The sequence below is a fragment of the Esox lucius genome, chromosome 3, assembly GCF_011004845.1.
Source record: "Esox lucius isolate fEsoLuc1 chromosome 3, fEsoLuc1.pri, whole genome shotgun sequence".
Classification (NCBI taxonomy): domain Eukaryota; kingdom Metazoa; phylum Chordata; class Actinopteri; order Esociformes; family Esocidae; genus Esox; species Esox lucius.
This window is the reverse complement of record NC_047571.1, coordinates 26,209,999-26,354,177: the sequence shown is the minus strand read 5'-3', so window position 1 is coordinate 26,354,177 and position 144,179 is coordinate 26,209,999. Positions and strand designations below refer to the sequence as shown.

Below are 144,179 nucleotides of genomic sequence, written 5' to 3'. Positions count from 1 at the left end.
CCTGAAAACCTGATGGGGGTCTCCAGGCCCAGGCTTGAACAACACATTATTAACGATAATACACTTCTAAGCATGCATTACAGTTTTCCACAATTGTTGAGTAACTAAAACTTGTTCTATGAACAATTTCCCCAAACTCGTTTTGCAAAATTCCAGAAAGAAGAATATTAACCCATTCCCATAAACCCTATTTGCCTGTTTTCACACAAACCTTTCTCCAAACTACACAAAACCATCTTTCTAAATCACATGTAGAAAACACTGCCATTTTAATAACCAAACTCAAATCGTTACAATACTAACAATCTAACACTCAACAAAAAAACAGATGTCGAGGTAAAAACACAAATGCATAATTAGTCAACAAGCAATCAGGATGTTTGTATGAATGAAAAGGGACACAGGCAAGCACACCTGTGTTTTGAAACAATGGATGACAACATCAGAGAGAGAGGGAGAGGAAGAAAGAAAGAGAGGAGATGGATGAGGGAAAGGAAGAAGAATTTTCTCAAATTTTATTTGTGGCTATGGACTTGTTTTTAAACATGGTATGGCAATGAGGGAAGTTAGCCTTAATGGGAGAGTTTAATTTGTGGTTTTAGTCAATATGGTAAGAGTTTTGAAAATCATCTTTATAGTTTTGGTAAAATGCAATTCACATTCGGGAAATGTGGGTTAGCAACTTGAAAAACCTTGAAGTAGCTTAGAGATGTATGCAAAGCAATTTAAGATGCTATTTGTGAGATCCCTTTTTTATTGGCAGGACAGTTGCATCAGTTTTTTAATAATTCAAACATTAGTATAATATTATCATCACTCAATTCGATTCATAATATTTCATTCAATGTCTCACACAAACTACATTCAGGAAATGTGTTAACAATAGTGAAAGATGAGTAAAAGAGTAAGTTGTAATAAATCAGTCACTGTCAAATGTGACTAATGTGTGTTTGAGAGATGGAGTTGTGTGTGTTTGAGAGAGTTGTGTGTGTATCTGTGTGTTTGGTGTGTATGTGTAAGAGTTAGATATGTGTATGAGAGAGAGAGAGACAGAAAAAGAGAAAGGGAGAGAGCGTTAGCAGAGAGTCAAGTGAATGTGCATTGAGGCAGGTAGTTTAAATGTCTGGAAAATCAAATGGGCCGCCACATTGGCCATTTACAAAAGAATGTTTTGGTCCAGCCCCTTACATTTGGTACAGGGCAAGGGAAGTCCTCTTTGTTACAAAACCCCCTGATCTTGTCATTGGTTTTTCCATGGCCTCACCTCAGCAGAACCTGCAGAGACCCCATAGAAGATTTAATTTTATTTAATCAGTGGATAGAATGTATTTCCATTATTGATGGAAAAGTCCTTTGTACAAACAGGAAAGTTATGTCATTGTTCAGATTGCAGGTTTTCCTACTTACAAAGCATGTAGAGGTCTGTAACTGTGAGAGACGGAATCTAAAACAAAAATCCAGAAAATCACATTGTATGATTTTTAAATAATTAATTTGCATTTTATTGCACGACATAAGTATTTGATCATCTAACAACCAGTAAGAATTCCGGATCTCACAGACCTGTTAGTTTTTCTTTAAGAAGCCCTCCTGTTCTCCACTCATTACCTGTATTAACTGCACCTGTTTGAACTCGTTACCTGTATAAAAGACACCTGTCCACACACTCAATCAAACAGACTCCAACCTCTCCACAATGGCCAAGACCAGAGAGCTGTGTAAGGACATCAGGGATAAAATTGTAGACCTGCACAAGGCTGGGATGGGCTACAGGACAATAGGCAAGCAGCTTGGTGAGAAGGAAACAACTGTTGGTGCAATTATTAGAAAATGGAAGAGGTTCAAGATGACGGTCAATCTCCCTCGGTCTGGGGCTCCATGCAAGATCTCACCTCGTGGGGAATCAATGATAATGAGGAAGGTGAGGGATCAGCCCAGGACTACACGGCAGGACCTGATCAATGACCTGAAGAGAGCTGGGACCACAGTCTCAAAGAAAACCATTAGTAACACACTACACCATCATGGATTAAAATCCTGCAGCACACGCAAGGTCTCCCTGCTCAAGCCAGCGCATGTCCAGACCCGTCTGAAGTTTGCCAATGACCATCTGGATGATCCAGAGGAGGAATAGGACAAGGTCATGTGGTCTGATGAGACAAAAATCAAGCTTTTTGGTCTAAACTCCACTCGCCATGTTTGGAGGAAGAAGAAGGATGAGTACAACCCCAAGAACACCATCCCAACCATGAAGTATGGAGGTGGAAACATAATTCTTTTGGTATACTTTTCTGCAAAGGGGACAGGACAACTGCACCGTATTGAGGGGAGGATGGATGGGGCCATGTATCGCAAGATCTTGGCCAACAACCTCCTTCCATCAGTAAGAGCATTGAAGATGGATTGTGGCTGGGTCTTCCAGCATGACAACGACCCAAAACACACAGCCAGGACAACTAAGGAGTAGCTCTGTAAGAAGCATCTCAAGGTCCGGGAGTGGCCTTCTGGAGAAGTCTGTATGGAGGAGTGGGCCAAAATCCCTGCTGCAGTGTGTGCAAACCTGGTCAAGAACTACAGGAAACGTATTATCTCTGTAATTGCAAACAAAAGTTTCTGTACAAAATATTGAGTTCTGCTTTTCTGATGTATCAAATACTTATGTCATGCAATAAAATGCTAATGAATTACTTAAAAATCATACAATGTAATTTTCTGGATTTTTGTTTCAGATTCTGTCACTCACAATTGAAGAGTACCTATGATAAAAATTACAGACTTCTACATGCTTTGTAAGTGGGAAAACCTGCTAAATCGGCAGTGTATCAAATACATGTTCTCCCCACTGTAGATAAAAGCATCTACTAAATGTCAAATGTAAATGTACACAGTACCTCAAGTGATAATTTTCTTGAAAAGAGGAATGGTAATTTTAATCCTTCTTGGCATTTACAAAAAATAACTTAATTTCAAAAGACCTTTCACACAGTTTGGTTGTTGGCAGGAACCATTCGGGCCATCTTTCCCCCTGCTGCCACAGCGTCGTCCTGTCATGCCTTTCAAGGAGATCCTTTGAAATGTTTGAAAGTAGCAGATAGTGTCCATTTTTTAATAACAGACAGGGTGTGTGGAGGGTGTGGGGGGGGGGGGGGGTGTAGTTATAAGAGGGTTATTGGGTCATGTCCTGCTTTGTATCTGCAGCCAGAAGAATGTATATTTGTATACTCAGCCAACTGCATTTGGTTTTGGCATGGACAATCAGACTGCACAAAGTTCCTACTGTTTCAGGTAATAATAAGAATGTTTATTTTGTTTTCTTAGCTCCCGTGTAGCTCAGCTGGTAAAGAAAGGGGGGCTTGCAACGCTGAGGTTGTGGGCTTCATTCCCATTAGGGGCTGGAAAAAATATGCAAGCCCTCGCTAATGTAGTTTGCTCTGGAAAAGTGCATCTGCTGAACGACGAATGTTCCCAAAACGTTTTTCTCTGACTTTCTAGCAAGTCAGCCTGGCTCACACAGAGCCGACCAAGTAATCCCACTAGTTAGATAAAATAAAATGAAGACTGGTTGAAGATACAGCAAAAAGAATGCCGTCACCATAACAACTAAATTAAAACAATGCACCGTCATATAACATAGACGGCTGAACATCCAATTACAGCCGCTGGATGTAGGGGTTTTGAGGGGGCCGCAGCCTCCATGACAAAGCCTCAGTCTATGTTAAATTCAAGCAAATGTTAGGTTATTAAGATTAATCTTAGGGTTAAGGTTAGGTTATACTCGGAGTAAGTTTGAGGGTTAGGATTAAGGTTTAGAGCAAAGGGAAAATAGTAAATAATTGTACTCATTTAACTCATGGATCTAACTGTTTTGTCTCCATCTTACCATATGCGTTTCTGTTGTTTTGGCACATTGTATCACTGTATCACTGTCCTTCTTGATTACATACATTTATTGTCTACGTCATTCTTAGTTGTAAAAAAACAAACAGATTGTGACCTTGTTGTGACCTTGTTGTGGCCTTGTGTGGCGCAGTAGAGAGCTTTCAGACGACTCAGTTTGGCCACAGAGACCGGGGAGAGTAAAAACCACGTCAACTGAATTATGATTAGGTCATCTGGATAGAAAAGAAAAAGAAAAGGTTTAGCGTGAGTGTTAGGACAATGCTGAGGTAAAAAAAAAGAGGTTTTAATATTGTAATTCTATCATAAATGGAAATTGGATGGCCAAAGGCAGAGACGACAGAACGAAACACTTCTCTAATTCCTTTAGATGACAAGCAATGACTCAAACAAGTGCAGCAGACCTTGTCGCCCACTCTTCCAAGAACACATCTTCAGTTATTTTGCTGTTATTTCACAACACAGACGTGTACCGCCTGGTGCAAATGGATAACACATTGTTGTTGTTGTCGATTGTGATGGAGCTGCTTTGTTACTGTGACACAGCACATTGAGGGAAGCAGATATTCTCTGCAGGAGAGGTCACCATCACACTGAAGGAGTTAGTCAGCGCTGATTACGCCCGTGGATGATTATGGATATCAAATAAACCGTCTTCCCTGGGGATATCACACAAACACAGACACACACAAACACATCCAGACATGCACACCGCGACACACAAACATGTACAGACACGCGTGCAAACACACAAACACATCCAGACGTTCACGCGTACAGCACCCAAACACATGCACGCAAGTACTGTGTCTACAAATGCAACCACATGCACAGAAACACACACACACGCACGCACACACACACTAACACACACACCAAGTAATATCTGTTTATCTCTGCTCACCATGGTGGACTGTAGGAGGCTTCTGAATATCACAGTGTCAGTCCCCTGGCTGAACCTTTTTACAATGTCTCTCCCTCTCTTCCCCCATTTCTTTTTTTCTCAATCTTTCTTCACAATCCTAAAAGAACAACACTGACTAACTGCCATTCAGCTTCACTCTTCGCTTCCAGAACTCCCCCACTCTCTCTCTCTTTCTTTCTTCCCTTCACTGTCTGTGTTTAAACAAATGAACACATCATTTTGAGTGTTGAGCCCTAAACCCTGAACTCTGACCCAGTGCCGCTGACCAGTAGTCCTTCAGTTTGGATAGTTACCTCAGATGTCCCTCACATGCTTGCACACGGTTGACAGCGCTAAGCACAAACACACTCTTCATACAACCTAAACCCCCACGATTCTTAACTTGATGTCTATTGTGAATCAATTGAAATGCAAATCAGTAATCTGTACTTGTGCGCAATACAGTATGTGAATATTGCCAAAGCAGAAGATATTTGATGGATGGAAGGACCCCTCCTTTTTATATAATTATGTTGCAGGTTTTCTTTGTTGCAGTCACACTGCGTAGATTCTCTCACATCTCACAATGCCGACGTACTGGACTATATTTAGTAAGAAATGCACCACTGAACAAATTCTGTTTGGTCTACATGCATTACATTGGATGTCAACATTGCAAGAACAAATGTCTAGACAGACCGCATTGAAATGTTGAGAATGTCATTATCTATCATAGCTCCAGTATCAATCAAAGTTGGAATTCTGAGATTTCTTTGGAAAAATCTGAGAAATTACTTCAGCATTTTACAACCCTGTTTCCAAAAATGTTGTTAAAAACAGAATGCAATGATGTGCAAATCATTTAAACCCTATATTCAATACAAAGTAGTACCAATACAACATACCCAATGTTGAAACTGATAAATGTTTCTTGGAAAATACATGCTCACTTTGAATTTGATCCCAGCGACACGTTCAAAAAGAAAAAGCATTTTTGTTCAGCATTATGTATGTGTAATATGTGTAGGGCAAAAACCAATATTGGATGGCTATGATCTTCGGGGCCTCAGGCGGCATGGCATTAAAAACAGACATGATTCTGTAGCGGACATCACTGCATGGGCTCAGGAACACTACAAAAACCATTGTCTGTGAACACGTTCCTGCATCCACAAATGAATGTTCAAACTCTACCATGTCAAGAAGACGCCATACATAAATAACATACAGAAACACCAGAGCCTTCTCTGGGCCTGAGCTCATTTTAGATGGACTGAGGCAAACTGTAAAACTGTCCTGTGGTCTGACAAATCAAAATGAGAGATTTTTTGGGGGGGAATTCATGGACGCCATGTCCTCCAGACTAAAGAGGAGAGGGACCATCTGGCTTGTTATCAGCACACAATGCAAAAGTCAGCAGAGGGTGAGGGTATGGGAGGTGCATTAGTGCACATGGCGTGGGTGAATTGCACTTCTGTGAAGGCACTGTTAATGCTGAACAATATATACAAGTTTAGGAACAACATATGCTGCCATCCTGACGATGTGTTTTTCAGGGAAGGCCTTGCTAATTTCAGCAGGACAGTACCAAACCACTTCCTGCACGTATCACGTACCTCTACTCTGGACCTAACTATCTCTCTACACTGGACCTAACTATCTCTCTACTCTGGACCTAACTGTCCCTGTACTCTGGACCTAACTATCTCTCTACACTGGACCTAACTGTCCCTGTACTCTGGACCTAACTATCTCTCTACACTGGACCTAACTGTCCCTGTACTCTGGACCTAACTGTCTCTCTACTCTGGACAAAACTTTCTCTCTTTCTACTCTGGATGAATTTCAAACTAAAATGTATCTCAACCACTTCCAGTCAATAGCAGTGAGCCATTGAATGTATTTTACCTACCTTTGGACAACAATGGTTTATTCAGTTTTGGGTGTCAGTTGGCGATTGTGAGTAAATATAGATGGCCTACTTTACAGTACATCGTATAAATACCCTATACAATGAACAAAGTTTTTGTTGCAACCGCCATCATTCTTAGAAATGTCAGCCGTAGTGTATTCAAGACACCGCAGTGAAGACGAGCAAAATAGAGCACAGGAAAGACTGAGGGGTATTTTTAGGTTGTGAAGATACTATTTCTCATAAGATGTAGTTTTTTACTAAAAACTGAAATCTAACACACTTTACCACTCTCATTTCCTCAACCGTTGCTGTGTCAATCATCCTATAGATCTTTCTTTAAATTATATCTGGTATCTCATTCCAAGTCTGGTATGGCAGTTCTCAAAAATAAACACTTGTAGGAAGGAAGCATGTTTGATATGCTTTTTACACTTGTACCACAAACTGCTTTTGAGAAAATAATGAACAATTTGCCATTTTAAAATATTCTAAATGATTACATGTTCTTACATTATTAGACAATGTTCTGAACAAAACATATGTAACAAATTACTTTGTTGTGTTTGTAGAAACCTAAACATGAGAAAAGCATAAAAAAGTCAGCAGACTATATTTTTATATTATATTTTTGTTACAATCAGCATAATGGAGACTGTTCAATGTGGCATAGTAAAATGGCAACAGTCAGAAGTAGTAACAAGGTAACACTCAGGAGTAGTAACAAGGTATCACTCAGGAGTAGTAACAAGGTAACACTCAGGAGTAGTAACAAGGTATCACTCAGGAGTAGTAACAAGGTAACACTCAGGAGTAGTAACAAGGTAACACTCAGGAGTAGTAACATGGCAACAGGAGTAGTGGGGGGTACATTAATATCAGAAGACAACCACACTCTGGCATGGAAAAAAAAAATATTTCAGCTAAATATTGTTATTCACTTATTTCACGCACTCCAGACTGTCTTGCCAGAGAAAAACTAGCTTTGCTGATGCAATCAACGTTCCTCACAGCGAAGAGAGAGATTTGACTTGCTAGTCTGGACAGGGCGTATGTTTCACAGTGGCCCTCTACAGGTGCTAAGGAAGTACAAATTTATCCAAATCTCCCATTGGCGCCCATTCAAATTTGCCACAAAATGAATCTTCTTCATTTAATTAAATCCCATGACTTCTTGTTAGCTGTAAATGATAAGGCCAAAGGCTAAGTGTCTATTGCAACATTTGTTTGAGATATCTTTTACAACGTACTTCATGTTGCTATCGTTACTTCATGATTGGATTTCCAACCAGCTGGGTGGATTGCCTACCTCTTGCCAACAACATCAAAACAAACTTTCCAGACTTTTAAATCAGGAGGACTTTGAGTTGGGTGTCGGCCAGGCGAGGGAAAAAAGCACACCTAAGCGGTTGAAGTCCCTCATATTTTTCTTTCACCACACCAAACTAAATTATTACATCTACAATTGGTACATTTGGTTATTTCATATACAGTAAACAAACTGAAATTAAAGAAAAACATCAAGAAACACATTTTAATGTATTTTTTAGATTCTGTTAATGACCAATGGATCCCTTAAACAAACTAACCAGAGACGGGGTCCATTATAAACAAGGAAAAGAGGAAAAGACTTCATAAGTGCTTGTGTAGCCCAAAAACATGATGTACTTGCAATCATACTGTCATGCATTTTATCTTTTATCAATGAACACAGTGTCATGTTTTTGGGCTACACAAATACTTATGAAGTCTTGTCTAGGTCAAAGTCGAAATGTTTCATGAATGAAATCCCCAGCATTAGAGTATTATTTCTTCACAAATGCCTCACTTTTTACCACATAATTGTGTTCTACCTTGTGGCTGGTTAAATGAAAAGGCTTGTTACTGATACAGGACATGGGAAAACAACCAATTTCGGATGTTCCCTTTCTCCAAGACACAGTATCTCACAAAAGTGACTACACCCCTCACATTTTTGCTAATATTTGATTATAACTTTTCATGTGACAACACTGAAAAAATGACAATTTGCTACAATGGAAAGTAGTGAGTGTACAGCTTGTATAACAATGTAAATCCCCCCAAAAAAACTCAACACATAGCCATTAATGTCTAAACCGCTGGCAACAAAAGTGAGTACACCATGAAGTGAAAATCTCTAAATTGGGCCTAAGTAGCCATTTTACCTGAGTACACCCCTAATTGTCAGTATTTTGTGTGGCCACCATTCTTTTCCAGCACTGCCTTAACCCTCTTGGGCATGGAGTTCACCAGAGCTTCACAGGTTGCCACTGGAGTCCTCTTCCACTCCTCCATGACGACATCACAGAGCTGGTGGATGTTAGAGACCTTGAGCTTCTCCACCTTCCGTTTGAGGATGCCCCACAGATGCTCAATAGGGTTTAGGTCTGGAGACATGCTTGGCCAGTCCATCACCTTTACCCTCAGCTTCTTTAGCAAGGCAGTGGTCGTCTTGGCGGTATGTTTGGGGTTGTTATCATGTTGGAATACTGCCCTGCAGCCCAGTCTCTTAAAGGTGGGGATCACGCTCTGCTTCAGTATGTCACAGTACATGTTGCCATTCATGGTTCCCTCAATGAACTATAGCTCCCCAGTGCTGCCAGCACTCATTCAGCCCCAGACCATGACACTTCCACCACCATGCTTGACTATAGGCAAGACACACTTGTCTTTGTACTCCTCACCTGGTTGCCGCCACACACGCTTGACACCATCTGAACTAAATAAGTTAATCTTGGTCTCATCAGACCACAGGACATGGTTCCAGTAATCCATGTCCTTAGTCTGCTTGTGTTCAGCAAACTGTTTGTGGGCTTTCTTGTTCATCATCTTTAGAAGAGGCTTCCTTCTGGGACGACAGCCATGCAGACCAATTTGATGCAGTGTGCGGCGTATGGTCTGAGCACTGACAGGCTGACCCCCCGCCCTTTCAACCTCTGCAGCAATGCTGGCAGCACTCATACGTCTATTTCCCAAATACAACCTCTGGATATGACGCTGAGCACGTGCACTCAATTTCTTTGGTCGACCATGGCGAGACCTGTTCTGAGTGGAAACCTGTCCTGTTAGACCGCTGTATGTTTTTGGCCATCGTGCAGCAGCTCAATTTCAGGGTCTTGGAAATCTTCTTATAGCCTAGGCCATCTTTATGTAGAGCAACAATTATTTATTTCAGATACTCAGAGAGTTCTTTGCCATGTTGAACTTCCAGTGACCAGTATGAGGGAGTGTGAGAGCGATAACACCAATTTTAACATACCCGCTCCCCATTCACACCTGAGACCTTGTAACACTAATGAGTCACATGACACCGGGGAGGTAAAATGGCTACTTGGGCCCAAATTTGGAGATTTTCGCTTAATGGTGTACTCACTTTTGTTGCCAGCGGTTTAGACATTAATGGCTGTGTTGAGTTATTTTGAGGGGACAGCAAATTTACACTGTTATACAAGCTATACACTCACCACTTTAAATTGTAGCAAAGTGGCATTTCTTCAGTGTTGTCACATGAAAATATGCAATCAAATATTAGCAAAAATGTGAGGGGTGTTCTCACTTTTGTGAGATAGCATATGTACATCTCTTTCTTTAACACACATCTCATCTCTCACTCGTTTTCACTTTTTTAGCCTCTCAATTTCTTGCTCATTTTCTGTTCTGCTTTCAGGTGATATCAACCATACCACAACAGAATACTCCATACATCTTTGGAGGGAACTGAAAGTCTGTATTGCCCAGCGACAGCCCCGAAACCTGAAGGATCTGGAGAAGGACTGTATGGAGGAGTGGGCCAAAATCCCTGCTGCAGTGTGTGCAAACCTGGTCAAGAACTAAAGGAAACGTATGATCTATGTAATTGCAAACAAAGGTATCTGTACCAAATATTAAGTTCTGCTTTTCTGATGTATCAAATACTTATGTCATGCAATAAAATGCAAGTTAATTATTTAAAAATCATACAATGTGATTTTCTGGATTTTTGTTTTAGATTCCGTCTCTCACAGTTGAAGTGTACCTACGATAAAAATGACAGACCTCTACATGCTTTGTAAGTAGGAAAACCTGCAAAATTGGCAGTGTATCAAATACTTGTTCTCCCCACTGTATGTGTATTCCTTTGTAGCTCAGTTGTTACAGCATGCCCCTTTATATCGCTAGATTGCTGAGTTTGATTCTTGGCACCCAAATAGTTTTTCTAATTAACTACATTTTATAGATCAATAGCAAAAAATGCAATTTACTGACTTTGGGACTTACTGAGAGGTCTTTACCAATGTAGCTAATTCCCCACAAATTATGTTTTTTTATAATTTAATTACAGATGGTGACTATATGTATCTATCAGTCAAATTGCTCTCGTAGTTAACATTTTCCAGAACAAATGCTGCTCTGGTTCAGCATCACTGCACAGCATCTCAAACCCTTATTCCCTTTTCCATATGATGTTTGACTGGCTGTCTCAGGTATGTTAGCAAGCTTAGCAGACATAAGATAGCTTCACTGATGCAAATCAAACTTTGGATAAACTTATGGTATATAAAGGTATGGCACATAAGGTTATTTTCTGCCTTTGTAGGCTCGATTATGGATTACATTTCCTGTCACCTATTTTTTTTTAAATAGTGTATTTACTAAATTAAAATGTCACCCCGATAACTATTGTTATTGGTAATAGGTCCTTAATTCCCTTGAGTTTTTGAAGAACTTGAGATTAAGTGCTTATTACATTAATGAATCATTGTTAACAATTTACAAACCATCAGTTGTACGGTAAATCATTAAAATAATATATGCACATGTGTAACTGATTCATCGTATCCACTTTTAAGTCATAAAAAGTGATGTGCTCTCTGTGACACTCTCGGGCATGTTAATCCATGGTGTAGTTTGGGGGGTCAGGGCAGGCGTTGGGGATGGTGGAGTGTATATTTAAGGGTGGGTTGCATAGGGGTGTTAATGTGTCTGTTTCTCATAACACTAGGAGTGTGAAAGAACTTTGAAGTGTATGTTCTGTGGTTGTTCTGCAGAAGTGCAATGACCCCACCCAAGGCCTGCTACAACACCTAACCTTTATGCCTAAACCTAACCTTGATTGAAATCCCAACCATATTAATATATTACTAAACCTAACCAGTAAGGCCTACACCTAAATATATGGCCATATTTTAACAGTGAACTAATTTTTAAGTTGACTCCAAACAAACATTTAAATCAAATATCTAATTGATTTACAAAGTATAAATAACTCACACATTAAAAGAGGCCACACAAAAGGAAGGAAATACCGAATGTTCAACAACATTTTCCTATATTAGAACTTTAAACTTGGCAAGTAATATGTTATTTTGGCAACGCCAACCATTCATGCCAACCACTTCGAATGGTGCCAATCAACCAGAAGCCATCTGAGCTGACCAGAGCCAACAGCAACAGGCCACTGCCAAGCCTCAGACTGGCTGACATGAAACACACAGACCCACGCACACACACACACACACTCATACACCTGCAGTTGTAAAGTGGAGCTATCGGACACAGGTTGATGGGAATGCTTTTGCATGCACCAACACACTAACACTCATGCAGTCACACAACCCAACTGCTTTTGAGTCCTCAAAATAATTTCCCCCTTTGAATTAAGCAAACACAAAATATTGTTTATAAGGGTTATGACATGGATGACTTAGCCATTTTGTTTTTATTTGTATGACTCCATACATGAGTATATTTAATGATTATAGAACGCCTACATCCTCTAGATTTCTGACACATTTTGTCATGTCAAATTTTAATGTAGTAGAGTTCTGATCTTTTCCCACTTATTTACACACCACGCTCCACACTCCACGAAATTATACATGAAAAATATTACATTGCAACTGGCAGATTTGGAAGTGCTGAATTAGTTGTGAAAATAACCGGGAAGTAATAAGTAGGATCTCATTATGCAACTGTGACAGCTTAAGGAGTTTTACAACATTTGGGGGTCGGGCATAAACAAAGGAATTCATAAGATACAGAAGAATGGTACAAATAAAAAACAGGTCCTTAATTCAAAAAGCATGATGGTAACATCGTGTTGCATTCTGTATTCTGAATATTGTTCTATAAATCTGATATTGGCTGTCCCAATGATTTTCAAACGTTTGAGCAATACTCTGATGTCATCTGCCACCCTCTTAGATGGGATTTGGATACCTGTACCAACTACTGAGATGTGCTCTTTAGGTCAGTGGTTCTCAAATCAATCCATTCTTTTCCCACTTTTGCTCGGCTCTAGCTTACCGTATTGTTGAAAAGTAAAATTGGGTGCCTTCAGATATGTTGAACGGCTGGGCTTCCGGGAGGAGAGATTTTAGAACTACTGCTTTAAGTGAAATGACAACCGGGGTACAACGGAAAGCGGTTTTCTGAATCCATTCAACCAACACAGCGATAACAGGAAATAAATATATATAGGGGTTGTTTCAAACAGATACGTGTCAGATCCTGTGTACCAGAGTCTACAGCATGGAAACTATACCAGCTGGGCCACAACATATCGCGGTTTTAGGTAATCCTAGACATATTTCAGGCGTATATGCAGGGCTGGGAATTAAGCTCGCCCGCTCGCGTCAGGCTAGTAGTTTTCATTCGGGCGAGTGTAATTTTAGAAACACTAGTCCGTCTGGTGAGAGAACTTTTGGCAATTTATTTGAGGGAGTTTTAAACGCGGTGACTAAAGATAATGAGTCATCAGCCCTTGTATTATGAGGCTCATAATCAGTCCGCCAGCCTTAGTAGACTGTGGTTTATACATACTGTTCATAATAACTATTAGATACCACCAGTAATATATCAATCAGTCACATTTATTTATAAAGCCCTTTTTACATGAGCAGTTGTCACAAATTGATTTTACAAAACACCTGGCCTTAAACCCCAAGGAGCAAACAACAGTAGTGTTGAAATTCAGTGACTAGAAAAAACTCCCTTAGAAAGCCGATTTAGTAGCTCATTAGCCTGCTGCTGCCGTGTGTAAAGTAAACATTACATTATCCTGAATACGTTTGAGTGAATATGCACTATGTAAATAATATAATTGTTTTTACTAATTACACTTGGTTGGATATTTTTGGGTGACTTGCATTTACAAAACTGTTCTCTCATTCTTAGTGGTTATATAATATTATGCAACACGAATATTAGAAAAATATATAGAAACATCTATTTATAAACTACTAACCCTTTTCATTACTCTGTAAATTGAGTTACAAACAGGGCTAGAAACGTTTTACCTGGAAATTTTGGCCTACTAGCCTTGTTGGCTAATGCCAAAAATTCTTGAGATCCACCAGCGCCTATATGCATGATTGAGCCAGATGGTTATAGTGTAAAATCAGCTATTTTGTGCCACTGAAGATAGGTTTTGAATGCTCATTGAAGCATTCGTACAGTAAATGGTTTGCACATATTTTGAATGGTATTGAATAAAACCTACGGATAATCTGGTTTTCTATTAATAACAAAGCAAACCCCTTGCCTAGCATGAAACTGAAAGGAAGGAAAAAACAAATGAACAAGCCAATAAAATATTGTGTTGTTGATGGTCATCGATGGTATCTCCTCACAAACCTCAGACCATGAGTTCACACAAACTAGTGGTTGACAAATTGCATTACAAGCAAATGTTATTTGATGCTGAGGAATTGTAGTAATACATTTTTTATAAGTATTTATAGATTTGATGTACAGTGGGGCAAAAAAGTATTTAGTCAGCCACCTATTGTGCAAGTTCTCCCACTTAAAAAGATGAGCGAGGCCTGTAATTTTCACCATAGGTACACTTCAACTATGAGAGACAAAATGAGAAACAAAATCCAGAAAATCACATTGTAGGATTTTATAATGAATTTATTGGTAAATTATGGTGGAAAATAAGTATTTGGTCAATAACAAAAGTTAATCTCAATACTTTGTTATATAGCCTTTGTTGGCAATGACAGAGGTCAAACGTTTTCTGTAAGTCTTCACAAGGTTTTCACACACTGTTGCTGGTATTTTGGCCCATTCCTCCATGCAGATCTCCTGCAGAGCAGTGATGTTTTGGGGCTGTCGCTGGGCAACACAGACTTTCAACTCCCTCCAAAGATTTTCTATGGGGTTGAGATCTGGTGACTGGCTAGACCACTCCAGGGCCTTGAAATGCTTCTTACGAAGCCACTCCTTCGTTGCCCGGGCGGTGTGTTTGGGATCATTGTCATGCTGAAAGACCAAGCCACGTTTCATCTTCAATGCCCTTGCTGATGGAAGGAGGTTTTCACTCAAAATCTCACGATACATGGCCCCATTAATTCTTTGCTTTACATGGATCAGTCGTCTTGGTCCCTTTGCAGAAAAACAGCCCCAAAGCATGATGTTTCCACCCCCATGCTTCACAGTAGGTATGGTGTTATTTGGATGCAACTCAACATTCTTTCTCCTCCAAACACGACAAATTGAGTTTTGACCAAAAAGTTCTATTTTGGTTTCATCTGACCATATGACATTCTCCCAATCCTCTTTTGGACCATCCAAATGCTCTCTAGCAAACCTCAGACGGGCCTGGACATGTACTGGCTTAAGCAGGGGGACACGTCTGGCACTGCAGGATTTGAGTCCCTGGCGGCGTAGTGTGTTACTGATGATAGCCTTTGTTACTTTGGTCCCAGCTCTCTGCAGGTCATTCACTAGGTCCCACCATGTGGTTCTGGGATTTTTACTCACCGTTCTTGTGATCATTTTGACCCCACGGGGTGAAATCTTGCGTGGAGCCCCAGATCAAGGGAGATTATCAGTGTCTTCCATTTTCTTATAATTGCTCCCACAGTTGATTTCTTCACACCAAGCTGCTTACCTATTGCAGATTCAGTCTTCACAGCCTGGTGCAGGTCTGCAATTTTGTTTCTGTTGTCCTTTGACAGCTCTTTGGTCTTGTCCATAGTGGAGTTTGGAGTGTGACTGAGATTGTGGACAGATGTCTTTTATAATGATAACACGTTCAAACAGGTGCCATTAATACAGGTAATGAGTGGAGGACAGAGGAGCCTCTTAAAGAAGAAATTACAGGTCTGTGAGAGCCAGAAATCTTGCTTGTTTGTAGGTGACCAAATACTTATTTTACAGAGGAATTTACCAATGAATTCATCAAAAATCCTACAATGTGATTTTCTGGATTTTTTTTCCATATTTTGTCTCTCATAGTTGAAGTGTACATATGATGAATACAGGCCTCTCTCATCTTTTTAAGTGGGAGAACTTGCACAATTGGTGGCTGACTAAATACTTTTTTACCCCACTGTAGTTACTAATGGTAGAACGATCAAATAGCAGTAAATCATATTGTTGCCTGTTCAGTGTACTTTTATTTTGTAGGCCTCCTGATTATAATGCAGGAAGTCAGTCTTTTCGGACAATGGCCACTATGCAGGAACAAGTTACAACATTACTAAATCATAGCAAAAAAGGTATTTTTTTCAGTTGTTGTTGTAATGCTTATCCACATGCACAGAAACACTGGATTGTATCAATGGAAAAATGAGAATAAATAGCATTTTGATAAATCCCAACAATTCGTCGAGCCTGCCAGTTTCACGGGGAGATGTGTGCAGGTTTGAAAGTTGTGGCCTCGGCTGTTTCAAGAGTAGAGGAATATAGCGCTGTATTTTCCATTTCCCTTCAGCTGTAAAAAGTTGCCTTAGGTGTCAGTGTGCGCGTGCACGTGTGCATTTGCGTGCGCCTGTGCGTGGAAGTCAGCCACCCACACAAGCCTTTTCACTGTCTTTCCTACTCTCACCGCCCCCCCCCCCTGCTCCCCCTCTTGTCTCTCACCACAATAAACACAGTTCAAACCCCTGCCTGTCGTCGCTCAGCTTCTTCTACCTTACCTCCGTGAGATTCCACACGTCACGTCCAAGCGATTCGCTCACGGCTGGAGCGCTGTGCTCTAAACGCCAGCGTTTTTAACGGTGTCCCCTCCGAGCGCGTCGCTCCAGTCTGGCTGGCAGGGGATCATAGGAAATTCCACTGTTGATCATTTTCACGGCGCAGCCAAGTCTCTCAGGACCTGTCAGGAACAGAAGAGACAGTGTAGACCGTCCAGGGCCCGGTACACACTAAGGGGACCTCACTGCATGGGCTCAGGAACACTTGTCTGTGAACTGTCTGTGAACACAGTACGTTGCTGCATCCACAAATACAAGTTAAAACTCTGCCGTGCAAAGAAGAAACCATACATGAACAAGGTCCAGAACCGCTGCCGGCTTCACTGGGCCCGAGCTCATTTAAGATGGCCTGAGTCTGACAAATCAAAATGTGAAATAATTTTTGGGAATCATGGACGCTGTGTCCTCCGGACTGAAGAGGAGAGAGACCAAGCAGCTTCTTATCAGCGCACAGTTCAAAAGCATCCATGAGGGTATGGGGGTGGATTAGGGCACATGGCGTGGGTGAATTGCACATCTATGAAGGCACGATTAATGCTGAACAATATATACAGGTTTTGGAGAAACATATGATGCCATCCAGACAACGTCTTTTTCAGGGAAGGCCTTGCTTATTTCAGCAAGACAACGCCAATCCACATTCTGCACGTATTACAACAGCACGGCTCCATAGTTAAAGAGTCTGTTGTGCTGAATTAGACTGCCTGCAGTCCAGACCAGTCCCCCATTGAAAACATTTGATGCATTATGAAATGAAAAATGGGACAAAGGAGACCCCAAACTGTTGAGCAGCGGAAATCATATATCAAGCAAGAATGGGAATACATTTCACTTTCAAAACTATAGCACTGGGTCTCCTCAGTTCCCAAACGCTTACAGAGTATTGTTAAAAGAAGAGGTGATACAACGAAGTGGTAAACATGCCCCTGTACCAACTTTTTTGAAACGTGTTGCTGGCACCAAATTCAAAATTGGCATGCATTTTTCCAAAAACAATAACATTTCTCAAATTTGTCTTGGTACTATTTTCAAATAAATATAGGGATAAATTATTTGCCCATCATTGCATTCTGTACTTATTTGGATTTTATACAATGTCCCAACTTTTTTGGAAATGGGGTTGTACACATGATGATCTGACACCATTCAGTGTGACAAATATAAAACAATAGAGGGAATCAGGAAGGGACAAATACTTTTTCACGACACTGTAAGTGGAGGGAAATGGAAAGACAAAGACACCCATACTCCATTGAGCATCAGTGACCTAAAAAGCATATGGTTAATTATTTAAATTGGTTAATTCTAACAATTGGATAAATCAGGAATTTAATTAAAAAAATATGTTTTCGAGCTCATCACAGTTTCAGATTAACATGAAATCTTCAGCATTTTCCCATGCATTTGCCTCAGTCAAACAGTCAAGTCAGTTAAAAACTAGTTTGCACTCATTCCACAACAAAACAGAAAACGATGCCGTTATTGTGGTGAAGAATAGTGGCTGTCTCATTTGACATCCACTATATGCCTTTGAAACCATATACATAGTACATTATGAGCGGTGCTAGGTTTGCATGTGCTGGATTAATGTGTGGGAAAGTATCATTAGATAGATAAAATCTTATTGGGTAATCTAACGTGTGCTGAGTGTTTTACTGTCAGTTTCACCGTTAGTCATCTCCCAGATATACAGGCTCTTTCTCAACAATGCAGAAAGAAGAGCATAACATTCCGGCTCCTGCGCTTGGCTCCAGCTGGCCGATAGGTCAGTTATATAATGTGGAAGAAACTTTCACCGTGGTGAAGAGAGGGTTAACTAAGTAAGGAACGGATCCCCCAGAAGCCCTCACGGCCACGCCGCTCTTTAGAAATATCTTAGTGTTTATCCCAAATGAAAAAATGTCCCCTATGTACTGAACTATATATAACATGCCATACACACACTGGGTAAATGTTAAAAAGTAGCAAACAACATCTTTTTTTTTTAAGATGCCATTTGAGATATTGAACGCACAGGTGAACAGGTCAGGAAGGGCTTATTTGACCTACAACCTCTTTTTTTGTCCGAGAGGTTGAAATGAGCAAACAGATGAGAAGTCCAAAGGTGGCATCATGAAATGCCAACATACAAACATAGGACAGTTGTGGAAACACTGCAGCAATAGTCTTAATAGTACCACCATTTACATGGGACTATCCAAAGAATGTGAAGCCAAATGACTTAATGATGCCAGATACCATATTTGAGGGTGTTACCATATAATAATGTATAACTGCTTTGTAAAGAGGTGTTTACTTGACCCAGTTGGCATGCTTAAGCCAAATCATTTTCCGTCAGGCTCTTTTGTTCCAAAAACCCACACAGAATGTTTAAAAAAAAGTGTCAAGTGTTAAATGTCAACCATACTGGTGACACAGAAGACAACAAAGGCTTTATGAGGGTCGTTGACTCGTGTATGACTCAGATAAAAAAGCCTCCAGTCTACCATCTGTGCTACAGCCAACGTGATATTGGAGAATGTCACACATACGCACAATTCATTAAAAGGGCAAGAAAATCCTTGCTTCTTAGATTTCTGTAAATCTGGGGGTCTTAAGTTTTATATTTGTGGTGTTGCTGGTCTGGATGAACTTTAGAAATATCATCACACATGTATTTGTATATAGAATAAGTGTACTGGTTGCTTACACAGATTATCAAATGTTATGGCAGGTGTAGTAAAAATGCTATGGTAATCAGCACCAGCAGTACAGTAGAATGTCTATCAGGTTTAAAAGAGTCTTGGGGTACATGTCGAATTTCTTTAGCCGCCTGTGATTGAAGAGGCGCTGTTGCACCTCAAGTCGTCATTGATGTGCACACTGAGGAACACAAAACCTTTCACCTTCTGTAATGTGGCCTTGTCAAAGTGGGACAAGCGCTCTCATCTCACTTCTGCAGTCATATGATCTTATTCAATGGATTGAGTCTGTCATTTATTTCAAATCAAATGTGTTCAAAAGTTTGGGGTCACTCAGAAACGTCTTTGTTGTTATAAGAAAAGCAATTTTTATGTCCATTAAAATAACGTCAAATTGATCAGAAACACAGTGCTGACATTGTTAATGTTGTAAATGACTAATGTAGCTGGAAACGGCAGATTTTTTATGAAATATCTACATAGGTGTCTATGTAAGTCTTGTGTTCCAATGGCACGTTGTGTTTGCTAATCCAAGTTTATCATTTTAAATGGCTAATCGATCATTTAAAAACCCTTTTTCAATTATGTTAGGACAACTGAAAACTGTTTAATATATGGAGCTAGTTAATATATGGAGCTTCAACAGTAGGTTCGATCATGGGCTCAAAATGTCCAGAAACAAAGAACTTTCTTCTGAACCTCATCAGCCTATTCTTGTCCTGAGAAATGAAGGCAATTCCATGCAAGAAATTGCCTTGAAACTGAAGATGTCATACAACAGCGCAAACTGGCACTAAAGAGGGTGTGTAGAGTTTGATTATCCACTGTGCTTGGCCTGTTGTGTCATGTCGTGATCTTTGAAGAAAGTCTTTCTTAGCTTTATGACAGTTGGCCGAGGCGGCGCTGCCATCATTTACCACCTGGAGTCAGGAAGTCTTGGATCAAGTTGCTCAGGGATGACTCCAAATCAAGGGCCCCTAGCTTAGTAACAAGCTTGGATGGCACAATAATGTTGAAAGCTGAGCTGTGGTGTTGATAGCTGAGATGAATACCAAACAATGAAATCTAATCCATTAACAAATTATCATAACAAGCAATGAAATCATAATGGAGCATGATGTGCTTGACTTTCTCATACAGTTACACTTTTCAAACTTTCAATATATTGTACAGCCTTGTGGGCAACCAAACGCACATGGAATTGTGAGTTAGAGATCTGTCTTCATAGAGAAAACACTATGGTTCAATTCCACAAATACTATGTCAATGCTTTCCGTTCCTTAGTGGCTTTTCTCGTTGCATCAGACAGCTGAAAAAATATCTATCTCAGCTGTTTAGATGGTACAGTACAATGATTCTCTACATTATACTATAAACAGCTTTATAAGGTACACTGAAATATGGTAAACAGATGACTCAGCATTTTTGAATCTACACACAATGTCAGCAAATGTTATGACTTAATATGATGTACATTCTCAGATTTGTTGAGATTTCCTTTCAGTCTTAGGGTTCTCAACTACGACTCTACGATGTATTAATTACACATGCCTGGTATCCCTGGTTAACACTATTACCTCATTATTAATTACACATGCTTGGTATCCCTGGTTAACACTATTACCTCATTATTAATTACACATGACTGGTATCCCTGGTTAACACTATTACCTCTTCATTAATTACACATGCCTGGTATCCCTGGTTAACACTATTACCTCATTATTAATAACACATGCTTGGTATCCCTGGTTAACACTATTACCTCTTCATTAATTACACATGTCTGGTATCCCTGGTTAACACTATTACCTCATTATTAATTACACATGACTGGTATCCCTGGTTAACACTATTACCTCATTATTAATTACACATGCCTGGTATCCCTGGTTAACACTATTACCTCATTATTAATTACACATGCCTGGTATCCCTGGTTAACACTATTACCTCATTATTAATTACATATGCCTGGTATCCCGTACCAATTGTTAAGACGTGTCGCATGTTGAAACCTCTCAGACTTTTAAGGCCTTCACACTGGCCCGGCATTGCTTCATACAACCCCATTATTATTCTCCTGGGTCTGGGGGAATATTGTTTGCCTTGTGGCATCTGGCCTTCATGGGAACTGTCAGGTTCCTGGATGGCAGAGCCTCGCGTCATGTACTTCATCAGTTTCTGCTGGAGGGTTTGAGTCATCCAGAGGCCAACTAGTACTGTTACTGTTATTAGTCGGAAAACTTGTTCATCATCCTTGAGCTGCATTGACTTTTCCCATCTGACGTCACCCGCTAAGAGAATTACCTTGACAGAAGGCTGTCCCGTGTTGCTCGGGGGAGCTGATTCTATTATCAAGCATATCTTCCCTTAGTGATGGTAAACATTATCCTTTTATACATATGGTGCTTTGGCCTCTTGTGAGAATTTAACCCACAACCCTGGCGTTGCGCTTTCTCCACCAACTGAGCTACACATGACTCTTCAAACAGTTTGATGTAATGTCCAGTCATGAAGTTACAAGGAAAGCGTCATTTTTACTGTGTGTGTACATGCTGGAGATGTAATTTGATTTGAAAAGGAGGGAAATGCACAACACAGTCACACTTGATGTTGTATGAACTAACACAACGTTAAAATCATCATATCCTTTTAAAGGATCCCCTTACAATCACAAAAGTGCACTCCAGAAATGGCAAAAGACAAAATCAAGTGATCCTGTATGCATTTCTTTTACATGTGGATTCTGACCACGGCCCGACTTCCCCCAGGTCACCCATTGTCTTCACTGACAAATGGACAAGAGGATAGGGAGAATGACTTGTACAGAAAGCAGTCATAAGACTAGATGTGTAATGTGGAGAAAGACAGGAGAGATATGCAGGCACATTCAAGTTCAGTTCAGGCGTGATTGTTTTTACTGTGCATTTTGTTTTCAAAAAATGCTTTTAGATCAATTTTCCTGAAGCTGAGCAGAAGCTGAGCAGAAGCTGAGCAGAAGCTGAGCGGGAGACTAAAGCTCTCCCGAGGGACTCTTGGACAGTTTGATGTGCTCTGCATTGCCACCTCCAACTTGGTGCTGTCGCCTTGAAGACAAAAACTCATTTTTGATCGAAATAATCTTTTATTCATGTTTATTTTATCTTGAATATCATTTTGCAATCCAAGGCTAATCATCTATCCAACATAACAAAGAGAATATACATACCGATTGAGAAGGATAACAGTAAGCAAACCACATACCTAAAAATATCTCGGTTTCGTGGAGCGCTGATTTATTTTATTGTATTATCTTGTATTTTATTTAAATTTATTGTGTTGTATTCTACTCTATATTGTTGCATTTTACACGTGATCTCTGAAAGGTGGCAGATACTCTAAATCCTAATGTACATTTTACGTAATTCATGTGCAGCCTGTGGTTTACTGTCTAGACAAAGAGACAATGAAGAATGCTGGTGAGCATTTGGCATCAGTTGATTTAAAGCATGTAATGATCCATCATACTCGCCAGGGATACGTTTACGTCAGGCATCTCTTTTTTGAGAACGATCAGATAGTTTACTGTCACTCCAAGTTGCTTGATCAAACCAGCCGTCAGAAATGAAAAGGACAGTATGGGATTCGTACAAACATAATTTTGCTCTCATAGATGATCATTGCCTCTAAAGCTCTGTGAATATACAGGACATGTGATACACATACGTACATATACCTACGTAAATACAACAATCCAGTTTACACAGAACAAAGAACGTTTTTTTGAAAATAGTTTATTTTGAAATGTGGTGTGTTTTTTAATGTTTTATTCAAGCCTTAAAACTAGGAGATGCTAGCATTGTCAAAAATACATTGGATGAGAGCATTAGGTAGCACTTTCTCCAGGCACTGAACATACCCAATACTTAAGTGACCGTATACTCTCATCTCCCAGGTTGCCACCTTGGTTGTGGAAACTTCCCCATGCCAACTGTATCTAATGTCTGAGGAGGTCTTATTTAAATGTTTTATCCCAAATGGAATTGCTTCTTGTTTTGCATAGTTGCAGAGATAGCTGGTTAAAGCTAATGTCAGACAGAAAGCAGTTTGAAAGATAACTTATGGCTAACAGCCCTTGTCTAAACTGACCTGAACAGGAGAAAGCCATCCCTTTCCCAATGAATCCACCATACTCCACAGCTATAACGTCAAATTCCACAGCCTTGCTGTTTCATGGCAGAAGACACTCCTTTGAGTCCCAGGCAATTATCGTGTGTTTTCTTTTCAAATGAAAGTTCACAGGTTCACCGATCAGATTCCAACTTTATACTAAACCTACACTCTAAACCTTCCTCCTGCTTTTTGAAGTCTGTTAAGTTGATAAATGATGATTGTGGGAAAGAACCTTGCCCAGACTTTCCCCAACAGCATGCAAATAATATGTAAATCCACATCTGACCACTAGTATGAACTGGATCTGAATTTCTCAACGTTCTCTCACTCTGTCTTTCATTCTCTCTCCATTCACCTCTGCATGTCTTGCGCTCCTTCTTGTTTTTCCCTCCCTCTTTCTTTCCTACTCTGCCCTGCATCACACAAAGGTCAGACACACGCACACACACAAATAACAGCTGCTCTTATAAGTATGAGGCAGATGAAAGTGATCTAGACACTAAGAAAGGCAACAGCAAAAAGGAGAAAGAAAGAGCCATTTACGTGCGTGCTCACCCAAGTCCACTATTTCATTGCTCTCCGTTCAATCCACAAAAGAATGGTGGACATAGAGAAGCATGGGAGAGAGAACAATAAAGACGTGACACGTGCAGGAAGCTTTCTTTATAATTTGGGACTTTTTTCCTTGACACACATTACCGGGGATGATAATTGCGTGAGCCATCTACTACCAGAGGGCTGCAAGGACCAAGGGGCTGCCAAGTGACAACACCCACACCCTAGACGGAAAGGGGGAACAGGTGTCACTCGTCAAGGGACGAGTTCACGAGGAGCAGGATATACAGTGGGGAGAACAAGAATTTGATACACTGCCGATTTTGCAGGATTTCCTACTTACAAAGCATGTAGAGGTCTGTCATTTCTATCATAGATACACTTCAACCTGCACAAGCCAGCGCATGTCTAGGCCCGTCTGAAGTTTGCTAATGACCATCTGGATAATCCAGAGGAGGAATGGGTGAAGGTCATGTGGTCTGATGAGACAAGAATTGAGCTTTTTGGTCGAAACTCCACTCGCCGTGTTTGGAGGAAGAAGAAGGATGAGTACAACCCCAAGAACACCATCCTAACCGTGAAGCATGGAGGTGTAAAAATCATTCTTTGGGGATGCTTTTCTGCAAAGGGGACAGGACGACTGCACCGTATTGAGGGGAGGATGGATGGGGCCATGTATCGCGGGATCTTGGCCAACAACCTCCTTCCCTCAGTAAGAGCATTGAAGATGGGTCGTGGCTGGGTCTTCCAGTATGACAACAACCCAAAACACACAGCCAGGGCAACTAAGGAGTGGCTCTGTAAGAAGCCTAGCCAGTCTCCAGACCTGAACCCAATAGAAAATCTTTGGAGGGAGCAGAAAGTCCATATTGCCCAGCGACAGCCCCGAAACCTGAAGGAAATGGAGAAGGTCTGTATGGAGGAGTGGGCCAAAATCCCTGCTGCAGTGTGTGCAAACCTGGTCAACAACTACAAGAAACGTATGATCTCTGTAACTGTAAACAAAGGTTTTTGTACCAAATATTAAGTTCTGCTTTTCTGATGTACCAAATACTTATGTCATGCAATAAAATGCAAATTAATTACTTAAAAATCATACAATGTGATTTTCTGGATTTTCTTTTATAGATTCCATCTCTCAAAGTTGAAGAGTACCTATGATAAAAGTTACAGACCTCTACATGCTTTGTAAGTGGGAAAAGCTGCAAAATCGGCAGTGTGTCAAATACTTGTTCTCCCCACTGTATGTCAGGTGAAAAGAGGAACGCTGAATGTATGTCACCGGGTGAGATGCAAGAGAGTGTGGTATTTGACTTGATTTTGCTTCTAAGGATGGTTTGCTTTGCTCGGAGGTGAGCTAGATGTTTATTTCCGTCGGTGAACCAGGCTACTGGCTCTTGTAGCGAATAAAAGACACGTTTTCTGTTCCTTTTTGCCTACCACAGTTGGTTTCCTGTCTCATCTTTTACTACACCTGCCCTGCTAATAGTGAGACCCGAAGTCAAAGGCTCACAATGGTGGTTTTGTTAAAACAGTGGTTTCATTAAATGGTCACAATAGGCTGGATTTCATTTTTCGTATGTATCTGGATGTAATTGCTTGAAATCAAGAGAAGAGTAATATGCAGATTCTTTTCTCAAGATAAGTAGCTTTGTCTAAATAAAAGTAACGATTAATGTAGTTCTACCCTACTAAGCATAAACTACTGGAAATGATAAAATGCACAGAGTATTTGTCATCATGGCTAATGACGAAAAAGTAGCATGATGTGCCGTAAACAATGGCAGTTTTACTTGAGTGATTACGAAGATTGTCTGCAACAGCAGTTTCAAAATAATTACATCAAGGGCCGGGAAATAATTGCTTGTCACCAAACATTTTGGCTTTGAGATCTGAAGTCTGATTTAAGCTTTGACACGTGGCATTTTTACAAGTCTGTCAACCCACCTGCTAAAAGATGCCAGACCACCAGAGCCCTTCAAGCCAACAGCCCAAACTCCTCATAGCCCCTCAGACATGTACCACATCAGAAAAAGAAAAAATAATTGTTGCCCTATCTTATTTTTTGTCTCATTTTGAGATCCTCACTGCGTTTTTTTCCATGTGAATGTCGGCACCTTGTTCTGTAATGAACTGGCCCAACTTCCACAGATGTTAGCTACGTTGCCAAACAGCTTCCTCGGAGGTGACATCACTGAAGTCCTCCCTGACTTGTTAATCCAACTGGCTTGTCCGTGCGACTCGGAGAGGTCAAGGATTGCGTGCTGGAATATGTTTGTCTCAGTTGTTCATGGCACTGAGCAAGAGAGGATATTCCAAATGTGGAGAGGACAGAAGGCAATGATTGCATTTGCATAAGGCGGAAATGCCTGCCCACGCCCTGTCCGCATTTGACACTTGTATCCTTATACATTTATATACTATTATATAGTATTATTGTAGTATTATCTGTGGCATTATGTTTCACATTTCAACATCGGATTCTAGGAAACCAAAAGGCGAGTGACACCTTTACCATTTCACTAACAGAACAAATCGAACTTGAAACATGCGAGGATATCAGTAGGCAGCAAAAAGCTGTACACCAACATTATGTATAAATATATGAACTCCCTGCAGTATACATTCTGGGCAGCCTTAAGCCTGTTGAAGGAGATGCTCTTTAAAACACCTGAGGGCATACTTTTCAAACATCTTTACCATGAGGTGGGAATTCACACTGAGGTGAACGGACAAATACACAAGAGGATAATAGCCACTAGCTCGGGGGTTTGTCTGCAATACCATTACTCAGGCAATACTCTGAAATAATTTTGGGGGAAGGGGTAGTCAGAGGAATTTAATGTGTATTTTTTCTTGTTAACATTAGCGATTTAGAAGGTTTTGCAATATAAATTCGATACAATTCGTTTAACTATTATTTCTTTACATTGTGAGCACAGCAGTTCACTTGGCTTTGAGGGCTGTGTTGGAGGATCTGAGTTCTAAATAATTGGTTATAAGGTGGCCAAGTGTGAAAGCATTCCAAATGGAAAACTGACCTTTATCACATTAAATGTTGTTTTGCCAACCATGTGGTAAGTTGTGGTAACGCCCATTGGATGACCACACATATTGCACAACCTGCAAACAAAAAACCAAGTCCTGCATTTTGTAAACTAATTAAAACAGCAATTGTTTACATGAAGCTAAAATACATCTCCTCTACATTTGACATCAGACTTTTCAACTGCATTGAAGTTGTGCGTACAGTGGATACCTTTTGTTGCCTTACAGCCTGAAAGGAAAACACATAAAATATGGATTTCTTTAGACACAGTTACCCACAATGTCTTAGTGAAAGAAAATCTAAAACCCTCATAAAATATATTAAAATTTAAACAGTAAAATATCCTATTTCTCTGAACAAGCTCCATGAGGAATTCACCTGGAATGCATTTCATTTAAGTGCCTAGTTAAAAGTTCATTGGTGGAATTTCTTTCCTTCTTAATGTGTTTTAGCCAATCAGTTATGTTGTGACAAGGTAGGGTTGGTATATACTGTATAAGACCATCATTATATCTGTATTGTAGTAGTCCATCATATGGCAAACTGTATCACTGCATCAGTTTCACACATTTTGGTTACTACATGATTCCACGTGTTAATTCACAATTTTGATGTGTTTATATATATACTTTTTATATATATACTTTTTTTAAACATGTTGTTGGTAGAAAAAATAGAAATACAAATCTTTTGTTTGGTACAGTAGAAGTTATATATGCTGTGATTTCAGATTAGACTTTTGCATGTTTTGATTACATTTTGATTGCAGTAGCATATAGAATAATATTAGGAAGATTTTTTTTGAGTACAACTCTAGCTTCGCAAACCCCAGTAAAAAATATCAATAGAAAGGGATGGAACAGAGGTGGTGGTACTACCAAAAACATGTTCTGTCTCGCCATTCCTGAGCTCACCTGCACTGTCTAGACTGCTTCATTAATTATTCAATACTTTTACTGCCATGTCCTCTTACATATTCGAAATCAAGTGTGTCAAGGGACGGACATTCAAATGACAACTTTCTACATTAAATAAAAAGATCATTAAATAAAAAGATTGAAAGATCAGAAAATAATTTCTTTAATTTCAAAATGTAAAATGTTTTATAGCACACACTGCAAGCACCGCAATATAGTCTGGCAGATGATCTACAGTGATGTGGATTGCTTCCCAGTGAAATTAATGGGCATAATAATTTGACAGAAATAGTTTCATATGCATTTCATCATGGCAGAGCACAACGCATTTACCCGTACAAACTAAACATGCGTTCCTTATTGTGGACATAGAATAAGTCTTTATACCATTAAATGAAATTATAGTACGAATAAATTAAAGTGTTACCCGGTCCAACTAAGCTCAAGTATATTTGGAATGTATCTGATTTTAACTGCTCCGCATTCTGCCGTGCTCTTGAAAGTTCACCCTTGAAAGGACATTCTAAACAGGGGTGTCCAATCCGGTTCCACGGAGGGCCGAGTGTCTGCAGGTTTTTGGTTTTTCCTATAAATTGGTTCCCAGTTCACACCTACACAACCAGGTGAGGGTAGAAACTCACCAGTTAGTGACCTAATTAGTCAATCGAGTACAAAGTGAGAGCGAAAACCTGCAGACACTCTGCCCTGTTCTGAAGGAATTTGCAACGCATCGCCAGTCTACGATCGGCTAGGCAAAATCTCAGTTTTGTGCCCTTGTTTTTACTTGCATATGCAAGAGCAGTCTGTTTGTGTGTGAAAGAGAGAGTCAAGTAGTGTGTGGGATAGACACGGTATGTATTTTCATAAGGATCTTGGAAAGATTTAAAAGATCTTTGTTTTTTGTATCCAGAGAGGTGGTCCTTTTTCCTACTTCATTCCTATTAAAATGTTAGCATTATTTTCCACTATCAATGTGTTAACAGGGCCAGTGAATGCTAAAACTATGACTGAAAAAAGAGACCACGTTAAAAGCTATTAATCTACTGTGATTGAAGTGGCAAGTGGATTTAGCACCCAGCAAAGTAAGGAAACTGATGGCTGAAAACACGAGGTCCTCAGGTGGTTGACTGTTTGCTGGCAGATTCAACAAATTATTTAAGTTAATAAAGGTAGTTGTTAACCTCCAAACAAAGTATCCAGAATATGTCTTTGATTGTTTCAGTCAAATGTAGTATGTTGTGTACATTTAGCCGTTGCCAGACAAATTACAGTAGTTTAATCAGGGTTTTGAAATAGCTGAAGACTATCAAATGATGAAATGTAGGTACCATTATAATGTCCAAACTGTATGTGATTTAAATTCAACTTTACTTTAAATAATACTTTAGAGCATCGGAAAAAAGAGTGCACGCCAAAAAGTTAGTTTGATCTTGAATAAAAAAATACTTTTGTGTTTTGGTATGCATACCCTGTTGTCTTTCACTGTGCATCAGTCAGCAATGCTTGTCATCAACATTTCTGGCAAACACTGCAGTCTACATGACTTTAAGATATATTTTTCTAGATGTGGGCACTCCAGACCTTTATTTTCTGTGTGAAATCTGATGTGGTCACAAGTTTCCTCAGAGTGTGGGAAGTGATCAAGTGTTTTCTTCACACCTGCATACTACGGTTGGAAATAACTTTATTTAAATTATGCATTTTGGCACATATGAAACACACCTCATGGTTGAGATGAGGTTAAACTGGGGGATGGCGGGGCGCACAAAGGGTCCCAAGAGAGAGATACACTTCATTCCCCTGACCACCCCTGGGTGTGAAAGAAACAACCCAGGGGGCTTCCCTTTTAACGGAAGTAGTGAGTAAGAATTGTCGATGCTCAAAATACCCCCTTTTCCCTAAAATGCTGCAGTTGACATCAAATACTAAGGGAAATGATCACAGCACAGAACAACAATTTAAGTTCATGAAACCAAGAATAATTGGGGAATTCTCTTTAAGAACAAACTGACTGGTAGGTCTTTGTCTTAAAGTTTTTTAGCTTCACATAAAGTGCTAACATTTAAGCGATAATAATTGCATACAGTACATCTTATTGGCCCCCCGGAGGAAATGAATGCACAGAATTGGAATAGAAAGATCATTGGAATGGCAAGACACAGGCACAGGGAGGACTTTTAATAAAAGGTCTAAGACATAGCAAAACTCAAAAAACGAACATAAGAACAATGACCAAAAAAACAAACATGACCAGAACAATGTTACAAAAGGAATGGAATCCAAATAACAACCAAAAAGATACATGAGGTAAGGAGGAACTTAAATAAGGAAAGTGATAAGGAACACAGATGAGGGCAATAACGAAGCGAAACAGGTGCCTGCCGAAACGAGTTAGGGAGGGGTGTTGGATCTCACTGGCACGGCAGGCCTACCAGGATGTGACAGTGACACAAACAATGAGTCATATCTTGATCTAAATCAATTGACGGTGTTTTGAACATGTTTACCAGTATTTAAATCTAAGCTAATATCGGTGTCTGACGTTGCAACCTGGTCTCAGAAGGATGACGTAGACTATTTTACGTACATTTTAGGCGGGGGCTGTATTGCGGGGAGGATGGATGGGGCCATGTGTCGCGAGATCTTGGCCAACAACCTCCTTCCCTCAGTAAGAGCATTGAAGATGGGTCGTGGCTGGGTCTTCCAGCATGACAACGACCCGAAACACACAGTCAAGGTCCTGGAGTGGCCTAGCCAGTCTCCAGACCTGAACCCAATAGAAAATCTTTTGATTGCTTCTGTGGACAGTTGTCTTTTATACAGGTAACAAGCTGAGATTAGGAGCGCTCCCTTTAAGAATGTGCTCCTAATCTCAGCTCGTTACCTGTATAAAAGACACCTGGGAGCCAGACATCTTTCTGATCGAGAGGCGATCAAATACTTATTACACTCATTAAAATGCAAATCAATTTATAACAATGTTGACATGCACTTTTCCGATCTTTTTGTTTGTTATTCTCTCTCTCACCGTTCAAATAAACCCACCATTAACATTATAGACCGATCATTTCTTTGTCAGTGGGCAAACGTCCATTTTTCCCTCCCTGTATCTCCCACATACAAGGTGAGGAGGATTGTGAGGGACACATGGTGAGGAAGATGATGAAGGGGATTTTAAAGACTACAGTCTCAGGACTGCAAATTCAAATGTAACCTTGGGGTTGTCAAGTCTCAAAATCGACTGTTAGTCTCCGCCTCCATGTCAACAAGCTTTTTGGAATAGTTCCAGGAAGTCCTTACTGAGCTCAACCCACAAAAAAGAAAACCTGAAATATCTCATGTACAGACCCTTTATTCATACTCTGTAGAAGCACCTTTGGCAGCAAATCCTCTTCATTATGAATCTATCTGCTTTGCAAAACTGGATTTGGGCAGTTTCTTCCATTCTTCCTCGTAAATTCTCTCAAGCTCTGTAAGAAGGGATGGGGAACATCGGTGAACTGCGATTTTCGGGTCTCCCCACAGATGTTAAATTGGGTTTAAGTCCAGGCTTTGGCTGGGCCACTCAAGGACATTCACAGAAATGTTCATAAGCCAATCCAGCATTGTCTTGGCTGTGTGCTTCAGGTTGTTGTCGAGCTGAAAGATGAATATCTTCCTCCTTCTGGGATCCTGTGTGCTCTGAATTTGTTTTGTTTTCTCAAGTATCTCCCTGTACTTTGCTCCATTCATATGCCTCAAAACAATTCTCACACAAATTTCAGTGATCTATTTACAGCTCACTGGACTTCATGGATTGGATTTTTCTCCGACATGCCCTGTGAAGTGCAGTATACTCTCAACTCTCAATCGTCTGTAACACATTTGGGTCATGAAGGTTACAACGAATAAATACAAATCCTGATTTTAGAGTTTCCTCAGAGCCTAACTACTGTATATTCCAGCAGGTGGGTATTCATTACTTATTCATTAGAAGACAGAACATGAAAGTTAGACAAGAATAGGGGGAACAGTTTGTGTTATTGTTTAAATTCAGTCTTAGAGATGGTATTCTATGCAGAGCCTCTCAGCATTACAGCTTTCAGTAAATATGGACTATTACAGAGAAGTGTGTAAAGATATGAATAATTTAGTAAAGGGTAAATATGTCAAAATGCATAGGATTAAATGACACGTGTGTGGTGCATTTGGGAAAGACACATTATAGTGTAGCACTAACTATCTATTGCACCATTTTAACCAATGCGTTATTGCTGTTTAGAAATGTTCATAATGCATTAAAAACCAATCAACAGCATCCTTATAAATCTGTTATAGACCCTTTATAAGCAGTACCTTATTCTAAAGTATTCAGATACCACCCACCTTCTCCATATTACCATAACAGCCTAAATGATCACTCATTCCCTAAAGGTGCTGTGTACATGTAAACGTCATGCAATAAGATTAGGTTTCACTTTCCTCACAGTGCTTGAATGAATCAAGTGTTATCTCCCCCCGTGTTGCCCGTTTGAAAGGTGCAAGGCTTTGAAGTTCTTGTGAAACACACTTCCGAGTAAGTGGGCGGAGGCAGAGGAGCATGAAGGGGACAAGGCGTGAGGGCCTGGTGTCCCTAAGGAGAGGTACACCTCACTCCCCGGGCCACCCCTGGCTGTGAAATAAAATTACAAGCAAGGGGGTGTCCCTTTCAATGGAAATAGTGAGTAAGAATTGTCACCGGCAGCTAAAATCCCCGTTTTTTTATTAACCTGCTGCAGTTCACATGAGGTATACGAGGGATAAATGATCACAGCGAAACGCCACATCTGGTTCATGAAACAGAGAACAACAAAAATAGGGGAACTTTATTTTTAGTGTGACTAATGTGTCATTAGAGTTTGACACACCAGTGACACACAAGTCCTTGATATTTATAATTTATATTTATGATGATGTCTGCACACACTTTGCAGTCCTTTGCGTAAATGTGATATCAAGATTTGGCCTAAGTAAACAAATTATTGATATTCCCAGGTGATACGATAAAAGAATATTACTTAATTTTAAGTAAAAATGCAAATTCCACCATCCTTAAGGTGGCTAGCTTCACAGTTTTGTGACAACTTCTAGTTTGTACCAGTTTTCTTTGCAACATACTTTGTTCATGGATTTTTTGTCAACTTCTACCAAATCTTATATGGGCTACCATATATTGTTCATTCCCTTCTATAATGCTAGATGGCAAGGCGACATTGGTTAAACCACACCCTCAAAACAAATGTTTTTTGTTTCTTAATGACCCAGATCTAATCTCAAAGCCAAATCAGGCAGTACAGTTGCTCTTTTAGTCTGAATGTTCATATTTTGAATATTTAACAAACAATTGTTCAAAAAAAGTAGGCAAGAAACAGTTTCTGGCAATTGGATCTATGCATAAAAGATTTCTTCTGAAAATGAGACTAAGGGATTTTCCCAATATGCGTATACAAATCAAACCCAAGCTAATGAATTCAACTCAATCTTGTTTTTAATCTTGATTTGAGGAAAATCAGTGTTAGCAAATTCACTAGCAAGAAAATTGAGTCACCAACAATGCTTTGAAAAACACATTTTTTCCAATGCAACCCACAAGTTATTCTCACAGCGCCAGAAGGCAAAACCCATGTTGGCCAGACCACTGACCTGGAAAGCAAATAAACACACTGACATTGCTAATTCTCTGGTAGCTAACATGGAGCGGAGTCCCGCTGCTGGTTATAATAGAAGTTTTCGGTGCCTAACAAAAGTTTTTGTTCTGATACTGTTTATGGAGCTAGAAGGTCCATTAGAACCAGAATTCATATATGACACCACTCATTCCCTTCCAATACCCATTGAGCAAGACAATGTCTTTAGACCCCATTAGCTGTAGTGAGTATGAGTATCGGTCGGAAGACTGCCATTTTACCTTGGAAGGTGGTGTATAAGTAAGATTTTCAACTATTCACACAACAAAAGGAATCAGACGCAAATCCATACATTTTGTTAACCTAGATAAAACTAACAAAGTGTAAAAACGCTCTTAGTTTAGCAATGAATCAAGTAAATAGCAGGTAGTTATATTCAATTAAAATGTTTGTCACATGAACAGATTAGAATTATTGACTTAATTTTTCAAATCTGTGTAAACACCAGGTAAATTGAATCAATGTTATGGCAATATGATTGTTGTGACAGACAAAATCCCCTAATCCCACAAGTACCCTTATTAAGTGTATACAGACAGAATATACAGACATAAATAAACAGAGATACCCATGTCAGCAAACTGGAAGTGCTTCCAAGAGGAAGTGGTAACATAGTACATTCTGCCAGCCAGTGTCCAGACAGCCGGACCGCAGAGACCTGATTCACAAGAGCAGATGTTCAACTGGAGGAAGCATATATCTCCACTGTATTCAAAGAAATGGCCACTGTCTGATAAATGGAGATTAATCATTGGTGTCATCTCCTGACATGTCTCCAAGTGTCTATAGTTGTATTACACCGCCATATCAGAATTAATAAATGGCTAGATCTTTAAGTCTATGCAAGATAACTGCCAGTGCTTGCCTTGTCTGGTAAAGAATTGATGTGTTGCCTCAGCACAAAGAGAGAAAGAGGGCGAGATGAAGAGAGAGAGATAGAGGGTGAGATGAAGAGAGAGAGATAGAGGGGCGAGAGAAAGAGAAAGGAAGAAACAAAAGAAAAGGACTGAGGAAGAGAGATGAAGAGATATTCATTGACTAAGGGAATGGCAAACTTTTCTTTGCAGAAATGTCAGCTTTTTTATTGTACTGCAAGAGTTTACCTTGAATTGACATTTGAATTGGGTGCATTTCACCTGTCCAGGAGAGAGAAAGGGACGACATTAAATGGCAATCAGGGAGACAGACTAAAAGGGTGACAAAATTGCTGAGAGTGATATAGACTGAAACTAAGCGAACGAGAGGGAGTAGAAACATGGAGGAGACGCCAGCCACATATGTGATCTAATGTGTGATGCATACTAAACAAGGCAGATGGGAGGGATGTAGCATTAACGGCTCGGTGCTGACATTATTCCCATTACCGGCTCGGTGCTGACATTATTCCCATTACCGGCTCGGTGCTGACATTACTCCCATTACTGGCTTGGTGCTGACATTACTCCCATTACCGGCTCGGTGCTGACATTACTCCCATTACCGGCTCGGTGCTGACATTATTCCCATTACCGGCTCGGTGCTGACATTACTCCCATTACCGGCTACGGTGCTGACATTACTCCCATTACCGGCTCGGTGCTGACATTACTCCCATTACCGGCTTGGTGCTGACATTACTCCCATTACCGGCTTGGTGCTGACATTACTCCCATTACCGGCTCGGTGCTGACATTACTCCCATTACCGGCTTGGAGCTGACATTACTCCCATCTTATATAACAACCCTGCAGCAATAGTATGAGGCATGCGTCCCCATAGCTTCTACTTCTGCCACTGGGCTACACGACACCATCTCATTGGTAGCTATTATAGTGTCCTGGAGTGGCATGGCAATATGGTGGCCACAGAAATAGGCTGGAATTGGAACATGGGTTGTATCAGAAATAGACTTGAACCGTTTCGACAGCAAATGTTTTTGGTTAGAATTTAGAGTGTGACTTACTCAATGGAACATAGATGCAAATAGCAAGAGCTATTATTAATGTCCAATGTCCTCTGAGCACTAACCTAATATTACACAAGACTACAGCCTGTCTCTGGGGAATGGATACACGTGTGTGTACATGTATATGCTTGAAGGAGTGTGAAAGACATAGCAAGTCATGTAAAAACATGGCCTTGTCCTCAAAATCACTGGCCAGTCAGAGCTCCAGTATATCTGTCCAAAAAGCCTGGTATCTAAAGAATGTCTCACTCATATCAACGGTTTGGTAAAGTAATGTGATGAGAACACAGGGAGTTAGTTTAGTGGTAGGGCCCTGGAGGGCGTTTATTTACAAAAACAAAGCATTAAATCGGGAAACTAATCAAAACTTTAGTTCAGACCCAAAGGCAGAGATAGACAGATACATTGGGAAGGCCAGGCTTCTTCAAACTCGGCTTTAAAAGGTGGAGTCTGTGGGGGTATTGGTGCAGGCGGTTGTAGCTACAACTGCTTTGGGACAGTTTATTTTTTTAATCTAATTCTTCTTGTTTTCCTGTGACACAGGACAGAGCAAGGTCAGTAAGGACAACCACCAAAGTCAGACATTTCCCTTTCTCAGTCAAATCTGCATCTTTGGGACCCTTCTGAGCTCCCCCCGACGGGGTTGGACTGGAAAGAGCTGTGCCTTATCAGGGGTGGCACCCGAGCTGCGTTCAAGAGAACACTGTTTCTGCAACACTTCTGACAGTTTTTTTTACCAGTTCCCTGTGTTCTCAGTTTGAAAAATCTAAGGGAGTGCATCATAACCCGAATTCTATGTATCAAACTATCTTTTCCGTAGTTACTCTCAATACACAATTTCTATATTAAGCAAACCCACATGGGGCTGCAACTCCTAATTTAGGAAAAGATGGATTAGGAAGATCCTTAAAAGCTAGCATGCCTGGAGGCTCTCAAGGCATCAGTTAATAAAATAAACTGAACAGCTACAATTGCGCTAGTAACATCTTAACAACGTGTTGATGGCAACAAAGGAGTAGGAAAGAGATAGAAAAAACAGTACGAGGAAGTTGGTAGGAATGAACAGCATTGTTCCCCTTCTGCATGAGTCACTCTTGAGTCAGGGTAATGTTATCTAAGGGCTGGAATAAAATGTATCTTTGTTTTAACAGAAAACTGATAAACCCATTAAACAAATTGTCTGACTGGCAACCAAACCATGTCAGTTAACATACTCAAAACATTAAGCTTGAGGTTTTTACCATACCTCCTGAAATGCTATGCTAGGACAAAAATCCTGAAGCACTATAGGCAGTGCTAAAGAATGCAGTTATTTATAAGCATGCCTGCATTTCAGTGACCAATGTTACCTTGTTAACACACTGGTAACTGTGCATTTTTGCAAAAGACAATTAATAATGAATTCATTGTTGCTTAAAATACTGCTTCAACTGATCAATTTCCGTAGCTACGTGTTGCACAGTAAGTATACAGTGCTTTTGGAAAGTTTTCAGATCCCATTGTTTCCTCCACATGCGAGACTGTTGTGTGTAGACTGATGACGAAACATATATATTTAATGAATAATAAGGTAAGTATATAACACAACAAAATCTGGAGAAGGAAAAGGGGTCTGAATACATTCCAAAGGTGCGGCATTTTCCAGAACAATTCTGAATAATCAAACAGGTTTTTATATTCTGGATGATGTGAAAACTATTATTTACACCCGTCAGGTCAAGAAAATATTTACCACCCGTTAAATATTCCCTTTCAAAGTAACCACAGTGTTAATTGTTGTGAAACAACCCGGTTACTGGTGTCACAATAAATCAATAAATTGATAAGATTTATGCAAATCAAACCCCGGCATAGTGTATTTGCATGTAAAATATTTGAACTGCCATGAAACTGTAACTATGAGGTCAAATGCAGGTTACTTGCGGAAACATCCTGAAAAATTCCACACTTTCTGGAAAGTAGGCTACCACCAAAGAGTGAATAGTTGAGTGCTTATGTGATGGGTTTGAGTGCCTCGTCACTAGGTTTGAATGTATGTCAAGGAGTTTATATTTCTCTGTCTTAGACTGCAATAAGGATGGACTGTAGTAAAGTGAACTTACAGATATATTTCAAGAGTTTCACGGGAATAATGCATTTCATCTACTTCCCTGGAGTTGAATTACCTTTTAGAAAAATACTTTTATATGTCTATGTACAGTTTGCAGGAACTAGTTCTGGCACAAATGCTAACTAGCAGTAACTCTTTGAGTATTTGACTGTCAGTTAGAAAATGTAAAAATTGGCCTTCAGAACTGTGTGTGTGTGATCCATGGGTTTGTGTGAAAAAAAGGAAAGAAAAATCTCTCCCTACAAGTTTTTTGTCTGGTTCCCACTAGTGAAACTAAAATTCCTGCCAGAGGGGTTTTTAAGGCCTTACCGGTCAGTTATTGTTGTTTAGGTAAGTTAAGTTTAGGCATAAAAGTTAGGTTGTTGATGTTAAGGCTGGAGCTAGGTTACAGTTAAAGTTTGAGTAAGTGTTAGATGTGTGTGGATATTTGCATGCAAACATTTATTGCATGCATAAGATACATAGTTCACAATTCAACATAAAATATTTACAGTTTAACACATAAAAAATTTACATTTCAATATTTTGCCTACAACAGCACACATTTTACATATAAATGTTGTTATCCAGAGCGATTTGCAGTTAGTACACACATGTACAACAGCCAGGTGGGACAGCCACAGAAGTACTAAGAAGCACACCTTACTCAATGAAGTAGTTATTAGCAAAGTCAGTGCTCGAAGAAATGAGAGAAACAAATAATACAAGTTGTAAACTTGTCACTACAAGTCGTACAGTTAGACATCATTATTCACCATTAGTCAACTATGGAGGGGAGTGATCGTTGCCATGGAGTTATTTCAGATAGTCTTTCAAAAGGAGGATTTATAGAAGTAAACAGAAGTTGGCTATGTACTCTGCTCAAGGGAAAGCTGGTTTCACTTTTGAGGTAACATGACAGGGAAGATTTTGAGGAGGAATGGTGTGACATGGGCAAACTGAAATCTGAGCACCGGACAGCCAGCCGCGGTCTGGACAAATTGTAAGGATTTGATGGCACAAGCAGGCAGCCCTACCAGGTGCGCGGTTTGCTGAGTCTAGGTGTGAGATGACAAGTGCCTGGATTAGATACCTACAACACTTCCTGTGTGAGGTTAAGTTGTACCCTACAAATGCTGTAGAGCACGAACCTGCAGGAGCAAGTCCCCAATGCTGGTGTTTGCATCAGGGTGTTTTCTAGGGTCAAACCAAGTTTCTTTGCACTCTGGGAGAAGGACACCTTGGAGTTGTCAACGGTGGTGGAGAGGTAACCAAATCCCCTTGTAATCACAACCCATAGACGGTGGGAAAATAACTATTACTGATAAGTGGAACATAGTTGTGGTACAGTGAACCCTCCTGTTAACTGGTCCATTTAAATATAATTCATGTTGTCTCAATCAATGGAACCGACTTGGCAATGTGTTTTTGTAATTAGTTAGTTGTATGTTTTGATGCAAGTAGTAGATTTTCAGTCATGTATTCAACGTTTTGAGAGGCTTAGTGCATTTTGCAAATAACACTAGTCATTTTGTAAAATGGTGTTTCATTTTTGGCTTTTCAAAAAGTTGAAAAGGAAAGTTTTCAGTGAAGAACAGAAGTGCAGTGGTCCCTTAATTTCCTCCAGAGCTGTATATATATATATATATATATATATATATATATATATACATATCATTTTTTTATTCATTATAGAATTAGGTAAACTGTCTCTATTAATCGAGAGACAATCCCACTACTGTAAAGGGTTAATCTTGATTACAAAATAATCTATGCAAATTTTACTTCCCAGTTTCCTACCCTGCAGTTTAACGTCTGTAACACTGTTACTTTCCAAGGAAGTATTAAAAAGCAAATAGTATTACAGGCTAGGAAGCCAGTTCATTGTGTCCTGATGACTCATAGGCGGTGGAAAGGATTGTAATTTCATGGGAACATCAAAGTGGGACACACAATCCCTCTTCAGGATCTCATGACGACATCCCAGGAACTGTCATCTGTTTGCCGGGTCAATTCTACTCATGTCCCAAAAAACAGGGGACACACTAATATTTTTTTATCTTGCTTGCAGGGTTAGATGGAAGGTGCAGAACCAGGGTTATCAACAATTAATATACGACCATGGCTTGTTAACTAGCAACACCATTCTGATTATAACTTGTAGACAAGTGGCACCATCTCATTCAGATTTTCAACAGAGAATTTTTTTGTTGAAAAATCATTAGGTGTCAATTAGAAAAAGGGAACTTACCAAAAATGAAAAAAAGCCAAAACAAAACAGGTGGGGGTTTTGGTGGTTTTTTTTTTCTTTTCTGTAAGTTCCCTTATTGCTGAGTAATAATTTTTTTAGCTTAGTACTTTTGGGGAACATAAACCCCAACTCAAAAGCAGAATTTGGTCTTAACACATTGCTAACACATTGTTGCTACTAGTCCTTATGATGTACCAGTTAATCACTGAAACTAGTCAGTCAATATCTCACCCATATTGTCCCTCAAAGCATGCGCCATCAATGTCAAACTAAGTGGGGCTACAGTTTTGCAGCCATGTTCATAAGGGCAAAATGGCAGCAATAAAAATACAACCTGCTGTTTGTTGTGAGTAGAGTCAGACAACATACATTCATACCACTCTCGTACACACATCAAGATTGTCCAGGCTTTTGTGCCATGAAAACTGACATTACATTTCTCGCTGCGATCCTTGTCAGCCAAGTGTAAGCTGCTACAGCTTGTGTGTGAAAGTGGATCCGAGATGGTCTCCCTTTTGCTTTGAACTATGAAGTGTGTACATACAGCCGTTGAATTTGTACAGCCTGTGCTGCTGAATCCACCAGAGCGGTGAAAGAATAAACCCAGTGAACCCGACTCGCCGCGCCCCGTCCTACACACACACACGCACACACACACACACAGACACAAACACACACACACACACAGACACACACAGACAGACACACACACGCACACACAAACACACACAGACACAAACACACACACACCCCTGCAGCATCGGATCAGTACTTCCCTCCTGGGCCTCTCGGCAGGCTTTGCAGGCTTTTATTATCTGTAATGTGTTTGAATATGGGTTTCCTGTCTGTGTGTACGCTACTAAAAGCTACATCAGCTGTGCAGAGCAACAGTATCACAGAGCTATGACTCAAAAGCTCTCCGCGACATACACAGCGTCAAAAGCCCCTTTAACACGGCAGCCACACTGAAGTAACAGCGCATTATAATGGTCGATAACAGAGCATAGTTTGACATGCTAGAGCACCATTTAATTGTCCACATTGCAGAGGAAATGTGTATATGGCCAGGCAGCGCCTGGGTTGATATGAGAAAATGTACTCATGCGCTGATAATGCAGAATGTGGACGATAACCAAGGTTGACAATGTTGAGAGGAATGCTGCAATCAGGCTGTACTGGAAATGGGCTACATGGTATTCAGGAGGCAATAGAAATGCATTGGTTCATGATGTACTACACACAAAGGGTTACTGGAAAGTGTTAACAAATCTTTTGGGGGAGGGGTTAACCAGATTTCCTTCACAGGTCTGCCAGATTATCATATCCCTGACAGGCTCACTTCGAAAGGGAGCAAGACATCCACCTTTCCCTCGCCACTGTGTGGGCTTTTATTAGAGCAGCTGATCAGAGCTACCGCGAAAGTCTTCCATCCAAGGCCAGAACTGCCGCTGGTGATGTGGAGTGAGAGTGAGTGGGGGGGGGTGGCGGGGGGGGGGGTTGTTTTGGCAACCAGATGCCTGTCAGAGAGACACCCTCATACAGGAGTAAACGTCTGTCGCCACAGCTGTGTGCTACCGGTAATGGCAAGGATGAGAATGGGGACACAGTCTGAGGAGAAACTGTCTTGTCTTGGGGGTGTACATTAAGAGCGTATGCTTCAAGTCTGTGTGTCCTTTCACTCTGGATACTTGGCTTGAGCTACTCTACCTTTGCACAAAATGAGGCATAAATCATTTGATGTGAGGTTGCCGAGTTGACACTGCGGCGGCTGGCTACATAATATGTTCCTTTCAGCATTGACGGCATTGCCAGAAGAAGTGGCTGCAGACCAAGGAGGGGATTTGTGTAGAACATATAGGCTATTAGCAATTGCTAATGGTCGAAACAAACGCCCTCTGTGAAGCGTGACAGAGGCGAACCAAAGGAAAGGCCACCATGTAGGGGAAGGTCTGTTCTGACTGGATCCTTCTGACAGGGCATCGCCAGCTGTGTCATGCCGGCTGCTGTGTTGCCCCCTTGGCTTCTCGTTAGCACGTAAACTGATCCACACGCATGTCCGTTCACACACAGCCCCACTCACCTCTCCCTAACTCTGACACAGCAGAAACGGCCCTGCCCACCACTGTATAAATAGAGCAGGTGTGAGTAAGCGTATTGTGTGTGTGTGTGTGTGTGTGTGTGTGTGTCCGAGTGCGCGTGTGTGTCCGGGCGCTTGCGAAAGAGAGAAATACGTAAGAGCTGCTATTAAAAGAAAGAGGGAAAGAGAGCGGTATGCAGAGCACTGCTAAAGGCACTGATTACGAACGCCGTCGGTGGTTTTCTCACGTCAAAACCACCTAAGGAACGGTTGACCGTTTCATTATCCGCAATACTTGGTGGGGGGTAAAGGGAGCCATGAGCACGGACAAGTGGCTCCATATTCTGTAATATATTATGCTACACTGGGTCAGGGCCCTTGTACCTAAATGCATTATAAAGGTAATAGAGGGACATTTTCACCACATCTCCAAAGTGATACAATTCCAACTAAGGGCACTGCCGTCATCTCACACTACTCACCAATTAGTGCCGAGCGTCATGGAGGGGGCTTGAGAACAAAGGTAACCTTAGTTAATGGCACCTCCCTCCACATCATAGATCTGCGCATGATTTGAGGGATAGAGGCTGCTGGCAAGCAGGTTGAACAGTTATCTGATGTAAATGATCTGAGAAGCTGAGTGATTGTGTGTGACAGTGTGTGTGTGTGTGTGTGTGTGTGTGTGTGCGTTATGTACATTTTTGGTGTTTAATGATGAGTGTGTCAAAGGCACAGGCACGTCATTAACTGTGAGCCAGTAGCATGCAGTTGCCTAGTTAGCCCACGCGGTTTGTTCTGTTTGTTTGGCAGCAGCGGATGCCGCAGCAGGTGTTATCAAGGAGGATATGGTGGCTAATTTGTTAACATCGCACTTTCCAACATCAACTTTCAACAAAAGGTTACATTTCAGATTATTGCCATCTGATAAGTGTCAACATAATTTTTTTATTCGCAGCTCACTTGCTGTTAGCAATCTATGCAAATACAATGCGACCGTTCATGGCTGGGTGACAAGGTGATGTATTTGCATTTCAGATCAAAAAAAAATATTCGCAATCAGAAGTAATTTGATTTGGAAATGTGTTCTTGTATTGTCAGATTGGGGTTTATTGGATTTTTATGTGAGTGGAATGGATTTTGTTTCACTCTTAGTGAGTGAGGTCTTTCTATCGTCCATGATATATTGTCTTAATAAAGGTGTGCTCTAACCTACATGGATTGTTCTATTATTACAGCCGCTTTCTCTTCAGGTCCCCAGCAGTCATATTCTTTGATGGCTTTTGGGGTTAGGGATGGTGTTGGGGTAGGTGTTAGGGATGGTGTTAGGTCACCATAGGTTTGTGTGTGTGCAGCGTGGTTGTGGTCATATTAACCCTTCCTGTAGGCTACTTGTGGTTATGATTTGGTTCGGTTTTATATGACACATGATTTAAAGTGTGATACACATTGGAATATTTATTTTCTCACACAGAAAGCAGAGGACCAATAACACTGGTCATCACTGATGATATACAGCGATCCCTCTTTGGACAGTCCATCTTAAAGCCACTTCTATATGTAGATTTCGATTCATAGTAATAAGATAAGAAAACGTTCAACAAACAATCTGTTGATAAGAAACTGCTTGCTGAGTCAAGGGTTAGGGTTAGAAGACAGTTTAGGGTAATAGTTTGGTTTAGGATAACGGTTATGGTTAGAATAAGGGTTAGGGTTAGTAGAGGTTGGGTAAAATGTTAATGATAGTCAGTACATAATCTGTAGACAATTTGCAGACACACTTTTGGGGCTCTCAAAATAAAGTGCTACCAAATTCAGCATCTGAGCTGTCCTTAAGCTAGCTACTTGCCTGCTAGAAAATGTGTGCCTTGTTGCTGGCTAACGTCAACTACATCAGAATGTGATGAGCACAAGACTTCTTGCTTGATGGTGTGTCATTTAGATTATTTCCTTTTTCAAATCTGGTGGCTGTGGCAAAGCAGCTAACTGTCAAACCAACACACTAGTAGACTGTGACATACAGTGTCCGAAGAGGGGTCATCTTAAGAGGGATTGTCTGAAGAGGGGTCATCTTAAAGTGTAACCATGAACTCAATCTGATTAGAAATGAATAGCAGGCTGGAACAGTTATGTGCTTTGCTTGACACATCTATTGGTTTCAACAACTGCTTATTACCAGTTCTCAAAAGACTGCAGAAACATCATGTAAATTGCACCCAGATTAAATATTATTCCCAGATTAAAAAATAAGTATCTGTTAATCCTCTGGAGCACACAATTTGAAAACATTGTAAAAACAATGGAAGCTGCAATTATACATTACTTTATATAAGTCTTAGGCACCTGAAAGTCAAACTAAGGAAAGAGAATTGGGAGGCCCCAGTGCCCAACTGGGCAAGAGGACAAATACTATTTAATGAAGCTGTTTCTCAAACTAGACACTCTAATGTTTTTGTCCTGGGCCTCCCACTCTGCTTTCTGCTTAAGTTAGAGCCAGAGTACCCAGAGTACCCAATTTGCACTGTTCTGTGAAGGGAGTAGTACACATCTTTGTACGAGATCTTTAGATTCTTGGCAATTTCTCGCATGGAATAGCCTTCATTTCTCAGAACAAGAATAGACTGACGAGTTTCAGAAGAAAGTTGTTTCTGGAAATGTTGAGCCTGTAATCAAACCCACAAGTTGATGCTCCATATACTGAAAAGGTCTAAAGAAGTCCAGTTGTATTGCTTCTTTAAACAGCACAATTGTTGCTTACATAATCACAAAAGGGTTTTCTAATGATCAATTAGCCATTTAAAATGCTAAACTTGGATTAGCAAACACAACGTTCCACTGGAACACAGGACTGATGGTTGCTGATAATGGGCCTCTGTATATCTATGTAGATATTCCTTAGGAAATCTGTCGTTTCCAGCTATAATAGTGATTTTAAACATCAACAATGTCTGCACAAAAACATTTGAATGGTAGTGTACTGTATCCCCGGGTGGTACATTCCTGTTGCAAATGCACGTAAATAGAAAGATATCTACACATTTCTTTCATTTTATTTCAATTGCAATATCTTCCTGACACCACTGTTGTCCATGTTAACAGACGCACATTTGCTTAAACAGCGTTGGAAAGTTAAAAGACAATATCAGAACCACAGTCTGGGTCAGCCTTACGGCGTGAATTAGGCTTGGCTGCTACTGCTTGGCAAACCGTGGCGCTGTCTCCACTGCATTGGGGCTGAGAAAGGCAATATTGCGGGAGGACCAGGGGATTGGGTTCCGCTGTGAACCCTGAGACCTGTAAGCCTCTGTTTTAAGAACTGCTTGCTGATCTCCTTTCCCTCCCTTGGCCGCAGCTGTTGCCGGGATTCCGACTTTGGGCTGGCCAGGGTTACGATAGGCCAAAACACTTCCACTGTCCTTGAGTTTCCATGAACCTGAACTAGCGAAAGCCCTTTGGGAACTTCTCGCTCTGAAAAGAACGGCACATGTCCTGTAGAGAAACGTACATGGAGCAAAACCTTTATTAGGCTTTCACGGTTTACAAAAAATATCTTCCAATACTATCTAAGATTGAGTGAATTTGATTAAAAGAACACATAGTCAGGTATATCATGTAATCCATGTGAAGTTTTAACACAGAGGAGATCCTGTAATCAGAATAATTGAATTGAATTCCATTTGTATCACTAGTGGTAAAACAATACAGTCAACCTTAAACAACCTTAAACCAGCATTGGGTTATTAATCACTGCACTAGATAAAAAATGACTGTAATTGTGACACAATTAAATCCACAAAATGATCATTTGGAGGAAGAACTGGTGACATATATCTTGTAGCAAAAACACATTTGAGAAATAAGAAAGCACATTTTGGCACTTCAAAACTTCATAACTGTTGATGTACAGTATACTAGGCAGTTTTAACTTTTAGTCAAACAAGCAGACCTTCCCTGAAGGGAGAACATTATGTGATTGGTTGACTCAGTGGAGAGGACAGAGCTAACATTATAAGCAAGCTGAAAGTCCTGAGAAGTTTGACCAGGGTTAGTGCTTGTCTCCTAACCCTTAACTTTTACCATTACTATAACCCCCCTCATCGAATCCTAACCATTATCTTAATCATTTTAAATGTAAACATAAATTGAGTTCATTCAGAGTTAGAACGTAAACTCTTGCCTCCTCACTGAGTCAAGCAATCACATTAATTTCTTCCCTCAGGACAGTTCTGCTTCCAGTACATTTGAGTATGTAACATTCCTAACTCCCTATTCGTGGCATAAATGAGCTGATGTCATTTCCAACATCATCATGTGCTTGAAAGAAGTAACAGATTATATTTTTTACTTGGTCAAAATGTAAAAAAAGAAGAAAAAAAGATCTCCTTCCTCCAATGGAGATGTTGTCACAATCCCAAATGTTCTCCTTTTTTGTTCTAGTTTAATAACGTTTGGTGTCTTGTTTCCACCAGCATGAACAGACATTGAGGGCCGGCTCCGTGCACACAGATTTAGCTTGGTCTAGTTCTCCAATCACTTTTGAAGTCCTAGACAATAGTGATATGCAAATTAACACATACTATCCAAATAAATGAATTTATGTTGACTTTTGGGTGCCTATGACTGTTACACAGTACTGTACTGTTAATTTGTGTCCACGGATTCGCTCCTGGGTATTTTGTGGCTTTCTGTATACAAATTTCAAGTCTGGTTTAACACTGCAATTCATCATTGTTCATCACCGACTCACACAACATTTTTATACATTTATGACACAACTTGAGACCTGAAGAGTCACAAATGCAAAATTAATCCTTACAGTTCTGGCTGGTTTCAGTTAACAAATCTCCGAATCCTTTCTCTCTATCTATCGCTTGACATCTCTCTCTTGCTCTTTCTCTCAGGAGGTGAGAGGTCGTCACGAGTGGCTAACTGACTCCAGCAAACAGCTGTGGACCCATAAATTAAGGTAGAAAAATGTGGATGAGTTGATACTCCTGGCGTGACAGGTGTTGCTTCAGAGAGAGGTTTGATGAGCCAATGTGTTGGGTGGGTTTCGGGAGGAGAAAGCAGAGTAACGCAGACATAACCCTTACACTGCTAGGCCTCGAAGTGGACAGATTCTAGAAGAAATGAAGAGACCACAGCACCTTTTTCCTTTTCCAAGTCGAAAAGGAAGGATTTGAGTGAGGAACAGAAGGGTTAACATTAAGAGACCACTGCAAATTGAGCGCTTCTGTTCCTTACTCAAAACTTTCCTTTTCAACTTTTTTGGAAAGGAAAGAAAAATGTGCAGTGGTCTCTTAATTTTTTCCCGGGGCTGTACATATATATATATGACCTAAGCATTTTCTTCTCGAGTCCCATTGGCTTGGAATAGATTGGCATGTTCTTTTCCAAGATGTGGGTATGCATGTGGATGATGTCAGGCCAACTTCCAACAGGGACGGGAGGGGAGAGTACATTCCCCTCCCCAGCTTCACAAGCTGCCTTGACCATGGCTGTCAGTGTCCACAGTTCCGTTTAAATCTCATCAACTAGTTTTATGATTCCAAGGAAATAACACATTTGCTGTTTTGTTGAATCTAAACTGACTTTGCGAATAACAGGTTTTTTTTTTAACATCCCATTTTGGCTGAATGTGTAATAAGATGTTAATTGCAGTCTGTGCATCATCTAGGGTTCAGTAGAATCACTGTCACACCTCAGGTATGCCATGAAATTCCAGTTCTGAAAGCAAGTGGTTTCCATGACATGGGGTATCTGCAAAATGACATTCAAAACGTTCGGCCATCCGTTTTGCCGCGACAGTGCCACTTCTACAACCAGAAGCTTAACATCCTGGAATACATCAGCACTGATTTAGTACGGCAGGTTGCCTAGCGGTAAGAGAACCTGACCAGTAACTGAAATGTTGCTGGATCAAGTCACAAAGAGAACAATGTGTTCCGATCCTTGGTAAGGCGTTTAAACCTAATGGCTCCCAGAATGATACTCAAAATGTGTTTGTACTTAACTGGTAAAATAAAGATATTTTGTTTCTGATTATTTTGTGATATGGGACTATCATCTGTTTTAATATGCTGATGTGTTAATTATATTTTTTGTTCAAAGTATTTCTGTATTCACAAAGATTCCATGGGTTCTAATGCTCATATTTTCTGTGACACGTTTTTTCGAGAAATTGAGCCGACCATAGCTGTGTTTTCTGCCAAAGTTTGTGCATGGACGCTCAAGAATGTGGAGTTACTTTATCATCATTGCATGCTATTGTCTGAAGCCTACATTTTTAAGAAACACCCAACCAGAAACATTTCTTTAATCTTTTGATCAAACTACCAAACTATCTCACTGACATCAACATTTGGTCACTTTTTCCTTAAAAATCCTCCTAGACAAACATTATCTGTGTGATTCCCTTAATTGTTCATCACTGACTAACCACTGTCATTGTATTAGTCACAAATGACTATATCAGCCAAGTCATTTTACAGTCATGAACAGCTGAGGATTTTGAACTAGAAGGACTGACACAGAGACATTGCTGGAAAGGCCACTAGGATTCTAGGCTGTTTATGTTAAAGACAGTGTTCAGTCTTGCTGTCAGAAGGCTTTTGGGTGAGGTTTGGCACAGAGCAAGCATTTCCTTACAGACCCGCCTCCCCATCTCCTTGATCTGAAGCCCTCAAATGTTTTGCAGAGTTTATTTACTGGAGACAGACATTTATTTAAAACTCTCAAGGTTTTTGGCTTTTCTGCCCCCACAACTTCATATGGTTCTCTGTCTCTAATGTTGGCATTCGCAATAGGTTCTGGGAAAACCGCCAAGTGCAGAAATTCCAGAATTTAAAAGGCAATGATGTTGCTTTCTTTACAAAGCAACACCATTAAGGAAACTAAAAGATAACTCTTGGTCGTTCGTGCTTGAATTGTAAAAAGAAAGTGGGGAGGGGGCAGACATGCCGTGACTGAGAAACAAGATAGGAGAGAAACACAGAGGAGGTATTAGGCTGGCCATTTGCTGAATCAGTCCTGTGACGTAACAGCCAAACAGAATGCCCTGGGTCCAGGTCAAACACAGTGCAGTACATACAGAAGAGGGTGCCATTTGGGTTTAAGATGATTAAGCTCTAGGTGAAGTCTGAGACAGAGCTAGCGTTTTGGCTCTGTTTGATTCTAACAATCCACCCAAATGTGAATCCACCCAAATTCAATGATATATACAAATATGCCAGCCGTTTAGCAGACACTGACGACAAAAGACTTCAAAACTGTGAACAATACTGTCAATAAAACAGAACTGATTCAGACACCCAGTGGATAATACAAACCACTTGCGGGCACAGTTCTCATCTAATTGAAAATAGTCACCCAGTTACCATGGATAGCCATTCAGGGTACTGTCTATTTACACTGTATAAAATACACAGAAAATGCCAACACCAGTTAATTTGAGAATCAGTGATCCTTTCTGGCTGAAGAGATGTTGAGAATGGGTTCGGTCAGCCATTTTCTTTTTCCTCTAACAAGAACCCAATAACAGGAAGTTATTCCAGATGACCCTTACATTTTACTTAACAATTCCCTTGGATGTTCATCTGAGACATTTCTGTCACACAATGCCTTCTGGTTTTGACAGCCTTTATATGCTATCCAGCTATGATTATTTTAAGCATTGACTGTATTCAGTTAACGTAATGAAATATAAATGGAAACATTATACTTTACTCTTGAATATAGTAACTATTTTTATTACACAATGGCTTTTGATTTGGAAAACAGTTTTTTTTTATGTCCCTGGCTTCTGATGTTCGGTGGGATTAGTTGCCCACTGCCAACTCACTGCCAAGTTTACTCCAGTTTGAATTAAAAACAGTCGTTGAACAAGCAAGCAAGGCTCTATTTACACATGACATCAGATTTTCTGAATATCAAAACTTTGGATTTCATTAGTCTTATTTCAAGCCATTTACATTGCACAGTTATATTATGTATGTCATCTAAGGTCTAAAACAGTAAGTTACCAGCAACAGGAATAGGGTCTGCCTAAAAATAAAGACCAAAATGGTATAATAATGGCACTTTGCCAAGGGTTAAGACGCTTTTCTTTCCACATGAACGATGGGCCATTGTTATTGGGTTCAGAGCTGGCATGCAGATATGAAACAGCCCCAAATATGAGCAGGCTTCCCACTAGCAAAACACCCATAGGAAATGGAAAGCACAGTTTTGGGAGAGACAAAGGGAAAATTACTCTGCCCAAGTTTCCCGCTAGGCCACTGTTTGGTTTTTGCAATGCTCTTGAACAGACAGCAAGACATGACCATTCTAACAATGTACATATACGTCATACCTATTATATTATGGTATCATAATGACATTGTTCATCTTTTGGTATGTTAACTGTATCACTGGGTGGAATATTCCCCAGTCTTCTAACTGCTTGAGGAAAATCACTGATGATAATATGTCAGGCACATGTCAAACAGATTAAATCATAACATCTATTACCAGACTGTAGGATACGCCCCAAAACAAGGAGCTTTGTTACAGTCCTCAGATTGTTTTCTTACAATATTTGGGCAAGGAAATGAACATTTGGCCAGCAGACTTCCCCCGAAACCTGCCAAAAGAGTGGGGTGTGAAGTAACAAACCTGTTTCTGTACCTCATTTGAATGGAATTACCGAAGTTCAATCAGTAAGGTTGGTCAAAATATCTTTATATCCATTAATTTGGTTTCTGTAGTAGCCTAGGCTGGTCTAGTTGTCTAAACTGCTAACCCGGCACAGACAGAGCCATAATGAATTATTTGCACCTTATGTGAATACAAACAAAAAATGCTGTAAAGTTTGACAGCTTGATCTTACACTAAAAAAAAATCACCAAGTCTCCAAAACAAAGATTAGATTCCATTCCATGTTTGCAAGTTATTTGGAAAAGTTGCCAGAAGAAAGCATCTGCTGTCACCAAACCACAAACATAAGAACCTGAAGTTTACTAAACATCATTGGAACTTTAATTGGAAGCAGGTTCTATGGTCTGATGAGACTAAGTAGCTTTTTTGTAAGAAACACCAAAGGCGTGTTTGGAATAAAATAAAAAGCCATAGTCATGCAGAAAATAACCATTTGGATCTTCCAGCAGGAAAACGATCCCAAGCAAACCTCCAATCCACACAAAAATGGTTCACTGACCATAGAATCAAGCTTTTGTAATGACCATCACAGTCTCCTTACTTAAATCCTATTGAAAATCTGTGGGGTGAGCTGATGAGGAGAGTCCACAAGCGAGAGCCAAGTATTCTGAAGGATCTGGAGAGTTTCTGTGTGGAGTAATGATCTCAAATGCCTTCCTATGCATTCTCCCACCTTATTAAAGATAATAGGAGACAATTTAGATTTGTTGTTTACGTAAAGAGAAGTTGCATAGAGTACTACAATAAATGCAGGGGTGCCAATAATTGTGGCTCCCATGTTTTTGAATAAAATAATTATATCTTAATGATTAAAATAAATCTGATTTTTACTCAATTAATGGTTAGATTCCTAAGATTTTCCGTAGTGTAAGTTCATAATAAAAAAATGCATATTTACCTATGGCGCCAATAATTCTATATGGTTTAGTATTAGTTTAAACATTTCACTCACCCTCCCTGACTTTCCAACACTTTCCAATCACTTCAGCAAAAAATGCCTTGGGTTCAATGGGACATTATGTTCACACTTTTTCCTTTATCATGGGCACAGAGGGACCTTGATATTGTTATGTTCATGATTGGTTTCATCAACAGGAAGATCCTCTGTCACACCTCTGCTATCAATGAATGATGTTCGGAATGTTAGTTGCCTGAAATTCGTTAGCCAATAACCTATGGTAGAGCAATGTAACTCCAACCATGCTGTTTAAATGGACCAACTGGCATAGGGGCTCAATAATCACCATCTCTCCTCATCACCTACAAGTGTTCTTGGGATATATTCAAATGAGAGCTAACCCCATTCGTCTCTGTTGCTGTCCTACACCTCTGATGCCCACAGTCACCAGCTGACCTGATATCTGTGTCGCTTGGGTGAGTTTTTTTTTAACAAACATACCTCATCATTTCTACATGTTATGAATCCAGTTTTGTCCTTTTGCTTCCATACAACAACACATTCAAATACAAACAATTTGAGTTCTGTGTTTCTGAGATTGCTTTCACGTTGTTGTGTTGATTTTCAGTTAGTGCCAACCTAGTTGCCAACCTCTGCTGTACCACTCCAGCATGAAAATAACTGGTACATATGAGCTCTGACCACAGGGACACTGCACTTTAAAAGGTCAGGTTGCCTTTCTAAAGCATAAGAGTGCAAATATGGACTGTAACCAGGAAGCATGTACAATTTGATCTCAACAGGTGCGAGACATAAGAGACCATAGGTGAAGGACCAATGTCTAAAGACAAAAATGTTGTTAATATTCATGTCCCCCTGGTTTTCCTTTCAGAGACAAAAAGGGCAAGTGGGGGAGTTCTTCAAAGTCTGTCTTGGAGTCAAAGTCAAGGTCAGAGTTCATTGGTGCTCACTCAGGGTTTGTGGCGAGGTCGCAGAGTTTGACTCCTGTCACCCGATTGAGAAGAGCGTGGGTCTGTGGCCAGCTGTGTCTTCAAACTACTCTGTGGGGGGTTGTTGGAAAGCGCATACAGTATATCCTGGGAAATCAAGCTAAGACCTAGAGTTGAGCCTGTATTATAGCAATAATAAAAATATACAAATATACAGAAATGAAATACAGACCCTAAACAGTAGTACCCACTCACTATTTTGCTTTCATTAAGCAGTTAAATTGCTCTTCAAGTCAATGTTAAGTTCACAGCCTTAAACGGTTGTATTCACGAGGTATGGGATAACCTGTTTACCCACCGCTACGTGGGCAGCGGAAAAAAATAAATAGTGGATCAAATGTTGAACATTGGGTGGGTTACAAGTCCAACTTACAGTGTCATGCCAGCCTGACCTAAGTCTGCTCCAGATTCCCAAAATAGATGATGACTACACTATCTCTCCTTGTTAGAGCTTTTCTTCAGGAGTGGCTGGGTTGCTGCCTTTCACTGGCTAGGTTACCGCAATATTAGGTTAGGTTCATGTTACCATAGGTTTCCATGTTAAATCCCTGTCTTAAAATGTCACATAATGGAAAATGCTATTCTAATTAACAAGGAGGCCCTAATGATATGTGGTGAACGTCACACCAGTGAAAAGTCAACTAGGGACATGGGCACTAATATGGGTGCCCACCAGCACTGAAAACCGACAAAGAAACTCTTGATAACCAAAGCTAATGTGCTAAGTAATTATTGCATTCAGAGAACAGCACTAAAGGATTTGTTGAAGATGACGTCAATGCACAAATGGACGCCTAGCCAGCTTCAGCCATGTTGCACATAAAAAAAAACGATAACAAATGTGATGGAAATGTAATAAAATAAGGTGTATAGACTTATGTCAGTAAAATAGATTGAGACACATACAAGCAGAAACAAACGTTTAAACCTGAAGTTATGCAAATGCTGTTTTATCCGCCTCCTACTATGATTGACAACGAGTCTGTTTGGTGGAAACCCATGGAAAACTAGCCGCAGTTAGCAATGTAGTTAGCAATGTCCAATTATTAGCTACACTAGGATACAAAATAATATCAAAGTACATCTTAAAACAGTTTTTAAGTAGAGTGTGGTTAATAAGAATATGGTCTTGTTATGTCAAAGCTTTGCTTAAGAAGGACCATTCAAGTAGTCTTTGCCAAAGGTTATTTGAGGAACACAATAGATGTCTGGCAAACTGTGTATACCACTTTGTTCAAGCCTTGTGGCTGATTGAGCCTCTTACAACCCTTCACTAGCTTCTCCCTTCCTCTCCCTGTTCTTGAGAACACTAATTTCCACTGTAATTAACTTAAGTGGAGTAGTTAGATGTGAGGGCACATTCAACTAGTTGGGTCCTTTTAAAGAAGTCCTGCTGTATGTAACATCATATTTGGTGTTCTCACTTTCTACAGGCAGAAATTGGCACAAAATATACTTATTTATGAATTTATTTTTGGCTCTGTATTCCAGCCCTGGTTTTGAAATGATACAATTTTATTTAAAATTACTTGATATGGCCAATGATAATGACAGCATGTTATATACACAATTCCACCGTTTTTGGGTGTCCAAAGTATTTTTGACAGATAGGCATGATGTAAAATAAGGTGTTATAGATGAATTGGTCATTCAGTGCTGAGTAAAATGGAGTAAAATGCAGTGAGGAGCAAAAGTCTGTGACACACATAGCAAATACTAGGTACCTTCCCCTGGTGATGCTGGCTAGACCTGTACTGATATTTTGCTCACTGTAAAGTTCCAACTGTTTTCTTTTTGTCTTCAGTGTTGTCATCATCATGTGAAAGGCATACTAAATTTGATTTAAAAATCAGGTGATTGCCTTGGCCAGTCAAGGCCTTTCCACTTATTAGATTGGATTCAACTTTATTGTCATTGAAGAAGTACAAGTACAGTACAACGAAATGCAGTTAGCATTTAACCAGAAGTGCAAATAGAAGAGGGCATAAAATCTGTAACAACTGAAAACTTCCATTATCAGACTTTGCAAGGCAGTGTCAGAGTAGTACAAAGGAAGTAGTGCAACAAGGTCCCTGAGAGGCGTGGGGGGTATGGTTAGTGATGGGTCACAGAGTTCCACAGGGTAACAGTAGATGGAAAGAAACTGTTCCTGAGCCTGCTGGTATGGGAATGAAGAGACCTGTACCCCCTGCCTGATGGGAGGAGGGCAAACATTTTGTGGGCCAGAAACGAATGGTCCTTGATGATGGTGCGTGCCCTGTGCAGACACATCTTGTGCTGGAGGTCTACTATGGCTGGGAGCTGGGTACCAGTGATGTGCTGGACGGTTTCCACAATCCGTTGCAGGGCCTTCCAGTCAGCTACGGAGCTACCGCTAAACCACACTGTGGCGCAGTCAGTCAGAATGCTCTTGATTGTGCAGCAGTAAAAGTTCACAAGGATCTTGGAGGACTGGCGGACCTTCTTCAGCCTCCTCAAAAGGCAAACTGGACTCTTCTAATATGTGATTTTACACCTTGGTCACATTAACACTCGTATACATTGTTAGGACAGCAATGTTTGCTGAATTACAATTTAGTTTTTTCCAAACTTAACTCCAAGTCTTGTTTATCTGGGGCTTTACTGAGAGAGTAATGTTCATCTCCTTTTCCTGCTCCCGCTTCGACTTCAGAATGTGGTCATCGAGGCCGGAATGTCAGGATGTGGCTGTAGCTGCTCCTGGAATTCTCCCACTCCATTCCCATTTCAACCCTGGGGGAGAGATCAGCTGTCGGAACACCGTGCCACACTTCCCATCATTTCAACCCGAACACAATTACATTTGCCTTGGCCAAAAACAAGATGACTAACAGGAAGTGACTTCCTTAGTGATGAAGCACTGGAGCTAAGGGCTGGACTGATCTTGGACACATTTTTTTTGACTATATGGTATGTATGGGCTTGGACTGCACAGGAAGTGAGTATGTTCTGGTGGATGTGTTCGGGGAAATTGTGTGTGTGTGTGTGTGAGTCATATAAAAAAATGCTGGAAATATGTTTATCACAAAAAAATATCAAGATTTTGTGTAGACTTGTGTTGAAGTGGTTTGTCTCGACTCAACGAGTGAGTTTGTGTGTGTGTGTGTGTGTGTATTTGCGCACAAGTTGATGTTTACGCAACTGTCTATCTGTTTGTATTTTAATCCTGTAATGTAATGATGGTAGATAACCAGGCAGATCATCCACTTTTCCTCTTAGGTTGAGTCTAACATCCATTACCACTTCCTGTTATTGAGATACAGTTTTATTACATTTTTATTCCTACTGTTTTATCCCTGTAATGTAATGTAGCTCATATGCCAGAAATAGACTCACATTCACATCCAGTGATACCATTTATCTTTACCCATTTACATTTAAATGGGATTTATTGATTAGATCTGATACAGTCATAACTGTCCTTTACAGTAATTTATTGATTAGACCTGATACAGTCATAACAGTCCTTTGCAGTAATGTATTGATTAGACCTGATACATTCATAACTGTCCTTTACAGTAATTTATCGATTAGACCTGATACATTCATAACTCTCCTTTACAGTAATTTATCGATTAGACCTGATACATTCATAACTCTCCTTTACAGTAATTTATTGATCAGACCGAATACAATCATAACCCTTATATACAGTGATTTCTCGATTGGACCTGATACATTCATAACTCTCCTTTACAGTAATTTATCGATTAGACCTGATACATTCATAACTCTTAATAGAATCATTCATTGATTAGACTTCATACATCCATCATTCTTCTTTCATACACTAATTTATTGATTAGCCCTGATACATCCATAACTCTCATATTCAGAAATTCATTGATTAGACCTGATACATCCATCACTATCATAGACAGTGATTTATTGATTTGATCTGATACCTCCATTACTGCTGTATATAGTGCTATGTTGATTATATCATAACTTTTATGTACTTTGACTCATTGCTTTTTGTCCATTAGAATAACATGGAATTCATCGGAAATACAGTGTAGACATTGTTAACACTGAAAATGACTATTGTAGCTGGAAATGGCTGATTCTTTATGTAATATCAATAGGCGTACAGCGGCCCATTATCATCAACCATCAGTCCTGTGTTCCAATGGCACATTGTGTTTGCTAATCCAAGTTTATCATTTTAAAGGGCTAATTGATCATTGGAAAACCCAATTATGTTAGCACAGCTAAAAACTGTTAAAGAAGAAATTAAACTGGCTTTTGGATTAGTTGAGTATCTGGAGCATCAGCAATTGTTGGTTCGATTACAGGCTCAAAATGCCCAGAAACAAATAACTTTCTTGTAAAACTCAGTCTATTCTTGTTCTGAGAAATGAAGGTCCATGTGAGGAATTGCCAAGAAACTAAAGATCTTGTGCAACAATGTGTAGTACTCCCTTCACAGAACAGCGCAAACTGGCCCAAACCAGAATAGAAAGAGGAGTGGGAGGCTCTGGTGCACAACAAAGCAAGAGGACTAATACATTAGTGTCTAGTTTGACAAACAGATGCCTCACAGGTCCTCAACTGGCAGCTTCATTAAATAGTACCCACAAAACACCAGTCTCAATGTCAACAGCGAAGAGATGACCTTCTAGATGCTGGCCTTCTAGGCACAGTTGCAAAGAAAAAGCCAGATCTCAGACTGGCCAATAAAAAGAAAGGAATAAGATGGGCAAAAGAACATACACTGGACAGAAGAAGATTGGAAAAAAGTGTTATGTTCGGATCACAAAGAAGAACATTCATCAGATGCAGAACAAATGAAAAGATGCTGGAGGAGTGCTTGACTCCATCGAGCATGGTGGAGGCAATGTGATTGTCTGGGGGTGCTTTGGTGGCTGAAAAGTGGGAGATTTGTTGAGAGTAAAAGGGATCTTGAAGAAGGAAGGCTATCACTCCATTTTGCAAGGCCATGCCATGCCCTGTGGATAGCAATTTGGAGCCAATTTCCTCCTACAACAATGACCCAAAGCACAGCTCCAAACTATGCAAGATCTATTTTGGGAAGAAGGAGTCAGTAGGTATTCTGTCTATAATGGAGTGGCCAGCACAGTCACTGGATATCAACCCAATTAAGCTGTTGTGGGAGTAGCTTGACTGCATGGTACCTAAAAAGTGCCCATCAAGCCAATCCAACTTAGGTGCTTCATGTGGTGAAATCTCTTCAGAGTACCTCAAGAAATTGAGACCTAGAATGCCAAAGTCTGAAAGGCTGTAATTGCTGCAAATGGAGGATTCATGAAAGCAAAGTTTGAAAATCACAAGTTTTTATTACAATCAAATCATTGTTTTCAACCTTGTCAATTACTATACTTCCTACAAATTTTGCTATATTTCCTATTCAAACTCATTTAATCAAATTTCTCATGGAAAACAAGGACATTTATAAGAGACCCCAAACTTTTGAACGGTAGTGTGTGTTGAGGAGGCCTGGCTGTCTAATTACTTCCAATATCTATGAATCATTCAGTTCTTTGCATGAATCCCAAATCACACCCTATTTCTTTTACAGTGCACTTTTTAGTTTGATGATTATTGTGCTAATTAAACACATCCACTAGATTTGAACCCTTACAACCACCTTAATAGAGGAAGCACAGAAGAGTCATTCATGGAATGATCCTTAAACGACACATGGAACATATGAACACACCATGATACTCATCTGCTCTCAATGTGCTCATCCACACACACGTGCACACATACACACACAAACAAACACAAAGAGAAAGAGCCACTCACAGACCCACAAGAGCCTTCCTTCTCAATTAGTCATGAGTGCTGCTGGGCCGGAAGCTTTGAGGAAAAGAGTGAGCCAAATCAATTATGCCAAATGGCTCCTCTAATGGACTTACACTGATTAAGCTTTGTGTGTGTGTATGCGCGTGTGTGTGTATGTTTGTGTGTGTACCACTGAGTCAGACTAGTTGACGTTCCTGCGGGCACTTTAAATTAAAGGGATTTTTTTTTTATATCCTACTCAAACATACTTCTGGCCGCCCCAGTGGATCACTGGTTCTCTCTGCTGCTGTACTCTCTGCTGCTGTCCTGAAGGAATCAAGAAACTGATCCAGCTTCTAAGACTGGAAACAGCACCCACCCACACACACACACACTGGATATATCAAATTCTATCCAGATTTATAACACACGACCGGAGATACGGAGTCTGACTTCAACTAACTGGATTGGCCAAAGGGTTTGCTGAAAAGCTTTCAGGGTGGCTCTGAAAGCATCCATGTTGGTATTATGTAGCTAGCTAGCTATTTTACATTTCGTGTAACAAAAGAGATTGTAAGAACTGGTCATCTTATTTGAACCATGTTGTTAATACACTTACATATATATTAAACTTCATAACTCCATTGGCAGCTTATAATAATAAATATTGTATAACACTGACATAATCATGATTTAGCAGATATCAAACAGTCAGCTATTATTATAACAACTGGATTAACACTATTCAATCAAATGTATTTTATAAAGCAAGAGTCTCAGAAACAAGAATCTCATTCCCATGTCTCTTCGAAAGGTGAGTCAGCAGTAACTGAAACAAAATGGCTTTTGGTTTCCCTAAACAAAACAGTTGCACTGGAAAAATACTAGACAGAAGATAAGAATCTACCACAGAGATAGACAGAGAAGGCAATGCCATATCTGTCCCGTATATTTCCTGTCAGCTCTTACTGAAAACTTAAGACAATAAAACATTTACACAACATTCACACAACAAAGTACTGAAGTTTGTTTCTCCATACGCAAATACAAAATTAACAAATAATTATGCCTGAAAATTTGGTTTAGTTGAAGTATGTTATATTCAACAGAAGACAAAAAGCATAATTAACACTGGGACTTCGCTGTGGTCATACCTGCAACAGGTATATTCAACATACCATGGGGAAGGCAGGTGGTCCAGCAGTTAGCACATTTGACCAATAACTGAAACATATCATGTTTGAATCCTGACCCCCTAGGCTGTTCTATCCCTGAACAAGGCAGTTGACCCTAATTTCGTCCAAGGCCAGTGCTGTAAATCAGAATGTGTTCTCACTCGATATACCTGTTAAATCAGTATGATGGGGCATTCATTTCTGACAGAAGGGGTACAGTGTTCAGGTTTTCCCGGAAAATGACCAGATTCTCAGCCTAACCTTGTATTTCTGAAACGACTCAAAGGGCATCGATTTCTACAGTCATTCAGAAACTCTACATACCATGAAATTATATATATTTTTTAAAACAGACAACATATGTAGATCAAAGATTCCAGGTTCCCTCTGGTCCAGTTCAATCCATTCCCTCCCCACCACAAGGATTTTCAGAGGTTGAACTGCTGAGGCATCTGCTCCAAATTAAAATAAAGGCCTTTGTCCTGAGAGAAGACATATTGACAGAGACTGGGATGTGTGAATGGGAGGAGCAGGAGGCCATAACCACCCACCCCATACCCACCTCCCCCAACACAAGGCCCATATATTTGATAGCAACACACACACACAGAATTACACGATTACAGACACAAACATGAGCCCCAGACCCACACAAGCCCATGGTTATCTCCACACGTCATTGCCTTTGCTTATTGTATACAAGGGTAGAGAAACGTTTCTTTTTGCTCAGCGAGCACATTAAAGTGTCAGATTTAAAGCATCATGTCGGGTGAAGACGGCCACACTCATTGTTATTGTTTGCCCGTGGCTACAGTCACAACAAAGGAGGAGGGAAAACTGTTTACTTAAAAGGCAACTATCACAACAACAACAAAATCAGGCTTTTCAGGGGTAACCAGGTTATAGTGAGATACATTTTCACTTTTTTATTTTGACAGTTTATTCTAAAAGAGATATATTTTGGTATTTTTGTAGCAAATCGGGCAGTATTTTGTACCTAACGGTTTCACTTTGCCACTGAGAAAAGACACAGGAAAAGAGTTCATTGAAAATGATAGAATTCCAAACAAAATGTATATTTAGAAATAAAAATTCTAAATATGCTATGTTATGTTATTCTCACCCCCAGTGGTCACCCATATACCCATAACCATATACCCATCCATCCCTATGCAATTAGCAGCATACATGATCTGGGCTTGAATAATTAATTGTATTGGACTGCCACTGTTGCTATACATCCAATGTGAGTACGGCTCCATCCAAAACAACACCCCATGTCTTTACAGTATAACAGACTGGGGGAGGACAGATGCAGACATCTGGGATGCAGAGTTGGGGGGAGAGTAGGGTGAGAGTGTAATGAGACACGTCCACACGCGGTAGAGAACAAGGCAACTAGAGACGGAGAGACAGTAACTTCTAAGGTTACCTTTAAACAACACAAGAGAATCCTGCCGGCAGAGTGGGGGGGGGGGGCACAACAGGAGTCAGGTGGTGATCGTATAGTTTTTTTTCTGTCCAGATGGCTCCGGCAATCTCCTTCTCTTTTACATGATGGATGGTTGGGGGAAGGGGCAGAGGTTGGATGGACAAGAAGCAATCCAAATTCTCCCTGGGGAGACGTAGCGCATGGAGGAGGGGGCTAAGACAGTGGCATCCACTGTTAGACTTTAGACTCTACCGGGGGGACAACAATTCCTTTATACAAATGTTAATTTGACAGATGGAATATTCTAAAGCAACTTGCTGTAGTGAATGCATACATACTGATTCTGCATGAAATCAAACCCAAAACCCTGACTTTGCAAGCACCATGCTTTTACCAACTGAGCTACAAACGAACCATCACTCAAATCTTCATATGAACCGCAAAGAATTGTCTTTAGACCCAAACAGTGACCTTGCACAATACTGAAGTTTTAGTTTAACAACATTTTACTGAGCATTTGGAATGTCTTAGTTACATTTGACCTACTGAAGTATCAGCCCAAAAACCTTTAGAGGAATGGGGAAATGGAGGTGGGAAATACAGTAGTGAGGCTCCAGAAGCCAGGTTATTGTTTTGTGCTGGAGGAGTGCTTGACTCCATCGAGCAGTGCTCCAGCGGTATCACCCCACCCTCACACTGAATGAAGAAGTTCAATGGCTACACGATACAAGCTAGTTCCCAAAGAAGCCCTCTACAAGATTGCCATCAGACGGCATCGTCGCTAACCATCTATGTGGCCACGTCCCTCTGATCTAGCCATGAACTGTTCCGCTCCATCTTTGCAAGACAAATTCACTTGAAGAGCAGAGTCACAGTGCTGACCTAGCCAACTCTACTTGGGCTACGTATTGGCTTTTGTTTTGTTTTTGAGATTGTTATAGAAAAGAGCCATTCAATTGTTTTCAGTCATTTTTATACTACTGATAGAACATTTAGTTTATGGAGCAAAAGGGTAGGACGAGTAAGGCCAAAAGTGTATTTGCTCTTTATCTGATTGTTACCTTGCACCTGCAGCGGGATACTCTAGCTAAGAAGGGTGAGCACATCTTTGAATGTGTAATGTTAAACACACACCAACAGCAGATTTTCAGGGAATCAAATATATATATATAGATATATACATTTATTTATTTATTTATTCTTTGCACACAACAAGCACTTTTTGGGTTAAAAAGTACCAAAAATAGTATAAAATTAAATGAAATAAATACAATTTATATTGTTTAATACATAAAGAAATACCCCAAACTGCTTGTTAATTGTGGCCTTCAATATGGCCATAAGGCGTGCCTGCTGGCAGTCACCTCCTCCCACTCCTTCTCCAGTTCCCACATCTGGACCCTTCTGGGAGGGAAAGGAGCCCACACCACAATCCGAGATGAAACATAACATTAACCAAAGCAGGAGCAAAGCAGCCTAGAAGTGTGTGTACTTTCTGTAGGCAGCTAGACTGTCACATACTTCATCAAACTCGCGTGCCAGTGTCAAACGGTAATGACTGACTGCTGCTTACCCCAACAGGTCGGATGTAATGAAACTAACATTTAGGCTGCAATTGCTCAGGTAGAACTTAATGTTACATTGCATGACAATTACAATCAGCTAAGACAAATACATGAATGTAGGAGGACTATAAAAACAGACATGCTGGATCTCGCACCGTTATGGAACACGCAAAAGTAGGGTTGCGCGTTACTAGCTAGCGCACAGCACAGTGGAAAGACAGCTAGCGCCACTCCAGCCACATGACTCACGCAAAGTCCATCATTGAAGAGTTTCTCCCGGTGTTTGTCCAGGTGTTCTCAAATTGATCACTGCTGAATTCAATTCCTGATGTCATCATCAGATCCGGCAAAAGCTTGAGCACAGTCTCGCTGCTGTATTGTATAGTGTTTAATGTTTTTGCCTCAGCAAATTACCTCATCTGTTATCTTATTTCAAATTACAAGCAATCAGAATGTCACATAACACACTGCATACTCCCATTTCTTAAGTACGGGCACCCTGACAAGGCCCAAGTCTCTGAGGGAATTATACGTTATAAGTTACTGTCCCAGGCCAGTACTTCAAAAAACCTCTTTCATTGTCTCGGTTTACCTTATGGCATTATAATCAGTGATAGAGGTCAAACTACCAGTTGACAGCCTGGCTACAGCTCATAACTGCTATCATGTTTGACCTCCATATGTTTCTGAAAGGGTCGATTCACCTGAAGTTGTGACAAAAAACATGGGGTTAAAGAAATTAAAACCCAAATATTCACACCAGACAATGCCTTTCCCGGGTCATTCCTGGTGGACCCGGACCATTCTGATTCTGACACAGCCGACTGGAGAGTATCTGGGTCACTGTTAGAAGCGGTACAGCGCTGGTGTTTTCCCAGGTCAACAGTGTGGATGTGTGTTTAATGTACATTATTGTGTGTATACTTTAGAGGGTGTCACAGAGGTCATCCCATGGGGTCACGTGTGACTGGTCTGGCACTCGTCTGACAGACAGCCGGGGCAGAACGGGACGTCCAGCATACAAGGCTCAGAGGTAGGAGAGACGGGGATTCCCAGGGCGCCTCCTGTCACCGAGTCTGGGTCCTGTCCCAGGTGTCTGGGACAGCAGCAAGAAAACAGTATGGGTGCAGAAAGGGGGAGACTTCTTCACTCACACACACAAACATGAAACGGACACGGAGAGAAAAAGACAAAGGAGTGAACAGGCAGAGGAACAGGCAGAGTGAGCGATTTGGAAATGGAGAGGAAAATACAATTCATTGCAAGACAGGGGATTCTAACAGGTTGGGCTGTCCCCTCTTTGAAAGTGGAAACAGAGTGAAAAGGTGGTGGCCCCAGATGAAAGTGGTTTGAGAAAAGGCAAAGCAAATGGCTTTGGATATCAGAATGCCAGGACAGGGGTTTCAACTTCTAACCGGTGGGCCACCAACTATCAATCAACCAAGAAGTTCATAACATTTTAACAAATATATCATTTAGCAATTTATTTTCAGCGTAATCTTAGATGTTTTTAGTATTTTTTTCAATAGGTTTAGGTTTCAATATTGAGCAATATTTCAATTAACATATATATATATATATATATATATATATACACATATATATATATACATAGATCGGCTTGAGGCAGATCATGTTTGCCTCCTGTTACACCATCAGCTGCTTGACAGTGTCCCTTCTTTGGTCAGACTTGACAGAGGGTCAGAGGGATGGGGGGGGGGGGGGGGGGGGGGGGCGCTGCTCCCCTTGTGCCCCTGGTCCGGCCTATAGCCCACTTCATATGTTAGGGAGCTTTTTCATAAGGTTAATGCAACTTAGGCTTACTGTTTAAAAGTCATGTTTAAAAATGTCAGTGGTAGACCTTGGCTCAGAAAGGGATCACCATTTTTTCTTTTTAAGTCTGTGACCACTGCTCCTTGACACTAGCAGGGATTTCCAAAAAAACAACCAGATGAACTCACTGACAGAAAGGAAAATAAAGTAGCCAGTTCACTTTGTAACGAGTGCATGGGGGTGGAAGAGGATCTGCCCCTCTGATATTAGCACAGTGCCGGCATGTTTTCCACGAAAGACTCATGTTCTTAAATTCCAGTTCTGGCTCAATGTACCGCCCCTTGCTGCCAGCGTTAACCGCGGCTCACATGTGCGTGCACACAAACCCACACACACACACACACACACACACACACACACACACCAAGTAGGACGTGTTGCCTAAATAGACAGCACTTGGACCCTGTTTCTGTGTGGGTGGACAGCTGTGTAGTAACGCTTAGGCCAAACTGCCATGACAACACAGCCCGGTTAGTTCATACTGGATGACATCCAGACCAGGTTAACACAGTGCTGGGCAGCTGATAGTCTGTGTACATTAGCCACAACTCTGTGTTTGACTACACACTTGAGAAAGTCCCTAAATCTCACCTGTCAACCGGCTTGGTCAAATCTAAAGACATCGGTTGATATTATTTAGTGTTGTATCACAGCATTGTTGAGTACCTGGTTTATTAGCTTAACTTAAGTTCTGGAACATTTATTCCTGATATACTGATATATATCAGTTGGATGTCTACAGAACACGTAATCAGGACTTAGATGAGTGCAAAACACTTTCTACTAGTAAAAATGTTGCTTATGTTGTTGTTTGTATACAGTGTTTTAGGTGGAATTAACACCTCAGTTGGTAAAAACATTTCCTTGTTAGAATGAACTCTACAAATTCTCTGCATTGTCCATTATTAAGTGTTGGTGTATTTCCCTTACATATTGCTGAAAATCAATCAGCTTTCGATTGGTCAGAATATAAACCAGCTTCAGAACCAATGACCACAATCCCCTAACAAGGCTTGGCAGAACACGAAACGATCATTTTGAAAATATGGTAATTTTCCATTATTCATTTAGAGAGGATAATTATGGATTTTACTTTCAAAGATTGAAATCGGAGGGACAGAAGGTCCTGCTGTTCAATACATGCTGATGTGCTGAACTGCGCAGCCTGGATAAAATACTGTACCTGAGCATCATTGAAAATAAATGTGCCGCCCTGCCCACAGCGCACTGTCTATAGTGTCCTAAAAAGACAGGTAAAACAAATTCTCATAAAGGTTTATGTACACACATGTACACACACCCCAAAGCGAGACAAACGACATGTCACACCTCAATATATCCCAGCCCTGCCCCGGCAGCCTGGTTAAACACACACATTCAATGTGTAGACAAGGGTCACCAAATACGACCTCACCTCCTGAATCCCACCATGGAAAACCATCCAGCTTGATAAGACATACAGCCAATGTCACCTCAGTGATAAATCTTCCGGTGAAGTGAGCAGCAATGACTTAATATAAAGCCAGATAAAAATCTATACACTGGTAATATGGAATATATTACATATTTCCTGGTGTAGGCAATACAACTAAAACCCCAAAATTAGTATAAGAACAAGTGATAGAGAAGTGGGTATCCTAGTGAAATTATACAATAACCAATTCCCACGTTATGATGGAATTATTTATTTGATTTACACCCCCATTTCGAAAAACTTTGGAACGCAGTGTAAAGTAGTACCCGACAACATATCAAAGGTTGAAACTGAATTTTTTTATTGTTCCTTGTAAAGTATATGCCCACTTTGAATTTGATGCCTGCAACACATTTTAAAAAAGCTGGGACAGGGGCAACAATAGACTGGAAAAGTTGTAAAATACAAAAAAAGAACCTAGTGGAACATCTCACAATGATTTTAATTGGCAACAGGTCAGTAAAGTTATTGGTTATAAAAGAGCATTCCAGAGAGGATGAGACTTTCAAAAGTAAAAATGGGGAGGGGTTCAAAATAGTGCAACAATTTAAGAATAACGTTTCACAACTCAAAATTGCAAAGACTTTGGAGATCTCATCAACTATGGTAAATAATAGCATTAAAAGGTTCAGAGAATCTGGAGAAATCAAGGCTGACAACCAATATTGGATGGCTGTGATCTTCGGAACCATTTTTCACTGTATACACAAATGCAAGTTAAAACTCTGCCATGTAATGAAGAAACCAGATATAAACAAGATCCAGAAATGCCACTGGGTTCTCTGGGACCAAGCTCATTCAAACGATGCGAAGTGGAAAACGGTCCTGTGGTCTGACAAATAAAAATTTGACATTATTTTTGGGAATCATGGACACCAGGCTAAAAAGGAAATGGACCATCTGGCTTGTTATTAGCGATGGTACAGAGTGCATTTGGGCACATGGCATGAGTGACTTGCACAGCTGTGAAGGCACCATTAATGCTGAACAATATATACAGGTTTTGGAGCAACATATGCTGCCATCCAAACAATGTCAGGGAAGGCCTTGCTTATTTCAGCAAGACAATGCCAAAACACATTCTGCACATATTACAACAGCATGGCTCTGTAGTAAAAGAGTTTGGGTGCTAAACTGGTCTGCCTGCAGTCCATACATGTCATCCATTGGAAATATTTGTTGCATTGTGAAATTAAGACGACAAAGGAGACCCCGAACTGTTGAGCAACTAAAATCCTGTATCAAACAAGAATAGGAAAACATATAACTATCAAAACTAAACTACAGCAAATGGTCTCCTCAGTTCCCAAACACTTATAAAGTGTTGTTAAAGGTAGAGGAGACGCAACACAGTAATGAACATGACACCGTCCCAACTTTTTTGAAACATGTTGCTGCCATCAAATCCAAAATGGCCATGTATTTTTCAAAAAACAATAACATTTGTCTGGTTCAACATGTTGTCTTTGTCCTATTTTCAATTAAATATAGGGATTAAATGATTTGCACATCACTGCATTCTATTTTCATTTGCATTTTCCGCAGCATCCCAACTCATTTGGAAACAGGGTTGTATTCATTTCTTAAATTCCAGAGTCAATAATTGCTTGTTTATAATAGAAGATTAGCAAATTTCCCAGAAAGACAAATAACCATAAGACAAGTTTGAATAAAATGAATAAAAATAATTAGAAAGTTTAAATGTGCTCTTAAAATAAGCATATACATCATATTGAAAATATATTGGCCTAGTTAAAGATCAAATTGCCATTAAGGAAACAGTGGCCCTGTTCACCACAGGGTTTTGTTATTGTTATGGTTAAAACGTACAGTGGGGAGAACAAGTATTTGATACACTGCCAATTTTGCAGGTTTTCTTACTTACAAAGCATGTAGAGGTCTGTCATTTTTATCATAGGTACACTTCAACTGTGAGAAACGGAATCTAAAACAAAAATCCAGAAAATCACAATGTATAAATAATTAATTTGCATTTTATTGCATGACATAAGTATTTGATCACCTACCAACCAGTAAGAATTCCGGCTCTCACAGACCTGTGTGGGATGGGCTACAGGACAATAGGTAAGCAGCTTGGTGAGAAGGCAAAAACTGTTGGCGCAATTATTAGAAAATGGAAGAAGTTCAAGATGACAGTTTTTCTCCTTCGGTCTCGGGCTCCATGCATGATCTCACCTCGTGGGGCATCAATGATCATGAGGAAGGTGAGGGATCAGCCCAGAACTACACGGCAGGACCTGGTCAATGACCTGAAGAGAGCTGTGACCACAGTCTCAAAGAAAACCATTAGTAACACACTACTCCTTCGTAGTCGGGCACGCAAGGTCCCCCTGCTCAAGCCAGTGCATGTCCAGGCCTGTCTGAAGTTTGCCAATGACCATCGGGATGATCCAGAGGAGGAATGGGAGAAGGTCATGTGGTCTCATCATCATTTTCTTCCGCTTATCCGGGGCCGGGTCGCAGGGGCAGCAGTCTAAGCAGAGATGCCCAGACTTCCCTCTCCCCAGACACTTCCTCTAGCTCTTCCGGGGGGGGGACCGAGGCGTTCCCAGGCCAGTCGGGAGACACAGTATCCAGCGTGTCCTAGGTCTTCCCCGGGGTCTCCTCCCGGTGGGATGGGCCCGGAACACCTTCCCAGGAAGGCATTCCGGAAGCATCCAAAACAGATGCCCAAGCCACCTCAGCTGACCCCTTCGATGTGGAGGAGCAGCGGCTCTACTCTGAGCTCCTCCTGGGTGACCAAGCTTTTCACCCTATCTCTAAGGGATCGCCCAGCCACCCTGCGGAGAAAGCTCATTTCGGCCGCCTGTATCCGGGATCTTGTCCTTTCGGTCATGACCCAAAGCTCAATCTTCCTCGGAGAAGGTCATGTGGTCTGATGAGACAAAAATAGAGCTTTTTGGTTTAAACTCCACTCGCCGTGTTTGGAGGAGGAAGAAGGATGAGTACAACCCCAAGAACACCATCCCAACCGTGAAGCATGGAGGGGGAAACATCATTCTTTGGGGATGCTTTTCTGTAAACGGGACAGGACGACTGCACCGTATTGAGGGGAGGATGGATGGGGCCATGTATCACGAGATCTTGGCCAACAACCTCCTTCAGTAAGAGCATTGAAGATGGGTCGTGGCTGGGTCTTCCAGCATGACAACGACCCGAAACACACAGCCAGGGCAACTAAGGAGTGGCTCCGTAAGAAGCATCTCAAAGTCTTGGAGTGGCCTGGCCAGTCTCTAGACCTGAACCCAATAGAAAATCTTTGGAGGGAGCTGAAAGTCCGTATTGGCCAGCAACAGCATCGAAACCTGAAGGATCTGGAGAAGGTCTGTATGGAGGAGTGGGCCAAAATCCCTGCTGCAGTGTGTGCAAACCTGGTCATGAACTACAGGAAACGTATGATCTCTGTAATTGCAAACAAAGGTTTCTGTACCAAATATTAAGTTCTGCTTTTCTGATGTATCAAATACTTATGTCATGCAATAAAATCGGCAGTGTATCAAATACTTGTTCTCCCCACTGTAGGTGAGGAGTCACCAGCAGCCCCTCGGATTGCTGTGCATGATATGCCATCCTATGTGGCATAGAAAAGTGCCCATGGTGGAAACAACCATGTTCTCAGTTTCCTGTAAGTACTTTTTGGTTTTAATATCCCAAACAGACGTGGTACAGTAGTTCCACGAATAATTCAAGATATAACATTATTGACTATCAGCCAAATGTCACATCAAACCGTTTCTAGCATTGTATAAATTGCCCTTCAGTCATGAAGTTAGATTGGTGCTCCATCTAACATGGACAATCTGGCGGTAACACTGGGCTGTTAATCTACGGACCCATAAAAAAGATGGGAGAGGAGGACGAGGAACTGTCCCCATGGTTACAACCACCTTGTGCATCCTAAATCCCAAAGGCAATCGAATGACAGTGGCCACATCAAGACTCAGGGGACACTTACGGGGGTAGCACTCCCCATATAACATGACAGAGTGAAGACACCAAGCGAGCAGCGTGGACACCATGTCAGTCCAGGATCAGCCAATCAGGATTAACCAATCCAGGGATTCCCACAACAAAATCTGGCAGTGCCTGAAATCGCCAGCACCGAAGCAACCTGACTGAAACACGCCAAGTGAGAAGACATGTGCTCCCAACCTCTGGATATTTCAATGAATAAAAATCCAGTGCCTACTGTAAGTGTACTGAAAATGTAACAACAGCTGCCCTGTCGTGTACCCAATGACACTTTAATGGGAGGTAGCTGCCACAAAAGATCACTTGGTTTCTCTAGGGAGACTTAGCAATTAATTTGACCATTCGTTCTTCTCCAGCTTCATAATGAAATAATTTCAGAACTCAACCATATGGTAAAAATCGCAGTAGTCCTCTCTGTAGTCTTCATCTGACCACGTCACCTGCAGAGAGTCAGTGGCTCAGAATTGGCCTTTGCAATCTGGGTTAAAAAAAGAGCCATAGATTAAAATGTATGGCAATATTTATTTATGTAATATAGAGAAAATGTGCAGATTAAATTTCGCAATTTAAGAAGGTGCATTGAAATTAATGACAAAACATGGTTTCCTTTGCCATCTGTCATTACAATTAAATCCATTGTTCATTACAATAGTATAACTGTAATTAACTTGTAAAATATCAATGAAATAAAAAAAGTTAATTTGTTGTGAATTTTGGTAGTTTTGGCCGTGCAGCTCACTCATTCAATTTTATATTGAATGAGTGCCTTCTATTGACTTAAGAAACATTTTGTTGTATTTAGTATTTACTAATTTACTATTTAAAAAAACTTCTGAACCATTTAAATTCATCCAATGAAGACAAGTGTGTAGGTTACAGTGGCAGCCATTCATGTCTAAAACTTGAATACAAATAAGGTTCCACTTCCTTATTTCTCTCAATACTTTCCTCTTCCTATCACTTAGGTACATTTCAATCATTTTCTCATCTGTCCACAATACATTTTACCAGAATTCTGTATGCTAATGTTGATGCTTTTTAGGTCCTACGGTTTTGGGGGCTATAACTACTGTTTGTGCAGTCCAACATGCAATCCAACCTCAGTACTTTGTCGGGTAAAGTAAATTCCGGATGGTTCTGGCTGACCAATCCAAGCCTACCTCCTACAGTGTTCCTGGTCTGAGAGACTGTTTTCTATTTTATTTTGTATCAACTGCAGAGGTCTTTGGTTTACTAGGTATTTGCCATTGCTACTGTTTTTAGACTAATTGTGGATTGCCATGGCTTCCTGATTAATACATATTTGAGCTAGAAACAGTGCATTGTAAACTTCTAAATTGAGAAACAGTTTGTTTAAACATTCTACAACTGCAACTGCAATATGCTGACAATCACAGAACCAACACCATTATGTAAATGCACCATTCTAAAAGACAAAGGCAAATATAATTTATTATATTGTGAGAATAATTAAAAGCTATTAAAAAATATGCCCACCCATTTGTAGTTCAGTAAAACTAACAGTAACGCAACAGGGATGTACTAAAGTCAATGGTTTGTATCTAAATAATGAAGTCTTAGACATCCTTTTAATTTTAACTGCATTTACTGCCCGATTTGTTATAGACACCATAAAGTGAACATGCAACACACTTGTTAGTCAGTACATCTTTACCTTTAAGTTGTGGGTCTCCATGAGCTATCATACATAAAGGTATGAACGGGTAAGCTGTTATTCAACCTGACAACATGTGGGAAATATCAATAAAAAATAAACTCACGGTTTTCTCACTTTCTCTTTTATTCTTTGGGATATCATGATTATTATGACTTAATTCCTTATTCCTTTGTATTGATGGTTATTCTTCAACGGAAGAACAGTTGCTCTGTAAAAAATTTTTAAAATCAGGCTGGCCTACGCGGCTTGGTGAGACCCTGTCTTGGTTTCCATGTGTTTGAGTCGCACTAGCTGCGTGGAACAATGACGTCACGGTATACTACAGCTGGAAAGAGTGGCAGTGGTGAAGGCTTGCTCTACGTCAGTCGTTGCGTTTTCCCTGGTTCAATAAATCAATTTGATACAAATGTATCTGTATTCTAACGTAATCTACACCATGGAGGTTTCTTTAAACAATTGTGATTGGTTAGGGTACATGTAAACAATTGTAGCCCCCGATGTTTAATTTTTACACATGATATTTACAAAAATCTTGTTTCAATGTATACATGCGCCAACACGTTAAATGCGATATAACAGTTAATATTCAGTTATCCGAAGTTAATGATAACTAATACTCCGTTCTTCAGATTTAAGAGTATTACATTTCGCTGAAGGAATTCCATGTTATTGTACACCTTCAGTAAAACAGCTCAACTGATCACAGTTCGTCCTCTAGTGCTTTATTGCCATAACAGCCCATATGCCATATTGAACAGAGAGATGGCATTCCTTTCAAGTTTGAATTAATGCAAAGGTATTGCTAGGATGTAATTATGCTGTTAAATGCTGTTTGAAGTCATTTGCCAAGGCTGCAGAAAATAGTTGAAGACGCATTCCATGATGAAGGTAGCGCTGTTGAGTCAGATCGGGTGCCTGGTCATTGTGCACTATGTCCTGTATGTGTATGTCGTTTTTTACATGACTTTTTTACATTTTGTACATTTTATTAATCACGAAAATCCAGGCTGCAATTATATTTATAATATTTCGTGCCATCTCCACCTCTGTACAAATACATTTACATATTTATACACACTGGTGGTGCTTCATGGCCCAGACAAGCCTTTTTGTTCTTAATTTGCCATATTAGCAATGGCTTCCTTACTGCCACTCCATCTATCAAACCTGCAGCTCATCTTCTCACAGTTGAAGCCGAGCTTACTTTAACCAGTGTTAAGCTGTGCTTGAAGCTGCTGTCCTGTGAGCCGCCTATCATGCAAGCTGTTGACTCTCAGAAGCGTGTCTTCTGATTCTGTTGTCCCTCCAGTCAGAGTTTCCTCCAGTTTCCACATGCCTTTTGGTGGTGTAGGAAACTGTATTCACTCATACCTTGGCTTTCTTTGCAATTTCTCTAAAGGGAAAGACAATACAATATTAAGGGTCATAATGGTCTGTGTGTCCGTCTTTCTTTGTTAATAGCCTTTTTATCATTAAAATGATAGCAGTATACTACTTCCTGCAGTATATGCTGTCCATTGTAGTAACACAGTCTGTTTTCAACACTGTTTTATACAGACGGATTGTAAGAAATCAACAAAATTTGTAGGAATTGTTAGCATTACAAATACAAGGCTTCATTTACTTCCATTGCAAGTAATGTTAACCCATTACTTGTTTCCTGAAAAAGGCTTTTTTATAACTCTGAAATGTACATTATTCTTCAGTTTTTGGTAACCTGTACAATTTAACCTCTGGCAGTTTAGCCCTTACTTTTGTACCATTTCAGGTTATTCCGGTTATTCACTGGACCGGTAGTGCATATTAATTTTGTGGTCCATTCCATTTGTAAATATAAAATGAGGCTACAGCTCTGGGAAAGGAAAGAAAAAAGTGCAGTGGTCTCTTAATTATTTCTGGAGCTGTATATTTTGACCTCTGGAACGATTTCTGAGTCTGTCGCGCGGTAGCCTGGTAGTGCAGGTAGCTGTGCATTCCCTTACATGATACAACACCAAAGGCTGGATTCACATGATTGTGCCATATCACCAACTGACGAGCAGACACAATAGTATTACAGCATCAGCACAGACGGTGTGTGTGCCTGTCTGACAGAGATAGTGTGTCCACTGGGCCAACAACACATTCTTTCGATCAGTCCGTAGTCATATCTGAGCACGACTTGCCATGATACCAATAACCTCCACTGATTGTAATGTTGTACAACAGAGGTGACTCATACAACAGAGGTGACTCAGTAATAATGTTTTAAATGTGGGAAGCTGATCAAGGAGCAATCCCCCCCCAGTCCATTAAATTGTATTAATTATGACCTAAAAGGGAAAAAACCTCTCAGACCAGGAATTCTGCTCTTAGATGATAAATGAATGCAGGCCTTGGTGAGGCTAATGACCAGCTTCAAGGGTGTATCTTCGCAGACAGGGCACATACAAATATATGTACATAGATAGATATATATTATCTTTATTCGTACTGTGTTCATATTTTAGTTATTTACTAACTGTATCATTCCTGTTGTTATTGCATTGTTGTCGTGGAACTGGCAAGAATTGTTTAATAGTCCACAGTTTGTGTATCCTGTTCATATGAAAAATTCAAGTTAAAGCAAATAAAGGAGCCGGGGCGGTGGGGTGGAAAAGCGGCTTTTCTGACAGGCACAGAATAAAAGGGAACTACTGCATTCAGGCACCAACTGTCTGACAAGCGATGTAGTTCAATGGCTAAATTAGGGTTATAAAACACTCCACACCCAACTACAAACACACATACATATCAATAACATCTATATGCCCAACAGGGCAAAGGGTCCTAAGTATCAACCAGACATTCAGATGTGTGTGTGTGTGTGTGTGCGTGTGTGTGTAAAAAAGGTTCTTTCATTTGAGAGGTGGACAGCAATGGGGTAGAATTCCATGAGTTGGAATGCAGTGCCCGGGGCAAATGGACATGGCTCAGGAATGCTTTTGTCCTGAGCACACTGAGGTGTGATGTGAAAGCACCACTTCATTCAAAGCGAAACTTCGTTAGTGCACTGAACGGCAAAGGGCCTGCGGATCAAAAGTGGTAAAGGTATGCCAATGTATTGAAATGTAAGTAAATTCCACCCGTGTGTTGATGTAAGGATTTATGGACTGTTTTGTCTGAGTTATCCTAACCTCATTGCCTCAAGCAGCATAACAATTTACTATGGAATATAGAACCATTGAAATGCCTATGTCTGCACAAATGAACGAAATAATGCAGAACAAATGTGGTTTGTTAACCTATGTTATTCATGCTTGGTTGAGGTCTGTTTCTATTAATCACTTTCAGTGAACAGGCTCCTGTATGACTGTTTACACATTTCGGTGCTCAGTTAACCATAATCCAAGTCCAAAACATTGTGACACTTACAGATGAGCAAGGGGAGCCAGGGGCACGATAGTGACTCAGCCCTCAGCATTTGTCAGCCATTCCTGAGGTTTCTCGTGGCAGTCCGAGAAGTGGGACAAGCACCTGACGTCAGGATTAGTCATCCCACTGCCAGCTGGGGAGAGAGCAGACCAAGTGGGACCGGGAAAGGATTGAGCGGGAAGAGGAGGGGTGTCTACTGCCGGATACGATTTCCCTTTTAAACTGTCAAGTATGTACTTCCATTCAGAGTAGCCTAACGGGCAAAGTAAACGTGATTGCTATATGCAAATGTTTTTTGCTTGTGTCATTAGCAGCTGTCTTTATTTTTTTTTAATTACCGAGCAATATCACAATGAACATGAATTTGTGCATGAGGCAGACAGTGCGGTGTGTCTCCGGGTTCACAATCAGCTGCTAGACAGCGTCCCATCTTTGGTCAGTCTTGGCAGACGTCAGGGGGTCAGGGGGCCAGCAAGAACAGACCCACCGCTGCGGAAGGATGGCAGAGCCAGAGGGACTAGGTAATGAGTGAATGCTTGATTAGAGATCCCTTTAAAACTGTTAAGAATATAGATCTAGCTAATGTAGACTAACAAGCATGCAAATTGGGACAGATGTTAACGCTGCTATGCTTGTAATTGGTACTATTTATAGGACGAGGGAGCACACTTAAATTACATAATATCTTAGTTTACTACGATTAGGGCCGTCCATATTCCAATGACAGCCGACGCCCACACAGCCTATTGTCTCAAGCACATTGTTATTAATACCCTCAAACACCAAGTCAGGCGTTCAAAATAGGCTGTGAAGAGTTTGACCTGAGACACATCCAAACCATTAATACAGCATGATAACTCGTTCTAGCGAATCATTAAATAATGATGTGACAAATACAGAGGTTCAGCTGCGATGTACAATTAGGTTCCTAAACAAGAACCTTCGTGAGAGGTCAGGCTCCAGTTGGTAAGCCTAATTAGAGCAATAACTGATGGGAGAAGGCTGTGCATCTATTAAGCACAGGAATCAAGACATATAGGCTTATTTGAAGAGCAGCTACATTGCTGCTTAAGTGGCGGTATATTTCCACACTTGTACACCAGGGTCACTCAGTACACAATAGTACGATCAAAAAGAATGTGTCTTCATACAAACCTGATGACGCCAAGAGTTTTACAGAAACAAATCACCGCCTAAGCAGATTCAGTCCTGACCACGACTCAGTCGACACTAGCCAGTTCTGTAAATTCTTATCACAGAGGAAATGGGTGCACCCTGCATCAATCAGTAGAAATTGCATGAATGGCACTTGGAAAGCTTCCCTCCCCAATGACACCCCCACTCTGTCATGGACTACAGGGGGGCGTGGCCATGTCTGTGCATGCATTGGTCGGGCAGGTTAGCACGTACAGCTCATTTCACAACATGTAAAATGGACACATTACCTTTTCTATTAGGGTCAGAGTTACAAAGCACCAGCCAGATGAGAAATTTGAGTGTTGTAAGACTGAGTGACTACAAAGTTAATTGTAAGGTAGAACAAAAATCCAGTCAAATACATGATTTATATAATGTAATTGAGATCAGTACATCAGAAAGAGTTCAGAATTATGTACAAAACTTACAAAAACAAAGCATTAAGTTAAAGTTTACAAGTGTGGTTCAGCACATCATTGTATCAATACAAATAAAATAATTAAATACAAATTGATAACCTCCATGAAGCTCAAGTGAGGCAGGGAAAATGTTCAAAAAATAATAATCAATATCAGGATTCCAGTCAAGGTGTGTGGCCAACACCTGCAATATTTCAGTCATTTTTGCATTTGCATGCGACACCACAACTATACACAGCAAGTTCGTAAAGGCATAAAGATTGAGTCCTTCCTCTCATTCATTCATTCATTCATTCATTCATTCAAGCCTGCTGGGAGTTTCTCAGCTGCTCTAACCGCTGTTTCAACTTCTCCCTCTTTCCCCTCAACTGTTCTTTCAGTGACAACAGCTTCTGCTCATCTGACTGCATACTGTAAATGCACTCCGTTGCCTTTTTGAGTATGACCACTTTGGCTGCCTTCTCATTGTTCGCTACGTCCGGGATCTCGTCACGCAACGCAAAAAAGCTCAACTTGAGCTCGTTTCGTCTTTGCCGCTCCAACACATTGTGAGTCCTGCGTTTGTCGTTATCCTCAGAGTCCGAGGCCCTGGGACTTGAGCACTTGCGGTTGTTGCTGATTTGCTTCAACACCCTCCCACTGGTCTCAGACTTAATCCTCTTGACAGCGGGCTGCTCAGCCTTCGTCGACGGGTGAGCTGCGTAGTTGTGTTGGTGGATGTTGACGTGACACCGTTTCAGGACAAGGGGGCTGTGGTGAGTGTTTCCACTAGATGCGCCGGAGTCTGACCTCCTCACAGACTTCCTCTTTTCCACAGTCACCACGTCAATCTCCTCCTCCTCCTCCTCCTCCTCCTCCTCATCATCATCTGTGGCAAAGGAAATATGTTAAGAAACCAGTCAGTGAAACCATGCATTTCTTATCCATGTGGACTATAGCACAGTACTCTTGTTATGCGGCTTTGGCTTCCTGCTCCTCCCCAGCTGGGCATTTCAGTCTGAGGTGAAACACCCCCCCCAGGGGACAGAGGACTGCTCCTCTACAAGCAATTTGGCAAACACCATATGCTATTTAACCCATTGAACTCCAAAGTACTAAAACAATTTAAAAAAAAAAATAACTTGCCAGATGAAGGATTTAAGCATACTATCACACAGGCAGTAAGCTATTCAGACAGCTACAAAATTTAGTCAATCAACACATTAAATTAAGGTATTATCTACATGTGTCATTTCTACACACCTGAATCGCTATCGCTGCTGCAACTACTGCTGCTGCTGTTCGGTGGCGTGTCCAAAGGATAAGCCAAGGAAGCCGCTGTAGTAGTTTTGGTGGGTTTAGGGTTCTCGCCAAGCGGGCAAGGGAACACCACTGAAGGGTCAATGCATTCCGACGTAGAGGTGTTCAGGTCTTGCAGGTAATACACGTTAGGATTCGTGGAGTTTACTATACCGGATTCTCCTGTGGTACTCGAGCACTTCCTCGCTTGTAGTGTTGCTAATCTATCAGACACTACTTTCTCCAATTTCGCAACAGCCGAAAAACTGCTCCACATACAATCCTGAATAATAATAGACTTGATAAATGACTGGGAGTAGTAAGCGTCACAAATGAAACTCTGGTTAACCATATCGTCCCCGATTAATTCAGTGACCATTTCCAGCTGGTCTGCAGTTGAGGGGAAGAGACTTGATAAAGAGGGTCGCCGGCTGGGAGAAAGCGGTGGTGTCGGCAGCAGCTCGAATTTCTTCCATATATCCTCGCTTGGAGCAGGGGGTTGGAGCTGGCTTTGTGGCTGGTGATATAAATTCTCCTCCTCATTGTCGATGTAGAAATAGGGCTGGACAGAGTCGTAGTCGTAATCATAGTTTTTACTAGCCATATTTGAATTCAGCGGCATTGTGGCTGCCTGTAATAAGTGGCAGAGGGGAAAAAATACATTAGTACGCAATATGCTTCTGATTGTACCTTATGCGAATAGAATCTTGTGATTCCGCGTTAGAACAGCCAGTCTTAAACCCCCGATTAGTAAATACCTTATCTAAAGACAGAGGGCTTCCTTCCGCAATCGTTGAATTTTATATCACCCGGGTGTTGTTATAATAATAATAATAAATAATAATAGAACAATTACAGTTCTATAAACAACTTGTTTTATCATATATACATGCACCTATTCAAATAGTTTACCTAGACCCACTCAGTAAAGTAATAAAATGCACGCAAAAGCAGCTGTTAGAGAGAAGAAAAAAAAAAGCTTTTTCTATTACGCCAGTAAAATTACATTGCCAGCCCGACAGTTTAGGAAATCACACAGTAAGAGCATTTTAACATAGTTAGAGGTAGTTAAAGTAATGCTTAGAACGATTAACTAAGAACGACAAATACATGTACCATCACCAATTTAAAGACAAATACGTCAATAAATATATTCTTACCGTAACAGTGACACCCAAATAAGATCCGTTTTAGTTGAAAAAAGACTGGCAAAATCCTACTGCCGATGTCACGTGAAAATAATATTCCAAAGTGGGAGTAATCCACCGGTGTTGTATTCAACAATATGGTCTTTCCTATGATATTAATGCTGTGTTAGGCTTAGAGAGCATGTACTTCGTTCTGGCTGAAGTCATCAGACTGCTTGACTGCCATTTACTGCAAGATTACGAGCAGCTGCTCCCGCGGGTTTTAATACTACGTTTTTTTTTCCCTCAACGTGCTCTTTCCCGCCAAATGTACATTGCGCACTAACGCAAACACTAAATACATTAACTCTTTTTTTCAAAATTACGTCTTAATGTGATCAAGTACAAAGGTGTCCTTAATGTAACATAAAAGAGAAAAACGTTCAATGCAGAGGAACCTAATTCTGTAGAACTACTTTTTTTAGCGTAGGTTTGTATCTATATATAGGGTTAGTTCGGCGATGGGCGTGGCCATAGTAATAACATTGCTTCCAAACTGGATAGTAGTAGTAAATGATGCAGTGAATGTTCCGGGAATATAGCTGTTTCGGATTAACCACTTTTGTACAGACTTTTATCCATTGTATATACATTGTATGAAATACATGTCACTGATTGCAGTTAGTGTTCATTTCAATATTTAAGATGAATAAGGGTTTTAGTACACTTTAAAGGAGTTTTGACAGCATTCAAACATAAGATTAAAAAGAAAAGTATCAGTGAATAACCTTGTTTATGAACGAAACGACGTAAGTATGTGTCAGCTGGCTCAAATAAGGGTATTATAGTACACTGCTATTTATTATTAACAAAACATCACACGTGGCGTCACTCTGAAAAACTAGGATGTAGTAGCGTACAGAAGCCGGTGGTAAAATGTCAATGACGAGCACGTGCAATGTCAACGACACGCCTTACTACGGGCGCAGCTGCAAGCAATTGAAATGTGAGGACGGCAATAATACATTATCGAACAAAAATTTACATCGTAACGTCCTTGGCTGGATTCAAATATAAATGTGTAAGAAACACTAACATTAATAAAAAAGATGTCACACAACATTAGGCTATATATTAGTATGTATACGCCGAAATCTGTTGCTGTAGCAACGTAAATAATGGTTGTTGTTTTTTGTTCTACATTTTAAGTTACATTGTAAGTAAAATGTGAAGTAATGCAAATTTCTGTGGAAAACTGTTTCAACGGGGAATGTTGCTGAACCGATAAGCCGGTATTTGCAATCCTGCGGTGTGCCCACGCCTAGTAAACAGCGCAGACTGGACTATTGGGCAGTTGCTCCCTCTGCTGGGGGAACCTCATTTCCACTGCCACTTCGCAACTTAGTTCTCCTTCATTCGAGACCGTGGTACTAAACAGTGGTTCCCAACCAGCGGTATTAGGACTCCTGGAGGTACTTGGCCTATCCACAGGGGGTGCCTGAGAACACTAAAAATGAACATGTGGGGGGTACTTCAGGGGTCCTCTGGGCACTGCAAAATTCTGTTTGTGGTAGGCTACAGTAACTGAAATAGGTTCTGTCCATAAAGAATAATGCTAAATATCTCTATTTGCTATGTGCATAATTGGAACATTATTCGATCTACAATATTTATTTTGCAATCATTTATTTCTTGTCTAACCTTGTAGTCATGACAGATACTATTCACATTTTTGGCAATTTCAATGTTCATATGGAAAAGTCCAATGATCCTCTTAAAAATCTTTGAAGCCACCTTATACAGAGGGGAGAACAAGTATTTGATACACGGACGATTTTGCAGGTTTTCCTACTTACAAAGCATGTAGAGGTCTGTCATTTTTATCATAGGTACACTTCAACTGTGAGAGACGGAATCTAAAAATCCAGAAAATCACATTGTATGATTTTTAAATAATTAATTTGCATTTTATGTAATTTTAGGTAATCGTCTACAGTTCCTATAAATGCATCTTTGCTTTATTCAGGTTTCATATTTCATGTTCATTGCCCCCAATGAAAGGCAAACTATGTTCTACTATATGCACATATTCAGGATAGGTGGACCTCTGCTAGTATATGTTTCGGATACTATTTGCTATGTACCCACCATTGGAACCATAGCAAACAATTTGCATATATCATTTTGAGCTCTTTATTGTTACATATGTTATATTTACTTAAAAAAGACATCTCACATGTAAATATGTTTTTAGAATAAGGTGTCGCCCAAAACTTTTTATTCACAAAGTATTGAATTGCAGGAAGATTGTGAAATAAATTAGTGAAATATTACTCAGTTGATGGAACACAGCTGAAAGTACCAGATCCATATTCTCTCATACATGAGTGCCAGTGGTCTGAAAGGATTTTGGTATCCGAAACATATACTAGCAGAGGTCCACCTATCCTGAATATATGCATATAGTAGAACATAGTTTGCCTTTCATTGGGGGCAATGAACATATGAAACCTGAATAAAGCAAAGATGCATTTATAGGAACTGTAGACGATTACCTAAAATTACATAAAATGCAAATTAATTATTTAAAAATCATACAATGTGATTTTCTGGATTTTTGTTTTAGATTCCGTCTCTCACAGTTGAAGTGTACCTATGATAAAAATGACAGACTTCTACATTCTTTATAAGTAGGAAAACCTGCAAAATCGTCCGTGTATCAAATACTTGTTCTCCCCACTGTATAAGGTGGCTTCAAAGATTTTTCAAGAGGATCATTGGACTTTTCCATATGAACATTGAAATTGCCAAAAATGTGAATAGTATCTGTCATGACTACAAGGTTAGACAAGAAATAAATGATTGCAAAATAAATATTGTAGATCGAATAATTTTCCCCATAATCCTGGAATATTGGATCACAGTCTTATTACATTTACCGTTAAAACAAAAACCCACTTGCACAACAAACAATGAGAAATCTGCAAATGATCTAATCAAGTATCTAAACACTGTGAAATAGCTTAGATATGGTTGCACAACTAAAAATAACAGATATATGCAACAAAAAACTCTCTCCCTGGTACACAGACAATACGAGAGAACTCAAGCAAGCCTCCAGAAAATTGGAGCGAAAGTGGCGCTCCACCGAGTCGGAAGTATTTAGACTAGCCTGGATAGACAGTACACTACAATACCAAAGAGCACCCACATCAGCTTGATCAGCTTATTTCTCCAACCTGATTGAGGTTAACAAAAACAATCCAAAATGTATCTTTGATACAGTTGCAAAGTTAACAAGAAAGCAATGCTCAACAAGTGAAGTGGGTCTTCACTTCAGCAGTAATGAATACATGAACTTCTTTGATAAAGAAATCACCATCAGAAAACAAATAACTAACTCCTCCTTAAATAGGTATAGTCCTCAAAATCTCAGTTGTCCTGAGAATGACCAGAGCATCTCTGACCTGGTATAAACTTGAATTTTTTGACCCTGTATCGCTCAACACATTCACTAAATTAGTAATGAGTTCTAAACCCACAAATTGTTAACTAGACCCGATTCCAGCAAAACTACTTAAGAAGCTACTTCCTGTGATAGGTCAGCCAATGTTGAACATAATGGCCACAGACAAAGGTTTCACATCTGTTCTATTGCTTCTTTATCTCAGTGCTGCCTTTGACACTATTGATCACTCCGTTCTCTTAGAGAGACCGGAAACCCATATTGGGCACGATCTAGCCTGGTTTAAATCTTAATTATGTGAAAGATATCAGTTTGTGTGTGTTGATGGGATGTCCTCTGACAAATCAAAGGTATGTTTTGGTATTCCTCAAGGCTCGGTTTCCAGCCCATTATTGTTTTCAGTATATATGCTGCCTCTGGGTGATGTCACCCGGAATCACAAGGTACATTTTCACTGTTATTCTGATGACACACTGTTGTATATTTCGATGAACGATGGAGAAGCCCCAAAATTAGCTACTTTGGAAGCATGCGTTTCAGATTTTAGGAAGTGGATGGAAAACCTCTTGCTTTTAAACTCAGGAAAAACAGAAATGCTCGTTTTAGGACCCAAGAAAAATAGTTTGACTGGCAAATCTCACTGTGAACCTTGACAGTTGTATGGTCGTATCCCAAAAAACTTTTTATTAAAAGCTCTTGCAGAAAAACTTATCTATGCTTTTGTTACTTCTAGATTAGATTACAGCAATGCTCATCTCTCCGGTTACCCTGATAAATCAATAAATAAACTTGAATTAGTGCTGAACACAGCTGCCAGCTTCCTAACTAGAACTAAAAATGTGGACACATTACTCCAGTACTAGCCTCTTTACACTGGGTGCCTGTAGGTCTAGGGCTGATTTTAAGGTTTTATTGTTAACCCATAAAGCAATCCTTGGACTTGCTCTTATCTCGTTGAAATTATCCAGCCATACATAACTACACGTAACCTAAGATCGTAAGACACAGGCCATCTAATCGTACCTAGGATTTCTAAATAAACAGCCTGAGGCAGGGCTTTCTCTCATAGAGCTCCATTACTGTGGAATTATCTGACAATTAAGGTTAGAAATGAAGATTCAGTGCAAACTTTCAAGTTTCTACTAAAGACTCATCCGTTCAGCATAGTCTATGATTAAGTGCAGACTGGCTAACGGGTTTGAAGGTGAACAGAAAGGATGGATACTGTCCACCCTTGCTGTCTTGCCAGGTGGGCCCTCATCGCCACTGGGATGCCCTCTCTCCAAAGCCATTCAGGGGCGGAGTCAGTGGCTTGTTGTTTCCTCTCCGTTGCACCCATTGTGCAATTGGGGTGAATTCTGCTGGCAATACTCGGCCCTCATTTCAGGGTGGTTACGGTTGGTGGGTGTCCCTTTGGTTGATGCTTGGCAATGTGGGTGGATTGATTTCCTGCCTGTTGGGCCCTGTCCGGGACCTCCCCCGAATAGGGCCACAGTGTCACTGGACCTCCCTGTCTCAGTCCCAAGGCTTCATGCTGCTATATTATTGTGCCAGGGGAGTAGGGTCAGTTCACCATCTCCACTGTAAGTCCTTGTAGATCTAAGGAATACACTCTCTATATGTTCCTTGTCCTCTGCTCTGTTTAAATGGAGGACATAAGGTCTTGGCCCACACCTCCCGGGTACCAGGCTCAAAAGACTTATTGCTGCCCCTGTCTAAAGTCCTCCTGGTTGTGTTGCAGATCAAGATGATACTTGATGATTCCAGCTGCCAGTCTGCTCTGCTAACCCCTCACAGATTTATAGGTATCAATAGGACCTGAGATCCTCAGATAGATATTTTGAAAATCAAATCACACAAAGCTTCTAATCTTTATGAAAGGCTCGACCCTCCCAAGTTACACTCTAGTGATTATCTAATAATTTGCACCTTTTATGATGCACCTGATTCTGATTTTACCAATTGGGTGATGTTGAAAGTTATGGTGTACTGACCTTTTCTGCATTTTTGATAATTTTAATTGCATAAGAGGTTTCAATGTGAATTGTTTTGTGTAATTTATTAAATTGGTTTCTGTTTATCAATGAATGTGGTTGTAATTTGCTGAATAATTCATCTATCCAAATATGGATCCATTTGTCAAAATATCTTTAAAAAATTGTGTGAGTGTACACGCTTTTTCACTTGACTTCCTATAAAAGGAAAATATAATAACTGATTTGCCTTACTCCTTGGTAGTAAAATGCTCAGTTATGATTAAGCACTTTTGAGTTAAACATCTGAAATGTTTTTGTCTGTTGAATATAAATAAACAATAAACAAGCACTGAGAGGTTATGAAATATGAAACTCTGAATCATGGCATGCAAGGCTAGGATTTATTCACTCTTACCCATAAGTCTTCACACAATGTCATTAGGCTACTTAAAATATTCCGTGACACTTCATTTTGAGAGTCCCAAAAGTGTTTTTGTAGATGCTCTTAAGAGATATTACTTCAACTTCGTTAAACTTTGTTTATGAATTTACTTTAAGCAGTTTATGAATTTACTTTCTTCTCCAATTTGAATTATTATAAATCTGGTTTATTGTCAATAATCTAATTATCCCTTATCCTTACCTGTCCTCATAAAATTGGAGTGGATTGACATCATAATACTGCTAGCCACATAAGCTAGTTAATGTTACTTCCTTGGTTGATAAGAAAACCAGATAATTATTTTGCAATAGACAAACAAACACTCCCACAAGTGCACAGCGAACAGCAAAATAATGCAAAACGCCTAGTGGAAATGGCCCCTAACCATGGCGAGGTGTGATTTGTCCACTAGAAGTCCGGACTCTAAACTGACCGGCCTGCAGTCCAGACCTGTCACCCATTGAAAACATTTGTTGCATTATGAAACACAAAATACAACAAAGGAGATCCCGAACCATTGAGCAGCAGAAATCCTATATCAAGCAAAAATGGGAAAACATTTCACTTTCAAAACTACAGTACAGCAATTGGTCTCCTCTGTTCCCAGATGCTTACAGAGTATTGTTAAAAGAACAGGTGTTAAAATTCAAAATGGTCATGTCTCAGTTTCAGCATTTAATATGTTGTCTTTGTACTATTTTCAAATAAATATATGGATAAATGATTTGCACATCATTGCATTCTGTTTTTATTAGCATTTTACGCAGCATCCCGTTTTATTTTTGGAAATGGGGTTATACAAAACAGATCTGGCGCAGCTGATGGACAGCTAACTGAATGACGTATGTAACAAACTGCTAATGTTTATTACATATAAGTAGAGGCCAACTGGCCTCTACTTATAATTAAACATCCTGTTAATGCCAAAAAGGAACTATTAGTAACTTAACAATGCCTCAAAATGTTAGTTATTATTAAAACTGCAGCTGTCCCTGTTGTCCACAAGATGGCTGAATTGGACAATAATACATTTGTCTATCAATATTTGGGTAATCTGTTTCCAGAATAAGAATCTCTTTCCAGACTGGAAAGCAAAGAGCAAGGTCTCTCTCTAACAGGTTTTGTCTTGGAAACAGATCTGTATTAGTTGAAGGTAACTTTTGCTAGAGTGCTCTCTAAGATATTTTATGCAGATTCATGTTGGAAAGAATTTCCATTTTAAAGGTGATTTAAAGAGATTAGGCCTGTGTCACAATTTATGTTATAGAAATGTACTGAATGTTACTGAAACAAATAACAATAATAATTTTCTTTAAATGATAGGTGAGCTGCCTGGCATTTGTCTAGCAGTCTGCAGCTGTATCAGCACTCTCTTACCTAAATCTTAACAGTACCCGATTAACATACAAAATACACAGTTACAAATGTGTGGAATCACAGAAAACAGTCACTTTAATGGTAGAACCTTGGCACGTTTTGGTAATGTGTGTATGTTTCTTGGTTGCTGAGGGAAATGAGTGTGGTAGAGTAGAAGTTTACAGACTAATATTCAAATAAACTGTTCCCACATTCCCTTACAAGATAACATTTTAAATAGTTTAAGAACCTTATTACACTATACAAAATAAATTAGAAAGTCATGGGATGGTCTGTGGATACTCTGCCAAATTGGGCAACTTTGATTGGAAAATTATGAGACGTATTTCATTACTGTAAAGATGAGAAGTGAAAGTATTTAGGTCATTCCAAAATGTTAACGATACCTTAAATGTTAGCCTGTAATTATTGACACAAACAATATACATTAAGTGTCAGGAATTGTGTTGAACATTTACATGTTTCCTTAACACATTCACTTCATTACATTTAATCCAGACTACACATTCAGACAAGGGTAAAATGGTATTAATTAATTAAGTCCGTCAATTCATTTTTTTCTTTATTTTCCACCCTCCAAGTGTTTCAAAACAAATAAAAAAACATTTAGAAAATGTACAGTAACTATTTACAGTAACTATGAATCTCGAGAATTCTGAATTTTCCAAAGACAATGTTTGTGCTTGCTATAAGCAAAATGTATAAAACCTTAAAAAGGTGTAGCAAATATTGTACAGAGTGAAAAAGGTCAAAAGGTTGGAACTGCCCTTACAAATGTACAGAATGTTTGGCATAAATGACTCATCCATTTTTGGGGGTGAACTTTTAGCCACTGTTGCTAAGAAAAGTGTAATGAATTTCATTTTAGTGCTTACAACAAGCACATAAAAAATAACAACATTCTAGGCCTGTGGAGTGAGAGAAGCGAAGTTTCTGGGGCTTTGATTAAAGTTTTTTTAGGCCCTCCAATCTTACAGCAAATTAAGAAAAATGTGCTGATAGCAGATATGAGGGAAATTAAAATGAACATTTGATCATACTTAGAAAATGTATATGTGTTAAAAAAACATGTATTTATTAATTGCCCACCATATTTATTCTCCATTGAAAAGACCGAGATGAGTGTTCCATTTTGACACTAGGCAATTGGAGACATTCTCAAAATTTTTATTTTCTGGAAATTACTTTGTAATATAATTGTAATGTTTAAAAAAAAAAAAAGTATAATTCTAAATTACACCACATTGCTAAATATGTTCTAAAATAATGAGAATATGTCTCCTTGTAATATTATTTACCTCAAACCTTAGTGTATCTCATTAAGTCACCATTATTCCTCTGGGGACAGGTGTAACTACATCTGACATGTTCATGGTAATGACGTAATACCCATTAAACCCATTGTTAAACCATTCTACGGCCTATAGTTTGTTGAACCTTGACTAACACAAAAGCATTTTTTTGTTTTGTTATGATCAGTTGTTATTAAGCAATAAGGCATGAGGGGGTGTGTTATATGGCCAAGATTCCACAGTTAATAGCTCTTTTTAGGCATGATGCATGGTGGAGTGCCTGGAAACAGTGCTTAGCCGAGGTATATTGGCAATACCACAATCCCATGAGATGCCTTACTGCATAAATAAAGTAGACCCACTGTTCTGCAAGTGTATGTCTTGTTCACAGAACATGTGTGGAGGTTAATGGGCTGGCATTGAAACCTGAATCTTACAGCCGTATTACAACTCCATCCTATATATAAAACAAAACCATGACTGTAAGTAAATCAAATTAGAGTTCTGGTAGTGGAACCAAGGTGATGGAAGACCACATCTGGGGTCATGACATTAAGGGAAATGGACACATTTGCCCATGATTCAGCATGGACTACAGTGACTAAAGCCTGTGGATTCTTTGCCAAAATATATTGCTGTCATCTACACAGCAGGCCAGTCACCAAACTCGTGATATGCAATAAAGGGAAAACATGACAAGAGATAAGCAGAAGGAGAGAGAACTATGGGCACCTTCACACTGTCGGAAGCGAACACTTAGAGACAGTCACGTTGTTTTTGTTGTCCAGCGTTTAGCATAGTTTTCCGTGTGCAGCTGGTGACGTCCAGAAGAGGAGTGGTTTTCATGTGGCGACCCCCTGCGTGCCGTTAGGCTAAGGAAGGATGGTAATACAACATGATAGCCTATCGTTTACCATAGAGCCATCTGCAGAAAAGCCGCTTTGCTGAGCTGAAGGGAAAACACGTCCTCCAAATCGTTTTCCTCAGACTCATTATCGTTGGCCAGCGAGACAAGTGGGCAGAATATAGCCGCGGGTTAATTTTATGTATTTATTTTTCCCTCTCCTGATGGATGAACAATGGAGAGTTTGTTAGCAGAAATTTCTGGTGACCCTCCTCTTTGCCCCTGCGTTAGATCATTGTTTTTGATGCTGTTGTTGTGTAGGAGGCAGGGACGGACCTGATCTTTTTGGATTTCTGCTAGAAAAGACCGAGAACATCGGCTGGTCACGGCGGCTCGCGTTTTTCCTCCCTTCGTAGTTCCAAGCTGCTGATGCTGGCGTTGCTGTCACTCACCCGGCGATATTATGGTGAAATTCCCATCTCTAACCCCCTACTTTCCTCTCATCCGATTTCTGGTTCCTCTTGCAATCACTAACATAGCCATCGACCTCGGGGAACAGGCAAGTATTCTTATATTCCGTGTTTTTATTTATTATCCCAATTAAACATGTGTGAATACTGTTTTAGGCTAGGCAGTGTGACACACCTTACTAGACAGCTTAGTCCGCACCAGTCGCCTTTGACTAGGTATAAACTGGCAACGACACTGCCATCCTTGTAGCCTTGTGGTCCAAGCCGTCACTTCCATAACACTATAATCAAAACCACACTGCGTAGTGTGCAATGATGTACTCAACTACATCTGATCCATATCAGGTTAGGGGTTACTTCTGGGCAAGAAGTAGCTAGATAAGGGGATCCTAAACGGGTCGTGCATATCGCTGATCGGGTTTACATTGTTCTCTCCCTCTTGAATGCGACTTAACTCGTGTTTTTAAGTATACCCTACAGTACTCCACCTATGGCAGCTGTTGAGACGTAGGCCGACACGTGTTAATTAATCAGTCAATTAACGTTGTTTGTGGTACACAGCACTTTCAGTACGTGCGACCCAGTTATGGAAGATATCGAAAACGCCTGGTAGGCTACTGGTAAACACACATACACAATCAAATATAGCCTTAACACCAACACTAGTATAAAACTACAGGTCTATTAAATTAGTAGTATAAAAACCTTGGTTACCTGTAATCAATTTTGCTACCACTATTTGTGACCTCATCATCAACAACATTTTATTTGAATGACTCAAACAGGTAAATTTGAATTGGGAAATATCACATTGGGAAAGGTTTAATTGCTTCCCAAGAGTAGGCTTTTTTCTGGTGTTAAGTGTGGAGTATTTTCAGATGATGTTATGTATTCCCGGTGGCACGGCAATCAAAGCTACTTGCAGCACTTAGCTGACCACCACAATCTTGGTTCAAGCTTTGAATGTACCAATTAAAGGACGAGTAGCTGGAAAGCCCTATAGATGATACAAATTGACTACCATCACCCATGGAAGGTCGGGCATAGTCAAAAGGGATTTCCTAGACTTATCTCTAGTAAGTCTAGGAAAAAAGCAGAATGGTTCTCCACAGACACCTAGGAGGAAGTGTTTGACAATCTTCAACTCTCCTTAATCTATCGGTAGGTATTGCGATTAGGCTGCACCGTAGATACGCACGGAGATGACAACATTTGAGAATGGGGTGAAAAGCACTAATGCAGTAAAAAAAAATTCACCTAAAAGAATTTGAACACTATCCCATTTTGGAATAGAAAATTAATTCAGATTTTAATGAAGGTCTGTGTCGGTGGCATATATTTTTAGTTGTGTCACCGCATATTGTTATGACTGTTTTCATCACTCGGTGGGATTAACATGTTTTAATTAAGGTAACAGCTCAGAATATTACAGCTGATGATGACTAACCAGGGGTTCTAAACCCCGAGCTTGAGGACTCTGAGTTCTGTTTGATGTTCGGACTTTTATACTTTGCCTCGCTCCATGGTAACATTACAGGTCTAAAGTCTTCTACCCCACCCCAATTCTTTCACTGGTGGTCTGTCAATGTTGTGGACCATCACTGGAACTTAGTAAATTAACACATAACAATTATATAGTAGTAGACAATCACTGAAGCTTAGTACCTGAACACAATCATTACAGTTGTAACCACGCATCAGAGCTCACTACCTTAACACGTATTACAGAAATGTATCAAACCTTTGAGTTCAGTAACTGAACGCCTAAACATTTGAGAAGGAAACCATCACAAGTTCAGTACCTGAAGCCTAACTTAAATAGCAGGAGTCCATCACTGCATCTCAGTAACTGAACTCCCAACCACTGTAGCTGGAGACCATCACCGGAGCTCAGTAACTGAACTCCCAACCACTGTAGCTGGAGACCATCACCGGAGCTCAGTAACTGAACTCCCAACCACTGTAGCTGGAGATCATCACCGGAGCTCAGTAACTGAACTCGCAACCACTGTAGCTGGAGATCATCACTGGAGCTCAGTAACTGAACTCCCAACCACTGTAGCTGGAGATCATCACTGGAGCTCAGTAACTGAACTTGCAACCACTGTAGCTGGAGATCATCACTGGAGCTCAGTAACTGAACTCCCAACCACTGTAGCTGGAGATCATCACTGGAGCTCAGTAACTGAACTCCCAACCACTGTAGCTGGAGATCATCACTGGAGCTCAGTAACTGAACTTGCAACCACTGTAGCTGGAGATCATCACTGGAGCTCAGTAACTGAACTCCCAACCACTGTAGCTGGAGATCATCACTGGAGCTCAGTAACTGAACTCCCAACCACTGTAGCTGGAGATCATCACTGGAGCTCAGTAACTGAACTCCTAACCACTGTAGCTGGAGATCATCACTGGAGCTCAGTAACTGAACTCCCAACCACTATTGCAGGACACCTGAGGCCAGACAGTACCCAGGGACTAAATTATTAAATTTGATCGAATTGTTATCGTCAAATGTTGAATTTGAGTTCCACAATATTAGGATCTTGTTTTAAGGTCGTTTGGGAAGTGTTTGAGATAGTTTGGAGTTTTTAGAATGAGGCCAGCTACTCCCCGCAGTCAGATTAACTTGTGGATACCATTTATGTCTCTAATTCTAAAAGGAACCTGATCAGGCATTAGAAACACTGAACTAATTAAGGTGTGTTTCATAACATGCTAAACAGTTTATAAGAAAACACTTGGGTGCATATGAAGCCTCCCTCGTCAATCACTCAACTCTATTCCCAGTCACAATGACTGAGAGCAGGAATGACCTTTGAACTCAGCCTTCTGCCCACCAGCGGAAAAATATTTAGGGTAACACTATCAAACATGCATGGTGACATGCTTTTAATAGCCATGCTCTTCTGCCTCTGGGATGCTTGTAGTGTCACGGCAACAGAAAGGTGCCAGCGGAGAAGCGTCAGTATGGTACTGGGGTTTTTCAATGTTCTGTGGGGTTTTATCTGTCCCAAAATCAAATTTGTAAGATCCATAATAGACACAACTGAGATTAATTTAACTAAGCCCAAACCTGCAGAAATAGGGTTTTGGGGTGAATATTTGGTTATGGCTCCAACACAGTGATTAGTTCTATCTCAACAACTGTGTTGCTTGTTGATAGTCAGTCTTCTTCAAGTGACAGGATTTTCACTTGACCGGCCAGTAGTGGAAGAATGCTAATATTTACCAGCAAGTGTTTAAGAATAGCATGGGTAGAAACAATTAAGGCGTAACATTGCTTGTAGGAGGCAGGACACAGGCACTGGGAGAACGGAGGGCTTTTAATAAAAAGAACCAAGATGTAACGAAACTTAAGAAAATAAGATTACAAAAGGAATCGTATCCAAACATTGACCGACAAGCTAGGCTAGGGAAGTCGGAACTTAAAAAGGGACAGTGGTAAGGAACAAAGGTGAGGGCAGTAACAACACTAAACAGGTGTCCGTGCTCCAAATGAGGGAGTGATGGCATTGGATCTTGCTGGCCAGCTTGCTATGCCTGGGCGGGACATAAGGAAGCAGTTTAGTCAGAGACTCTTTGGTTCTCCGTTTGCCTTTTAACATTCAATGTACATCTTAGTTTCATTGAAATGATAAATAAATACAATTTCACATCAGAGGGTTGCTTAAGCAGGTGTGTCGAAAAATTCTAAAATTATACTTAAAATTAATAAATGACACTGCATTTGCCAGATTATTTTTTAACTGTTTATAGACAGCCTTAGTTACAACTTGGAGATTATCATGGTCAGTGAAGTCCGTGCAGTCCCTGTTCACCTTGTAGCCAATACTGTTCTTCAGATTAGAGTCTTGTTCTGGGCTGTGAGCCATGAACCACATTTAGTGTTCGCTGAGAGTCAAGATTATAGAGCTTCTAATCCTGCCACATAAACGAAATCAACATTGTCTGAACTAAACTGATTTATACCTTCCAGTACAGTACAGACCGACCGCAATTGTCTATAAAGGTTCACCTGTAATCTAAGATAATTAGAGCTTATAAAGCTGTAAGCAGGCCTCCTTAACATAATCTATGTGCTACAATAGGCTGGCCCAAACTGTTTCACTGGAAGCCTTGTCTGCAAACTATTTCATTGTTAGTCGTGATTATTGTCCATTCAGTCACTGTGTTTAGTTTTCTGCATAACTGTACAGAACTTTATGTTTTAATTCTCCGTCTTCCTCTCTCACGCAGGCTTTGAACAGGGGAATTGCAGCTGTCAAAGAGGATGCGGTTGAGATGCTGGCCAGCTATGGCTTGGCCTACTCCCTGATGAAGTTCTTCACAGGACCTATGAGCGACTTCAAGAACGTCGGCCTTGTGTTTGTCAACAGCAAACGCGACCGCTACAAAGCTGTGCTATGCATGGTCACCGCCGGGACCATAGCGATCATCTTTCACATTCTCATCGGTGAGCTTGTTACGTGGTTCTGACCGTTCCCTTTGGTGTACAGTTCACAGTAGATAAACATCCGTGTATTTCATTAGTTGAGTAATTCCTCTCAGCTCAAATGTAACGAGCCGTGGTGGCTCTCATTCGTCCATGCTCCTCTCTGCTGTCCTTAAACGACTTGCCTCTCACTGGGCGGGGCCCGGCACCGAGGCACTCTGCATCCGGTCTTGGCTGTGCCGCATATTGGCCCGCGTTGCCCGGGGTGTGGCGGGCATCAGTTGTAGGCATGGTATTGACTCATTGCTCTGTGAGCAACTCCCTCAGGCTGTTTGGATGTCTGTGTTAGTCAAAGGATGCACGACCTCTTGCACACTAATTCCACTAACTTGACGTTTGGACGAGCTGTGTGAAAAGAAGTCTACGATGGTGGTTGCTGTGATGAGACACGGTCGGAACTACAATTAGCTACAATTAAATACCATGAAAACGGGTATGAAACAGGGTTAAAACAGCACAGCCATGTTTGATATGCCCCTAAGATAGCTTTTATATTCTTCTTCGAAGTAGCTAACGTTTTTGACAGATAAAGTGAATTGAAACTGGGCCTGGAGTTGTCATTGTGGCTCAGTCTTAGTCATACTCGTAAGAATTGAAAGGGCAGAACGTGACTGTCATTCACGTTTTCTCGTACTCATTCTCCCTGTTATGCCGTGCATGCTGTGCAGAATTTATGACGATTCAATTCGAGCAGAATTGTCCTTTTATGATGATGTTGCGTGATGTTGAAGTGCCATAACACAGTATAAGGGTCTGTTTCTCATCATTAGCAGCCAGTTGTCAGGAAATACGGTAAAGGCATATAACCACACTGCTCAATTCCCAAACAAACTATAGCTACAACAAATTGATAAGCACAAAGCTTGAAGTTTTATTCCCTAAGGTTCACACTTTTAATACATCTTTCTCTTAAAAATGTGTAGCACTGCACCTGCTGTCATCTATCACCAAGAAGGGCAGAATGCTGTTGGACATTTTAAATGTATATAACACAATTTCATAAAAAAGAAAAAGCTATGAAAATACCACTCATGTCTCCTTCTGGGTTAGGGATCCATAATATCCTCATAACCTCCTTTCAAATTCAGTCTACATTTATACCAAGAATCTCTTGTACAAAGATTACTGTAGATGGCTAGCTAAAAGCTATATAGCCCCTAAAATGAAAACAATGACTCCAGTCACTCCGTTTTTTTTTAAAGAATAACAATAAATAAAGGTCACGTAATACATGGCAGTCCGCAATCTCTAACCACTATGCCATTTAACAAGGGGTAGTCAACCAGCCAGCCAGCCAGCCAAGTGTTTAATTGAATTTATAAATGCCGATTTTGCAGGTTTTCCTACTTACAAAGCATGTAGAGGTCTGTAATTATTATCATAGGTACACTTCAACTGTGAGAGACGGAATCTAAAAAAATCCAGAAAATCACAATGTATGACTTTTAAATAATTAATTTGCATTTTATTTCATGTCATAAGTATTTGATCACCTACAAACCAGTAAGAATTCCGGCTCTCACAGACCTGTTAGTTTTTCTTTAAGAAGCCCTCCTGTTCTCCACTCATTGCCTGTATTAACTGTTTGAACTTGTTACCTGTATAAAAGACACCTGTCCACACACTCAATCAAACAGACTCCAACCTCTCCACAATGGCCAAGACCAGAGAGCTGTGTAAGGACATCAGGGATAAAATTGTATACCTGCACAAGCCTGAGATGGGCTACAGGACAATAGGCAAGCAGCTTGGTGAGAACTGTTGGCGCAATTATTAGAAAATGGAAGAAGTTCAAGATGACGGTCAATCTCCCTCGGTCTGGGGCTCCATGCAAGATCTCTCCTCGTAGGGCATCAATGATCATGAGGAAGGTGAGGGATCAGCCCAGAACTACACGGCAGGACCTGGTCAATGACCTGAAGAGAGCTGGGACCACAGTCTCAAAGAAAACCATTAGTAACACACTACGCCGTCATGGATTAAAATCCTGCAGCGCACGCAAGGTCCCCCTGCTCAAGCCAGCGCATGTCCAGGCCCGTCTGAAGTTTGATGAGACAAAAATAGAGCTTTTTGGTCTAAACTCCACTCGCCGTGGTTGGAGGAAGAAGAAGGATGAGTACAACCCCAAGAACCCCATCCCAACCATGAAGCATGGAGGTGGAAACAATATTCTTTGGGGATGCTTTTCTGCAAAGGGGACAGGACGACTGCACCGTATTTAGGGGAGGATGGATGGGGCCATGTATCACGGGATCTTGGCCAACAACCTCCTTCCCTCAGTAAGAGCATTAAAGATGGGTCGTGGCTGGGTCTTCCAGCATGACAACAACCCGAAACACACAGCCAGGGCAACTAAGGAGTGGCTCCGTAAGAAGCATCTCAAGTTCTTGGAGTGGCCTAGCCAGTCTCCAGACCTGAACCCAATAGAAAATCTTTGGAGGGAGCTGAAAGTCCGTATTGGCCAGCGACAGCCCCGAAACCTGAAGGATCTGGAGAAGGTCTGTATGGAGGAGTGGGCCAAAATCCCTGCTGCAGTGTGTCAAACCTGGTCATGAACTACAGGGAATGTATGATCTCTGTAATTGCAAACAAAGGTTTCTGTACCAAATATTAAGTTCTGCTTTTCTGATGTATCAAATACTTATGTCATGCAATAAAATGCAAATTAATTACTTAAAAATCACACACTGTGATTTTCTGGATTTTTGTTTTAGATTCCATCACTCACAGTTGAAGAGTACCTATGATAAAAATTACAGACTTCTACATGCTTTGTAAGTGGAAAACCTGCAAAATCGGCAGTGTATCAAATGCTTGTTCTCCCCACTGTATACTACACAAAAAATATCTATTTATGTTTTTAAACAGGAATGTGCTTTCTCCTGAAAATAAACTATTGATTATATTTTAAAGACCCAGCTGCTGTGTCAACCCTACTGATAGTAATCCAGTTGATGGTTAAATAAACCAGTATTTGTGTAATCTAAACAACCCAAAACAAACAACCCCAAATTTATTTTGAAACATCAGCTTCTGTATATTTTGCATGAAAACAGACAAATATAAAAATAAAATTTTAGTAACCATATTGTGGGTCTGTTTTATTATGCCAGAACTGATGAACATCCACTTTGTTACATTTTTTGTATATTTCTTAAGATCTGCTTCGATATCCATTTTTCTATTTATGGCTTGTGTGTGTTAGACATGTCTCTAACCTTCAGAGTAAGGATCCATAACATCGATTCATGCCATTTCTATAACTTTCAGAATGTTTCACATAGTTACATTCTCCTCTTTCAGTTTTCCATTTAAGGGAAACTCCTCACCAATATATGATATCAAATATCCCAGTGCTCTACCGTTTATTTCTATGTTCTTGTCCTGTTAGCCTACACAGAGCTGGGCTACTACATCATCAATAAGCTCCATCATGTGGACGACTCTGTAGGGAACAAGACCAGACGGGCTTTCCTCTACTTGGCAGTGTTCCCGCTCCTCGATGCCATGGTGAGTCTGGATTGTAGTCCCATTATAGCCTCTGTATTGGGAAGTGTTGGACAGAGAGGTAGTACGCTGATGTTCTGACCTGATGTTCTGACCAACTCAAAATTGACTACTGATCTAAATTACTCCTTTAGGCTCTGGCTTGACAGAATGGTGGTGTTCTTACATTCTGACCTGTCACTGAGGACAGTGGTACCTACAAATAATATGCCTTGTTTATATATCCACTATCTTTGGTTTACCATAGATAGTTGATATATTCACAATGCCATTTACTCGAGGAAAACCGATAGATCCCGAAATGAGCCTATTCTAGTCTATTGGCCCATAACAATCGGCACTATTGGCCCTTGACAAACAAGCACACAGTGCTTTTTTGATCAAACTTGACGGTAAAATGCAACCACAAAAGTTAATCTTTTAGTAACAAGTTTGTCTTCTGAGGATCTCTTTTCTGAGTTCCTACTTATGCTGCACAGAATTTAGCAAATACTTTTATCTTATCACACAATAAAGTGAAACAGTATGTAGAAACATAAACTGTAATAATTTGGTTGTGGTTCAGTTTTATGTATTTAATTAGGACATTCGTCCCTAGCAAGCAATCTTGTTTTGCTACGTGTTTACTGGTTGGCCAAGTGCACAGTCTGTAGCACAGATATGGATTGTGCCTCTCCATGCCAAGGATTGCATTATTCTTTTTTTTGTTGAGGACAGGAGAAATGTAATTTTTCAGGAGATACATAATGAAATTTGCTTTGTTTAGTTGCATTTCTCAACTTGTTTCTTTATCTTTCTAGCAAGTCGAGCTAGCCTACCAAGGAGCTAGTCCATGGAATGTCATTTGATTCTCTGCATGTCAAAATTAAAACATGAACTAACACTATGATATGTCAGATGAGGTTTGACAATGATCAGTGCTGCTCCACTACTTTGGTCGATTGAACTGACAAAGCGGTAACAAACAAATGACTACAAACAAGCATACACGCTGACACGATGTGTTTACAATACAGTGTTTGATTTTATTATTTGATTGACAAAATATATAAACATGAGCATTAGAAATTAGATCAAGCAGGGGCATATATGTAAGCTAGGTAGTAAATTGTCTGATTCTCTCCAACATGCATCTATTCTAAAAATGGGAGAAATTACTGTGATCCTGGTGCTGCTGAATGATTTATATTAAAATATGTTGTTAACTAAATGTTTTTTTGCAATTTGATTGGGAAAACAAAATAATATTAATTGTATGATTGTAGACATTAACATTTTACTAATCTTATGTTACTGAATTTAGGCATCCTATTTTGTCTATCAGCCTCTAATTGCTCCAACATGTAGGTATTGCAAATTGTACAAAATAAATAAGCATGTTGGTAATAAGCATGTTGGTAATTTGAAACAATAACAGTAAAATAAAAAAGTATTTGCATAGTATACTGTAGCATTTCTTCTCCACTCTAGAGCACAGTTGGCTTAAAAATTGGGGAAGTAATTTAAATTCTCAGAGCAGACTTTTTATGTATTTCATATCTGACAACAGGCCAATGCTATTAATATCAGAGCCTGCTATTTTGTCTGTACATCTTGCTTTTTCTATATTTGTCATGGTCAACTCGGTCTTTCATGTACACTGCTGGTGATTTGGGGTGGGCTTATGATGAGCTTTCCTATCTTTTTTACATAGTATTTTGTGTGTGTGTATTTCAATATGTAGCACCTGTGGTTTATTGTGTCTAACAGCAGTGTTGATATACGACTATATGTGTGTTTTTATATTCTACTTTCCATCTGTTCATCCAGTACTACATATATACTAACTGATAAGTCACTGTTTGGCCATAGGTTGGTGGATATCTTTCTGTTTTTCTCTTACCCTGGATGGAGTGTTCTGGTTTGTGAGCTAGCAGTGGACAGTGTTGTTTGCAGAAAACAGACTAAAGAGTATTTGGTATTCTTGATAACAATTCAGCAAGAATTTGTTTGAAAAGCTCTTTATCCCAACTGGTGTTGTTAGGAAATTGCCAAATGAGTTTGCGTGTTTTTAACTGATTTGATGTGTATTAAATGTCATTGTTAAAAAAAAAAAAATGTAAACACGTTAGATTGTTTTTGGCGAGGCAATGACTCCTTCAGCTATTCATTGACAACTTGTTGTAAATAATGTTTCACGTTGTTGTTACAATAATGTGTTTACCTCTCGATGATTCAGGTTTTCAGTGGTTTAGTTGTGTCCACTTAATATAATCATTTGATCTACTGTTTAATTGTGGTTTCAGGCCTGGACACATGCTGGCATTCTACTAAAGCACAAACACAGCCTATTAGTGGGCTGTGCCTCAATCTCTGATGTCGTAGCTCAGGTAAACATTTCTTACCAATGGGCCTATTGATCCATTGCATTTCATTGACCAGTACACGTATGGTGATTCAAGGGGCTGCACTGTAGAGCATGGAAAGAAGTAGGATGCATTATAGCATATCTTAGCCTTTTATTTTGGTATTGTATTTGCTTGCCTCGGTGTGCCCCAAAAACACATTCACGTTTTATTATTGCAACAAAACAACAAAGACAAAAAAGACTCTCACTATAATAGTATGAATAATAAGAACTTTTACAAGTTGTACAGTTATCAAAACCGTTTAGTAAACATGTCTTTCTCTGCCTCTTCTTTCATCACTTCCTCTATGTTACTGTCTTTCTGTTTCTCCAACGCTCTCTTTTTCATCTTCCCTTGTCTCTCTTCCTCCATCTCTCCCTCTCTTTATCACTCTCTCGCTCTCTCCATCTACCCCTGTCTCTTTCCATCTCCTTGTCTCCCCCCTCCTCTCCCCAGATTGTTTTTGTGGCCATCTTGCTTCACAGTCGTTTGGAGTGTCTGGAGCCGATGTTGATCCCCATTCTGTCCCTCTACATGGGGGCCCTGGTGCGCTTCACAATTGTAGGACTCGGTTACTATCGTAACATCCACGACAACATCCCAGATTCCAGCGGTCCTGAAGTCGGGGTAGGTCATCTCAGGTCAAATATTACGCTGGGTGTAGAACACGTGATGTAGAACACACGATTGCTTGTCAGGTAGAATGTTGAATTGTGTGTTGAATTATGTATTGCATTTCTATCTGGAACATCCTCATTATTTTACAATACTGGAAACACCTGGAAGAAAACGTCCCTCTAATGATCAGGGCCAAAATGACTCATTACATTGATCAGGGCTAACCCAAATATGGCTGGGTAGTTAACCGAGGTACTCAAACAGATTGCCCTAATTATATTTTTCATTGAGTTAACGAAGATGGGGAATAATGTTTTTTTTTTACACATCTTACACATTTTCTGTTGTTGTTTTTCTCGCAAACACTGGCTACAAACAAATGTGAGAACTGCACAGACATTTTGAAAAACAGACAGTAGGCAAATCATTTCTCACAGCACCGTATGTTAGCTAACGTTCCCAAACCTTCTTCAATCATTTCTCATGTCAAACACACCTGTCGTGTACAAGTGTGCAGTGTGGAGCTCAACATAAGGAGGCATGATCTGTTAGAAATGCAAATATACCATGTGATTGTCTACCCTGACAGTTACAATAGTATATTACTTATTCGTCCACTGTACGATGGAACTGTAGTTACAATAGTACATTACTTATTCGTCCACTGTACGATGGAACTGTAGTTACAATAGTATATTACTTATTCGTCCACTGTACGATGGGACAGTAGTTACAGTGGAATGTATAGTACTGTAACTTAATTGTCCACTATTAGATATAAATACATTATAAAGTACTTTATTGTTTTGTGGAATTATCATCACCTTTCAATGTCTCCCTTTTTACCCCTTCCCCTTATCCACTGGTTCTGCAGGGGGATGCTACCATAAAAAAGATGCTAGGTTTCTGGTGGCCCCTGGCCCTGATTCTGGCCATGCAGCGAATCAGCAGGCCTATTGTCAACCTCTTTGTCTCCCGAGACCTCAAGGGAAGTTCTGCCGCCACAGAGGCAAGTGTCCTACTGACTTCATTGGGTAGTTTGGGAGAATTCAACACACTGATGTTGATCCGCGATACATTTTCAGTAGTGTGCACTTGTCCTGACTTGATGAAAGCATATGCTCGGTGCGAGAATATAAATGCACACACTGACTTTCGGTGAAACCTGGAGAGTGCAGATTAGGTGAGGGATATAAAGACATTATGAAAGTCAAGGCAAGATTGCACCACCAGGACATTGCAGAGACGAGGATGTCCCTCTAAAACTCGAGGAGATCAGGGGGGGTTACCAAGAGTCCACAAGGCGCTCAGATCATTTCTGGCAGGAATTGGAGTCAAGTCAAAAGTCAAGTCAAATTTATTTATAAAGCACATTTAAAAACAACTTATGTCGACCAAAGTGCTGTACAGCCAAAACATATAGCCAACTAAACATATTTATAGGACATGACAAACATAAACAGAACTTTCTACCCATTTGCAGACTCAAATGCTAATGAAAAAAGATAAGTCTTAAGGTGAGATTTAAAAACATTGCTACTAGTAGAGGACCTAACATTTAAAGGTAGGCAGTTCCACAACTGTGGAGCAGCAACAGAAAAGGCAAACGTGACCATGGAACACACAAAAGCAGTTTGTTGGATGACCTAAGGGTCCTTGAGGAAGAGTGCTGGCTAAGGGGGTCTGAAATATAGGATTCTGATCCATGTAGGGCCTTAAAAACAATTAAAATAATCTTAAAATCAATCCTGTATTTAACAGGTAGCCAGTGGAGAGAGGCCAGTACAGGAGTGATGCTTTCTCTCTTTTTTGTACCCGTTAAAAACCTAGCAGCTGCATTTTGAACAAGCTGAAGGCGGGACAAGGTAGACTGACAAATTCCCATATACAGACAGTTACAATAGTCCAGAGGGGAGGAAATGAACACATGAATAACTGTCTCTAAATCCTTAAAGGACAACAGCATTTACTTGTTTATCAAAATTAAGATCTGAATAAAAAACATTTTTGCATAGCTATGTACATTGTTGAATAGTGGCCCTACGTTATTAACAATAACCTTGGTGGAATCTGTGGGGGCAAATACAATAACTTTTTTGTATTATTTAATTGAAGGAAGTTTTAGCTAGCCAGTATTTAATCTATCTAAGACAATCAGAGAGTGATTTCAGGGATTTCTTTTCATCAATTTTCAGGGGAAGGTACAACTGAATATCATCAGCATAGCAATGGTAAGAGATGTTATATTTCTGAAAGATGGAGCCCAAGGGAAGCATATATAACGAGAATAAGATAGGGCCTAGGGCAGTGCCTTGAGGTACCCCACAGGTGATTGATGCAGAAGAGGTGAAAAAGTTCCCAGAGGCCTCATTGCATATTACAACAATTGCACATATTCTCCTCAGGTCTTAGCTTTGGTCTAGAGGGGCAAGACAGAAGCCATTTCTAACAAAGGACATCCAACAGCCTGTATTCATTTTGCAAGAAGACCTATTCAGCCTCTAAATTAAAACTGTGTGGGAAAATGTGTTATGATTTAATGTAATGTGAAAGTTTTTGCCTTGATTCTAAGCGATCCAACTGAAGTAAATGACCTGGAATTGCCCAGTCAAAGACTGGACCTCTATCATTTGAGAAAATCTGTGGAGTGACCTAAATAGGATTTCCTTCCTGCGATGTGACTGAAAGGATAGCAAGTATTTTTCTACATTTCAGTAGCAATGTCCACACCTACAAAACTGGGCAGCATGCCTTAAACCATAAACTCCACACAGAGCGGTTAGGCCAATCAAAGTTGACCTGTGTCCAACAGTTAAGTTGTCAAACTGGAGGAATATAAACAGGTCATTGGGTTCAGTCACCAGTCTGACAGTAATAAAGTACAAATGTCTTATGACCCCAACGCTCTCGAGTTCATCGTAATCTACTGTTTAGTGTTTTTGTGTTTCTATATCAACCCTTTATTGACCTTTTGCAATTGCAATGAAATATGTAATATGTTCATCTCAGTTAATTTGCTTTTGCTGCTCAAGTGCAGAAAGGCTTTCTTTTTGCCTTAGCTGACGAGGGGTATTCTTCACACACGCTCCAGTGTTTACATTGAATCATTGCTCTATTAAACCGAGAATGATAAACAGAGTTTAGATAGAAAACAACAGTGAGCGATGAACAATTTCGCTGGAATCAGATAAACACTGGACAGGCTTGCTGCTTCTGTTGTCAAGTGATTGAATGCAAAAGGAAGATTGTCACAGATCTGAAATAGCCCAAACTATAAATAATGTAATTTGGTTTTGCCATCTGGAGAAGTATTTATTATGAAATGGCTAATGATCTTATAAAAAGATTGGGAGAGGTATTTAGTATGATATATCTAGTGATGTATGAAGACCCGGGGAAGCATTTAGAATGATACATTCAGGGATCTGTGAAGACCCGGGGAAGCATTTAGAATGATGCATTCGGGGATCTGTGAAGACCCGGGGAAGCATTTAGAATGATACATTCAGGGATCTGTGAAGACCCGGGGAAGCATTTAGAATGATACATTCAGGGATCTGTGAAGACCCGGGGAAGCATTTAGAATGATACATTCAGGGATCTGTGAAGACCCGGGGAAGCATTTAGAATGATACATTCAGGGATCTGTGAAGACCCGGGGAAGCATTTAGAATGATACATTCAGGGATCTGTGAAGACCCGGGGAAGCATTTAGAATGATACATTCAGGGATCTGTGAAGACCCGGGGAAGCATTTAGAATGATGCATTCAGGGATCTGTGAAGACCCGGGGAAGCATTTAGAATGATGCATTCAGGGATCTGTGAAGACCCGGGGAAGCATTTAGAATGATGCATTCTGGGATCTGTGAAGGATTTAGGATGATACACGCAGGTAGTGATCCATAAAATGTACTGCAACATGGCTCTCTGAGACTCCTTTGCTGAAGTAGCGTGGTCGGTTGAAGTGTGTGTCTCCTGTGATTCGTACAGGCCGTAGCTGTGCTGACTGCAACGTATCCCGTGGGGCACATGCCCTACGGCTGGCTGACAGAACTACGCGCCGTCTATCCCGCCTTCGACAAGGTAAGCGGGATAGTTTACAGTACCTAACAAGCAGGAAGAGAGAACTGGGTTTGATTTCAGTCGACACCGTTGCGTTAGGGTTTCAGTGAAACGCCAGAATACTGAGGACCAAACAGCTGTAGTTACCGCGAACGAGATGCCAGCAGATGGCTGAGGAATGGTCTTAGAAATCGGCATTGTGGGTAGGGCAGTACCTAGTTCTGCAGTGCACCATTGAGTGAATCTCAGCTTCAGTTTTGTGAATGAGCTAATAGTTGGTGGGAAGTTTATGCCTAGCTTAGCACGGTACATGGACACACGATCCATGTCTCTGTGTTCTCTTTACGCAACTATCAATATTCTTTAATTTTCTGTTTCCTTAAGTGTGATCAGCCTGAAACTGCAAAATGTGTTTCACATATTCACATGACGCAGTGTGTTTTGGGAGCGGGCAGAAAGCTTGAATTCCTGTAGCTCCTGTTGACATTTTCATAATAGTATTTATAGGTAAACACGAAGCAGACCTGCCCCAGGAAGTTTAAGGGCTGCAATTTGGAGAGTTGCTGTGTGATTTATTTGTGCTGAGTCACACATCCGTAATGAACTGAGCCAAGGCCAGTTGCCTGTTCTATGGTGATAAATCACAGTATCAGTCTATGTGTTAGAAATACATTTTCAGGGTGAAGGACATTTTGTTTACAGGCCCTCTTAACCATGTCATAGGTTATGATGTGGTAGTAATTGCGTGTGTCAAAAAGTGAATTCTGTTGACTACTGGTCAAAAACCAAAATCTCATAATTATATGATTTGTAAATCCATTCTGTTGTTTATTTGAAAATGTTGGTTGAGATTCAGTCAACTGCCTGTTTTTGCTAAACGCATTGCACAAACTATGCAATGTTAATTTCAACTTGAGGCAATATCCACAACATTAACCATGACTGTCCCTTATTTTCCATCTAAATGTAAAAAATATTTACTTTAAAAGTGTTGATTGCGGACAAGGGAATGTGCTTGGCCTTAACTCACTAATCGCACTCAAACCAGCAATGTTTGTTCCTCTTTGTCCACAGAGCAACCCCAGTAACAAACTGACCAACATCAATACCACGATCTCCAAATCCCACATCAAGAAGTTCACTTTTGTCTGCTTTGCACTTTCTATTACGGTACGTTTAGCCTTGCCACCTTGTTGACTTGAATGAACATTCATATAGTGTACATTGAACTCATTTAGGCCTGTAATTGTTTAAAAAACATTACATTAACATTACATTATGCATGTCTGGATGTGGATTTCAATCACGTCATTGCAGAAAGTTTTTGAAGCCTTGTGCTTTCAGAAATGCTTCTGTAGAAGGATGAACTTTCTCCATGATGAATTTTCCCTGGTAATATACCCCTTTTTGTCAGTGACTTTGAGTGTCCAGACAATATGATTTCTATATATGCATATATTAGATTAGATTCACCTTTATTGTCATTGAACGGTAGAAGTACAGTACAACGAAATGCAGTTAGCATATAGAAGATGGCAGACAATTGTAGTAGAAATTCACCAATTAGAACTGTTTCTAAGGCAGGTAAGACAGAGATCAAAATGCTCTTAATAAAAATAAGTTTATTGCCGGACCGGGTAAGCGTAAAAGAGCCAATGTCTCTTACTGACTGACTGCTTGAGTGGGTGAGTGACTGACTGTCTGACTACCCCTTGTTAAATGGCGTAGTGATTAGAGAGGCGGGCTCCGGAACAACAGGTCCCACGGTCGCCTCCTGTAACAGTCTAAACACATTATGCCTGAGGTTCAGGAAAGACACAATAGGAAGCCTAAAATAAAACAGTTCTGGTGGATATTAGGATTTGTCCAGGATAGACAAACACTTTGCTGGCTAAATGATTCTTTTGTCTTTTCACTTGACAAAAAAGTCAGTTATCGTCACCTATATTGATGCAGTAGTTATTTTATCAGTCATTCACAAATGGCTAATAAGCTGTTAAAACGGCCAGTGGCAAAAGTCATACAGTTCAAAGATACTATTTGTGGTGGAGGTAAACTTAATAAGCGTTACTCAGTTTAACACAATAGTCAATGGTGTCTAACGAAATATTCAAACTTGGCGTGATGTTAATGAGTGACAAAATTATATAATGTCAAGAGGCAATACTGACACCTGGCAAATGGCATGGTGTTTAACGACACAGCCTTTCATGTGGGCGACTCAGGTTCGATTCTCGAGAAGGCAGCCATGATCAAAACGTTCTGTTGCGGGCCGGCTAAACTAGGCTTGCCTGGTTTCTTGTTGTATCATATTTGCAATTAGAGACAGAAACACACTAACACAAGATCTAGAGTGTCTGCCTGGAGAACAGTTCAGAAAACCAAATTTTTGTGTAGGTCAGAAATCTCACAAAATAACTGACATTTCATCAATACATTTTAATCTTTTTCAAACCACATTTTACATTTTAATCTGGTTTATTCCCCTCATCAGAATCTCTCTCCACCCAAGGTTTCACCCAAATGCAGGTTGCCCACCTGCGTTTTACAAATACTTCTTGAATTCAATTGTCCACCCATGTCTTGTCCCCCTCTTACTTACAACACCATTAACATATCTTGAATTATTCCTACTTGGCAAAATACAGATTTGGTTCCTTTCTAATCAGTCCAATACTAAACCAGTAATCATCTACTCCCCTATTCATCTGTAGAAGTCACTAATACATTAGTTCAACACATTTCTATATCTCAATGTAGAAGTATAATGTATGTTACAAGTGGGATGCATAGATGTGCAATGAAGGCAAATGCCAGTACAAATGGTAATGTTAAATGTGCAACTGAAATGCAGGGATAACAGCAGTGAGGTTCCCGAGGTTGACATGCATGGAGCAACTGAAAACGTCCTTATCAAACTTTGCGAAGCCGTCTCAGAGTCCAGTATTACAAAGGGAGTAGTGTAACAAGGTCCCTGAGAGGCAGTACTAAGCGGTGGGCGGGTGGGTGTGGTTAGTGTTGGGTACAGATTTCAGCAGGGTTACAGCAGATGCAAAGAAACTCTTCCTGAACCTGCTGGTGCAGAAACGAAGAGACCTGTACCGCCTGCCTGATGGTAGGAGGGCAAACAGTTTGTGGCATGGATGTGATGGGTCCCTGATGATGCAGCGCGCCCTATGCAGACACCACTTGTGCCGGAGGTCGACGAAAGATGGGTGCTGGGCAGTTTTAAGCACCTGTTGCTGGGCCTTCCGGTCTGTCACGAAGCACAAACCACACTGTGGTGCAGTTAGTCAGAATGCTCTGGATGGTGCAGTTAGTCAGAATGCTCTGGATGGTGCAGTTAGTCAGAATGCTCTGGATGGTGCAGTTAGTCAGAATGCTCTGGATGGTGCAGTTAGTCAGAATGCTCTGGATGGTGCAGTTAGTCAGAATGCTCTGAATGGTGCAGTTAGTCAGAATGCTCTGGATGGTGCAGTTAGTCAGGATGCTCTGGATGGTGCAGTTAGTCAGGATGCTCTGGATGGGACAGGGGTAAAATTTCACAAGGATTTTGGAAATCAGACAGACCTTCTTATATGGTCTGATCTTATATATGCACATATTTAAAGAGATCAGCGTCATTTGCATATAATACATATTGTTGTATGTATTAAGTAAAAGTCCTTAACTATTGATAATACCCAGTTACATATTACAGTTTTCCGTTACGGTGTATAGAGGACCAAGACATTCATTCTCATTGTGATGATCAATTTAACTGACTTTCCCTTTTGACCGACCCGAGGGAAGGCTAGTTGGGTATGAGCTTAGGGCCTTGGGTGGTTTTGTGTCACGGATGCATGTAAAACCCTCCCGTTAAGTGGTGGTTGTGCCGATTACGTTCCCATTGGAAGTTAAGAACTCAGCTTTCACATGGAATGATGTGATATGCTTAACATTACGAAGTTATTGTGGCTTTAGCCATACATTTCTCATGTTTGTGAGACTTTGGGTACTGTGATATGTAATGCATGTACATTTATTAGCAGGTCCTACATGTACCAAACATAACTGTCTTAGTTTTTCCTATTTTAAGGGAGTACTAATCTAAACGTTGCAAGAGGAGCTTACATTAGTTGTTGCCAGGCCGCCTGTCGTTTTGAGGAGAGGCTCAGCATGTCTTGGCTTGTGTGTCTATGCCACACACAGGTACTTCACATTTTTCCCATTCCAGTGATGTCTTTTCATCCCGGACCACAGCCCAGGGCTGGTCTGGTGGGTGAAAACAGGAAGAGTTACAGTGCGAGTGGAAAATAGCGGAGGATACTTGCTTCCAGATGTGGGTCAGCTACAGTACCCCTCTTTCCAAACAAAGTGTGGAGCAGTGAGGACTCCAGGCTCAGACCTTTTGGTTGCGTTATTGGAGGCCAATCTTCTGATCAGTTTTCATCACAGTAATTGAATGTGGTCAAGGTAATGAAAATGTACCTTAACAAGCACAGGGGCAGGATTATAGCCTCACCAATGGGCCCTGCAATTGATTTCAAATCTACAATCTGAGGACAACTGGCAGAATTACACATTCAGCAAAATAAATTGACAATGTTTTTTATACAGATTGAAATCCAATTGTGGGGTTTTTATAGTGATGTTTTCAGCTACTCTGTTTGGAATGCGTTTCGTGTAGACATTACAAACGCATCTGAAGTAAATGAACATGCCGCTGACTCTTACTTGTTTAACATTCCCTGAGTCCTAAACTAAGCTTCACCTTGAGGGTTGAAAATGTGGGTAACACTTTATTTGAAGGGGTGCGCATAAGAGTGACATGACATTGTTATGATACTGTCATAGCCATGCCATGACACATGTAAGAATCATTATGAACGTTTATGAATGTTGTCATTAGGTGTCATTCGGTTGATTACGTCATTTTTTTAATGCAAGGTTGACATTGTTTGGGATGTCTTTGTTATGACAGCTTGACAGTAACTAAGACAAAATATCGTGTCAATGTCTTTGTTATGAGCACTTGAAATTAACCACGACAACATCAGATTAAACTTTATTGTAATTGAACAAGTACAGTACAATGAAATTGAAGGAGTAGGGTAGCATGTGCAACTGAAATTAGGTTCTCGAGGTAGACATGAACCTGTAACAACTGAAAACTTCAGACTTTGCAAGGCAGTGTCAGAGTCCAGTAGAACAAAGGGTGGATATGGTTAGTGATGGGTCACAGAGTTCAGCAGGGTTAGAGCAGATGGAAAGAAAGTGTTCCTGAGCCTGCTGGCCTGGAGCTGGGTACCAGTGATGTGCTGGGCGGTTTCCACCACCTGTTGCAGGGCCTTCCAGTCGGCTATGGAGTAAACACCAAACCATGCTGTGGCGCAGTTAGTAAGAAACATTACCTGTCATAAACATGTCATAGCAGGCCTGATTATCAAACTTGAATAAACTAGCTTTATGTGTTAGCATTAAAAACTGTCATATGTGGTTGGTTTTGACATTGGTTGTCATGAGACCATTATAATTGTGTCATGAATATTTGGCAAGTAAAGTGGCATAATTTGGACTTGTCATAAAGATGTCATGACGTGTTGTAACACTGTCAAATGCATTCATAACAGTGCCATTAAGATTTTTCTTGACTTCAAGTACAGTGGTACAATTTGGACTTGTCATTAAGTTTGTCAAATATTGTCAAAAAGATGTAATTAAGTCTGTCAAATGCTTCTAAATACCTTAACAAAAGCAATATAATTCCAATACAGTTACACAATTCAATGATATTAATCCTTGGTATATTGTCAGGAGTGTTGTTTTCGAAAGGAATGCACCACCGTCACAGCATTTTACATAGACATGGGTCTCTGTCATAGTTATACAATTTCCACGCTTTTCCAACTCTCTACATACACTTTAACAGGTAAGTTATCAAATTGTATCGAAAGGTCCAGTGTACTTTTGTACTTTACCAACCAGGAAAACCGGATAAATGATGAGAAAGACATGGCTTTTCCTTGAAGAGTTATGAGAACGCGCAGGTGTTTTGATCGATAACAGTCCCAACGCAACACGACAACGTCAAACTGCCCCCTATAGTGCAAGCGTAGTAAGCGTCCTTCAATATAACATGTCATTATCAACCCCAAATGCGACCATACATTTTGTATGTCACACCTATTTGAAGACGAAAGTAGCCAGTCTACCTTGTAATAGTGGTTACCGCACTGTAATCCTATTAACAAATTGGATTATGTATATTATCTCTTGAATAATGTATATTACTTAGCCTATTGTTCATGCAAACCACTAGTTACATGAATGGATGTGCTGAATCAACATTAACAAAATGACAGTAAAAACTATGTTCCTGCACTAAACCTTGATATTAATTTGACTTGTTTTTTCACATCATGGAAAAGTCTGCCCAAGACACCATTATAATGGCGTATGGCCAACCAGTGGTGCCACTATCATTTTGAGGTGAATCTTCAGTGACTCAGGAGTGTGATTACCTTTATAACACCCTATTTCCTGCCATTTTTGCCATGCATGCTCAATATGCTGAGTATGAGCACTAGTCTCAGGGTCAGCAAAGTTCCTTTTATGGCAGACAGAATACTGGCTAAATAGTTTCTTCACGTTTGATAATTAGGCCCATGTTTATGACAGGTTATGTTGTCTTGGTTATTGTCATGTTGTCATAACAAAGACATTGGCAGGTTATGTTGTCTCATGTTAATGTTAAGTTGTCATAACAAAGAATATCAACCTTGCATAAAAAATGACATAATCAACCGAATGGCGCCTAATGACAACATTCATAAATGTTCAAAAGGATTCCTTCATGTGTCATGTCATGGTTATGACAGTATCTTGACAGTGTCATGTCACTGTTATGCATACCCCTTCAAATGAAGTGTTATTTGATGTGATGGAACTGAACATTGATCCGTGTTAAGGCAAAGGTAACATTACATTAATCCTCCCCAACCGTAGGACTCGTAAAAAAGGGTTAATGCTTAGTTTTTGTTTGGTGTTACACAGCTATGTTTTCTGGTGTTCTGGACGCCTAACATCTCAGAAAGAATCCTAGTAGATGTCATTGGTGTGGACCACACCTTCGCAGAGCTCTGCGTCCCTCCGTTGCTAATCTTCTCCTTCTTTCCTGTGCCAGGTAAGGTCCAGCATTCTTTATTTCACACTAACCGAATTGTGCCCTGTCCGACAAATAGATATGAGAAATCAGAATTGTGCCCTGTCCGACAAATAAATATGGGAAATCTTACCTTTAATTGAAGTGAAAATACAAAAAATAAATTCTTAATCAAGAAATCATTTTTTTTTTCTTTTTAGTTAATTGATATATTATGGTCACATCTAGATATTCATATTCTTAACCAAATCTAATGGAAGTATCTTCCCATTGATATATTTTTTCCCAAGTTATTTTGAGTAACTCTTTAAGTGGTCATCCATGACTTCCTGTTTAACCGGGTTATAAATTTGAGGTGTTATCTATCAACAGATAGGGGAAGGCAATGACAATGGTGATAAAAATGTTTCCACTAGTAGGGCTGTGATAAACCTGCCTGTAATTGTACCTAAGAGTATTTTCCCCCACTGTGAGGAGGATGGTTGAAGAGATAAATAACTCAACAGCCAAAGAGAGCCTCTTCTCTCATTAACACAAGAAATCTGACCATAGAACCATGCTCCAATCAAAGTTCCAATGACGTTTAGCAAAACTCCATGAGAGGAAAGGCGTTCTTGTGGCCTCAGCCGCATGACTCACTACAGTATCCCTTTCTGGGAATGGGGTGGTTTACCTAAAAAAAACAGGCTACTGATTTTATTTTATTTTAAACTCATCACACACATCCTGCTTACAAATATCAAAAACAGTCAACTCAAATGTATTGTTTCTTTTAAATAATTGACAATTTCTCTTTTACTATGTCAGTGACCATCCGGGCTCACCTGACAGGTTGGCTCATGACTCTGAAGAAGACCTTCGTTCTTGCACCCAGCTCTGTCCTGCGCATCATCGTCCTCATCACCAGTCTCATCGTTCTCCCTTACATGGGGTAAATGCACACTTCTGCATTCACAGATCTCTTGAGCGTTCTCATGCTGTCATTACCTACTCAGTGCAAATGCAGGAATGAAATGGTCCACCTGACCTCTAATAAGGTCACCAGAGGTTAAGTGCTTACTACTTAGGCTGAAATCAGTCCACTTCACCACCATCTGAGTACCACCGTCCTGTCGTTTCCCTTGTAGTGTGAGATGTGTTCACTTCGCTGGGCACTTATCTCCACACTTTTCAGTCCTTGGTCTAGTTTTCCAGAAAGAGACTGAGTGTAGTCCAGCAGTAAAACATTTCCATGGATTTTCTCTATTGAGCTTGGTTTTGATGGTCCTTTTTTGTTTTTTTGTGTCTCAAGACGTTTAAAATAAAGTGTATTCAAAACAGGAAGTTGAAATTGAACTGCATAGTAGAAAAATAATATATTTTTTACTTCCCCTCCTCCCAGTTAGTGTGGGAAAAAGCAAAACTGACTGGATGGACATCATCCCACAACTATCATAGGTGCCAAAATACCTTCACTGGCGCCACCTGCTGGATGTAAACTGCTTTTGTGCACGTGGAAGGGTGATGGGAAACCGTTCTCCTTAGTGTGAACTAAACACTAGTCTGAAAATTAGAATGTACTTTTGGTTGGGCTTGGGTCTCTGCGGTAAACCTTGGGCATTCCTGTCATGCCTTTTAAAACGGTGGAGCTACACTTCTAAAACTGAAGAGGAATTCTTGCTAAGAGTTCTGAAGTAGTACACTGTATAGGTAACATTCTGCCATTTTGAACACAGCCTGGGTCAGTAGAGAATACCTACATCCTAGTTTTTCCCTCCTAAATAGTTAACTTTGTTGAGTTACCTGATGGTCTTTACTGGGGTGCGTCGTTCAAGCATTGCATTTATTTTCAGGTCTGGAATAGCCTCATAATGGCAAATTAGAGAAGTATCAAAGAGTGAGTGTAGTGTTTGTGTGTGTTCATTTGTACATGTCCTCATTTTCTGCCTGTGTAAAATGTGTGTTTCAGGGTGCATGGAGCCAGTCTGGGAGTAGGATCTCTCCTTGCTGGATTCCTTGGGGAGTCAACAATGGTGGCAATAGCTGCCTGCTATGTCTATCGAAAACAGGTGAGTTACATGGCACCTGATTCAGAATACATTTCACAGCTAAATCCACACCAACAATGGAATTTCTTCATCTTGACTTGAAAATATGCTATTCATACCGATTAAGTTTGCGTTAAAGTTTTATTTATAAATGCATATTTGTGACTAACAAAACAGTGTTCATAGGTGTAGTCGTTATTGTACCATATTTCTTTTACAAAATGCGGTCTATATGTACTATAAAAACACACGGGCATGTTATAAATGGGACCCCTACATCAGCTGATGTTGTACCATGAGTGAACACAGGTACGCCACAAACTGCCACAGAGAGCTGCTTCTGTGCTTCAGCTGCCGCTCAACCCAATTGAGGACCTAAAATATTCCCTAGAAGCCTAATTACAATAATACATTTATGTCTATGTGGGCTGGTTAATAATCCAATACATCCTTGTTCCAACTTCAAACACTGGAAAATGGTTTCTATTATATGCAACCGCGATTTTCTATAAAAGGGCAAATATGCGTTATAATGTCATTAGACGGCTGTAAGACAAGTTAACGTTCCAGTCCACTTGCAAACCCACCATGCAAACAAGTCATCATTGTAAGTTATCACCTAGACCGTATCCAGAGAATTACATCCGAATCTAACGCAGTCACTAGAGATTAAAAAAAGCATGTTTCTAATTTTAGAAAAAAAAGAAAGACACGGATGGCGAAGAGGCGGTTGAAGGAGAAGAGGACTCCGCCCCAATGAACGTGACGCCCCCGAGACAAACAGATGATATCGTAGAGGAAGAGGACTGAGCCGGGGACGCTGAAGGCCTCTTAAAGGGGCATGTTGGGGGCACAGCCTAGTTCCCTTGTTTCTGTGGGGCAGTCTTTCTATGGCCGCCCGTTGGTGACCCAGCCCAAACCCCACTTTTAAACCGTACATGGTTTATGAGGTTTGGAGGGTACCCAAACCACACCCCTGATTGCATTTAGGGAAGAGACTGAGAGGGGAATCTGAACAGGCAGCAGAGTACATTTGTGGCCAAAAGAAAACATCTTAATTGTTGCGGTTATGAACCTAATATAGTGTACAGCGCTGGCTGGTCGTTTGATCTTCTAAAGGCGCAAAATAAATGCTGTAAGTGGTTTTGTTACAATAGAGTTATTGTCAATATTAGAAAATATATTTTCAGACACTAAAATCCTACACACACACACGCATATACAGACACACACTGTTTGATTTGGTTGCTACCAAGTCAGGTAAGCATGATAATGTTGGTAACTGGTACCAAAAGCAAATGTTGTCCATTTCAACTCCATTTCTCTTGTGTTTGACAAAACTTTCTGTGCTGCCGTCCTTCACTTTAGAGCTTTTATGGCAAAATACATACTTTCACTGTACTGTAACTTCAACTGCTTGGTAAAAATACCTTTTTATATTTACTTTGAATGTACAACACAAATAATGTATATGAATAATGATGCTGAGGAAATAATGTATATGAATAATGATGCTGAGGAAATAATGTATATGAATAATGATGCTGAGGAAATAATGTATATGAATAATTATGCTGAGGTAGGTCTTTGTGTTGTGACCTCTGAACTTTATCTTTACTGGCTGTACACTGGTTGGGGAACAGCTTATGGTTCCCAAAATAAACGCGTTGGCTTTTATAATTGGCAAATTATATAAATATATATCATTAAAATAAATATATACATACAGGATATACAATGTATATGTATATTACACCATGATTTTATCAAAATGAGAATGAAAGAACAAATTTTAAGTGATTTCCTGGTGTGTTCTAGTGATCGTTTGGTGGCATTTTGGAGGACTTATCGTTCTATGACTTAAAGTTGTCAGTGTAAGGAGACATGGTCATTTTCTGTGGGATATGTTGGGAACTGGAGTGTGCTTGGGGAGGTTGTTGGCTGGACCACTCTTCCTGCCATTTAAGTCTGTTCACAGTGTTGTCATTTCATGTGGGCATTTGGATCGCAGAATGTAAGTCATGTACAGTAAGTACCGGACAGTAAGGTGAATTCCAGTTCTTGATCCCTCCTATTGACACTAATGCACACATTTTAATGGTATAATTTAACATTTTATATAGATTCTAGTGGATAGCAAAGTCAAACCAAATTCATGGGGCCTTTTGTCATTAAAATCATGGTCATGCTTTTTAAGCATGGTCAAAGTAATAATTATGCTGTGTAGGATATATTACTGAAGCACATCACTGATGACAGCTACAGTATCCTGAACTAAGCTCTCAGACAAAGGAAATTACTAGGGGATGTAAACATGACACCATTGGTGATTTAAAGAAGTTAAAATCCTGTAATGGTAGACAATATATTACTATATTATCAACAACATTGTAGTGACTCCACAATAATTATATAAATTAAATAATCGAAGAATACTAAATATGGAATTTAAATATTCTAAAATATATATCCTGAATGACAACAAGGTACTATAGGAGACGTTTGTCCAAGTAATACAAAGCCCCATGTTTGGAACATATTCAACAGAACACATCACTGAGTAACTCTTGAGTGGCTCCTAATGTGTTTAAGCTTGAGGTGGCTCTCCATTGTAGTTGGTCGATAGTCAGCAAAGAGTTGTATTTTGTTTAGAAGAAAAGAAACCAGATGAAGTTAAGAATTGTAAATCCTAGAGGATAGCCTGCTTCAGTCTTTTACCATTCAGCAAGATTACCAACAACACAAGACCAAATTTACTGTAGAGTTGCTTACCATGAAGACATTGTATCTTCCAATTGCATTTTTCATTTAAATCTGCATAGAAACCTATGGGAAGACTTGAAACCTGGTGTCTATCCATTTTCCAAAATGCCTTGACACATAATGCCTTGACATATAGCCTCTCAGAGCCTTCAACAGTACTCATAGATGTAACTGCTTTCTGAGGTGATTGAAACATTTGAGTCTGCAGAGGGAATACTTATCTAAGTATATTTATATCTTTCATGGATCTTTACAAATACATGTATATCATTTTCCTCCACTTTGAATGTAAAATGCAAAATCATCCTCGCATGGTTAATATACATTCACTGTATATTTAAATGACTTCTAATACCCTGTCCAAGCTATCAACAAAAACACAGCTTCTGTTATTGTCCACGCAAAAAGAGACATCTTTACGGAATTGAAGGGTGATTCAGTGGTGTAAGGTTGTGTTTTTGTCAGAAGAATATTCCACAAGCTGTTCACAGACCTGACGCAACAAGTGCCTTGATATAGCTCAATAGCCTCAATATGTTACCAACACATGCGTTATTGCTATATAATTGCTCTGTCATACCTTTGGTATAAGGTCTGATATACCACAGCTTTCAGCCATCTTGATCGTGATTGGCTGAATGCCATGGTATATCAGACCGTACGTAACCCTTTTCTGTTCTAATTGCATTGTTAATAATTGGCTTATAATAAATATCTGCTGAATTGCATTCTATTATTTTGGACAGATTTCTTTTTATTTTGGACTTAAAGAATCACAGGGGGTAGGCTGCTACAAAAAGTAATTAACATGTTTGTTTATTAACCCCTTTACTTCACATCTGCATCCTTATCCTCACATTAATATCTTCATCAATGTTGTCAATGAATATTCTGTATTTATTTACTTAACTATTTTATAGTCGCTGCCCAGTTAGAGGAAACTGAAAGTATAAAGCTTTCTTCAGCGGTCACTAATTAGCCTCTCTTTCTTTAAATCATGAAACATACAGAGAACCTTTGTTGGAGGGAGGGATATGATTTGGTGGGGATAAGATTGGCTCTCACGTGATCTAACATTTTGGCAGTAAATTAACTCTGTACACTTTACATTTAGGGATTTGGCTTTATTTAATGGTTATAATTAAATTTCTAGACGCAACAAATAAAACTAATCGTGGGAGCCACATTCTCCCAACTGAAGAGAGCAAAACGGTTCACTGAAACACCCATCATATTCATTTCTGCCTCGAAAACCCGAATTGTTGGTGCGGGTTGGTTCCTATAGCAACGCCTGCCAAACAGAAGAGAAGATGGTTCTGAGTAAGTACACATAACTAGCAGTACGCTACAAGTGATATAACCCAAAAGTACAGAGGCAATTCATCTAACAAGAATACATAAAAAAAAAAGTATTATTTTCTTTAACTAGCTAGCTAGCTAACTTTTTGTGATACAGGCAACTACTGTAAACGAACTATTTACAGACTAGTTCAGAAAAAGCCCAGCAAACGTTAGCATTAGCGATGATCACATGCGTGTTGTCTTTGTTGTTGTTATTTTGGCCTGTGTAGGTACTTAAGTATAACATTTACTGCACTATATCCGTACTGTACAGTTACAGAAGATTTGGTCCGACGTCGATCAGAACATAACAACTGCGAAATATTTTCCTTGGAGGAGGTTTCTTTGCATCAACAAGATGTCGAGAAAATAGAACACATTGATAGATGGTGCAAGGACCTGAAAATTCTGTATCTTCAAAACAACCTCATTCCCAGAATAGGTGATTAAAGTGTATTTCCATCTCATAATTCCGAACCAATTCAGTTGACATGTTTTAATTTCATCTAACTCGCATGTGTGCTTGTCCAATCTTTCATTGACCACAAGTATAATTTCAATATTTTGACTCCATAGAAAATGTACATAGATTGAAGAAGTTGGAGTATCTAAACCTAGCTTTAAACAACATTGAACTCATTGAAAACCTGGAGGGTAAGTATTTTACCTTATAAGTAACAACTCTGTCTTATTTGTTTGTGTTAATGTAGGCTAAGGAAATTACCAAATGTATTTCTTATGTGATAACATTTCTGCTTATCCATAGTTTTCGTACATCACTAGTGCTTTGACTCAACCTTGTGGACTTGGCGAGTCAAATAGACCAAATAGGTCCTCAGATACTCTTCTTACCTCTTCAACTGTTTACAACAGGATGCGAGAGTCTCCAGAAGCTGGACTTGACAGTGAACTTTATAGGCTGCTTGAGTAGTGTGGAGTCCCTGAAGCACAACCTCCATCTCCAGGAGCTTTTCCTGGTGGGGAACCCCTGCACCGAGTTTGAGGGATACAGACAGTATGTGGTGGCTACCTTGCCCCAACTGAAGGTATCAGGATGGTCTCTCAAGAAAAAATCTGGATAATTGCCTGATGGTTTCTCTGAGAGTGAAATACAGTTGTCAGGTGCACTCTTTAGTACCAACAGTTCGAAGACTGCACCACTGAGCAATTTAGCAGATGCTCTTATTCGAATCAACTCATAGCGATATGTGCATCCATTTTTGTCAAGTTTAAACACTAAAATCGCACGCCCTGGTTAGCCCGTAGATGGCGTGGAGTAGCAGGGGAACTAATAGCTGTGTGTGTCATTTCAGTATCTGGATGGAAAAGAGATTGGAAGGTCAGAGAGAATCCGGTCCGGACAGGGCCTGAAGGAGGTGAGGCGACTTATTCACCAGCAGGAGCAAGAGTACCTGAGGAAGAGAGCGAGTGAGAGACAGAAGAGCCAGGAAGAGGGAGTCGAAGAGGTTCAGCAAGAGCCGAAGAAACCAGGCTTTGATGGACGCTGGTACACTGACATCAACAAAACCATGTATGTTTTTTCAAGCTTTCCACCTTAATCAGACATGTAAACTCATCACTTTTCCTGGAAATATTTTTTTTTACGATTCTTAAGTGCTGTGCTGGTGGACTAGATTAGCTATGCCAACCATTAGAGTACTCATCTGCTTTTTCCTGTCCCCTAAATCAGAATGTAAATGTATTTAGAGGAGCTGTTGTGCGCAGTAACTGATTTGTTGTCCGTTTCCGATTTGCGTAAAACCCCAGTGATTTGTCAATGCCCATCATGAAACGAGAACCTCATATTTAGTTGTTTTCCTCTGACCATTTTGTTTGATTAAAACTTTTACCTAATAGAATTATTCACTGTCCAAATAAATGCTTTTAAGTCTGAATGTGGTGTATGATTCGAACATTTCAAACAGAAACAAAACAGATATAGTTTGGGAGCAGTCCCTTTCACTTGATATTGGATCTCCATTGATGTGCATTAACCCTTGAGTCTTTAGTCTGCATGGTTTTAAGGAGCATGGTGTCTTTTTGACATAGCCATTTGATGTTGTTTTGTTTAGGATTTTATGCATATTATTCACTGTCTTTTTAGGCTATATCAATATTGAAAGTAATATCGAATATTGACAACATTTGGCATGTTTATTCCTAATGCAATTAACCTAACCCTCATATCGGAGTGAAAGCTGTTTTCCTATTAAAACCATGCAATTAGGTTCAAATTAACATATTAGCCAAGATTGGATTGGTCTATATTTTATGTCATTGCTGCAGGCTGTTTGACAAATTATATTAGACTAACATTTGAATTAGTGTAGATTTCAATGCATTGCATTAAATAACGTAAACACACAACTGAAAGCCACCACATCATTTATTAATGAAACATGTCGATTGACCCGGAAACACTACTGCATGGCCTGAGATTGGTTTTGGTTTGTTAAAATCGTCTCTGTCCTGTATTTCAGTTCACCATCAGTCAACCTGTGTTTCAGCATTCTTTTTTTTTTTTTTTACTCACAAGTTTTGATTATTGATCTGTAGGCCTGTGCCTGAGGACAACACGGAGAATCAAGTGAGAGAAGAGAAAGAGAGGAAAAGCTGCCCGACTTCAGACCATCAGGAGAGGGAGTTTTGGGAGAAGCTGTGTGCCTTTACTCCCGAGTCACGCCTGGAGACTCACCGTCACCTTGAGCGGAGTAAAAAGGCCGAAAGGAGGTAGGTAGTCACCTATCCAGACCCCAAATATGAGTGTACACGTGTACTGTACGTATGCCAACTGTCATTTGGTCTTCCTGTTTCTTTGTGTTAATCTGCTAGAATCGTAGTTTTCATTTCCATATCGGGGCTGACTGATAAAGACCCTGGGCTTCAGTTGATTAAAGAAATGTTGATGAAAATGCTAAATTATGCTCCTTCATATGATTAGTTCTGGCCAAGGCCTTTTCTGCAAGCACTCATTTTCCAGTCGTAGCTTGGTGTTTATCAGTCCCTCTGTTTAAACCCCCCTCTCTGACAGGCCAATGATTTTCCATCATGAAACATGTCACAGATGTATTAATCAATGTACAGTAATAACTATGATTGCAAAATGATTATTCAAAGTAGCCACCCTTTGCCTTGATGACAGCTTTGCACAATATTGCCCTTCCCTCAACCCACTTTATGAGGTAGTCGCCTGGAATGCAATTTCTGAGCCTGGTGACTAATTCATTTACATTTTGCAGCAGAGGTAACTGTGTCTATGTCTATCTGTCCTGTGGCGGTCCTCATAAGTCATTTTCATCATATCGCTTGATTGGTTTTGAACATGCGCTTCAAGACAATTAAAAGTTCTTGAAATTTTCCAGGTTGACTGTTCTTGTCTTACTACAGTATTCCATAATGAAAGAAAGTAAAATTAACAAATACCCATGAATGAGTATTCATGTCCAAACTTTTGACTGGTACTGTAAGTGCAGTTTACAGTTTTAGCCACTGCATGTCACTGTAAGTTCAAATATACAGTGGGGAGAACAAGTATTTGGTACACTGCCAATTTTGCAGGTTTTCCTACTTACAAAGCATGTCGAGGTCTGTAATCTTTATCATAGGTACACTTCAACTGTGAGAGACGGAATCTAAAACATAAATCCAGAAAATCACAATGTAGGATTTTTAAATAATTAATTTGCATTTTATTGCATGACATAAGTATTTGATCACCTACCAACCAGTAAGAATTCCGGCTCTCACAGACCTGTTAGTTTTTCTTTAAGAAGCACTCCTGTTCTCCACTCCCTGTATTAACAGTTTGAACTCGTTACCTGTATAAAAGACACTTGTCCACACACTCAATCAAACCGACTCCAACCTCTCCACAATGGCCAAGACCAGAGAGCTGTGTAAGGACATCAGGGATGTCTGGGATGGGCTACAGGACAATAGGCAAGCAGCTTGGTGAGAAGGCAAAAACTGTTGGCGCAATTATTAGAAAATGGAAGAAGTTCAAGATAACGGTTGTTCTCCTTCGGTCTCGGGCTCCATGCAAGATCTCACCTCGTGGGGCATCAATGATCATGAGGAAGTTGAGGGATCAGCCCAGGACTACACGTCAGGACCTGGTCAATGACCTGAAGAGAGCTGGGACCACAGTCTCAAAGAAAACCATTAGTAACACACTACGCCATCATGGATTAAAATCCTGCAGCGTACGCAAGGTCCCCCTGCTCAAGCCAGCGCATGTCCAGGCTCATCTGAAGTTTGCCAATGACCATCTGGATGATCCAGAGGAGGAATGGAAGAAGGTCATGTGGTCTGATGAGACAAAAATAGAGCTTTTTGGTCTAAACTCCACTCGCTGTGTTTGGAGGAAGAAGGATGAGTACAACCCCAAGAACACCATCCCAACCGTGAAGCATGGAGGTGGAAACATCATTCTTTTGGGATGCTTTTCTGTAAAGGGGACAGGACGACTGCACCGTATTGAGGGGAGGATGGATGGGGCCATGTATCGCGAGATCTTGGCCAACAACCTCCTTCCCTCAGTATGTGCGTTGAAGATGGGTCGTGGCTGGGTCTTCCAGCATGACAACGACCCGAAACACACAGTCAGGGCAACTAAGGAGTGGCTCCGTAAGAAGCATCTCAAGGTCCTGGAGTGGCCTAGCCAGTCTCCAGACCTGAACCCAATAGAAAATCTTTGGAGGGAGCTGAAAGTCTGTATTGCCCAGCAACAGCCCCGAAACCTGTAGGATCTGGAGATCTGTATGGAGGAGTGGGCCAAAATCCCTGCTGCAGTGTGTGCAAACCTGGTCAAGAACTACAGGAAATGTATGATCTCAGTAATTGCAAACAAAGGTTTCTGTACCAAATATTAAGTTCTGCTTTTCTGATGTATCAAATAATTATGTCATGCAATAAAAAGATTTTCTGGATTTTTAGATCCTGTCACTCACAGTTGAAGAGTACCTATGATAAAAATGACAGACTTCTACATGCTTTGTAAGTTGGAAAACCTGCAAAATTGGCAGTGTATCAAATACTTGTTCTCCCCACTGTATACTAATATGACTGCTTGAAGGGTAAGGAGCATGCGTTTTTACTCATGTAAGTAAAGAGGCTTAGCTTTGCAATCTTGTTACCTCAGAATGCAGTTAAGAGAACATTGGAAAGCAATGAAAGCATTCTCTTAACTGCAGTAAAAACAATCAAAAAATGATATTTGTCATTATTTATTGAAAAATGCCCATTGTGTGGTTAACCACAGTTTAACCACAGTTTCATTAACCCAATGTATTACACATCTGCAAAGCATTCCATGAATTTATTAACAAGATTGACATGTGTTGCTATTCTGTTATGCAGTGCCTATTATGCATAGCTATTATATGATTTATATTGCTTAGGTTTTTACGAGTGTGCTTATAAGTAAGTAACACTGATGCACATGCCATCTCAGCAACTGGGAGACAACTCTTTATATCAGTATCAATGTCCTTATTGAAATTCTCACTCTGTGGACAATGGAACTTATTGTGAGGACAAAGACACAAGCATCTAGTCATTATATCCAGGGTGTACATTATTTCTTAATCAATCAGGTAATATAAGGCTTCCTTAGCAATTGATTGTGAAAAATACTTTCTTTACCCAGTTGTCAAGTTGATGTATTGGCTTCAGCTTTATCCACCCTATTTTAAGTTTAATCTAAAGTTTAAATTGGGTGTTTGTAAGGTATTCCAATAATGTTCTAAACATTTTGCTTGTACAGCGTCTATTGAATGGCCATATACCCATTCCCTTGCACAGTCTTCACAATTTACTAGACTTCAGATTCATAAAAAATTAGATTTTCAAATGTTTGTTATTTTTTTTATAGACAGTATCAAAGAGTTGAGTACCAAAAAGTGATTAGGGCGGTAATGGATGCTATAGTTGCTTCCACCAAGGATTAACTCTGGGCTGTGAAGACATACGCAATCCATGGACAGTTAATACACCAACAAAATGTAGGCCTAAGGTAATACAATTGGCTATGTAACTGTAACCTGTGCTGACATGTAGAAAAAAACACCAGAAATGTGCTGCCTTTTCTTAATTACAGTCATGTGAAAAAGTAAGTATACCCCTTTGAAAGTTTTAATTATTATATATTTTTTTAATGTATTTGGACACATGGCAATTTGAGCTAAATTCCAACCACATTCATTGATCAAGGTAATTCAATTTAACGAATCACACGAAAAGTAATTAACAACCATGTATGCAATTATAATAAATAATAAAGTACTGGTGCAAACGATGGATTGTCCATAATGATTCGAAACTTGGTCTGGTTTCTAAATAATATGTGTGTGGAAACACATCATAACAAGATCAAAAGACTTATCCAAAGCCCTCAGAAGAAGAAATATTCATTCTTATGAGTCTGGGAAGGGTAGCAATACCATTTCCAAGCAATTCTAAGTACATCATTACACTGTCTACAGATCTACAAATGCAGAAAATTCCAGACCACTGGCTATCAACAGGTCATCCCACCAAATTCACTACAAGATCTGAACAAAAGATACTCATAGAAGTCTCTATGAACCCATGGGTAACATCAAGGGATCTGCATGACTCTGGCCACAATCAATGTCGAAGTGCTTAGGTCAGCTTTCAGATAGAGACTGCAGAAACTTGGCCTAAAGGCCATTGTTAAAAAAGACAAAGCCAAACTGAACATGGGTGTTGAAACAGGACATTGATCCAAAACACACAAGCAAAGCTACTGTACAAAAGAATGTCTCAAAAAGAAGAAATAGAGGTTCATGGAATGGTCAAAGTCCAGATGTCAATTGAAACGCTATCAAAATATTATCTCAATCATAGATTAGGCAAAAATTCCTCCCAGTTGATCTAAGCTGATAGACTGTTACAAGAAACGGCTACATGAAGTAAAAAAATACCAGCTATTGAAGCTATTGTGTGTGCTTATTGTTTCCGCATTATGGAATTTCTGTTGATCTTAGATGAATAAATTATTGCAAAGTATTATCTTTCAGTGTTGGATTAGGTTACCTAGTGTTCAAGTGAAGATTACATATCCATTCCTATCATGTTCTTAAGTAAGCAGGATGCCAGGCACAGAGTTAAAGGGCAACAAAAGGGTTTAATAATGAAACTGAAACGGTAAGAACAACAAAACGTCAGGAACAAGGCAGGCAGGCAGGAACACAGAGACCAACAGACAAGACACACAATAACTCAACAAAGGGCTGACAGAACTGGCCAGACTAAATTGGGAGATAACCAGACACAGGCGAAAACAATAACTACAGAAGGACAAGCTACATTCACGAACGAAGGACAAAAACCAAACAGAACAGGCTACATTCAGGGACAACAGCAAAAACAAAACGGAACAAAACAAAACCTCCAAATACCTAAAAAAAAAAAAGAATATAAATTAATATAAATAATATTTTATAGACAGGCCCTGTCTCCATCTCACCTGTGGTGGTATTTATATAGGACATGACTTAACTTGCACTGAAACTGTAGATATAAACGTAGTAGTGTAGTGTTTGGCGTGTGGGTGGTTGAACACGGAATCGCTTATTAAGAAGCTGTCTGAACTCATTGTGTTCAAGTCAGGAGCCCACAACCTGCCAGTAGAGCTGTCAACGCTGATGTCCTGCTGACTAGCAAAGTCAGGTCAAGGTATAACATATGAGCCAAGGGCTCTGTCAGGCTCACCTGTCCTAGGATAGCTTGGTGTTTTTAATGATTACTTATGTCCCTGATGTTGGTAAATGGGTGAAAGCAGTGCAGCAATTGTAGCGTTCTGTTTGTTTAACACTTTTTCATTAATTTCTTTGATATACCTGTGTAAATGGTTTTTTGAAAGGAAGCTGGATTGTTCTTTTGAATTTAGTGTGACACGTGATTGTGAATGGTCACACCATTACCACAAGCCACTCAGAGGCAACAAACAATATCCGTACTTGCACGAAAACCAATATGGTTATTGTTTGGTGGACCTTTTTATGTATTGACATCAGTCACTTTAGTCCGTTAAACATACAAATACAACTGTTTATGTCAACCTGATTTGTGATCAGTCAATGTGCTGCCCTGGTAATCCCACAAAAAGAATGGTGGAACATTCCAATGTGAGGCTTAGCCTCTTAACGTAAGGGCACTTTTTAAAGACATGCGAGTGGTGTGGTAAAACGTGCCAGCTGTACACACACTCACTCCCTTGCATTTCTTCCGATATCTCCTCTTTCCTCCCACTTCTCACACATCCCTAAATTCACCCTTTCCGAGTTGTCAACTCGAGAACCAAGAGGGCAAATGATTGAAGGGACGTCCCAGGCTGACGGAGCTGTCAGCTGTGTGTGTATCGCGGTTTCCCCTGCACTGGTATACTGCAGTAATGACCCCAACGGCCAGCTCCCAGTGGGGTGCTGAAGAAGGCTAGCTCTCCTTGACCATCAATTCCCATAATCCACTGATGCTCTGGCCTAATGGGCCGTGTGTGTGTTTGCGCGCGCATGTGTGTATGTGTTCTGTCAGAGCCTTTCTGTGAGTGTGTCGATATGTGTGTGCGAGAGAGAGATTTTGACCCTGTGTATACTGCCTTCAGGCAATGCCAACGGTTCTTATTTGCACAGATCTGTCATCAAATAACATAGCAGTTAATTTATTCAAACAATATCGTTAGTTAAATCTGGACCAGAATTGTATGACATTGTATAGTCATGGTTGTGAATGATTGTTGCTGTTTTAAAACTCCCATCACTTAACACAACACATAACGACAATCACATATTTCCCTGATGTCTAAATGATGTTCTGGTTTTAATCTGACTGCCAAAGATCGGTTTTCAACCTGGCCAAATGTTTACAGTTGCGGTGTTAATTTGTGTTTTTTGGTAATAGTGTTCACCAGTAATGCCTTTTGAAACATCTTTCACCACAACTCCCTTCATATATTTCCCGTTTCTAGTTCTCGGATATTGAGTTTCACCTTCACCTTGACATCCCCATAACTCAGGTGTAATTTGCAGTCTGTCAGCCAGGAGAGCTCCCTTCCAGCCGGATTCATGCTTTGCTTCTCCCTGCAGGGAGACCGAGAAGATGCCCAAGGCCCAGAGGACTCTGATCACGCCCCAGGGAAGGGTGATGAATGTCAACGAACCCAAGTATGTATGCAGGGATTGGGAGGGAGTTGCTTCAAAAATACAACCCGTATTATAAACATTATATACAACTTTGTAGAATACAGCAAATATACTGAAAACCACCATCTATTCTGCAAACATACTGCCCTAGAGAAGCATGGTTGATTCTGAGATGAGACATACCCATTTTGCGATTAATTTGGGTTGCATGGTCAAAAGTACATATTTTATATTGTGTATTTCTGCCGAGCAATGATGGGCTTACAGATGTGCCAAACGCATTATGGAAAGGCTCATAAAAAAACATATCTTCAAAATATATCAGGCTCATCAAAACAATATGCCTTTTACTGTACAGGGCTGTTGTCAGAAGCCACTTGTTTTAATATCTTTCTCTGTTGCTTAAACAAAGTTTGAAGTCACTGAAGTTACCAGTTTGAAGTAACCAAATTCCCCCGGCTCTTATAAAGTTTAAAAAAATCAGTGCTAGACAGGTTATCGAATGTAGTTTGAAGTGTTTTGGAGTTTTCCACTTGCCATGCAGCTTTTGTGAAGTGGGACGATCCATTTTCCATTTAAGAATTTGGGCAATGCTAAAAATAATATAACAATTACAAATAAAATAAAAAATGTATTGATGATATTGGCTTCAAATAAAAAACATTATTTTAAAAATAAAATAATAATTACAGGCTGTCACAGAGCTGAATAATGGGTTCTTTTGAAAAATTACTCTGTGCCTTCAAGAACAACTCAGGGTAACTGTACCCAAATATGAATGTGAGCCGAACTATCCCTTTAAGCATAACTGGGGTGTGTTTAGGAGGATGTGACTGAATCTCCCAATCTTGTTGGGAGTTTCTATGATAAGGAAGGTGGTAAATATTTGGACATCACTACATTTGGAGAAAAAAAGTTTCAAATAAATCTGTTACTAAAACTGCCATGCTGTGATCTGCTAATGGAAAAAACAGTATGGACCAGATATTCTGACCTGGCTGGGCTAGAAGCAAGCCTTTTCTGCTGCAGTAATGGTGTCACCATGACATTAACAGATGTTTTTCTCTGGGGCACTCAGAAACAAAGGTACAATAAATCATTACATCAGTTATGCAAAGTGGTTCCAAAATAGAGCTCCTGGTCCCACAGCAGAATATTTAGTAGAATATGTACAGTAGTCTTCCTCACACACACACGCTGCCACACACACACACAGCCACACAGTCCAGTATTACTAACCTTGTGGAGATGCAAAAAAATAATTCTGTATCCCCTAACTTTAACCGTAACCCTAATTTTATCAACCCAGAAAATCAAGTGTTTCCTTGTGGGGACGTCCCCACATGGTCAACTTTTCATGTAAAACATGCCCACACGCACACACACACACACACACACACACACAGATACTAGCTCCCAGAGAACCACAGGATCCGTCTTAGTTAAGTCTTTCATGCCATAGTTGGCCACAAGAAAAATAGTGCCGAAGGCCAGTTGTCCCTTGTTCACATTGATGTCATTCTGCTAACACAAACTGTGAAATATTATACAGTGTATGTGATACATAATACATTTTATATTTTAGTTATTTAGCAGACAATCTTATCCAAAGTGACTTACAGAAGTTACTAAGTGCATACATTTTCATTCCGGTCCCCTGTGGGAATCAAACCCACAGCCATGTGTCATGATCTACCAACTGAGCTGCACTGGAAATGAACCTACTTTCCTTTTCTGGTGATACATTATGTATCCTTCTCTGCTATGTTCTATTGCTACAGCACTTTATGCCTTACTCATGTTGAAAAACGGCTGTGAAAATGTTTTGGTTTTAAACAAACAGAAACATGTTGATCAAATACAAAGGAAGCTACTGTATTAAAGGAAACACTGACTACCAAAAAAAGGAGGGATTTAAAACTGGGTTCTGTATTTTGACGCTCATGGAGTTGTCCAGTGAAAGTTGTCAATTTGTTTTACTGTAAAAGACACCCACATGAGTACTTCTTAAATTTGGCCCAGAAACAGAAAAAAATATACATTCCACACCAATTGCATATATTGTAGGGACTAAAAATTTAAAGTGGAGCAAAGCAAATTGAAAATTTACAGAACATACAGTTTGTGAGAGGAAATTATGGTGTGATACGTTTAAAAAATATATTCTGCAACCTTCCATCAACTCATTGTAATGACCAGGTGAACAAGATCGGTGAGCTCTTGCACCAATCAGTTCCAGACTTTGGTATTATGAGTTGCTTCAGCTGCAGGTGTTCCTGTTGCTGTGATTTGGTCAGTGGGGATAGCCTGTCTCCATAGTGAGAATTTAGGAGGCTGACAGTAAAGTCTGTGCACAGCTGCATCCTTCTTTTGTTAAGCCAGGGAAATGACAGGGTATGAAGTGTGTATAACTGGAATACCTTGGAATGTCCAGCGTGGTTTTTCTGCACAAGCGCCAGGTTATTGGACTCACAAGATTTACACTGTTAGTAGACATCACTGATCTATCTAATGACAGTATCATCCGTAGGTTGGATTTCCGTCTCACGGAAGATGAAAACAACAACGCCATTGTCTTGGATCTGGAAGTCTATAGGTTGGTCATTTCAAAAAACATGAATACTCCTCCCATGCAATGGAGTACTTACTCCACACCAGGAGAGTTTTACTGAGATGTAAGAGTTTTGACAAGATTAGGGTCGGTTTTTATAACAGACCTACAACATCTAGGTTCAGAAAACTGAACATGTATAGTAGCTGTCAACAGTTCACTCCCATGGACTTTTTGTTGTGTTACAACATTAAATCAAAATGGATTTTAAAGCACGAAAAAAAATTCACTTATGACAAAGTGAAAAATTACATCTGCAAATTGATCTAAGCACCAACAAAAATTCACCAGACAAGTCTGTGTACTTAGTAGTTATTACAGTTTATAAATAGCTTATATAGATGGCAATTTTGAATTCGTAAACAAACTAGCCAGTGAGTTTATGCACCTTCTAAGTCAAGGTCATGGTCAAGGCACTGAGTGAGAATGTGTCGAGCCTCGCCAAGCTCTGTCGTCAAGGTACCGTTCTGCCTCAGATGTGAGCACAAGTGTGTCTACATATCATTTTCATTTGATTTAAATAATTATGTTGTCCCATAAACTCTGGTCGGTGTCAACAGCCTGCTTTCACCCATCTTCAACAACAATCTACCTTCCTTACCATCTGTTTTATATTCAGACATATGGACACTTCCCTGATGGATGTGGATGTTCAACCAACTTACGCCAGAGTGACAGTCAAAGGAAAGGTACTCCATCATGTGGATATCCTATGTTACAATGTTTCGACTGTAATCAGTCAGCTATATATCATAAATGTTTTATTGTGAATGCTTTTTGGAGCATGGAGATGTTGTGCAAGGTTAAGGCCCATTCACATGATTTGCGCAAGAGCGACTGTGCAGGGCAATCCATGGAGGTCGTATAACCCAGCAGGCATTGTGATTTGCGCGGTTGAAGTGAAAGGATAGATAGGAATGGAGATGGAGAAACGCTTTCAAGGGAACGGTGAAGAGGTGGAGTAGGGGATAACACATTAGACTCAAGGGGCAATCTGTATTGTGGCTGAAAAAAGGTTGATGAACTGTTGGCCCATTTCTCTTAAATTGATACGCTTCGGTAAGAAGTTCATTTCACAGTTAAGGATTTAGATTTGTAGTTCAGTTGACTTCAATACTTTATAAAAATATAATTTCTCTCTCATCAGTATGTCTGTCAAGCCTACCCCTATTTATTTTGTTAGGTTGCTGTCAGAGAAGTATCACACAAGCTTTTGTTTTTCAGTTGCTTTTTTTGGGCAGTCTGTTTTGCATTGCGCATCATCATGTCATATGTTGACAAACAGTGCCATTATAACGCATGCTCTTTTAGAGACGGCTTGCAGAAATATGCAGGGTAAGAATTCACTCCTTTCATCAGAGAGTGTTGATGAGTCCCCACAATTCAAACAGCTAGTCATCCTACGCGCTGCTGCTGGAAATCCTTGGCATGTCCCAATTAAACTGCAGGCAGCCATCCCAGTGCTGGGATTACACTCTGAGATATGGCAGCCTGGCAGTTTTTCTCGAAGGTGGTATATTTGTGAAGTGTAGTTCTTCCTCTCACTGAGGACACAATTGGTAAAAACCCTTCTAAGGACTGAAATTTGGTACCTTTATCAAAGTCTGCAATTCCCCAGAAATCCTCTTGCAGAGCTGCTGGACTAAAGGTGCACCGTGGCCACCCATTGTGAGTTCCTGTTGATTATGTTTGTAGAAAGATTGGTGGGTGTTGGCAAATGTAAAAAATATTGTGGTAACTGTCATTAAAACCGCTAGAGTGTATTTGAGTGGCAGTTACATTTGCAACAACACAGCATTCTCTTTTCAGTATAAATGACTTGCTGTGGGATGAAAGAAATGGAATTGTCCCCCTTTTTTAAGTAATGGTTAGCTATGGCATATCAGAATGAGGTAATTCTCTTCGTATGAATGTTAGGTTTAAAGACATCTTTCATTTTATGTCCAGTCATGGTCTTATATTCCTCCGCCCATACAGAGAGGTGTAGTCAGGTAATCTCCCAAACTAGGCCAGAGTGACCTTTAAGACTGATTAAAAAGATGATAGGTGAGCAATGCTTTCTGTGAATGTTAAGTATTTTGGACTAATAAACAAATGTAAAAAATTAAAATCTTCAGCAAATATCTGAGGAAAAAGAGAATATTAACATGTGTTGAAACATTTGCCTGACTGGGTTCCTGCACTATAGCTGGTCATCTCAGTCTTTTCCTGAATATCAGGGCTGCGCTTCAAGCGATTAGCGTTTTTCAACATGTCATGTCATAGGTAGTTCTCATTGGATCTGGGTGATTTATCGGACAGTACTTCACCTCATTTCACCTTCAAAATCCATTATTTATATGAACTAATTAAGGAAGCAGAGAATGTGAACTAAGAGTTTATACAGTATATCCAGTCAACTTTAGTTTGATGACCTGTTACTAGGGTTCTAAGTTAAAGGAGTGCTTTGCTTTTGGACTAATCTTATATGTGTTCTGATGCAGTCTTTTGGTGGAATCTGGAGTGATTTAACTGTATCGCTGTGTGATATCTATAAACAGATTCACTAACGATGACAGCAATTTAACACACTGTAAAATATTCTGTAAAGGAAAGGGACATTTAACTTGGTAATGAAACATGTGAATAATTTACTACACAGATTTTTCAGGTGGTGCTACCTGCAGAAGTGAGGCCTGACAGTTCGACTGCAAAAAGGTCCCAGATCACAGGCCACTTGGTCCTCACAATGCCAAAGGTATGTAGTCAACCATCCTGAGCTTCACAATACCAAAGGTATGTAGTCAACCATCCTGAGCTTCACAATGCCAAAGGTATGTAGTCAACCATCCTGAGCTTCACAATGCCAAAGGTATGTAGTCAACCATCCTGAGCTTCACAATACCAAAGGTATGTAGTCAACCATCCTGAGCTTCACAATGCCAAAGGTATGTAGTCAACCATCCTGAGCTTCACAATACCAAAGGTATGTAATCAACCATCCTGAGCTTCACAATGCCAAAGGTATGTAGTCAACCATCCTGAGCTTCACAATGCCAAAGGTATGTAGTCAACCATCCTGAGCTTCACAATGCCAAAGGTATGTAATCAACCATCCTGAGCTTCATAATACCAAAGGTATGTAGTCAACCATCCTGGGCTTTACAATGCCAAAGGTATGTAATCAACCATCCTGAGCTTCACAATGCCAAGGTTATGTAATCAACCATCCTGAGCTTCACAATGCCAGATGCCTTTCAGGCCTTGAGTTTTCTCAGCTGTTAAACACTATGAATTGGATCTGAAATGCTTGAAAGTGCTACAAGATAGAAAATGAAACACAGAAATAGCTTACAGTGGCTAAAAGCATTCACCCCCCTCGGATTATACCGCATTTTATTGTGTGACGACATTAAATGAAAATGGTTACCTATGCAGTAGTCTGGTGGTAAACAGCGTTGGGCCAGCAAACTAAAGGTTCCTGGGTCAAATTACAGAGCCGACAAGGTGAAAAACCAGGTTGTTCTGTCTCTGGGCAAGACACATGCCACCTCGATTGCTCCCAATTTGTTGCTGTGAATAAGAATGTGTTCTTAGCATACCTAACAAAAAATCATTAAATAATAGTGAAAGAAACATTTTCAAACGAGCCTCTGTTAACATGTATAGTGAATACGCTGTTTGTGCAGTCTGCCTGGCGTGTGGACACACAAGCTCAGAACATAAATTACTCAATGTCGTTCGACGGGCATAAGCGTCCTGATTACGGCACAATCAATAATGCATGAAAGATTAAGCAAGTGCCTCTCAAGTGATACCCCCCCACCCCACGCTTTTGCCAAAATTCACACTTGAATATATGCGTTGTGCAGTGCTGTTGACCAAAGTGCTGTTCAAGCTTAGTGGCTAAATGTAAGAATGGTGTCCATTGGGGTGAAGCCTTATATGATCCTGTCTACTGAGCGCTACTTCTCATCCACTCTGCTCCGGTGGGATAACTGTTTGTGCTGTGACCCATCACTGCTTTGTATCCACTGCATCTGTCTTCATTATTCAACTGGTAATGATGTTACTGCTGTTATTTTTGAGACACAGCTGGTGGATGCCAAACGCTGGGTCTGGATAGTCGGATTTACTTTAAAGTCATCTACTTTATGGTTACGCAAAAAACCTGCTCATGGATACACAAAATCTGTTAAAACTCTTTCTTAAATATGCACTGGGACGTGTTTGTATAGTTTCAGCCAGTAGTTCTAGAAGTGGTGCTTATGAGTTACAACTGCTCCCAGTTTTGTGTCCTACGGCACCCATTTAGTGCTGTTATTATTCTTCTGCAATTCGCAAAATAGCTTAAAAATCAAATTAATAAAATATCAGTTGTTTGGTGAGGAAGAGTGAGGAACTTTATTTAACTGAGTGTTTACAGCAAAATACAGCAAGATGTTAACCATTTCTCCCTGTTTATATATATAACACACTCTTTCCCAGTCGAGTCAACCAAACTAGTAAAAAATCTTATGCAATCAATGGGTGACTTTAGAACTAAGATCATCTTATGTCCATTGTTATGCTATAAATTAATAATCATCTTAAAGGAGAATTACACTTTTTTACTAATTTAGATTAGATGGTTCCTCACCCTGAAATTAGTGTGTGTGCCAAGAGAAACGGTAGTCCGCTGTTTAGTTTTCTTTAAACTAAACATGGCAACACTGTATTTAGCAATTATGCTGCATACAACTGGAATAAACTACCAGATGATCTTAGACAAACATATACATTTTTCAGTCCAGGTTAAAAACACTTCTCTTTTCACATGCCTATGACTGAGCACTGAAACTTAATCACACTGTTTAGCCTTACAGCTTTTATAGCTTCCACATGGAATCTACTACAGTATTTACCAGTTATGTTTTAATTACATTTTTCTCAGTCTTTTTCTTATTGTATATGAAGCATATTGCCTTTTTGAGGTTGTTATTTTAGTATTTGTTTTTATTCTATTCTATTTTTATATTTTTCTTTTTCTCGGATAAGCAAATTGAATTGATTCTATAAACAATATGAACTGTGCTAAATAAATAAACTTGCTTGCTAAACAGCCATAGCAAACTTTAAATAACCAATGCTAGATACAAACTGATGGAACTAATAGGGGCATGTGAGCATGTTTTTTACCTCATTACTTTCATTCATTTTCAGCTAGCAGTGGTTAAAATTTGTGCATGTTTGCAATGGCTAGTTGAAGAAAACTGAACTAAATATAAAAATGTATATTGGCCAATATATCATTTTCACAGTAAGAAACCATCTAACAGGTTGTAAAGTTGTAATAACACTATATTAATTCTATGAAGGGTTTTATACGCGATTTGGTATACGTACAGTAGCCCAAATGTATAAGTCAACCATCATTTCTGTATCTGTCGGATGTTCTCATTAAAATATTTTGTTATAGGCTCTGTGTGAAATCAAAGCGAAAAAGACCACCCCTACTGCCAAATCTTCTGAATGCAGTAACAGACCTGAAGAGAAGACAAGGTAATTTATCTGTATTTTCTTCCTTGGTTTAATAACAGAGTAACTACAGTGTAATTAATATCGTTAGATATCGACTTGACTTTTATCAGCTTTAAAAATATATATTATTTCCATAATTTTTTCCTCAATTTCATGAACTTCATGTACCAGAGGGCACACAAAAAAAGAGAATTCAAAGAAAGTCAAGGGAGCATTATGATGCCAAACAACCAACCTCTAGTTAAACAAGGACGGCCAGGTACCTAATAAGTATCTATACATTTTAACCCTACATTGTTCCAGTAAATATGGTGAATGCAAAAAGCACGAAATCTCCACCAATAAAATTGACAATATGCTAATGAATGTTATGATTTGTGGCATGTTCAGTATTTTATAATCTTTTCCATTTTGAGGGTCTGTCCCATAGAGATTTGATTACTAATATTACCATAGAGTCATATTGCATAGTATGCTCTATTGAATTCTGTGCTGTGTGCCCTTGCTATTAAAAAACAGAAATGTCAAGGGTCCTTGGGTGATCTTCCTTGATGATGACTAGTTGGGCTGCCTCGCCGCTCCTTTAGGTGTGCTGACTAAACCCCTCTTTAACAGACAAACTGCTCATTTCCATTTTAAGACTTGTTTACCAGGCTTTGCCCTTTGGCTGGCCCCATCAGGGGGTGCGTGGGTAGGAGTGCGGGCTACATTTGTAATTCCACCTGTTTAAATTAAATATTCAATAAAAATGCCAAGTGACTAAGGCACTTCCGTTTCAGTTTGATAGGTGAATAGGTGCTGCTTGATGCTGCTGAGTTATTATGCCATTTGGTCCTGATTAGATCTGACCTTTTGACCCTTCTGGGAGTTGCTTACATGTCACATTCCGAGGTTGCTGTGGCAAAGAAGGCATTCAGCGTCTGGGAAACTGAGGGCAGAGATTATGCTGCCATGGCTTTTATTCTTATCACTAGGCATGTTTATGATTCAATTTTAAGTTATAGTCTAACATCACCACCGTCAGCAATCTAAATATATATATATAAAATGTAGGCATGTTTGCAAACAGCAGTTTACAAGAACATAAAACGGTTATGTAAAGTCAGTTAGTTTCAATTTACACACAGTATAGAGGTAACTAATTGAAAAGGTAATCCTGAGATTGAGGTGCTATAAATGTATTTGGTTTCTTTTGCAGGTTAACTTTTCCCCTAAATCCTATTCTGATTACGAAAACAGTCAATACATTCACTGGTTTTCATTAAATCCCAGGATTCCCAGAATAAAGAGACAATAAGAAAGATATCTGGAACCAGGACGCCTGGAAAGTAACCCGAGAATTTATTGCAAGAATTTTGCAGCACTAATTACTACCCACGTTTTAATAAGATAAAATACATTGCTTTATTACTCACTGGCCATCATCTAACATTACAATACTTCCTCATTCTGATTAGAAGTGACAACTGGCATGGCCTTATACTGTTGACAATTCTTTAGATTTGGCCCTTTTATGTCCCGTGGTATTAATCTATTAGAGGGCCCATTTTAAACTCTCGCTAACTATGAGTGCATTGTTAGAGCACTCTCCAACTAATGGCTTCATCTGTCTCCAAAAGTACTGACGTCTGGGTGTACCGGCCCCTTATGAAGATGAGTGTTGGGGCTAAACTTAGACCCAGCTCATAGGTGTCGTTAATCTTGCCCCCATCCCATAATTTATTTAATATAGATTGGCTTGCCCTCTTTCACTGAGAATGCTGTCAGTTAAGAAACTCTAAAAGAGAGGAAAGAGCATGTGAGCACATTTTTGGTGGACCCAGAACTCAGTCTGATCCTATCTTTTTTCTGCTTATTTGATCTAGATGTAATTTTATTTGATTCATATAAGAGACTCCAAGCAAACAGGCATATAGAGAACAAAATCCAGTTCAAATCCCATCTGGTACAGATCAATGGCACATACTGAAGCTAAACAGAACTTTGTGATGCTATTACTGAGACCCATTTTAATGACAATGCAATTTTGTCGACCAGTCACAGAAGTTTACATTCAGTCCTAGTTTAAGACCATTTGTTTTTTACTTACCCTAGATGATATTGTGTTTCTCTGGCTCCGTAATGCAGAAAAATCAGGGTTCAGAGGCATTAGAAACATGGTTCAGTTTTGTTATCCACCGGCTCCATTTGCCCACCAAAACCCGTTGTGAAATGTGCGATTTCTTGAAGTGACAATGGGGCATCTCCTCAGACATTTCGCCACGGTCTCCTCCGGCATAGCACCACGCCCTCCTCCGACATAGTGCCACGCCCTCCTCCGGCTTAGCGCCACGCCCTCCTCCGGCATAGCACCACAGCCTCCTCCGGCATAGCGCCACGGCCTCCTCCGACATAGCGCCACGGCCTCCTCCGGCATAGCACCACAGCCTCCTCCGGCATAGCGCCACGGCCTCCTCCGACATAGTGCCACGCCCTCCTCCGGCATAGCGCCACGCCCTCCTCCGGCATAGCACCACAGCCTCCTCCGGCATAGCACCACAGCCTCCTCCGGCATAGCGCCACGGCCTCCTCCGACATAGTGCCACGGCCTCCTCCGACATAGCGCCACACCCTCCTCCAACATAGCGCCACCCCCTCCTCTGTCATAGTGCCACGCCCTCCTCCAGCATAGCGCCCTTGGCCTCTTCCGGCATAGCGCCACGCCCTCCGCCGGGGATAGTGCCAGGGCCTCCTCTGGCATAGCGCCCTGGCATTTATATTGCTGCACACCGAAATGACATTTGAATTGCCTCACTCTGACCAGTCTGCTTTCATTTCTCTGCCACCCCTAATGTTTCTTTGGTAAATGATGCGTTGTATGTGTATGTGGGGAGGCTTTCTTTGAAGCAGCTTAGTTCTGTTAGAGGGGGAAAGGTCAAGTACTGTCTCAGCTGGAGCCAACCAATCTAAATGTCGCTTGCCTCTGCATTTAATTAGATGTAGTCTTTTGATGTATTTTTCAAAACTAACAAACAAGAAATGCCTACAGACCGATAAGGAGAGGGTTTGAATTGGGAGAGGTTGAGGGCAGGTTAGATTTCATATCGGAACATTTCTACTGCTATTGTTGAAAGGTAGTTGCTGCATAGTAAGAGCTGATATGAGTGTTATCGAGGATGTTAAAATAGTACAATTGTAATTCTATGGTGTAAGCTTTCCTGACAAGCCGGCAGATAAACAGACTGGCATTAAAATACAAGAACCCCAGTTTTCTGTTTTAAATATTTTTTGTTAAAAACCAGAAAACAAATATCATCATAACACAAATCATCGTAAATGAAACAAGAATAGAGATGGAAAATAGAGACCTCAAAAAACAAAGAACCCCACCCCACTACCTTCCTTCCAAAAGGCTCACCAAACCCCCATAGAACCAGTGGCATATGGCAAAGCTGTGTAGCAGTTCCCTTGTGATTTTGGTTTTTACATTGGAATATCCCAGTACAGCTTTGGCAGGTGGAAAGCAGTGATCTCATCACTGAAGGTCATTTTTTCTGACAATTTCATTATTTGTTCATCACTTCTTATGGCAAAACAAGATGTGTAATATCAAGATAACAGAAAAGGGCCATGTGGCACGTTGTCGGGAGAACTTAAAATATTTAATATAATTGACCCAATTATATCACATTTCTGTTTCATGCTAATATTATGTCCAGACAGATACATGATATGTAGCATATAATTAGAACATAATAAGTAGTTTTTTGTATTCAGAAATACTTGGTCAGATTTAGCTGCATATTAAATAGATTTTGAATTGTTAAATGTCCTACATTTTTAACACATATAAATGAAGTAAATCCATCTTGGAAATCACCTTTTTTTTTGTTATATTTATTTGTTTTTACAGTGTATTAGAATGCCAAATGTTGGGGTTATGGTATATGGGGCGTTTACTGAAAACGAGATAAGTTGGTAATTGGAACCAGTGAGTCTGGTGTGTGTGTGGCAAGGACCAGTTAACCAGAGTGTAAACATCACAGTGATGAATGTTAAAGGGGGCTGGTAACAGAGCAGATTGGCAGAGTGGTAAATTACATTGAATTAATTGAGTTTTTTCTTAGTGGCTAGCATACAGACCACACCGTTGTGAAGTATTTGCAGGATGGCAATTTTTACAAGGGTTTGCTTGGCAATGTGGGTGAGAGATGCAAAAGAAGAAACTAATTCTGGGTTGAAGGAGGATGAATGGACATTAAAGGACATTGAGCAGTCCAGTCATATACCAAGGCATTTGTATGTGACATACTCTATGAGCCATTCACGGTGAGGATGTTTCCAGGACGGACATGTTGTAGTACTGTAGGACCTGATTGAAGAGCAATATATACACTTTCCATTGGTATTAAAATGTTGATTGTAGTCAAAGGAGGCATGTTCTTTAATCACACCTCAGACTATAAAAACAAAAACTAAACTCGCTGCTATCCAATCAATGCTCCTGCTAAATCTGTCTACTGTCAAATTTACTGTCTTACTGTATTGAGCGTGAATGTTTACTATTTATTTTGTTGTATGTAGTGTTTATTTGCTGATTTACTTGCGTATTTTTACAATATTTTGTGTATCTGGTTTAGTGTGTTTTTTATTCCTCTTGCAATTGAATGCCTTTGGCCAATTCATCACCAAAAATTTGAATTGATATAGGCTATTATATCTAATCACAATGTCCTCTAATCATAAAGCCCTACCAACAAAACCAATGGAGCATATTTTAAAAAGTAACTTCTTTGTAAACCTGCCCATATTAGATCAACTTGATTGATAACATGATTTGTTCCCGTTATAGGAAAGGTAACAGAGAGGAGAGGTTGGAGGTGGATCCAAGAGAACACTCAATGGTTGACTTTTGCAACATTGTCCCACGAGAGATCAGCTCTGGAGAGGGATCTCTGGAGACGTCAGGGAAACGGCTAACCACCACAACTGAGCAGACCAACTTTTCTGATAACTTTGTGGACGACCCAGACGTTCCTCCTTTGATATAAGGGAATGGAAAGCAAAAATCGGTCTGATAAATTGGAGAGAAAATATACAACTAACTCTAACCACCATAATTGAGACATTTTGGATCCAGCCTTTAATGCAGTAGCAATTACCATTTTTGAATGACTATTTTCAGTTGTATATTAGGTACGCAGTCTTTTAGGCCCTTTAGGAATGTGCCTAAAATCATTCAACATAATGTTAGAATATCTTCAAGACACTAAATGCAAGATGCATAATATCTGTTGTTGTTCAGAACATAAATGCAGTCGTAGTGTGTTATTGTGTATGAATTATAATCGTAGGGTAGTAAAACCCTGAACATAAACAGCATATCCCTTTCTTTGTTAGTAAAGTCCTTGCTCTGTTGTCCAATTATGCACATTTTTCTTTTAGATATGGATCTTGAATATTTTTCCTCTCATAACCACAGTGTTTTTTTTACTTTTCTTTTGAATAGTCACTTGATAGAATTAAGGGTCATCATGCCTCCATAGTCGGCCCTCTCCTGTACCAGCTATCTTCTAGACCAGGCAAGACTGCACTATGTTGACAAAACACTTCAACTTTTTATCATGGCTTTGATAGCAACAGGTCCCCTTCTTACCGCAGATGTATTTTGGCCAATAATTAAATCAAAAAAGCAGAAGGTCATCATCAGTCTGAAATGGTTGCATACATTTTTCATACTTTTCAATCAAAGGTGCATTTATGTACAGTCATTTAAATAAGAAAGTACACCCCTGGAATGTTTATTTCTTTGTTGATATTTGGACCTAAGGACATTTGGCAAGTATCTCTTCAACACTGTTTAAAAATCTCGTACATTGACTGGGCTTGATTTTTGCCCACTCTTTATCATACTGCTTCAACTTTGCCATGTTCAGGGGGGCTGTCTTGCATGCCCAGCCCACTTGAAGTCCTCCGCAGCATTATATAGGATTAATCTGGGCTTTGACTTGGCTATTCTGTAACACTCTGTAATTTCAGCCTTTTTGAGCCATTCTGTTGTAGTATTGCTTGCTTGTTTTGGATCATTATCCTGTTGCAAGATCCATGTTTCCGCTTTTTGACAGATGGCCTCACATTCTGTTCAGGAAAACACTGATAAAATATGGTATTCATGGTTGACTCAATGACTCAGTGTTTCATGCCCTTCGACATTGATTGTGGCTTTGTAACCCCTCCCAGGCTCATGGGTATTAATAATCTTTTCAGGGCCTAGGTCTTTTGATCTTTACATGATGCATTACCACACACCCATATGGTTAACATAAAAACAGACTAAGTGCCTAATCTTGTGAAAGGCAAGGAGAATGCAAAGAGTGTGCAAAGCTGTCATCAATGCAACGGGTGGCAACTTTGAAAAGTCTGCAACATGAAATGTATTTTGATCTGTTCAACAGTTTTTTGGTTATTACATGATTCCATATATGTTTTTTTCATAGTTTTGATGTATTCATGTCTCAAATGTCTCAAAGGTGAATGCAAAAAATAAACACCAGCAATGAGTCATATTCTGAACTTAAATATAGGGGGGTGGGGCTTATATTTTCATTTCAATACTATAATTTCTCAAACACAAAACATTTTATTGAGTAATATGATTTTTTCTGCAAAATATTGGTTTCAAAATTATTTTAACTCCTAAAGAACATTTAAAATGTAACCAAACAAAGGGACATCGGTTTTGAAATTATATTTCTTTTAGTTGGTCTTAGTCTCCAGGAACTGCATTGCTGCCTTTCATCATTTCCTGTTTCCCTGGGGTATAAATATAGGGCCGCACGCATGTAAAATCCCATTGTCATCAATTACCGTAAGTAGCACCAAAAACCTTTCTGCTGAATGGAGACAGATGGTTGTTGACCTACACACCAACAGTTAAAAACACCACTATGCACAGTCAGGGCAATAATCAAAATGTTTCAAATGTCTACAACAAGTTGCAAATTTGCCAAGAGGACATGTGCATCCGGTCTTCTTGTACAGTGAGGAAGATGGTGACGGAGGCAAAGAAGAATCCAAGGATCACAGTTTCAGAACTGCACTATCTAGTGAAATCTTGGGGTTATCATGTCTTAAAACAAGCATTAGATACCACCTCCATGTCAACAAGCTACTTTGCATGAAAGAAGCCTTTACTGAACCCAACAAACAAATTGCATTAACAGAACTTTGCCTTTTGTATTTTAACTGCAATGGAATCATGTGTTTGGTCAGATAAGACAAAAATTACACTTTTTTGCCAAGCACACCATTGGCATTTTTGGCAACCAAATTGGGCTGCGTACATGTAAACATGGATGTAGCACAAAATTCTGGGCCCTGTACATAGGCGGTCTCTGAGGGCCCCTCCCCACTTTATTCAAGATTCAAACATTTTTGAGGGCCCCTCTACACATTAGGGCCCTATATACTTAGTACCCCTTTTCCCCCCAGTCCAACGCCCCTGCATGTAAAGCACCTGGTATGCACAGTAAAATATGGTGATGCTTTGGTTCTAATTCCTACTAGTGGTCCAGGGGCTTATAAGATTGCTTATTTTTTGCATTCACTTTTGCTCAGTTTCATGAAGGTTGCCAGTACTTCTTGAGTTGACTGTATATGGAGTATAAAATGTTTTTACAGTTGGAAGGAACGCCTAAAACAAAAGCCATAGTAAAATTGAATAAATACAAAATGTGCTTAGGCAGAAAATAGAGCCCTAGGACTGGGAATCCAGAATCTATTTTCCCTGGACGGCAGACAGAGCGGGGACAAAAAATACGCTATAATTCCTTGCACTATAAATCAAAATTTTGCGACTACGCTAAGAAGAAAGCAAGTTGAGGAAAGGGAGATAAGCGGGCCTTGAGCATTTCGTGCTGTATAGCCCTCCACAAGGTATTCCTGGCCGGTGATTGGCTGGTAAAGACCCATGTCCCTGGACTTGCTGGGCTCCTCTTGTCAGATTGAGTTTTGGCTGCAGCGCCGAAGTGTGGCCGGACTAGTTGCTGCCCAAGGTCTTTGGCGAGAAGCTGGTACTGGTGCTGGCTTCGCCGGCTCCCACACACGTGGACACTGCCCTGCAGCTGGGCTGTAATACTGCCAGAGCCCCCGTGGAGCTGGCAGGGGGGGGAAAGCACACTGCTCAGTTACGTAGTGCCTGGGTGACTGCAGATGTTCTCCATTTCAATTCCGGTAAAATGTTTTTTATTGAACAGGTAAGTCAAAACAGGCAGGGATTGATACAAAATGCACTCGTATATTTCTTTTGTTATACTAATAATCGGAGGACACATACAGAACAATAAGACAATTATTTAAAAAATCTAAACATAATGACCCACCGCCCCTCACTCCTATTCCCCCATAATACTGTAGTTTCCCACAAATCCTGGACCTCACAGATCTGCCACTACCGTCTGCTTGGCTGATGGGCCAGGATACTGGGCCTCAACCAACACACAACATGCATATAACTAGTGTTATTTTGATTAATGGTTATGGAGCCAAATTGTTCACGTAAGAAAGGAAGGGTTGCCAGACTTCAAATGTAGTTATTTTATCCCTGAGGATATACTGGATTATCTCCAAAAGACATATTTGCCAGTTCTCTGAGACATGTTTGAAGCTCCATTTGATTTCCATGTGTGAAGTAGTCCAGCCACTCAGGGCATAGCTGTTGGAGATGTGGCAGCCATTCTGGACCGAGATGAGCTTGCCACTCTCTCCGTGGCTGCTTCAAAGAGACTGAAGAGTTGGTGACCCGTAGAGCAGAAGGGTGTACGGCACCTAGCGACAGTCCTAGCAAGTACCTTAGCAACCAATCAGGGAGCATATATTGTGTATCAGAGGCAGGTTTATGGTACCCCTTGACTTCCAGTGATAGAGTGTGAGGCTGAAAAAAAGTGACAAGTGTGGAATTCAGTATCATTCCTTTTTGCATAAAACCAGTGGCAAAATGAGAAGTCATCTCTGTACTTGATTCATTGTCAAGTTACAAACATCAACATAGGGCTGTGTGCGATACAAATATAATTAGACCGTTCAAATATGTATTTTAGCAAAATATTCTAAAGGCCTATATCACAAGAATAGTTCATAGATTCAATATGTCAGCACGTTCACATTTCCATTTCAGTCTTCCACTCTCCTCTGTACTGTGTGTATCTTACAATTTACACCCCCCAAGACTCTCCCTCTCTCTGCCACCCCCCTTCTCTCTGCCACCCCCCTTTTCCCTGCCACCCCCATTTTCTCTGCCACTCTCTCTGCCATGAAGATGAAGGAGTGTGTTCCTTAGCGTAGGTGTTTACTGTATGAAGCCTGCCACATTGGCCCGAATAGGAATATTAGCTAACCAGCGTACAACATCAAACGTTTTAGCTGTCAGTCAGTTGATGACACACTGGATGATGTGGCACAAAACCATTGGTTAATTCACCTAAGCAGAGGAACATGACCCACTTCTTCCTTGTTAGTTGTTTTCACATAGGCAGCCCAAGTCTGGTATTCTTTCCACTAATTAGTGTTTGACTTATCTTTTCAAATTACGTCATCTCAGAGCTGTTCTGATTAATCAATAACCATAACCATTCAATTAAAGGTATCAGAATTGGACTACCTGGCA

General features: G+C 40.1%; 3 protein-coding genes across 8 annotated transcripts; 2 read left to right on the top strand and 1 right to left on the bottom strand.

The window, feature by feature from the left end:
• Positions 1 to 76,574: 76,574 nt before the first annotated feature.
• mycb (MYC proto-oncogene, bHLH transcription factor b) lies at positions 76,575 to 79,511 on the bottom strand. Its single transcript, XM_010893082.2, has 3 exons — positions 79,083 to 79,511; positions 77,887 to 78,553; positions 76,575 to 77,512 (listed from the first exon to the last, which is right to left on the bottom strand). Exons 2-3 carry the CDS (start codon positions 78,542 to 78,544, stop codon positions 76,947 to 76,949), a joined length of 1,224 nt encoding a protein of 407 aa, XP_010891384.1. The 5' UTR covers positions 78,545 to 78,553; positions 79,083 to 79,511; the 3' UTR covers positions 76,575 to 76,946.
• An 8,527-nt stretch (positions 79,512 to 88,038) lies between these two features.
• Positions 88,039 to 114,834, top strand: ankhb (ANKH inorganic pyrophosphate transport regulator b). Of its 4 annotated transcripts, none has more exons than XM_010893056.3 (12): positions 88,039 to 89,005; positions 93,156 to 93,372; positions 96,803 to 96,921; positions 99,204 to 99,287; positions 99,762 to 99,932; positions 100,798 to 100,932; positions 103,916 to 104,008; positions 105,062 to 105,157; positions 111,023 to 111,152; positions 111,939 to 112,062; positions 113,080 to 113,179; positions 113,855 to 114,834. In XM_010893056.3, exons 1-12 carry the CDS (start codon positions 88,910 to 88,912, stop codon positions 113,966 to 113,968), a joined length of 1,479 nt encoding a protein of 492 aa, XP_010891358.2. In that variant the 5' UTR covers positions 88,039 to 88,909; the 3' UTR covers positions 113,969 to 114,834. The 4 variants fall into 4 exon arrangements, with proteins under 4 accessions (XP_010891358.2, XP_010891364.2, XP_019896930.2 ...); XM_010893062.3 differs by lacking the exon at positions 88,039 to 89,005 and adding an exon at positions 89,433 to 89,525; XM_020041371.2 differs by lacking the exon at positions 88,039 to 89,005 and adding an exon at positions 89,433 to 89,536.
• A 2,184-nt stretch (positions 114,835 to 117,018) lies between these two features.
• Positions 117,019 to 141,063, top strand: lrrc6 (leucine rich repeat containing 6). Of its 3 annotated transcripts, none has more exons than XM_020042233.2 (12): positions 117,019 to 117,241; positions 117,537 to 117,704; positions 117,839 to 117,916; positions 118,136 to 118,239; positions 118,576 to 118,793; positions 119,819 to 119,992; positions 126,370 to 126,447; positions 128,957 to 129,022; positions 129,657 to 129,726; positions 131,679 to 131,774; positions 134,475 to 134,557; positions 139,368 to 141,063. In XM_020042233.2, the coding sequence occupies exons 1-12, from the start codon at positions 117,232 to 117,234 to the stop codon at positions 139,564 to 139,566; spliced, it is 1,344 nt and encodes a 447-aa protein (XP_019897792.2). In that variant the 5' UTR covers positions 117,019 to 117,231; the 3' UTR covers positions 139,567 to 141,063. The 3 variants fall into 3 exon arrangements, with proteins under 3 accessions (XP_019897792.2, XP_010891509.2, XP_019897784.2); XM_010893207.3 differs by having other exon boundaries at positions 117,020 to 117,241; positions 118,136 to 118,308; positions 131,688 to 131,774; XM_020042225.2 differs by having other exon boundaries at positions 117,020 to 117,241; positions 118,136 to 118,308.
• Positions 141,064 to 144,179: the final 3,116 nt, after the last annotated feature.

What these genes read in the sequence shown, in the direction of transcription:
- ankhb (XM_010893056.3), top strand. Translation starts at nt 88,910, where the DNA reads ATGGTGAAATTCCCATCTCTAACCCCCTACTTTCCTCTCATCCGATTT. An exon ending in GAAGTTCTGCCGCCACAGAG is followed by an intron (nt 100,933 to 103,915) that starts GCAAGTGTCCTA and finishes TGATTCGTACAG; the next exon opens with GCCGTAGCTGTGCTGACTGC. An exon ending in GCTTTGCACTTTCTATTACG is followed by an intron (nt 105,158 to 111,022) that starts GTACGTTTAGCC and finishes GGTGTTACACAG; the next exon opens with CTATGTTTTCTGGTGTTCTG.
- mycb (XM_010893082.2), bottom strand. Translation starts at nt 78,544, where the DNA reads ATGCCGCTGAATTCAAATATGGCTAGTAAAAACTATGATTACGACTAC. An exon ending in CAGCAGCGATAGCGATTCAG is followed by an intron (nt 77,513 to 77,886) that starts GTGTGTAGAAAT and finishes CCTTTGCCACAG; the next exon opens with ATGATGATGAGGAGGAGGAG.
- lrrc6 (XM_020042225.2), top strand. An exon ending in ACTCATTGAAAACCTGGAGG is followed by an intron (nt 117,917 to 118,135) that starts GTAAGTATTTTA and finishes TGTTTACAACAG; the next exon opens with GATGCGAGAGTCTCCAGAAG. An exon ending in ACTGACATCAACAAAACCAT is followed by an intron (nt 118,794 to 119,818) that starts GTATGTTTTTTC and finishes ATTGATCTGTAG; the next exon opens with GCCTGTGCCTGAGGACAACA.